Here is a 143,683-nt window from a genome sequence, read left to right as displayed (position 1 = left end):
GATGACTATGTTGATGAAGCTGGAGTAGATATCATGGAGTCTGCAACCGAAGAATATTTCTAGTAGACCACCTCATCAGTAGTAGTAGTCCACCATGTAAATATAGTAGTCCGAGCACTTTTGCGATAGTTAGACCAATTGTATGCCCTTGTTTGATTGAATGAAGTGAATTGTTTGCTTTTGCCTCATGTGCATATGGGTAGTGTTTTCTCTTTAGACCCCCTCTATTCTTACATCTCATCTTTTCTAAAAAAACCTCAGATGCCTCCGAGACGTGACCCCGGATTTGCCTTTCCACCGGAGCTCACCCAGTTGATCCAGCAGTAGAACACATTGATGCAGTTGCTAGTCCAGAATCAGAACCAGGGGAACAACAACAACCCACCACCACCACCTGTTAACCACTTAGCCCGTTCTCTTAGGCTAAATCCGTCGGTGTTTTCCAGTAGCACCAAGCCGATAGTAGCAGATGATTGGCTCCGCAAGACAGCTAGGGAATGACCACAGCAGGATGCACAGATGCGGAGAAGGTGAAGTTTGCCGCACATCAGCTAGAAGGACCCGCAGCATCATGGTGGGAGAATTTCACAGCCACTTTCCCAGTCGACACTGTCACATGGGACCAGTTTCAGCAGGCTTTTCGTATTGCACATGTTTCAGCAGGAGCTATGTCCATGAAGAAGCGTGAGTTTCGCAACTTGCGCCAAGGAGGACGGACAGTTGGCCAGTATGTGGAGGACTTTAGTAAGTTAGCACGTTATGCCCCAGATGACGTTGCTACGGATGCAGCTAAGCAGGAGAAGTTTCTGGAAGGACTGAATGATGAGTTGAGCATGCAGTTGATGGTAGCCACCTTCAACAACTACCAGGAGTTGGTAGATCGTGCTCTTATGATTGAAGGGAAGCAGCAGCAAATTGAGAATCGCAAGAGGAAGTATGGACAAGGAAATTACAATTCAGGAGCTCAGCAGAAGCCATGTTTTACCCCTAGACCGGGAGGACATTTTCAGCATACCCATGGAGGAGGTAGCTCGCACAATCACAATGGCACCAAGAATGGTAATGGCAATGGAGGAAGCAACGTCCAGAATCGCACCAACCCCTCAACCCCAACCAAGAAGGACTTGAGCCAAGTCACTTGCTTTAAGTGTCAGAAGACCGGACATTATGCCAATGAATGTACTGAAGGCCAAAATGGCAATAGAAGTTCTGGGAAGAAGCCGAACCCTTTCAACAGGGGACAGGTGAACCACGTTAGCGTGGAGGAGGTTGAATCTCAGCCTGATGCAGTAATAGGTAAGTTTTTGGTTAAGTCATTTACTGCACTCGTTCTTTTTTATATTGGTGCATCGCATTCATACATCTCAAGGGGATTTTTGGATAAGTATAACCTATCAACCCAAGCCCTTAGGTCACCCATGTTAGTAACCTCGCCTGGAGCAGAGTATGTGGCTAGTCTATGGTGTGATCGGTTACCATTAAGGATTTGGTAACTATGTTTTCCCTCAGACCTAATAGTATTGGAATCCCAAGGATTGGATGTGATATTAGGCATGGATTGGTTATCAAAGTATGAAGGGAATATTGAATGTGCTAGTAAGTCAATTTTGCTTACCACCCTAGAAGGGAGAAGGATCAAGTATGTATCCCGACATGTGCCAAAGAGGACTCAAATAAATTGCCTAACAGGAGTTGTGCAGGAGGAAGTACCAGTGGTAAGGGATTTCCCTGAAGTATTTCCAGAGGAGTTGCCAGGCATGCCACCGGATAGAGATATTGAGTTTTTGATTGAGCTATTGCCAGGCACAGGGCCAATATCAAAGAGACCATATAGGATGCCAGCAAAGGATTTGGTGGAAATTAAGAAGCAGATTAAGGAGTTACTGGATAAGGGATATATCCGCCCAAGTTCTTCGCCTTGGGGATCGCCAGTACTTCTAGTGGAGAAGAAGGATGGATCATTAAGGATGGTTGTTGATTATCGAGGATTGAATGAAGTAACAATCAAGAACAAGTACCCACTACCAATGATTAATGATCTGTTTGATCGATTGCAAGGAGCTAAGGTATTTTCCAAGATCGATCTGCGATCAGGATACCACCAGTTGAAGATTCGAGAACAGGATATACCTAAGACAGCTTTTACCACCAGGTACGGGCTGTACGAGTATACCGTTATGTCATTTGGTCTGACTAACGCACCCGCATATTTTATGAACATGATGAACAAAGTATTTATGGAATTTTTGGATAAGTTCGTCGTAGTGTTCATTGATGATATCTTGGTTTATTCGAAGAATGAAGAGGAGCATAAGGAGCATTTGCGTTTGGTACTTGGAAAGCTTAGAGAACATCAATTATATGCCAAGTTCAGCAAATGTGAGTTTTGGTTGAAGGAAGTAGGATTCCTCGGACACGTTATATCTGGAGAAGGTATAGCAGTTGATCCCACTAAAGTTGATACCGTGACCAAGTGGGAAGCCCCAACAACAGTTGGAGAGATCCGGAGTTTTCTTGGACTCGCAGGATACTACCATAGATTTATTGAGAATTTCTCAAAGATTGCGAAGCCTATGACTGAGTTGTTAAAGAAAGATACCAAGTTCATATGGACGGAGGAATGTGAGGCTAGTTTCCAGGAGTTGAAGAAACGTTTGGTTACCTCACCTGTGTTGATTTTGCCAGACCAGACCAAAGATTATGAGGTGTATTGCGACGCTTCACGTCGAGGACTTGGAGCAGTGCTCATGCAGGAAGGGAGAGTTGTTTCATATGCCTCAAGACAGCTGAAACCTCATGAGTTGAATTATGCCACGCATGATTTGGAATTAGCAGCTGTAGTGCATGCTTTGAAAACATGGAGGCATTTCCTCATTGGAAATCATTGTGAGGTGTACACGGATCATAAGAGTTTGAAGTACATTTTCACACAGAAGGAGTTGAATCTCAGAAAAAGGAGATGGTTGGAGCTCATCAAGGATTATGATAGGAGATTGCATTATCACCCCGGAAAAGCTAATGTAGTAGCTGACGCATTAAGCCGTAAGAGCCATGTCAATACATTAATGACAGGAGAAATACCAAGTGAGTTAGCAGTAAATATTCGTGAACTATGTTTGGAAATAGTTCCGAGAGGCTATGTAGCAGCATTGGAGATTCAGTCAACCTTGATGGATAGAATCAGGGAAGCTCAGAAGACCGACAAAGAGATTGCCGCTATAAAGGAGAAACTTAGCAAAGGAAAAGCTAAGGGATTTCGTGAGGATGAGCACGATACCCTATGGTTTGAAGACCGTGTTTATGTGCCCAATGACCCGGAGATCAGGAAGTTGATTCTGCAAGAGGCACACGATTCACCATATTCGATTCACCCAGGAAATACCAAGATGTATTTGGATTTGAAAGATATTTTCTGGTGGACCGGAATGAAGAAGGATATTGTGGAGTATGTAGCAATTTGTGATGTATGTCAGAGAGTAAAGGCAGAGCATCAGAAGGCAGCAGGATTGTTACAACCATTGCCGATACCCGAATGGAAGTGGGATAAGTTAGGCATGGATTTTATCACGGGATTGCCCAGGACTCGTTCAGGCTATGACTCGATTTGGGTTGTAGTTGATCGATTGACGAAAGTAGCTCATTTCATCCCAGTAAAGACCACGTACACCAGTGCTAAGTTGGCAAAGATATACATGACCAGGATCATATGTTTGCATGGAGTTCCAAGGAGTATCGTATCAGATAGAGGAACCCAGTTTACCTCAAAGTTCTGGAAGCAGTTGCACGAAACTTTGGGTACCAGGCTAGAATTCAGTACAGCTTTTCATCCACAGACAGATGGACAAACCGAGAGAGTCAATCAGATTTTGGAGGATATGCTGAGAGCTTGTGCGCTAGATTACGGATCTAGTTGGGACGACAATTTGCCATATGCAGAGTTCTCTTACAACAACAGTTACCAAACCAGTTTAAAGATGGCCCCTTTCGAAGCCTTGTACGGAAGGAGGTGCAGGACACCGTTGTCGTGGGACGAAGTTGGAGACCGCCAGTTGTTTGGACCTGACTTGATTAAAGAGTCTGAACAGAAGGTGAAGTTGATTCGCGATAGGCTCAAGGTAGCCCGGTCCAAACAGAAAAGTTATGCAGATTCTAAACGCAAGGAGACAGTTTACGAAGTCGGAGATAGAGCTTATCTTCGAGTATCTCCACTTCGGGGAACAAAGCATTTTGGAGTTAAAGGGAAGTTAGCACCACGATTTGTAGGACCATATCGAGTTTTGGAGCGTATGGGAGAAGTGGCCTACAAGTTGGAATTGCCCGAAGGATTGTCAGGAGTTCATGATGTGTTCCACGTTTCTCAGTTAAAGAAGTGCCACGCGGAGATGGCTGGCATACCTTTGAGAGACACAGTGCCATTGGAAACTATTCAGTTGGATAACGATTTGACCTACGAGGAGAAACTAATTAAGATCCTTGAGTTTGCCAGCTGAGTTACTCGCAGCAAGGTTATCAAGTTTTGCAAGGTTCAGTGGAGCCACCACACAGAGGATGAAGCCACCTGGGAACGAGAAGAAGAATTGCTCAAGGACCACCCTCACATATTTCCTAGCCAACCCGAATCTCGAGGGCGAGATTCATCTTAAGGGGGGTAGGTTTGTAACATCCCAAATTTTCAATTTGGAATGTTATACATTAGATCATCATTGCATACCATATTTTATTTTGCTTTTGGTTGATCCTAGAAATTCTACGCAACTCAAGGACCCACGGAGAGAGTTGGGGATTTCGTTATTTTCATATTTGAGTTTTCTCAAATTTTGAGAATAGGATCATTTGATTTTATTTATTTTATCATCAATTATTTCTATTACAAAAATATGAGAGAGGGAATAAAATGACTTTCCCAAAATAAATAAATATTGAGGATCAAATAATAAAATCAAATGAGTTTTTATTTCGGAGTTTTTCGGTGTTTTATTTGAATTTAGGAAAAATGTGCGTTTTTCAAAGTTGCATTTAGGTCCCAAGTAAATGTTCACCTTGTGATGCTTGATTTTAGAAGCCCGTGAAAATTTATTTCGGAATTTTTGGAGTCCGTTTAGTATTTATTTTTACTTTTCTTCTGCGCGTAAAAAAAACGAACCGACCTACGGGCCGTGTCCGACTAGGACTCCGGCCCACCAGGGCTTTATAAGCCGGGGCAGCCCACCCGGGGCAAACCCTAGCCCGCCGCCGCCGCCGCCTCAGCCCCGCACCCGCGTGCCGCCGCCCGCCGCCCGCCGCCGCGCCGTCGCCGGAGCCGCCGCCGCCTCGCCCGCACGCCGCCCGAGGTTCGCCTCACCTCGTAATCCGCGCCGTTGGTTTTTCTTTAAAAAAAATTGTTCGGTTTTTCCGTTGGATTTTCCGCTGGTTTTTTTTCTAGTTTTGGTTTTTTAAAATAGATCGGTTTTTCCGGTTTATTTAATTTAGCGAGCGTTCGTCGTTTTTCTTTTTCTCGGATTAAATCCGCGATTTTTCTGATCGCGATTCCTGATCCGATTTTCGTCTTAGTATAACTTTTGCTCATTTATCGGAATCAGGCGATTCAAGCGCCTGGAGTTTCATCTCGAAACCCTCTATCCGTTTAACCAACTTAAACAAGATTTTGCTACTATAAAATTTGCCCTAGATCCAGATTAGTAGAACGAAGTTGTTTTCTTTCGTCGTTTGACTTTCGTTGCTTCGTTCGATTTGATTCTTTTTGCCAACCGGAGTTCTTAAGTTGAACCTTCTGGTTAGATCTCTTATTTGAGTTTTACCCGTGCATTAGATGAGTACTTATTGCATGATTGTTTGTTTGTCTACGATAGAATACCCGGAGTGCGCCGCCTGTTACTTCGAATCTCTAGGTTTCGCGGATCATCAGCAAGGCAAGTAACACTTTGATCATATTTTCCCTACTACCCAATTTTATTGCATTAGATCAATCCTCACACATTGCATGATTAGGATCTAATTAAATTGTGGGATGGGAAGTAGTTGAGGTAGTACCTATTACATGTTTATTATCAAACCTTTGGGAGTTACTTCTACGTTTGCTTATTATGCCATGCTATGCTAGTAGACGTGGATTGGGTGAGTGATATCCATGACAAATGTGAGTTTGTTAATTAATGGTTTATCTAAGGTGGCAACTTAAACACACATCTGGGTGGATTGAGGCACCTGGGTATTCCAGGACTTGCCTGTTTTCTTTTGGACCGCCACCCAGGCTCAAAGGGATCATGAGACTATTCATACTAGAAACTTCCGTGTGCAGCCACAAGCTATTATGGGCTCTAGCATAGTTGACTAAGTCGTGCGAACTCTTACAGTGGTAGACTAGTAGATGTAGGGGATGTACGTGGTACGATCTACCCGATCATAAGGTGCTAGCGCTTCTGGAAGACTATGTCTCGGTCATCCGTCTTCTCAAACACCCTGTAGTGCGAGAAACCCAACGGAGGCGATCGAGTCTTGTGGGGAAAAGTGCGCAAACCTCTGCAGAGTGTAATAAACTAATCATGATTAGCCGTGTCCCCGGTTATGGACATCTTGAGTATCTAGTACCTGGATTATCATGTGAATCTCAACTTGTTACTCTAAACTAATTTTGTTGGGTTGTGTTTAATGATGATGTTTAATTGGGATTGAGAATGCGGTCAACCATTCTCAATGTTTAACAACTACCATGATAGTTAAATAAATTTATTCCTTTGCAGTAGGGAAAAACTGGCTTTACGCAAAAACAGTAACCATAGAGCTTTCCACCAGCCAAATATGCATATAGTATAGCTGTTTCATTCCATTGCTCTCTATGTGTTATCTTGCCAGCATATTCCATGTGCTAACCCGTTTTCGGGCTGCAACGTTAATGTTGCAGACTTTTCAGACAATGATTAAGGAGTTTTAGGTCGTGGTTCTATACTCGGTGATGCCGTTGGAGTTGATGGACTCACTTATCTTCCAAGCCTTCCGCTGTTATCGTTATTAGATGGCCTTAAGCCATATTTATTGTAATAAGTTCTCTTATGAGACACTCGATGTAATAAGTGTGTGATTGCTACTCTGCTATAAATCCTCCGAGTACTGTGTGGTGTCAGCATTACTGATCCATGGATGACACCGGAGCACAGAGATCAAACTGTTTGAGGTCTGGTCGCTACAAAAGTCAACATACCAAGTACCCATCACAATCCCTATCTCTCGCATTACATTATTTGCCATTTACCTCTCGTTTTCCTCTCCCCCACTTCACCCTTGCCATTTTATTTGCCCTCTCTCTATCCTCCCTCTCTATTTGCCTCTTTTGCCCGTTTGCTTTTGTTTGCTCGTGTGTTGGATTGCTTGTTTGTCGCGATGGCTCAAGATACTACCAAATTGTGTGACTTCACCAATACCAATAATAATGATTTCCTTACCACTCTGATTGCTCCTCTTGGCAATACTGAATCTTGTGAAATCAATACTGCTTTGTTGAATCTTGTTATGAAAGATCAATTCGCCGGCCTTCCTAGTGAAGATGCCGCTACTCATCTGAATAGCTTCATTGATTTATGTAATATGCAAAAGAAAAAAGACGTCGATAATGATGTCATTAAATTGAAGCTATTTCCTTTTTCGCTTAGAGATCGTGCTAAAGCTTGGTTTTTGTCTTTTCCTAAAAATAGTATTGATTCTTGGAACAACTGCAAAGATGCTTTTATCTCTAAGTATTTCCCTCCCGCTAAGATCATCTCTCTTAGAAACGATATTATGAACTTTAAGCAACTTGATCATGAACATGTGGCACAATCTTGGGAGAGAATTAAATTAATGATACGTAATTGCCCTACTCATGGTTTGAATTTGTGGATGATTATACAAAAAATTTATGCCGGATTGAATTTTGCTTCTAGAAATCTTTTACATTCGGCTGCGGGAGGCACTTTTATGGAAATCACTTTAGGAGATACTACTAAACTCCTGGATAATATTATGGTTAATTATTCTCAATGGCATACTGAAAGATCTTCGAATAAAAAAGTGCATGTGATAGAAGAAATCAATGTTTTGAGTGGAAAGATGGATGAACTTATGAAATTATTTGCTACTAAGAGTGTTTCTTCTGATCCTAATGATATGCCTTTGTCTACTTTGATTGAGAATAACAATGAATCTATGGATGTGAATTTTGTTTGTAGGAATAATTTTGGTAACAACGCTTATAGAGGGAATTTTAATCCTAGGCCATATCCTAGTAATCCTTCTAATAATTATGGGAATTCCTACAACAACTCTTACGGAAATTATAATAAGATGCCCTCTGAATTTGAGAATAGTGTTAAATAGTTTATGAATTCACAAAAGAATTTTAATGATTTGCTTGAAGATAAATTGCTTAATGTTGATGATTTGGCTAGGAACGTTGATAGAATTTCTCTTGAGGTTGATTCTTTAAAGCTTAGATCTATTCCTCCTAAGCATGATATCAATGAGTCTCTCAAAGCCATGAGAATTTCCATTAATGAGTGCAAGGAAAGAACCGCTAGGATGCGTGCTTCCAAAGATGCCTTTATTAAAGCATGTTCTTCCTATGAAAATCAAGATGAAGATCTAAAAGTTATTGATGTATCTCCTATTAAATCTTTGTTTTGCAATATGAATCTTGATGAAACTGAATATGATCTTCCTTTACCTAGAAGGCGTTCTAAAAATTCGGAGTATTTAGATCTTTATGATGAAATTGATGAAAGTGGGATTGAAAGAAATAAAAATCTAGATGTTGCTAAACCCACTATATTGGATTTCAAGGAATTTGATTATGAAAGTTGCTATTTAATTGATTGTATTTCCTTGTTGCAATCCGTGCTAAATTCTCCACGTGCTTATAGTCAAAAGAAAGCCTTCACCAAACATATTGTTGATGCCTTGATGCAATCTTATGAAGAAAAACTTGAGTTGAAAGTTTCTATCCCTAGAAAACTCTATGATGAGTGGGAACCAACTATTAAAATTAAAATTAGAGATCATGAGTTTTATGCTTTTTGTGATTTGGGTGCTAGTGTTTCCACTATCCCCAAAACTTTGTGTGATTTGCTAGATTTCCGCGATTTTGATGATTGCTCTCTAAACTTGCATCTTGCGGATTCTACTATTAAGAAACCTATGGTAAGGATAAATGATGTTCTTATTGTTACAAATAGAAATTATGTGCCCGTAGATTTCATTGTTCTTGATATAGATTGCAATCCTTCTTGCCCTATTATTCTTGGTAGACCTTTCCTTAGAACGGTTGGTGCGATTATTGATATGAAGGAAGGGAATATTAGATTTCAATTTCCATCAAAAAAGGTCATGGAACACTTTCCAAGAAAGAAAATAAAATTTCCATATGAAACTATCATGAGATCCACTTATGGATTGCCTACCAAAGATGGCAATACCTAGATCTATCCTCGCTTTTATGCCTAGCTAGGGGCGTTAAACGATAGCGCTTGTTGGGAGGCAACCCAATTTTATTTTTATTCCTTGCTTTTTGCTCCTGTTTAGTAATAAATAAATTATTTAGCCTCTGTTATGGTTGTGTTTTTTTGTGTTTAATTAGTGTTTGTGCCAAGTAGAACCGTTGGGAAGACTTGGGGAAAGTCTTGTTGAACTTGCTGTAAAAAACAGAAACTTTAGCGCTCACGAGAACTGCTGTCATTTTTATTTGGAGAGTGCTATTTAGTTAATTCTTTTTGAAGATGATTAATAGATAAATTCCTCACTTCCAGCAAGTTATTTTAGAATTTTTGTGGTTCCAGATCTTGCGCTAGCTACAGATTACTACAGACTGTTCTGTTTTTGACAGATTCTGTTTTTCGTGTGTTGTTTGCTTATTTTGATGAATGTATGGTTAGTAAAATAGTTTATAATCCATAGAGAAGTTGGAATACAGTTGGTTTAACACCAATATAAATAAATAATGAGTTCATTATAGTACCTTGAAGTGGTCTTTTGTTTTCTTTCGCTAACGGAGCTCACGAGTTTTCTACTTTAAGTTTTGTGTTGTGAAGTTTTCAAGTTTTGGGTGAATTCTTGTGATGGATTATGGAACAAGGAGTGGAAAGATCCTAAGCTTGGGGATGCCCATGGCACCCCCAAGATAATCCAAGGACACCAAAAAGTCAGAGCTTGGGGATGCCCCGGAAGGCATCCCCTCTTTCGTCCACTTCCATCGGTAATTTACTTGGAGCTATATTTTTATTCACCAACATGATATGTGTTTTGCTTGGAGCGTCTTGTATTATTTGTGTCTTTGTGTTTTAGTGTGCCACAATCATCCTTGCTGTACACACCTTTTGAGAGAGCCATACATGAATTAGAATTTGATATAATACTCTATGTGCTTCACTTATATCTTTTGAGCTATGTAGTTTTGTTCTATGTGCTTCACTTATATCTTTTGAGCATTATAATTTTGCTCTATGTGCTTAACTTATATCTTTTGAGCATTATAATTTTTCTCTGTGTGCTTCACTTATATCTTTTGAGCTATGTAATTTTTCTCTATGTGCTTCACTTATATCTTTTAGTGTTATAATTTTGCTCTATGTGCTTCACTTAGATCTTTTAGAGCACGGTGGTGGATTTGTTTTAAAGAAACTATTGATCTCTCATGCTTCACTTAAATTATTTTGAGAGTCTTAATAGCATGGTAACTTGCTTAATAATAATATGCTTGGTATTCAAGATTTGTGAAACTTTCTTTTGAGTGTGTTGAATACTAAGAAAAGATTGAAACATGATAATTGTTTTGAGATATGGAGGTGATAATATTAAAGTCATGCTAGTTGAGTAGTTGTGAATTTATAGAATACTTGTGTTAAAGTTTGTGATTCCCGTAGCATGCACGTATGGTGAACCGTTATGTGATGAAGTCGGAGCATGATTTATTTATGGATTGTCTTCCTTATGAGTGGCGGTCGGGGACGAGCGATGGTCTTTTCCTACCAATCTATCCCCCTAGGAGCATGCGCGTAATACTTTGCTTTGATAACTTCTAGATTTTTGCAATAAGTATATGAGTTCTTTATGACTAATGTTGAGTCCATGGATTATATGCACTTTTTCCCATCCTTCCACCTTTGCTAGCCTCTCTAATACCGCGCACCCTTCGCCGGTATCATACACCTACCATATACCTTCCTCAAAACAGCCACCATACCTACCTATTATGGCATTTCCATAGCCATTCCGAGATATATTTCCATGCAACTTTCCACCGTTCCATTTATTGTGACACACTCCATCATTGTCATATTGCATATCCCGGTACACCGCCGGAGGCATTCATATAGAGTCATATTTTGTTCTAAGTATCGAGTTGTAATTGTTGAGTTGTAAGAAAAATAAATGTGTGATGATCATCATTATTAGAGCATTGTCCCAGTGAAGAAAGGATGATGGGGACTATGATTCCCCCACAAGTCGGGATGAGACTCCGGATGAAAAATAAATAAAAGAGGCCAAAGAAGCCCCCAAAAAAAGGAGAAAGAAAAGAGGCCATAAAAAAGGCCCAAATAAAAAAATGAGAGAAAAAGAGAGAAGGGACAATGTTACTATCCTTTTACCACACTTGTGCTTCAAAGTAGCACCATGATCTTCATAGTAGAGAGTCTCTCATGTTATCACTTTCATATACTAGTGGGAATTTTACATTATAGAACTTGGCTTGTATATTCCAATGATGGGCTTCCTCAAAATGCCCTAGGTCTTCGTGAGCAAGCAAGTTGGATGCACACCCACTTAGTTTCTTTTGATGAGCTTTCATATACTTATAGCTCTAGTGCATCCGTTGCATGGCAATCCCTACTCACTCACATTGATATCTATTGATGGGCATCTCCATAGCCTGTTGATACGCCTAGTTGATGTGAGACTATCTTCCCCTCTTTTTGTCTTCTCCACAACCACCATTCTATTCCACCTATAGTGCTATATCCATGGCTCATGCTCATGTATTGCATGAAGATTGAAAAAGTTAGAGTATGAAACAATTTCTTGGCTTGTCATCGGGGTTGTGCATGATTTAAATACTTTGTGTGGTGAAGATAGAGCATAGTCAGACTATATGATTTTGTAGGGATAACTTTCTTTAGCCATGTTATTTTGAGAAGACATAATTGCTTTGTTAGTATGCTTGAAGTATTATTTTTTTATGTCAATATAAACCTTTGTATTGAATCTTTCGAATCTGAATATTTATATCACAATTAAGAAGATTTGCATTGAAATTATGCCAAGTAGCACTCCGCATCAAAAATTCTCTTTTTATCATTTACCTACTCGAGGACGAGCAGGAATTAAGCTTGGGGATGCCTGATACGTCTCCAACGTATCTATAATTTTTGATTGCTCCATGCTATATTATCTACTGTTTTGGACTATATTGGGCTTTATTTTCCACTTTTTTGGGACTAACCTATTAACCGGAGGCCCAGCCCAGAATTGTCGTTTTTGCCTATTTCAGTATTTCGGAGAAACAGAATATCAAACGGAGTCCAAATGGGATAAAACCTTTGGGAACGTGATTTTCTCACCGAACGTGATCCAGGAGACTTGGACCCTACTCCAAGGAGTCAAAGAGGGCGCGCCCCCCTATCTCGTGGGCCCCTCGGTGCTCCACCGACGTACTCCTTCCTCCTATATATACCTACGTACCCCCAAACGAACAGATACAGAGCCAAAAACCTAATTCCACCGCCGCAACTTTCTGTATCCACGAGATCCCATCTTGGGGCCTGTTCCGGAGCTCCGCCAGAGAGGGCCATTATCACGGAGGGCTTCTACATCATCATAGCTTCTCCGATGAAGTGTGAGTAGTTTACCTCAGACCTTCGGGTCCATAGTTAGTAGCTAGATGGCTTCTTCTCTCTTTTTGGATCTCAATACAAAGTTCTCTCCCTCTCTCGTGGAGATCTATTCGATGTAATCTTCTTCTTTTTGCGGTGTGTTTGTTGAGATCGATGAATTGTGGGTTTATGATCAAGTCTATCTATGAATAATATTTGAATCTTCTCTGAATTCTTTTATGTATGATTGGTTATCTTTGCAAGTCTCTTCGAATTATTCGTTTGGTTTGGCCAACTAGATTGGTAGTTCTTGCCATGGGAGAAGTGCTTAGCTTTGGGTTTGATCTTGCGGTGTCCTTTCCCAGTAACAGAAGGGGCAGTAAGGCACGTATTGCATCATTGCCATCGAGGATAACAAGATGGAGTTTATTTCATATTGCATGAATTTATCTCTCTACATCATGTCATCTTGCTTAAAGTGTTACTCTGTTTTTAACTTAATACTCTAGATGCATGATGGATAGCGGTCGATGAGTGGAGTAATAGTAGTAGATGCAGAATTGTTTCGGTCTACTTGTCACGGACGTGATGCCTATATACATGATCATGCCTAGATATTTTCATAACTATGCTCAATTCTGTCAATTGCTCAACAGTAATTTGTTCACCCACCGTAGAATACTTATGCTCTTGAGAGAAGCCACTAGTGAAACCTATGGCCCCCGGGTCTATTCTCATCATATTAATCTCCATCACTTTAATCTTGCTTTCCTCTTTACTTTGCCTTCTACTTTTCACTTTACATCTCTATACCAAAAATACCAAAAATATTATATCTATCAGATCTCACTCTCGTAAGTGACCGTGAAGGGATTGACAACCCCTAATCGCGTTGGTTCCGAGTAGCTATCGTTTTGTGCAGGTACAAGGGACTTGAGTGTGGCCTCCTACTGGATTGATACCTTGGTTCTCAAAAACTGAGGGAAATACTTACGCTACTCTGATGCATCATCCCTTCCTCTTCGGGGAAATCCAACGCAAGCTCAAGAGGTAGCACTATCCCCTAGAGCACAAGGGGTATCGGTGTTTTGACCTTGCGACTCGACGTGTTGTCGTATCATGTCACGTTATTTTTTATGAGTCCATCTTTCCATACACACCACCCACACCGTGGCCACACACCACCCACACCACGGCCACACACCACCACGTCCACATCCGATCCCATGCAGCCGATCCTGCCCATCTCCGATCACTTGGATCGCCCGCCCCGCCCGTCGCTGTCGCCTCCACACCCTTCGTCCGGACCCCACCTCCCCATTACGCCGACCGATTCCACGCGTACCTCCCCCAACGGCTCGCCCACCTCCAGCCCCGTATCCTCCTCGACTGCAGCGCCCACTTCCACCGGCTCCCCCCAATCCAGCTCGCTCCCACGCCCTACGCTAACAACCTTGGACCCACCTGCCGTTGCATCCACCTCGTGAGCCGTCCATGTCGGCTCTGCCTCTCCCACAGCCCGGTCCACCGAATCCACCTCGCAGTCCGAGCCATCCACTCCCAGTCCGCCACGTCTACCTCGCCATGCACTACCGATCGAGCCCCCACGTAACTCTCACAAAATGTCCACTCGCGCCAAAAGTGGCTGCTGTATGCCTTGCCGTTTATTTCTTGCCACCACTACACCTCCTCTCTCCCCTATTCTGGCCACCTGCAAATCTGCACTCAAGGACCCTAATTGGCAACAGGCGATGCGTGATGAATATTTTGCTTTAATGAATAACTCCACTTGGTCTTTGGTGCCTAAGCCTGCAGGTGTGAACGTGGTGACTGGCAAATGGATTTATCGCCATAATTTCAATGTGGATGACTCTCTTGCTCGGTACAAGGCGGTCTGTGGCTTCACTCAACAAGAAGGTGTCGACTATAATGAGACATTCAGCCAAGTGGTCAAGCCATCTACGATCCGTGTTGTTCTCAGTCTTGCCACGTCTCAGTCATGGCCCATCCACCAACTTGATGTGAAGAATGCATTCCTCCATGATGAGCTCAATGAAACCGTGTATTGTGCCCAGCCCGCTGGCTTCGTCGACCCGGCCCGTCCGGATCATGTATGCTTGCTCCACAAGTCTCTCTACGGCCTTAAACAGGCCCCACGCCAGTGGTTTCTCCGGTTCAAGCAGTACCTGCTCTCCCTCGGCTTCTCTGCCTCCCGGAGTTATTCTTCCCTCTACATTCTCCATCGAGGTACATCCATTACCTATCTCCTTGTGTATGTTGACGATATTATTCTTACCGCCAACTCCCCCCACACACTCAACACCATCATCGCTTCCCTTAACTCTGAATTCTCCATGAGTGACTTGGGTGACCTTCATCATTTCTTGGGCATAAATGTCACCTCCAACACATTCGGCCTCTTTCTTTGCCAACAACAATATGCTCTGGAGATTCTTGACCGCGCTAAGATGCTCAACTGCAAGCCCGTTTCCACACCTATTGACACTTGCTCAAAACTCTCCTCCACAGACGGCCACCCTCTCTCTAATCCCACACACTACCGGAGTCTTGTTGGTGCGCTCCAATATCTTACCCTAACTCGGCCCGACATCTCCTACGCCGTTCAGCAGGTATGCTTGTTCATGCATGAGCCCCAGGACAGCCACATGCAGTTGATCAAGCACATACTTCGGTACTTGAAGGGTACTGACGGTGTCCTGGACTAGGGGTACTCACCACGTCATCTCCCGATCTGTTAGATTGGGCCGAGGACCCCCATGGCCGTATACTCATGGGTCAGTTCGGACAGCTGTCGCATACAAGGAAGATTCCACAAGACTTGACGATCAAGACAAGGACTTCTCCCCACCGGCATATTCGGCTAGGACTCTTGTTATCCTAGGCCTCTGGTGTATTATATAAATCGAGGCCAGGCTAGTCGATAGATCATATACAACAACAATCATACCATAGGCTGGCTTCTAGGGTTTAGCCTCTACGATCTCGTGGTAGATCAACTCTTGTAATACTCATATCATCAATATCAATCAAGCAGGACGTAGGGTTTTACCTTCATCAAGAGGGCCCGAACCTAGGTAAAACATCATGTCCCTTGCCTCTTGTTACCATCCGCCTTAGACGCACAGTTCGGGACCCCCTACCCGAGATCCACCGGTTTTGACACCAACATTGGTGTTTTCATTGAGAGTTCCGCTGTGTGTTCGGCAAAAGGTTGATGGCTCGTCTACAGATCAACTGCGACTTCAGCATCTTCGTCACCAGCTCGACTGGTCACCTTGGTTTGACCAAGGACTGCGCCCTACCTCCGATCGTCATGTTTGGATGAGGGCATTTATAAATATCAACTCCGATCTCTATCAAGATCATGGAGGAATCATCCAGGGAGCCCGGGGGCTCAACGTCAACATTGCCCTCGGGCGACCGTGCTGTTTTTCTGGACAGCAAACTTGTGTCCTCCGCCACCGCCTCCTCAAGTGTCTTTTTGACGATCGCTTTGGTGTAATTGTGTGAAATTGAGTCTACAACAACCCTGAAAAATTTCGTCGAGTTCCGATGAAGGAATCTCTGGAAATCCACGATATACCGGAGCCCTGTCAAATATGGATGAGTTTAGGGCGTGGTGTCCAGCTTCTAGCTCGGACGTCCTTTGGAAGATCCAACCATTGATCGACTGTGGAATTCCTATATCTACCACCTCTCAAAATTTCAGCTTGATCCGACCGTCCAAACTCCGGGAACCTTCCGATTAGTGCATCACTTTTCGGATCTGTTTTCTGCGCGAAAACGAATCCGAGCCAAGTTCGTCTTTTTTATGAACGGGATTTCGGACATCCCTTTTGAAGGAAGTTTTGTATGGGGTATTGTGTTTTGTTCCCGAACACATCCCACTAGCTTTAAGATCTTTGGAACAATGATCTTCAACATCATGCTGGTGTCAAACCAGTCCGGCAATATTGCTCCACGGCTGCCGACCTACGCTAGACACGTCGTCACTTTGTTGAGCCGAGCTCAGCTTCTTCGGATCATCATCTCGGCAAGCCGAACAAGAGTCCGGCATCGCGAAGGATAAATCATCACCAACATCGCCGCCCCACGGATTACACGGAGCGGGCATACCGGCATCGCCGCACGGTCACTTCATCAAGCCGGCATCGACCACGTCACGACCTGCATCAGCAGGGCCGCACTGTTGCTTTTTCAAACTGGTGTCCATGATGCCGACCTACTTCGACTCATCGGCTGACATCGAGGCTTCAACATCTCGGTTGGACCAGGGGCTTCGTCATCCCTTCATCAACCTACTCCGGAGACTTCGGCGTCACTAGGCGACCAGCTCCGTCACGTTAGCTGGACCGAGGGCTTTGCCTCGGCGAGCCAACCTTTGCCAGCATCGCCCTGTCGTCGCTTTATCGCCCATCAGGCAATGGGTGTGCGGATCGAGTCCCAATTTTGGGAATCACCTTTCTTCGGATCGCTACAATAAATAAACCAGCTGCTATTAATCCTAGTATTTTTTTTGTTTGGGTTCATTCTTCCCAAGAAATTATTACTCTGGTTTGTCCACCATATGTACACAGGTCTATCAAATGGTGGCCGCATTAACGACAGTCGCATGGTGGTTCGGTCAGTTTCCATACATGGTCCGGCGAACGCCGCATCCGGAACTCGGACCGACTTGTGAATTCAGGCTTTGCCGCGCCTTTACCGCATCACGCCGACGCCCTGCATCAACATGGACTTCGGCGCCAGGCCATATTTCTTTTGTTACTCACTTTGCATAAATTATTTATTATGCAACGATTTTTTTATTATCATTATTACTATTATCTCCGGTTTGCACTATTTTTGTGCACAGGAAAATGATCCGAGGACTTCGGCGTCACTCTGTCGGTCTGCATTGACCGTGCTATGTCACCACTTCGGCGTGTCGAGCTCTCTGCTCCGCCACCTTGGGGCCGGCTTGGGGGATGGAACCTTGTCCCGCATCAAGCTCGGACCGCGTCATCAATACCGAACACATTAACCAGCTAAGTTGCTTTCATGCTCAAAGCTTTAATTTCTAACTAGTGTTCGGTTCGACCAAGCATTATACTTTTTTGGAAAAAAAGTTGCTTGTAAAAAATTTCCTTGTCCAAACTTTGTTTGTGACGCATAAATTCAAATACCCAATTCATTTGGGGGCTTCCTTCATGAAGCTTTTCCTCTTGCATATGATTATACTTGTACGGCTTTGTTCCTTGTTTGTGTATTACGCCACAATATGTACCATATTGACTTAAGCGATTTGCAAGCTGGGTTGCCTCGCTCCTGTGTTTACCCCTACGTTCCTGATTGTTCGGCTAGGGAGTAAAGGGAGCACCTCTGCGATTGTCACGATCGGGTCATCCGAGCCAGACCTCAGACTGGGTGAAGCCGAAAGCTAGCACTCTTATAGTTTTCAATGATGGTCGGCACACAACGAAACTCATGAGTACAAAAAATCTATTGCACAAGTCTCATAATAACAATGAGCACCGAAGAAAGGTATTGGTGGGGGTACTATTTTCTTCGAAGATGCTTCTTACACTTCACGGTAATATAGCATAACTTCCCTGAGCGCGCTTTGTCTATTACAGCCTTATGGTCTGATTGCCTGGTTATTGGAAACACCGTCGATATTCTCGACAGATGGAGTACGTAACACTTTTCGGTCCTTGAACGAAGAGGGAGAAGCCGACGGTCGGTTAAGACGCGTTTAAAGTTCGGTTGAACATAGATATGATATAAGTACTTCGGTACATGCAATCATTCTTTTACCCAAGTCACTTGGGGGCTCTTAAATTTATATGAGCCATTCTTATTCTTAGTCGTTGCAAAGTTTTATTATTATTATTATTATCTATCACTCCTTTTTTCGACACGAGCGTGTGGTCACTAGCCGGGGAGCCTACTTTCTCTCTCAAAGCCGCTACAGTTTAGTTTGCTAAACTGGCCTAATGAGAAGTACTCCGCCCTCGGGATAGGAGGTTGAAGCCGTAGGCTGACCCGCTTGAAGTCTTGAGATAAGATGTATCATGTTAAAGCACGACAGAAGCACTTCTTTTTCTAAGGCCAATTTTCGGATTGGCACCGAACACTTGATCTTGTTCGGACGTCAAGTTTTTACTGACGTTTTTTGGTTTTCCAAGCTTATGGCACTTTTAAACTATTTGTGTGTTTTCAGCACAAGTCTCGCAGTGCAACGCCGGACACCTTTAGAGATTCAGCAAAAACATTCTCGGATATTGCTATATATGCATCGGTTTCGAATTGTGTCTTCGGTCAATAGTTGGGTTGGCCAGCTCCTGCGCTTGCCTCCTACGTTCCGCTTTGTTCGGCTAGGTGTGCAAAGGGAGAACCACTGCGATTGTGCTTCCAGCTCACGTGGTTAAGCACCTCAGTGGAGAAAGCCGAAAACTGACTGTCACAACAAGCGTAAACTGGTCAGCGATCCGATGACGGTGTTAAATGACGGGCCATTCATAACAATGGCCGAAGTGTTTACGGCTTGACCTCAACTGTCGCCGAACACTACCGGGGGCTATTAACTGGCCTCCCAAACTAAATCCTCGATATTTTGCTCTTACATTGGAGCTGAGGTTTCATGATCATGCTTAGCATGACAACCCAAAGAAAGGAACCGATAGCGGGACTATTTTCTTTGGAAGACATTTCTTCTGTTAAACAGTAATATAACATATTTATCTGCGTACCTTTGTTTATTAAACCGTATGGCCAGATTGCCTTGTTTATCTTAAATATTTGCCCTCATAAAGGCTTTATAAAGTAAGACAAACACTCCTCGGCTATTGGCCGAGGAGGTGGAAGCCGATGGTCGGTCAACAAAGTTTTGTACAATGCGGATCCGAGCATTAAATGACGTAAAGTACTTGGATACATAGAGTCATTACACATAATTTGTGATTTTACTATGGATATCAATCCTTAATTCGGCCACACGTGCCCGCATTAAGGCTCGGGGGCTACTGGGCTTCGGGCTTATTATTTACAAATATTAAAGGGGCACATCGATCCCCTGATCTGGTGTTGCCACCCGACCAGTGTCTCGGGGGCTACTACATTGCCTGTCCAATGCAGAAAATTTTATGTGCAATATAGTTTCCGAGGAGATTTTGATCCTCGGGTTGGTCGGCCGCACCCAACCTGAGTCTCGAGGACTGAGCACGCCGCTTTTCGTGTCCCGAAGTATTCTGCCGAGCTAGGACTTGATCCTCAGGCCGATTTTGCAAATCAACCTGAGTCTCAGCGGCTACTGGGATCAGCGGTCTTACGTCATCCTTCAGGTGCATCTCGGGTTTTAGATTAATACCCACCTTGAGGGCTACTGGCTATATATCTCGGCAGAGAATAAATTGCACCAATAAAAAATATTGACAAAAATCGGCCCACATTCGGGGTGGTGCACCACCTCGGAAGCAGTCCGGCATAAAGCCCGGGCGCTAGTGGTTGGCTCCATAGAGGGCATTTCCGGCATTAAGCTCGGCTAAACTCCTTCAAACTTCTTTGAACCAAGGTGATTTACGACACCTCGGATACAGTCCGGCGTTGGAGCTCGGATACATAGTCCGGCATTGGAGCTCGGATACATTCCGGCGTTAGAGCTCAGAAGCGGTCCGACGTTGGTGCTCGGCTACAAAAGATACCTCGAATGCAGTCCGGCGTTGGAGCTCGGACGCAAGAGGACGCTGCCGCCCGGGAACAATTTCAAACCCGAGGTGTGGCATAAAAATAACAAGGCATTGATAAAGGCCGGAAACTTACAGGGGCTCCTCGGATACCCGACATGTAAACTCGTCGAATGCATTTCGGCGATCCTCAAGATCGAAGATGAGAAGATTTGTTGAACCAGTTTTCAAGACCGACAACCGAAGATGAAGAACAGTTCGGAAGAATCGAAGAGCGTCTCTAACTTGAAGACCGGTTCAGGGGGCTACTGACGGTGTCCTGGACTAGGGGGTACTCACCACGTCATCTCCCGATCTGTTAGATTGGGCCGAGGACCCCCATGGTCGTATACTCATGGGCCAGTTCGGACAGCTACCGCATACAAGGAAGATTCCACAAGACTTGGCGATCAAGACAAGGACTTCTCCCCACCGGCATATTCGGCTAGGACTCTTGTTATCCTAGGCCTCTGGTGTATTATATAAACCGAGGTCAGGCTAGTCGATAGATCATATACAACAACAATCATACCATAGGCTAGCTTCTAGGGTTTAGCCTCTACGATCTTGTGGTAGATCAACTCTTGTAATACTCATATCATCAATATCAATCAAGCAGGACGTAGGGTTTTACCTCCATCAAGAGGGCCCGAACCTGGGTAAAACATCGTGTCCCCTGCCTCTTGTTATCATCCGCCTTAGACGCACAGTTCGGGACCCCCTACCCGAGATCCGCCGGTTTTGACACCGACAGGTACCTCTCACTACGGGCTTCAGTTCTACAGATCCACTTCTCGTGATCTTGTGGCTTACACCGACGCAGATTGGGCTGGCTGCCCGGATACCCGCAAGTCCACGTCAGGGTTTTGTGTCTTCCTCGGCTCGAATTTGGTGTCATGGTCCTCCAAACGACAACCAACTGCTAGCCGTTCGAGCGCCAAAGCTGAATACCGCGGAGTTGCAAATTGTGTTACTGAGTCCTGCTGGCTCCGGCAACTTCTCCACGAGCTCAAGTGTCCTCCACGGCATGCCACTGTGGTATATTGCGACAATGTCAGTGCTTCATACCTCGCCAGCAATCCTGTTCAGCATCAGCGCACGAAGCACATTGAGATAGATCTGCACTTCGTCCGTGATCGTGTCGCTCTTGGTGACGCTCGCGTGTTGCATATACCATCCAGTTCTCAGTTTGCCGACCTCTTCACAAAGGGGCTGCCATCACAAGTGTATCATGAATTCAGATCCAGTCTGAACGTTCATCCAAATAGAGTTCCGGCTGAGGGAGAGTGTTAGACTAATTCTATGTATAGCAATGTACACCTGTGTATACCCTAGTTTGTAGGATCTGCAACAGCACGCCCTGGCCTGCGTGCCGATTCTTATGGGCTCTCTCTTGTATATGTTGTAACCTATAACCGATGCTAATCAGTCAATCAATCGAGAGTTAATCACTCCAACTTCCGAGGTCCAAATACTCTTCTCCAACAGATGAAGTAGATCACAAAAAAATACATATCTCCACCTCTAGGAGATGTAAAATACAATACCTGTCCACCTCCAGGAGATGTAAAACTGACGGCTGCGCGTCAACTGTCCAACCACTTTCATTTTTCTTCCACCGCACGCTGCCTACCGACCATCACCCGAGCCATGGCCGACTCCGACAAACCCGCCGCAGCCGCCGCTGGTCTGGCCCACCCCGCGGCGCCGCCGTAGCTGCTGATTTGAGTCCGTCCCGCAGCACTTCCGCCGACGCGCCACTCGCCCACCGCACCACGCCGCTGCCGCCCCGTTGCCAGATCCAGCCGCTCCACCACCCCTGCCGCCAGTTCCACCGTTGCTCTGCTGCCACCCGCCTTCAAATCGTCCGAATTGGCCGCTTCTTCACCGCCGCATGATTTGAGCCCCCCCCCTCCCCCGCCGTCGGTTCCGTTGTTGCTCTACCGCCGCCTGCCTCCAAATCGTCTGAATTAGCCACTTCTCCGCCCCCGAATCGCCGCCGCATGATTTGAGCTCCCCGACCGCCCTGCCGCCGTCAGATTCGAGCCGCACACCTACCTCCACACCGTCCTTGCTTTCCGCCGCCAGACCCGACCTTCTCGCGCCGCACGGTCGTCGCCCCGCCCCGCCGCGACCAATTCGCCGCTCGATTCGCGGCCGTGCCGCTGGCCATTCGAGCTCCCCCCGCCGCATTCGACCTCCCGGCTCTCGTCGCTCGGCCGCCGCTCGGTCCACCGGTGCTCCTCCCGTCTTTCGATGCTCGGCCACCGGCGCTCATGCAGACTAGTTGTACACATCCGTACGGCGGGCGGCCGGTTTTACATCTCCACTTTGCATCATCTGTTGGACTTGCTCTTTTACATCTCCAATATATACATCATCTACTCGAATTGCTCTTTTACATCTCCAATATATACATCATCTGCTCGACTTGCCTTTATATCTTCTGTTTTATATCTTCAAATTTGCATCTTTTATTGGATGCTCTTATTGTGTTTATCTTGTACGCATATACTCGCACGTGACTGCCTACCAACACACACCAACATCAACTTGCAGGCATGTTTGAACTTTGACTTGACCTGGTCGATCAGGACATGCATGTTTCTTTTTTCCAGTCCACTTTACCCGCCAACGATAAAAACTAACCACAATCCCGTGTACCTTTTCTGATTCTTTTTGAAAAGAAAAAACAGCGACCCAAGCCACACAAAATTTGAACTTGGCGCCTATGAACATCTACAAACATGCACCCATTTTGACTGGATTCGAACCCAAACATTTGACACTTCACATCTTTCACGGCCATCTAAGTTCAGACCTAAACATGCCGTCGGTCTCACAAACCGTTTCTCAATCCTACAGAGGCTATCTAAATTCTGGAACGAGACCCGACCACGGCCAGCAACAGCAACAGGGAAGAGAAGAAAGAACTACACAAATGGTGATCAATCCATCGTTGCCACTTGCCAACTCTCTTGTTGCATCAGATGGAATGATGACTCGAGCACCATGAATCGGAAGCCGAGGCCGTCATGTCGTCGGCGGCGCCGAGCAGCTCCTCGAGGTACTCCGCGCCAAGGTCCTCCAGCTCCATCACCACGCCCTCCGGCCGCCCACGGGCGGCCTTGGCTATTTTGCGGCACGGCGACGACGCCGTGGCCTTTCGGCTCCGCATGGAGTGCCGCCGCTTGAGCGCCAGCACGGGCGACACCCCGTGGGCGCGGCCGCGCACGTCTTCCCCCGCGCCCTCCAGCGAGCGGCGGACCTGGTCCGCGGGGAAGTTGAGGACGGCGGCGGCGCCGCGCATGGCGAAGGCCGCCTGGTCGTAGGCGAGCGCCGCCGCCTCCGGGCTCTCGAACGTGCCCAGCCACACCCTCACGCCGTTCCGCGTCGAGTCCCGGATCTCCGCCGCGTACTTGCCCCAAGGCCGCTTCCGCACGCCGCGGAACGCGCGCCCGGCGTCCACCCCGGCGTCGGTGGGCTCCTGCTTCAGCGGCGCCGCCGCTGTCCCGTGTGCGGAGCCGTCCTGGTGCTGGGAGAGCATGTTGCGCGGGAGCCTCTCGTCGGCGTCGTTAGTGTCGAACGGCGGCGGGGGCGGCGTGGCCGGGGCGTGGTGGCGGCAGCTGCTCCACGGCACGGAGTCGGCGGAGCCGGTGGAGGAGCCCGGCGAGTGGAGGGGAAATGCTGCTGCCGCCGCTGCTGCTCGGTGGTGCGTGGTCATGGCACGGCGCGCCAAGAAGTTGACGACGCCGGCGCTGAGCCGCGGCGACGTGGAAGAAGAAGGAGGAGAAGCCGCGCACGTGCCGCTTGGATCAGCCATGGAATGTTCTTTTGATGTCGAGTGGAAGCGCGCCTCCATGGTTTTATACCGGTGGCACCGTGGCAGGAGTTGGTTGGGAAGAGAACGAAGCAGGGGAACGTGCTCTGCTTACAGGTTTCCCGACTGTTTCCGGATGCCGTCCCTTTGGCTACTTGCCGTGCTTTTGCCGGGGCTCCACAAAATGCAGGAATCCTACACTGCAGCAATTGTGAAAGAAGATGGTAGCAGCCAAGGTTCTTCATTTCAGAAACGAAAAACTTTTGGGCGTCGCCGAAATACGTGAAATTTCGGAAATCCTTTCAGATTTTGCGTTTTCAAAACTCAGTAAAATTTAACCTAAGTAAAATTTTAGATTGAATCTGGCTCGAAATTTCAGGGTTACAAGTATTTCGGACCCCACCGAAATATGCGAATCTGTGATCATGAAAAATCATGGTGGTAATGTTAATCGTTGTAGCTGAGCTAGCCAGCTTAAGTAATGATCAAGTGGGAGCAGCTAGAGGGTGGTAGTGGTAGTGGTAGTGGTATACACTCCACTGCACCCAAATGGCGAGCGAGCGAGCTTAGTCGCACGTGAGTCAATGCTGAGGTCCATTGCACCTGACCTTGTCATATTCGCTCTGGATTAGGCAGCGGCTACCATCTGGCATATTATTACCACCATTCGTCGTCCGGCATCTATCCGAAGTTTCCAAGCATGCATAATACACTCCACACCACCGGCTACAATTTAGCTGCTGGGTGGTGAGTGAGACGATTGATTATGTTACTGCAAATGGTGGAGTACATGATGAGGCCGCACGTGAGTCAATATTTGCACCTCGCCATCGCGCCATTTTTAATTTGTTGGAAATTTCCACGCAAGCATGGCCGGTAATTAGGCGGGACGTGCATGCATGCATGCATGGATGCATTGCACCTCGATGGCCCCAGCAGCGCTGCCCCTTCGCCGGTTCCATACGAATCTTCCTTCTCTCCTTCTTTCGCCTGCTGCTTCCTCCTTCTTTCTTGGTTCCATCATTTAGAGTTTTATTTTAGATCGCCACGTGTTAATTAGCTGCGTTATGTACGACCGAGTCACTCACTTTGATTGCCTTCAATCCATTCATTAGAATGTTATAAGAGACAGTTTTATATAGTGACCCCACACATGGAAAATACATTGTATCTACCGAAAACGGCTTTCGTCGTGCTTTATATATATATTTAAAAAAGCGACGACAACCGTATAAACAACCGCATACAGCTCAAAACAAACGACAAGTGGACAAATTGAGCGTCGCTTGGAGTCAGACAGATTATTCACGAATGAGACAAGGTCACACCTCTCCCTCGACCTAGTGAAAACGAAAGGCGAGTGACTCATTCACAGTGTGCGTGTTAGCGAGGGAACGCTCGCAGAGGACAACGCCACTGTCAGCATCGCAATTCGTGCTAGTATTGATTTGACAGTGGATCGCTCAAAATCGCAAATTATCTGACATCACTTCTTTATGATTTAGGATGTTTATTTCACTGTTCCATAGAACCGGAACTACAGTGCTATTTTCTTCCCGTTGATCTGATTCTGCTGCACTTCCGTTTACTGTAAAACTCTGGAAATTCTGATGCAATAGTGCTCATATTAATCCGGTTGCAGAACTTAAATTATGAAGGCTGGTTTTGAAATGCTTGCAGAAATACGGCCAGATCCTGATGTGTTCACTTGTTTTCGCTACGTGGTGGTTTTTGAGCCTCACTTATTTCCCCCAACACACACGATGATCACTTGCATTTACGCGGTCGCGGTCTTTTAAACTCCGAACCGACAGTTAAACAGACATTATCTTGTTTTCTCCGAAATGGTTTGACAACTGCTAACAGACACCATCTTCGTTCGGCCAAGCATCGCATACAAAATGAATCAGCAACTCCCGAATGCCGAACGCGCCGTGCTAACACATCATCACTTGCCGTACTTCCGGTTGTTGGGTTTGCCTCCCCTGCCGCCTCCCCTACCGCCTCCCCTGCCACCTCCTCTGCCATTGTTGCCTCTCAGAAGCGCGAGGGTCGGACCAAGGGCGGTGCTTCTCTGCGCTCTATACGACCACGCCGACGTGCTAGCGTTCTGTTTCCAAGCTCCCCACCCATTGTTCCCCTCGGCTTCATCATCAGGCTTGCCGTTTGGGGCCTCGCTGCTTGCCTCCCAGGCCTTATCATGCGTGTTTTCTGCGCAAAACAAACCGGTGTTTCTAAATCAGCGTACAATAGCAAGACATGCTAGGTGTAGAGGAAGAGATTAGCTATAGGTCTATACCTGGCGGCACTTCTGGACCTCGTGGCGTTTCTGGGCCTTTACTGCTATCAGGCACCGAGGTTCCATTCTGGCTATGAACTTTGCCCTTGTTTTCGTCCAAGGCTGGCACCGGGGTTCCATTCTGGCTATGAACTTTGCCCTTGTTTTCGTCCAAGGTGACTGGTTCTCCGACCGGTGATTTGCCTTCCTTCCCTGTTTCTCTAGTGGGAGCGCTAAGGTCTGCGGATACTGGCTTGCTGCCCTTCACTAGTCTTACATCGAGAAGGTTGGAGTACTCGATCTGCATGCAGTAGACGTCGAGGGTGATGTTTACCGGGTTTGCGCACGTGGTCAAGATTGGAAATTGAACACGAGCGAGTGATTACCTCCAAGGAGCCATCTTCCTTGTAGGGTGACGTATCCACCATCATAGTATCTGACTCGTCCTCGCATGTAATTTCCTCCGTGATGATTGGATGCTCCGGAACAGGTAGCAGAATGATGCGCGATGATATCAGATCATACACAAGAACTTTACCAACCTGAAACAGTGTGTAAAATGATGAAACATAGGTTGCCCAAATTTAAGAACAGAGACGATGGCTCGAACATTTAAGATGTGTTTTGTTTTCATGGTTGCCCTCGCATGTTTGAAGCAACAAATGACCCATGCAGAAGTGCTTCCATAAGAAATTGAAACTTCTAGTGGAAATTGTGTCATACCCGATACGAAGATATCTCCGGACACCACGAGGAAGACAGCGTAACCAATCGATAAGCAATCAGATCTCCCTCCTGTAACAGAAAAAAAAAGGGTAAGCTCACAAAGAGAATCAAACTAGACAATAAAATACAGCTTAAGAATAAGCAACTTCTGCAAAGCAACTAACGGAAACCAATACCACTGGAAGACGTGTTAGGGGGTACAGAGCTTCAAAGTCCAAAGGTTCGCTGGTAGACTTCCCTTCCTCAGCAACAGATTTTTCCTTTGCTAACACATCAGGATTGATCTCGTTGACTTTTTGATTACTGGCCCCAGAAAAAACATTTTGCTCATCCCTACTATCTACCACAAGGTGGTTAACTTCAGTATTGCTTCCAACTATTTTCCCAAGATTGCCGGTATCAGCGCTTTTCTTATTTGAGTTGTTCATTCCCCACTTCTGTCCCTTCTTTTTGCTCATGGTTCCACCCCATGTGAAATTTGCCTGCAACCAGAAGAACAACATCAATGGAAAGGGAAGTAGATACTGATTTTACTCAACTTAAACAATATTTTCTATTTCCTATTTTCATGTACATAAAATGGTAATCTTGATAACGCATAATTCAAATCTACATCTAACTTAGATTTTACCAATCTGCATTATATATTTCTTCACATACATGCACTGGATACCCCATGAAACTTGGGCTAAATATAAGATGGAAAATGGAAAAGAACCTATCATTAACACCCCAAGCACGCGTGAAGGCTTTAAAAAGATCTGTTAAAGAACATATGGGGAAGGGATGAGATTCTGCAAACTATTAACATTTCAGAATAAAACTCAGTCCACATTGGAAGATATGGAAAGGAAAGTTCACTCCATTTCGCTGCTTGTCGACTTCATACTCTCCTCCTAGCTGTAGCTTTTTAGGGGAATTTTTTTTTAATGTTTTATCTGTTGTTCCCACAAAGTTTTGACATAGTGGCTATTTCTTCTTGAATGTTGGTACCCCATCGAGATGAAATAAGCCTCGCATCTAAGTTTCTTATAAAGGAATAGGCTATCTGGAGTACTAATTTTGAGTCTAAAGCTAATGAAATAAAAAATATAGCATGTAGGACAGAGTTAGAAGTTAATCCACAAGTCAACATTTAGGCCTTGGCATCTGTTGTCTGTTTAAAAATATTTGAGCAGAACAACGCATCCAATTGAACTGAGGGATAAGCAACATGTTTCAGTAACTACTCCCTCCGTTCCGAATTACTTGTCTTGGATTTGTCTAGATACGGATGTATCTAGACTCATTTTAGTGCTAGATACCTCCGTATCTAGACAAATCCAAGACAAGTAATTCGGAACGGAGGGAGTACATAGATAGGCCCCAAATTTTAGTTGTTGCAGAAAGATTGAACATTATAGGCATTCCATGATGAATAACAGAAAGGACAAAGAGAAGTAAGTAAACCTGTGCTTCCTTCGCTGATGACGTATTTGGTTCACCTAGAAACACAAATAATTCTGTGTTAAACAAAATAAATGATTATTCAGGTAGGGATTGAAGTTTGTACAATGATGTCTATAACACAAGAATGATGATTCCTATAGAACTGTTAGAAAAGTTAAAAAAAATACAAGTCATGAAGGGAAAATGGAACTGCAATATAGTTGATTCACACAGAAAAAATATATAGCTCCATAGCCACTTAGACAACTGACTTTCGGGCCAGTTCTTTTGGGGCTTATGGGTGGCTGCCAAAATAAGCTGCCCCCTGCCAAAATAAGCTGCCAAAATTCTGGCAGCCCAACCTAAACTTTTATTTTAGAAGCCTAGTAGTTGACCCTTAATTAGTCTCATTGTGATACAAATCTTGGTTCATCGGGGTACCTACTATGTAGTAGAGGGCAAATGACATTGCTTGAAGGGGATAAAGGTTTTCAGAGGAAAAGGTTGGGTATAATCTGAGATACAGAGATGTTGAGAGAGAAAACTAATTCATTGTTCTTGCCTGAAAAGCAAAGATGCAATGCAGTCCCTTCTATGACCTAATAGGACAGATCTCCAATGCCAAGTGAACTTATCTCTAATACACCCAATCTATAAAAATAAATAAACTCGACTAAGTAACTAAAAAGCAAACCAACTATATTAATATTTCCAACTAATGGTGACTATGTACACAGTGAATCCAAGTAATGATGACTGTGGACATAGTGAATAACACAATCTACCAGCAGTGCCACTTGGCAACGGTAAGACTATCCTCCTTGGATATTTTCTCTCAGAAGATCATTTCAGGAACAAAATTCATAGGCTTGGGAGCAGCACTGTTTTATATTTCCTAACTTAGCACAGTGATCTGCCTTGAGGATCCACCCCTTTCAGGTATAAATAAGCAGACTAATTGGTCCACGATGCAAATTATAGGTATTTTTCCAAAAAAACACAACATAAATCGTTTGCCTCTTTTATGAGTGTCAAATTGAACTGAATGACTACAATAACTCTACCACAAAAACTATGGAAGTAATTTCGTAATAATTTCACTATATTTTGAGCTTCAAGTATGACTCAAGAGTCAAGAGGCAGGACACAAGCAGGCAAGCAGCTCATACAAAAATAATAATAGAAACTTGAATAATAGCAAATTATTATCAAGATGTCAAAAAACGTTTTCCAGTTGACCATACAGAGCATAGAATGTGTCCATGCTTGGACATGCATAATGGCATGTGTGCTCGCATGCAGTGTAGTCAGGGGCACTACAATTCGTACAAGCTTTCTTTCACAATGGGGATGATAAACAGATACACTATCAGTGAAGTGCCAATCGACAAATCAACTGTTGCAATGCAGAAAATCGTATTAGCAGGAATTAGCTCTTCACGGGCTCAGGAATACCTGCTGGCTCAAAGCGAATGTGACCAGGACGAACCACAACTGGAACAATATCTTCTGATGCATCAGATTCTTCCTCCTCTGCTTCATGGCTTGAAAATGGCAAGTGAGGGCCATTCTCATTGCTTGACGGGCAAGGAAGATCATCGTGATTGCTTGAGGATGGACAGTCAGCAGCAGCGGGTGATTCCTGGCAGTCCACATTCTACAAATATACATTGCGGATTAATATGTTTGGCTAACACCATTTATGTTTTATGCCTACAATAGATATGAGACCATATCAGGTACGACAATTGTGCTAATCGCATGGGAGATCTAGAGCCACTGGAGTAGGGTACCAATTGAAATACATTAAGGTTCTCTTTCAACCCCACGTGCAAGTTTAGAACAGACCTTCTTGTTTTGCAACAACAACCAACATCATTCCTCCTACCGCCTCTGCTGCAGCACCGGAGCCCTCCCCGTGGAGGCCCATTTCACAGCCGCCACGATTGCCGCGATTCCTCCTGTTGCCTTCGTCTCGGCTGCCACCAGCCGTCCCCATGGGTGAGGTCTCCGTGGCTCGGCTGCATGGCGCAATTTAGGATCGGGATGGGTGAGAGAGGATGATCTCGAAGAGCAGCGCCACTGGGAGAAGGTGGGTCTCGCATGGGAGAGCGGAGCTGGATAGGCTAGCGAGCTGTGTCCAGGAGAGACTGGAATCTGGGTGATAAAGTGGGGATGAGAGGGGAGAGAAGCCATCACCAGATGATTGGGTTCAGAGGATGAATGAAGCATTCGGAAGTAACATGAGTTACAGAATGCTCGTAAAGTAGTACTCCCTCCGTTCGGAATTACTTATCTTGAAAATGGATGTATCTAGAACCAAAATACGTCTAGATACATCCATTTCTGCGACAAGTAATTCCGAACGGAGGGAGTACAACCGTAAATCAATAATGAACCCTACTACGGATTCTTAGATAACGATTGCCTTACCAATCTACAGGTTCAAACTCTTGTGAGACTCTAATATCAACTCACCGACAGTCTTCTTGAGTCTTGGGAAAAGGTAGAATTTAAGGAAAGAGCATGGCTTGATTTGAAAAGGTCCACATGTGGATGTGATTAGTGAGATTATTTAAACATCTACTTAAACAACTTATGTCTTTGGCTGCCACTGATCCAACAAAGATTGTCAGTGGCAGTGATTCACAAATCTGCAGTGTTATCCGAATTCCTACCTAACATGCCCTAGTAATAAGGATATAAAAGATACCATGTGAAGCCGAAAGAGAACACAAAAAATCGTTAACAAAATACCTCTTTCAGCTTTTCTTTCTCTTGCTTCCTAAGTTGCCTTTTGATTTTCTTACGACGAGCACTTCGACTCTGACAGGACAAAACAAAGACAAAAATACATGTGATAATTAACCAAAATGCAGAGGCAGAAAAACTGTGACATCATAGCTTCTGTTTCAAAATTTTAGTAATGCCCGTTATTAGCATATCAAAGAGGAGCTAAAGGAGCATGATCCAGTCCTATCTATTGTCTTATCAAAGTCGAAAGATTAAATCAAATTAAGAGAAGGAAATACAACTCCATCTAAATCTCTAGGCAATTTAAATATCTTATCTTACAAGTAGCATCTGCTGTACATATTTATTTTATAAATGAAAAATGCAGTAGAATATATAGGAAAAAATTGAGTAGGTCTATTTTGGCCAAGAACAGATACTTACTATTACTACGTTTAGCGATGCAATGCCCAACCTAGCCATAAGATTATTATTATTATTTACAATGATCCGTCATTGCGGCATCTTTAGATCAGTTTTGAGAACTTTGGGTCTCATAACGTACTATAGATACATGACAATGTTTACCAACTATAAGAAACATGAAAGTTGATGAGGAAAATATTTACAGCCCAAATAAACTAACAGAGATAGAGCCAATCACTGGATTTCTCTAAAGGCAGAAATGCAGATTACACAAACCGTTTTAGGAATTTGAGTTGTCTGCCCAGCCACCTCAGTTTCGCAACTCAACTCGGTCTTATTGCACCTGAAAATGTTCCAAGATTAGTTTTTTGCAAAGATCTAACAGAAAAAGAATGACACTAATTCTAAGATACTCCAGCGTGAACAATATGAAAAGACTGCAAAAGAGTCCATAAGTCTTTTTGTATCATGATAATACCTATTTTTTTTACCAGAATCACTGTTAATATATGTAGATACCACCTATTAAAAATGAACTAGGACGTACTTTGTATTAATGCTCACATTCTGTTGTACATATATAACCAGAAACAAAAATAAAAATAACTGCCATTACAAAAAGGCAAAAACAGTCTTTAAAATGGTGTAACAGAGATAAATGCTGAATCATTAGAAAATGCCATGTTCAAAAAGCTTCTTGCAGTTTATGCAAATATAATGACATGTCATCACTATCTCTTGGTGACATAAACATAAGGGACAATGGAACTCCGTACACCTTTAATGCACAAAAGATTATAGCATATCGAGTATATCCAAAATATGTTGTGATGATATACTCAATATGCTATAAGCATGTAATTTAAACCAATTTAGCACCATTTACTAGTGGTGATTTTATTGCCTGGATTGGTACTTTGCTGTCCATGATCCTTGGTAGTACCACTACCAGGAAGAAGAGAACTTGTTTATCGGATGGGGTGGAAAGAAGAAACTTAATATATTACCTGTCAGGTTTTTGCTTTCCATCCAACTCAACAGTACATTCAGTTTGAATATCAGCTTTCTTTTCTTCAATACCAATAGTGAACGGCTTCGACTCTTTGGAACCATGAGAACTCTGATCTTGGCAAATGTCATCTACCTTGCTGCACCCGATGTGTTTTACCTTCTTCAGTTTCTTTCTCCTGCATCACCAGATGGGTAGCAGAATCACTTGAACAGAACAGAACGCAACACGAGATAGGAGAAGCAAGCAGCCATGAAACCAGATGTGATCTAAATGGTTGTGTAATCATCGATTTAGGGGGGGGGGGGGGGGATACATAGCCTTTTACTGTTATGACTTATGAAAATACAGACTAAGTGGTAATCCTTAGTTGGCAAACGGGACAAAAAAAATATGGTAACAAACAAGGAGGATACCTTGAGCTCTCAGGTATTTTTGCATCTTCATCTTTCCGTTTCCTCTTGGAGCTTGTATGCCCATTTTCTAGATTGTGGTTGGATGTTACCTTTTCTTCAGGTTGATGATCACAATGCACCTCTTCTTCTTGGTGCTTACTAGAGTCAATTTGATACTCAATTGCAAGGATTTTATCATCAGTCGGAAGCGGACGCACTTCTACTTTCTCGGGATCTTCAATACAGTGTACATCGTCATGGTGTACCATTCTCTTGCAAGCTTTCTGTTGAACCCTGCAATCCAAGGAGATGGGAGGGTAGCATTGTTGTAAATAACATCATTTCCACAATTTACACGAATGGTTGTATTGAAACTGGAATGCTAGATGGAAAAGTTTTTTTCCTAGCCAAGTAAAGGTGTACACGGAAATTGTTCACCACAAATTTCCTCACCATCCCCATATAAGTATACAACTCAACATGCCAGTGGAAAACGACATGCTACATCCAAAAACACAGGAGAGTTTTCCTACAGAATACCATCATTATGTGAAACTCTAGCTCTTCAAAGGAAACATAATTTACTTATATCATGACGAACACTTCAAGCATCGGTTATATGCAGATAACTGACATGCAGGTGTCTCGTATGTTCACAGCCCACTCAATCATGGACATATGAGATTTGACTCGGGATTGATAATCCGTCTGGGTTTCATTTTTCCAGAGGAAAATGGCAGATACACACTACAATGAAACATAGAATGCGCACCCAGTGAATCTGACATGGGTGCTCTGCATAGCCACAAGCCAACAACCCATCGATTCCACCAAAAAGGGAACCCAGAGATCCAAACGCCACAATGTTACATCAGATACCACATTAGATTCAACAATAAATAAAAGCAATTCTCGACCGAGTACCTTATGATATCCTTGTCCCTGAAGATACAGGTGGACTCGAAAGGCGGCAGGGCAAATCCATCCATCTGCGCAGAGAGACAACCCATCAATCCCTAGCACAGAAGCTAAGATTCGACAAAAATAGATGGATAAAATCCACAAGAATCTAAGAAGTGCCCGGAAACCCTCGGGCATTCGTGTACGGGGAGTCCCCGACTGAGAGCCCCATGCGTCACACAAATGTAGAAAGGTGAGGAGGGGAGGGCGTCCCACCGTCAAGACGACGCCGCCGGGGCAGGAGCGGTGGAGGCGGAAGCGGGCGGCCACGTGGGCGGCGAGGTCGGCGACGGTGGCGAGCTCGGGCCGGAGGAGGAGCCAGCAGCGCCGGAGGTCCCTCTGCGCCCGCCGGAGGAGGCGGGCCTTGTCGAACACGAGCCGGAGCCTGACCGGCGACGGCGACGGCGCCGGCGGCGTCGCCATTGGCGGTGCGGGAGGGAGGGGGATTTGGGGGTTTCGCTGGGTGGAGAGACTGGTGGAGGCCGTAAAACCCTGGCTCGGTCCGCAGGACGCACCGTGGCGGTATTTTAGGGCCGCTCTTTTTTTAGATGTTCCATTAGGCCATTTGCAAATATTTGAATATTTGAAAAGTATAAATAGAAAAAACACATGGTTGATATGTTTATGTACCATGTTGTAAAAAAAAGTCATGTATCATTAACTCCTATAGGATTTGAAAACTCAGGAATCTTGTACTACCCGTTCTTCATGATGATTATTTTGAGAAACCAGCGAGAGATGGAACGGATGTGTATTGATTTTCTTAATGAAAACATGAAGTGATATTCGAGCTTATGTCCAAATTCTTGTGGACTGGGGATGTAGAAATGGATTCCGTAGAAATCCAGTAGTCGAACCCTCTGATTTGGAAAATATTCTATAAGAATCAAATCTTATGGAATCCATTTTTAAAATTATATCATCTAAAGAGAGCTTTAAATAGAAAATCTAGCAAGATAATTGGTGATAGTAAATAAGCACAAAATCTAGGAATTTAAAGAACCATTTACTGGATTCCCCTTCACCATGTATTCACCATGGTCTGATAGTACATGAGCCACATTATTACACGCGTTTGTGTTATTGCAATTCTGGAGGCTCTGGGGGTGACCAATAACATCTTGATATCTTCATCGGCAGGTCAGCCCAAGTACCATGATCTACGCGCCACTTCACAACGTCTAGCTACGCCAGGGTGTATGCCTTTGCGACGATGGGGGTGTTGGTGAAGGCGGCCCAGGGTGCCCTTTTGTTTCTCGTTTGTTTGACATGCGTTGTGTTGCCATGAAGACCTTTTTGCTCATGTATCAAACCTTTGTTATATGTTCACATATTTACTTTTTCATATTTTAGAACTCTTGTAAACCATAAATGTCTTATTCTTAAGGTCAGGCAGTCGCCTTCGTTCTAAAAAACATATTGATTTTTAGTAAAGGAGAACGAAGCATACTGTTTAGTCTTGGTCAATTTGATTTAAAGATTTTTCATAGGAATCCATTCTTCCTAAAATAGTTGATCCCCACTAAATCTAATATATTTAACATGTGACCTTTCACCTTATCAAAGCGTGTCATGTCAGCATCCAGGGCCGTTAATTGAGGGGGCTAAAGTGGGCGATCGCACAGGGCCCTTAAATATTTGAGGCCCCCAAATCACCACGTACTAGTTTGTTATATGTGTAGGTTTAATTAGGAAAAAAACTCAACAACCCAAATCACCGTATTAGTTCAGCCTAGGAAAGCCAGCCCATTAGGTCGTAGTCAATTGATCGTTTTTCCCGCCTGAGGGCCGAGGCCCCAACAACGCCTATAAGTTCCGTTCTCAGTTCTGTCGATCGGCCACCAGGCATCGATGCTAGTTCGTCTATACGGCCAGTCAACTACGAGCGCAATCACATCTGGTCCTTCATTATCAGATAAAGAATTTATTTGTTTTGATTAGATTGGGTGGGAAAGGGCCGAACGAGTCTATGATTACGATAAAGTTAAGTTTGCCCTTGGTAGTTCTTGATTTTTCTTTGGGGGAAGCTTTATAAAATCATCATGTATGTGTTGTGTGGTGATTTAATTGACCTTGTGGTAGAAATTTATGAGTTTTTCCCCGGGGCTCATGAGGGAGTCCTAGATTAGGGGGTGTCCGGATAGCCGGACTATACCTTCGGCCGGTCTCCTGGACTATAAAGATACAAGATTGAAGACTTCGTCCCGTGTCCGGAAGGGATTTTCCTTGGCGTGGAAGGCAAGCTTGGCGATACGGATATGTAGATCTCCTACCATTATAACCGACTCTGTGTAACCCTAGCCCTCTTCGGTGTCTATATAAACCGGAGGGTTTTAGTCCGTAGGACGAACAACAATCATACCATAGGCTAGCTTCTAGGGTTTAGCCTCTCTGATCTCGCGGTAGATCTACTCTTGTACTACCCATATCATCAATATTAATCAAGCAGGACGTAGGGTTTTACCTCCATCAAGAGGGCCCGAACCTGGGTAAAACATTGTGTCCCCTGCCTCCTGTTAACATCCGCCTAGACGCACAGTTCGGGACCCCCTACCAAGATCCGCCGGTTTTGACACCGACATTGGTGCTTTCATTGAGAGTTCCTCTGTGTCGTCACTTTTAGGCCCGATGGCTTCTTCGATCATCAACAGCGATGCAATCCAGGGTGAGACCCCCGGACAGATCTTCGTTTTTGGCGGCTTTGCACTGCGGGCCAATTCGCTTGGCCATCTGGAGCAAATCAAAAGCTACGCCCCTGACCATCAGGTCAGATTTGGAAGTTTGAGCTACACCGCCGACCTCCGCGGAGACTTGATCTTCGACGGATTCGAGCCGCGGCCGAGCGCGCCGCACTATCACGATGGGCATGATTTAGCTCTGCCGCCGAACAGTGCCCTGGAGGCCGCACCCGCATCAGCCCCGACCCTTAATTCGAAGCCAACTATGCCAATCGAGGATGGGTGGTTGGACACCGCCTTAGGGGCTCCAATCTCTACGGCATCGAGCCGAACACCAGCCCTATTCTCTGCGAAGCCCATGACTCCAAGGAGTCGGACTCCTCTCCAGACTCCGAGCCCTTCGCGCCCCTACCGATCGAACCCGATTGGGCGCCGATCATGGAGTTCACCGTCGCGGACATCTTTCAGCACTCGCCCTTCGGCGATATTCTGAATTCACTAAAGTCTCTCTCTTTATCAGGAGAGCCCTGGCCGGACTATGGTCAGCGAGGTTGGGATGCGGATGATGAAGAAATTCAAAGCCCACCCACCACCCACTTCGTAGTCACTGTCGATGATTTAACCGACATGCTCGACTTCGACTCCGAAGACATCGACGGTATGGACGCCGATGCAGGAGACAATCAAGAACCCGTCTATATGGCACTAGAAAGCCACCTCGTCGTATGATATATACATGGTGGACACCCCAAAAGAAGGCAATGGCGATGGAACAGCGGAGGATGACCCCTCCAAGAAGCAGCCTAAGCGCCGGCGTCAGCGGCGCCGCTCTAAATCCCGCCAAAGCAAAAACGGTGATTCTGGCACGGGAGATAATAACACCCCGGACAGTGCCGAAGACAACCACCTCCAGTAAGATTCAACATAGGAGGATGGAGAAGCCAGCCCTCATGAAAGAGCGGCAGACAGAGAGGTCGAGGACGAGAATTATATGCCTCCCTCCGAAGACAAGGCAAGCCTCGACGACGACGAATTTGTCGTGCCAGAGGATCCCGTTGAACAAGAGCGTTTCAAACGCAGGCTTATGGCCACGGCGAGCAGCCTCAAGAAAAAATAGCAACAGCTTAGAGCTGATCAAGATTTACTAGCCGACAGATGGACTGAAGTCCTTGTGGCCGAAGAGTATGAACTCGAACGCCCCTCCAAGAGCTACCCAAAGCACAGGTTGCTACCCCGACTAGAGGAGGAAGCACCTAAACCTACATCACCAGCGCATGATGCGACCGATCGGCCACCCCGTGGCCGCGACAGAGAAGCCTCTCGGCCCTCCACTCAAGCCGCACCCCGGTGCCGCTCAAAAAATACCAAGGCACGGGAAAATGCGCCAGACCTGCGAGATATATTGGAGGACAAGACAAGGCAAACAAGATCGATCTACGGATCACGTGGGCGCCCCACGGCACGAGACGGTAATCCTGTTGGAAATATGCCCTAGAGGCAATAATAAAAGGATTATTATTATATTTCCTTGTTCATGATAATTGTCTTTTATTCATGCTATAATTGTGTTATCCGGAAATCGTAATACACGTTTGAATACATAGACACCAACATGTCCCTAGTAAGCCTCTAGTTGACTAGCTCATTGATCAACAGATAGTCATGGTTTCCTGACTATGGACATTGGATGTCATTGATAACGAGATCACATCATTAGGAGAATGATGTGATGGACAAGACCCAATCCTAAACATAGCACAAGATCGTATAGTTCGTTTGCTAGAGTTTTTCCAATGTCAAGTATCTTTTCCTTAGACCATGAGATCGTGTAACTCCCGGATACCGTAGGAGTGCTTTGGGTGTGCCAAACGTCACAACGTAACTGGGTGACTATAAAGGTATACTACGGGTATCTCCGAAAGTGTCTGTTGGGTTGACACGGATCAAGACTGGGATTTGTCACTCCGTATGACGGAGAGGTATCTCTGGGCCCACTCAGTAATGCATCATCACAATGAGCTCAAAGTGACCAAGTGTCTGGTCACGGGATCATGCATTACGGTACGAGTAAAGTGACTTGCCGGCAACGAGATTGAACGAGGTATTGGGATACCGACGATCGAATCTCGGGCAAGTAACGTACCGATTGACAAAGGGAATTGTATACGGGGTTGCTTGAATCCTCGACATCGAGGAGCATGTGGGAGCCAACATGGGTATCCAGATCCCGTTGTTGGTTATTGACCGGAGAGCCATCTCGGTCATGTCTACATGTCTCCCGAACCCGTAGGGTCTACACACTTAAGATTCGGTGACGCTAGGGTTGTAGAGATATGAATATGCAGTAACCCAAAAGTTGTTTGGAGTCCCGGATGAGATCCTGGACGTCACGAGGAGTTCCGGAATGGTCCGGAGGTGAAGAATTATATATAGGAAGTGCAGTTTCGGCCATTGGGAGAGTTTCGGGGGTCACGGTATTGTACCGGGACCACCGGAAGGGTCCCGGGGGTCCACCGGGTGGGGCCACCCATCTCGGAGGGCCCCATGGGCCAAAGTGGGGAGGGGAACCAGCCCATAGTGGGCTGGTGTGCCCCCCTTGGCCCACCCCATGCGCCTAGGGTTGGGAACCCTAGGGTGGGGGGGGGCCACCTGGCTTGGGGGGCACTCCACCCCTTTGGCCGCCGCCCCCCTAGGAGATCCCATCTCCTAGGGCCGGTGCACCCCCTAGGGGGCCTATATAAAGGAGGGGAGGGAGGGGGCAGCCGCACCCTTGAGTCCTGGCGCCTCCCTCTCCCCTGCAACACCTCTCCCTCTCGTAGTAGAACGGCGAAGCCCTGCTGCGGTGACTGCTGCATCCACCACCACGCCGTCGTGCTGATGGATCTTCATCAACCTCTCCTCCCCCCTTGCTAGATCAAGAAGGAGGAGACGTCACGCTGACCGTACGTGTGTTGAACATGGAGGTGCCGTCCGTTCGGCGCTAGGATCTCCGGTGATTTGGATCACGTCGAGTATGACTTCCTCATCCCCGTTCTTTGAACGCTTCCGCGCGTGATCTACAAAGGTATGTAGATGCAATCCGATCACTCGTTGCTAGATGAACTCATAGATGGATCTTGGTGAAACCGTAGGAAAATTTTTGTTTTCTGCAACTTTCCCCAACAATCGTCACTCCGGATACAGTCAATCCAGCCGGGCCGAACACAGTAGACAAAGCTCATTTGAGCTGCGTCATGATATAGCCCAATAGAGAGGCGTCGCACACCCACTATGCTTCACAGATGAAGTAATGGATCATCAAACCCCTTAGGGTTTCAAACCCGTGAACATCGAATCATATGATGGCACAACAGATCTTGCGGTATGGATCTAGGACTATCTCCTTCATATCCACATGGCCCGCGGTGATGACCTACACGCCATCAAATACCTCCCACTCAAGCTTAAAGGACCAGCTCGGCATTGGCTTAACAGCTTGCCAGTAGAATCAATTGGTTGTTGGGAGGACCTGGAAGCCCCATTCCTCGACAATTTCCAAGGCACTTATGTGCGACCACCAGACGCCGATGACCTTAGTCACATAATTCAGTAGCCAGAGGAATCGGCCAGACAATTCTGGACACGGTTCCTAACCAAGAAAAATCAAATCGTAGACTGTCCGGACGTAGAGGCCCTAGCAGCCTTCAAGCATAACATCCGCGACGAGTGGCTTGCACGACACCTAGGACAGGAAAAGCCGAAATCTATGGCAGCCCTCACGACACTTATGACCCGCTTTTGCACGGGAGAAGACAGCTGGCTAGCTCGCAGCAATAACATGACCAAGAGCCCTGGTAATTCGGATACCAAGGACAGCAGTGGCAGGTCGCGTCGCAACAAGCAAAAGCGCCGCATTAACGGCGACAATACTGAGGATACGGCAGTTAATCTGCAGTCCTCCCATCACCCCTCTATTTATAGGGGAAGGGGGAAGGGGGCCGGCCCCCTCTAGATGAGATCTAGAGGGGGGGCGGCGGCCAAGGGGAGGGGGGCTTGCCCCCCAAGCAAGGGGGCGCCCCCCCTTAGGGTTTCCCCCAACCCTAGGCGCATGGGCCCTAGGGGGAGTGGCGCCCCAGCCCACTTTGGGCTGGATCCCTTCCTCATACAGCCCATAAGGCCCTCCGGGAGAGGTGGCCCCTCCCGGTGGACCCCCGGAACCCCTCCGGTGGCCCCGGTACAATACCGATATGCCCCCGAACCTTTCCGGTGACCGTATGACAACTTCCCATATATAATTCTTTACCTCCGAATTATTCCGGAACTCCTCGTGACGTCCAGGATCTCATCCGGGACTCCGAACAACTTTTGGATTACTGCATACTCATATCTATACAACCCTAGCGTCACCGAACCTTAAGTGTGTAGACCCTATGGGTTCGGGAGACAAGCAGACATGACCGAGACGACTCTCTGGTCAATAACCAACAGCGGGATCTGGATACCCATGTTGGCTCCCACATGCTCCTCGATGATCTCATCGGATGAACCACGATGTCGAGGACCTAATCAATCCCGTATTCAATTCCCTTTGTCAATCGGTACGTTACTTGCCCGAGACTCGATCGTCGGTATCCCAATACGGAGGAGGGCAGGGGTTGCGCCTTGGATGTCCTCTGCAGCCCTCCCCTCACCCCTCTATTTATAGGGAGGGGGAAGGGGGCCGGCCCCCTCTAGATGAGATCTAGAGGGGGGACGGCGGCCAAGGGGAGGGGGCTTGCCCCCCAAGCAAGGGGGCGCCCCCTTAGGGTTTCCCCCAACCCTAGGCGCATGGGCCCTAGGGGGAGTGGCGCCCCAGCCCACTTTGGGCTGGATCCCTTCCTCATACATCCCATAAGGTCCTCCGGGAGAGGTGGCCCCTCCCGGTGGACCCCCGGAACCCCTCCGGTGGCCCCGGTATAATACCGATATGAAGGAAATATGCCCTAGAGGCAATAATAAAGTTATTATTTATTTCCTTATTTCATGATAAATGTTTATTATTCATGCTATAATTGTATTAACCGGAAACATAATACATGTGTGAATACATAGACAAACAGAGTGTCACTAGTATGCCTCTACTTGACTAGCTCGTTAATCAAAGATGGTTATGTTTCCTAACCATAGACAAAGAGTTGTTATTTGATTAACGGGATCACATCATTAGGTGAATGATCTGGTTGACATGACCCATTCCATTAGCTTAGCACCCGATCGTTTAGTATGTTGCTATTGCTTTCTTCATGACTTATACATGTTCCTATGACTATGAGATTATGCAACTCCCGTTTGCCGGAGGAACACTTTGCGTGCTACCAAATGTCACAACGTTACTGGGTGATTATAAAGGAGCATTACAGGTGTCTCCAAAGGTACATGTTGGGTTGGCGTATTTCGAGATTAGGATTTGTCACTCCGGTTGTCGGAGAGGTATCTCTGGGCCCTCTCGGTAATGCACATCACATAAGCCTTGCAAGCATTACAACTAATATGTTAGTTGTGAGATGATGTATTACGGAACGAGTAAAGAGACTTGCCGGTAACGAGATTGAACTAGGTATTGGATACCGACGATCGAATCTCGGGCAAGTAACATACCGATGACAAAGGGAACAACGTATGTTGTTATGCGGTCTGACCGATAAAGATCTTCGTAGAACATGTAGGAGCCAATATGGGCATCCAGGTCCCGCTATTGGTTATTGACCGGAGACGTGTCTCGGTCATGTCTACATTGTTCTCGAACCCGTAGGGTCCGCACGCTTAAGGTTTCGATGACAGTTATATTATGAGTTTATGGGTTTTGATGTACCGAAGGAGTTCGGAGTCCCGTATGAGATCGGGGACATGACGAGGAGTCTCGAAATGGTCGAGACGTAAAGATCGATATATTGGACGACTATATTCGGACATCGGAAAGGTTCCGAGTGATTTGGGTATTTTTCGGAGTACCGGGTAGTTACGGGAGAAGCAATGGGCCTTGATGGGCTTTAGTGGGAAGAGGAGAAAGGGCCAAGGGGCTGCTGCGCCCCCCTCCCCTCTAGTCCGAATTGGACTAGGGAAAAGGGGGCCGGCCACCTCTCCTTCTCCTCCACTTCCTTCTCCCTTCCTCCCCTCTTGGTGGACTCCTACTAGGACTTGGAGTCCTAGTAGGACTCCACACCCTGGCCGCACCTAGCCTTGGCCGGCCTCCTCCTCTTCCATCCTTTATATACTAAGGCAAGGGGCACCCCATGAACACAAGTTGATCCTTGAGATCGTTCCTTAGCCGTGTGCGGTGCCCCCTGCCACCATATTCCACCTCGATCATATTGTAGCGGTGCTTAGGCGAAGCCCGGCGATAGTAGAACATCAAGATCGTCACCACGCCGTCGTGCTGACGGAACTCCTCCCCGACGCTTTGCTGGATCGGAGCCCGGGGATCGTCATCGAGCTGTACATGTGCTAAGAACTCGGAGGTGCCGGAGTAACGGTGCTTGGATCGGTCGGATCGGGAAGACGTACGACTACTTCCTCTACGTTGCGTCAACGCTTCCGCAGTCGGTCTGCGTGGGTACATAGACAACACTCTCCCCTCTCGTTGCTATGCATCACCATGATCTTGCGTGTGCGTAGGAATTTTTTTGAAATTACTGCGTTCCCCAAACAGTGGCATCCGAGCCTAGGTTTTATGGTTTGATGTTATATGCACGAGTAGAACACAAGTGAGTTGTGGGCGATACAAGTCATACTGCCTACCAGCATGTCATACTTTGGTTCGGCGGTATTGTTGGACGAGACGACCCGGACCAACATTACGCGTACGCTTACGCGAGACCGGTTCTCCCGACGTGCTTTGCACATAGGTGGCTTGCGGGCGACTGTCTCTCCAACTTTAGTTGAACCAAGTGTGGCTACGCCCGGTCCTTGCGAAGGTTAAAACGGAGTCTATTTGACAAACTATCGTTGTGGTTTTGATGCGTAGGTGAGATTGGTTCCTACTTAAGCCCGTAGCAGCCACGTAAAACTTGCAACAATAAAGTAGAGGACGTCTAACTTGTTTTTGCAGGGCATGTTGTGATGTGATATGGCCAAGACATGATGCTGAATTTTATTGTATGAGATGATCATGTTTTGTAACCGAGTTATCGGCAACTGGCAGGAGCCATATGGTTGTCGCTTTATTGTATGCAATGCAATCGCGATGTAATGCTTTACTTTATTACTAAGCGGCAGTGATAGTCGTAGAAGCATAAGATTGGCGAGACGACAACGATGCTACGATGGAGATCAAGGTGTCGCGCCGGTGACGATGGTGATCATGACGGTGCTTCGGAGATGGAGATCACAGGCACAAGATGATGATGGCCATATCATATCACTTATATTGATTGCATGTGATGTTTATCTTTTATGCATCTTATCTTGCTTTGATTGACGGTAGCATTATAAGATGATCTCTCACTAAATTATCAAGAAGTGTTCTCCCTGAGTATGCACCGTTGCGAAAGTTCTTCGTGCTGAGACACCACGTGATGATCGGGTGTGATAGGCTCTACGTTCAAATACAACGGGTGCAAAATAGTTGCACACGCGGAATACTCAGGTTATACTTGACGAGCCAAGCATATACAGATATGGCCTCGGAACACGGAGACCGAAAGGTCGAGCATGAATCATATAGTAGATATGATCAACATAGTGATGTTCACCAATGAAACTACTCCATCTCACGTGATGATCGGACATGGTTTAGTTGATTTGGATCACGTGATCACTTAGAGGATTAGAGGGATGTCTATCTAAGTGGGAGTTCTTAAGTAATATGATTAAATTGAACTTAAATTTATCATGAACTTAGTCCTGGTAGTATTTTGCAAATCATGTTGTAGATCAATAGCTCGCGTTGTTGCTTCCCTGTGTTTATTTTGATATGTTCCTAGAGAAAATTGTGTTGAAAGATGTTAGTAGCAAAGATGCGGATTGGATCCGTGGTCTGAGGTTTATCCTCATTGCTGCACAGAAGAATTATGTCCTTGATGCACCGCTAGGTGACGGACCTATTGCAGGAGCAGATGCAGACGTTATGAACGTTTGGCTAGCTCAATATGATGACTACTTGATAGTTTAGTGCACCATGCTTAATGGCTTAGAATCGGGACTTCAAAGACGTTTTGAACGTCATGGAGCATATGAGATGTTCCAGGAGTTGAAGTTAATATTTCAAGCAAATACCCGAGTTGAGAGATATGAAGTCTCCAACAAGTTCTATAGCTAAAAGATGGAGGAGAATCGCTCAACTAGTGAGCATGTGCCCAGATTGTCTGAGTACCTACAATCGCTTGAATCAAGTGGGAGTTAATCTTCCAGATAAGATAGTGATTGACAGAATTCTCTAGTCACCATCACCAAGTTAGTAGAACTTCGTGATGAACTATGATATGCAAGGGATAACGGAAACAATTCCCAAGCTCTTCGTAATGCGGAAATTGACGAAGGTAGAAATCGAGAAAAACATCAAGTGTTGATGGTAGACAAGACCACTAGTTTCAAGAAAAGGGCAGAGGGAAGAAGGGGAACTTCAAGAAGAACAGCAAGCAAGTTGCTGCTCAAGTGAAGAAGCCCAAGTCTGGTCCTAAGCCTGAGACTAAGTGTTTCTACTGCAAAGGGACTGGTCACTGGAAGCGGAACTACCCCAAGTGATTGGCAGAAAAGAAGGATGGCAAAGTGAACATAAGTATATTTGATATACATGTTATTGATGTGTACTTTACTAGTGTTTATAGCAACCCCTCAGTATTTGATACTAGTTCAGTTGCTAAGATTAGTAACTCGAAACGGGAGTTGCAGAATAAACAGAGACTAGTTAAGGGTGAAGTGACGATGTGTGTTGGAAGTGGTTCCAAGATTGATATGATCATCATCGCACACTCCCTATACTTTCGGGATTAGTGTTGAACCTGAATAAGTGTTATTTGGTGTTTGCGTTAAGCATGAATATTATTTGATCATGTTTATTGTAATACGATTATTCATTTAAGTAAGAGAATAAATTGTTGTTCTGTTTACATGAATAAAACCTTATATGGTTACACACCCAATGAAAATAGTTCGTTGTATCTCGATCGTAGTGATACACATAATCATAATATTGAAACCAAAAGATGCAAAGTTAATAATGATAGTGCAACTTATTTGTAGCACTGCCGTTTAGGTCATATTGGTGTAAAGCGCATGAAGAAACTCCATGCTGATGGGATTTTGGAATCACTTGATTATGAATCACTTGATGCTTGCGAACCATGCCTCATGGGCAAGATGACTAAGACTCCGTTCTCCGGAGCGAGCAACTGACTTATTGGAAATAATACATACTGATGTATGCGGTCCGATGAGTGTTAAGGCTCACGGCAAGTATCGTTATTTTCTGAACTTCACAGATGATTTGAGCAGATATGGGTATATCTACTTGATGAAACATAAGTCTGAAACATTTGAAAAATTCAAAGAATTTCAGAGTGAAGTGGAAAATCATCGTGACAAGAAAATAAAGTTTCTACGATCTGATCGCGGAGACAAATATTTGAGTTACGAGTTTGGTCTTCAATTAAAACAATGTGGAATAGTTTCACAAACTCATGCCACATGGAACACCACAGCATAATGGTGTGTCCGAACGTCATAACCGTACTTTATTGGATATAGTGCAATCTATGATGTCTCTTACTGATCTACCACTATCGTTTTGGGGTTATGCATTAGAGACAGCTGCATTCACGTTAAATAGGGCACCATCTAAGTCCGTTGAGACGACACAATCTGAATTGTGGTTTGGCAAGAAACCAAAGTTGTCGTTTCTTAAAGTTTGGGACTGCGATGCTTATGTGAAAAAGTTTCAACATGATAAGCTCGAACCCAAATCGGAGAAGTAAATCTTCATAGGATATCCAAAGGAAACTATTGGATACACCTTCTATCACATATCCGAAGGCAAGACTTTTGTTGCTAAATTCGGAAACTTTCTAGAGAAGGAGTTTCTCTCGAAAGAAGTGAGTGGGAGGAAAGTAAAAAACTTGATAAGGTAATTGTACCTTCTCCCTTATTGGAAAGTAGTTTATCACAGAAATCTGTTCCTGTGACTACTACACCAATTAGTGAGGAAGCTAATGATGATGATCATGTAAATTCAGATCAAGTTACTACCGAATCTCGCAGGTAAACCAGAGTGAGATCCGCACCAGAGTGGTACGGTAATCCTGTTCTGGAAGTCATGTTACTAGACCATGACGAACTTGCGAACTATGAGGAAGCAATGATGAGCCCAGATTCCGCGAAATGGTTTGAGGCCATGAAATCTGAGATGGGATCCATGTATGAGAACAAAGTATAGACTTTGGTTGACTTGCCCGATGATAGGCAAGCCATAGAAAATAAATGGATCTTCAAGAGGAAGACGGACGCTGATAGTAGTGTTAGTATCTACAAAGCTAGAATTGTCGCAAAAGGTTTTTGACAAGTTCAAGGTGTTGACTATGATGAGATTTTCTCACTCGTATCTATGCTTAAGTCTGTCCGAATCATGTTAGCAATTGCCGCATTTTATGAAATCTGGCAAATGGATAAACAAAACTGCATTCCTTAATGGATTTACTAAAGAAGACTTGTATACGATGCAACTAGAAGGTTTTGTCGATCCTAAAGGTGTTAACTAAATATGCAAGCTCCAGTGATCCATCTATGGACTGGTGCAAGAATCTCGGAGTTGGAATATACGCTTTGATAAGTTGATCAAAGCATATAGTTTTATACAGACTTGCGGTGAAGCCTGTATTTACAAGAAAGTGAGTGGGAGCACTACATCATTTCTGATAAGTATATGTGTATGACATATTGTTGATCGGAAATAATGTAGAATTATTCTGCAAAGCATAAAGGAGTGTTTGAAAGGAGTTTTTCAAAGAAAGACTTTGGTAAAGCTGCTTACATATTGAGCTTCAAGATCTATAGAGATAGATCAAGACGCTTGATAAGTTTTTTCAATGAGTACATACCTTGACAAGATTTTGAAGTAGTTCAAAATGGAGCAGTCAAAGAAAGAGTTCTTGCCTGTATTACAAGGTGTGAAGTTGAGTAAGACTCAAAGCCCGACCACGACAGAAGATAGAAAGAGAATGAAAGTCATTCCCTATGCCTTGGCCATAGGTTCTATAAAGTATGTCATGCTGTGTACCAGATCTATTGTATACCCTGCACTGATTTGGCAAGGGAGTACAATAGTGATCTAGGACTAGATCACTGGACAGCGGTCAAAATTATCCTTAGTGGAATAAGGAAATATTTCTCAATTATGGAGGTGACAAAAAGGTTCATCGTAAAAAGTTACGTCGATGCAAGTTTTGACACAGATCTGGATGACTCTAAGTCTCGATCTAGATACATATTGAAAGTGGGAGCAATAAGCTAGAGTAGCTCCGTGCAGAGCATTGTTGACATAGAAATTCGCAAAATATTTACAGATCTGAATGTGGCAGACCCGTTGACTAAAATTATCTCACAAGCAAAACATGATCACACCGTAGTACTCTTTGGGTGTTAATCACATAGCGATGTGAACTAGGTTACTGACTCTAGTAAACCCTTTTGGGTGTTGATCACATATCGATGTGAACTATGGGTGTTAATCACATGGTGATGTGAACTATTGCTGTTAAATCACATGGCGATGTGAACTAGATTATTGACTCTAGTGCAAGTGGGAGACTGAAGGAAATATGCCCTAGAGGCAATAATAAAGTTATTATTTATTTCCTTATTTCATGATAAATGTTTATTATTCATGCTATAATTGTATTAACCGGAAACATAATACATGTGTGAATACATAGACAAACAGAGTGTCACTAGTATGCCTCTACTTGACTAGCTCGTTAATCAAAGATGGTTATGTTTCCTAACCATAGACAAAGAGTTGTTATTTGATTAACGGGATCACATCATTAGGTGAATGATCTGGTTGACATGACCCATTCCATTAGCTTAGCACCCGATCGTTTAGTATGTTGCTATTGCTTTCTTCATGACTTATACATGTTCCTATGACTATGAGATTATGCAACTCCCGTTTGCCGGAGGAACACTTTGCGTGCTACCAAATGTCACAACGTTACTGGGTGATTATAAAGGAGCATTACAGGTGTCTCCAAAGGTACATGTTGGGTTGGCGTATTTCGAGATTAGGATTTGTCACTCCGGTTGTCGGAGAGGTATCTCTGGGCCCTCTCGGTAATGCACATCACATAAGCCTTGCAAGCATTACAACTAATATGTTAGTTGTGAGATGATGTATTACGGAACGAGTAAAGAGACTTGCCGGTAACGAGATTGAACTAGGTATTGGATACCGACGATCGAATCTCGGGCAAGTAACATACCGATGACAAAGGGAACAACGTATGTTGTTATGCGGTCTGACCGATAAAGATCTTCGTAGAACATGTAGGAGCCAATATGGGCATCCAGGTCCCGCTATTGGTTATTGACCGGAGACGTGTCTCGGTCATGTCTACATTGTTCTCGAACCCGTAGGGTCCGCACGCTTAAGGTTTCGATGACAGTTATATTATGAGTTTATGAGTTTTGATGTACCGAAGAAGTTCGGAGTCCCGGATGAGATCGGGGACATGACAAGGAGTCTTGAAATGGTCGAGACGTAAAGATCGATATATTGGACGACTATATTCGGACATCGGAAAGGTTCCGAGTGATTCGGGTATTTTTCGGAGTACCGGGTAGTTACGGGAGAAGCAATGGGCCTTGATGGGCTTTAGTGGGAAGAGGAGAAAGGGCCAAGGGGCTGCTGCGCCCCCCTCCCCTCTAGTCCGAATTGGACTAGGGAAAAGGGGGCCGGCCACCTCTCCTTCTCCTCCACTTCCTTCTCCCTTCCTCCCCTCTTGGTGGACTCCTACTAGGACTTGGAGTCCTAGTAGGACTCCACACCCTGGCCGCACCTAGCCTTGGCCGGCCTCCTCCTCCTCCTCCATCCTTTATATACTGAGGCAAGGGGCACCCCATGAACACAAGTTGATCCTTGAGATCGTTCCTTAGCCGTGTGCGGTGCCCCCTGCCACCATATTCCACCTCGATCATATTGTAGCGGTGCTTAGGCGAAGCCCTGTGACGGTAGAACATCAAGATCGTCACCACGCCGTCGTGCTGACGGAACTCCTCCCCAACGCTTTGCTGGATCAGAGCCCGGGGATCGTCATCGAGCTGTACGTGTGCTAAGAACTTGGAGGTGCCGGAGTAACGGTGCTTGGATCGGTCGGATCGGGAAGACGTACGACTACTTCCTCTACGTTGCGTCAACGCTTCCGCAGTCGGTCTGCGTGGGTACGTAGACAACACTCTCCCCTCTCGTTGCTATGCATCACCATGATCTTGCATGTGCGTAGGAATTTTTTTGAAATTACTGCGTTCCCCAACACGATATGCCCCCGAACCTTTCCGGTGACCGTATGACAACTTCCCATATATAATTCTTTACCTCCGGATTATTCCGGAACTCCTCGTGACGTCCAGGATCTCATCCGGGACTTTGAATAACTTTTGGATTACTGCATACTCATATCTATACAACCCTAGCATCACCGAACCTTAAGTGTGTAGACCCTACGGGTTCGGGAGACAAGCAGACATGACCGAGACGACTCTCTGGTCAATAACCAACAGCGGGATCTGGATACCCATGTTGGCTCTCACATGCTCCTCGATGATCTCATCGGATGAACCACGATGTCGAGGACCTAATCAATCCCGTACTCAATTCCCTTTGTCAATCGGTACGTTACTTGCCTGAGACTCGATCGTCGGTATCCCAATACCTTGTTCAGTCTCGTTACCGGCAAGTCACTTTACTCGTACCGTAATGCATGATCCCGTGATCAACCACTTGATCACATTGAGCTCATTATGATGATGCATTACCGAGTGGGCCCAGAGATACCTCTCCGTCATACGGAGTGACAAATCCCAGTCTCGATTCGTGCCAACCCAACAGACACTTTCAGAGATACCTGTAATGTACCTTTATAGTCACCCAGATACGTTGTGACGTTTGGCACACCCAAGGCACTCCTACAGTATCCGGGAGTTGCACAATCTCATGTTCTAAGGAAATGATACTTGACATCCAGAAAAGCTACAACAAACGAACTACACGATCTTTGTGCTATGCTTAGGTTTGGGTCTTGTCCATCACATCATTCTCCTAATGATGTGATCCCGTTATCAATGACATCCCCATGTCCATAGCCAGGAAACCATGACTATCTGTTGATCAACGAGCTAGTCAACTAGAGGCTCACTAGGGACACATTATGGTCTATGTATTCACACATATATTACGATTTCCGGACAATACAATTATAGCATGAATAATAGACAATTATCATGAACAAGGAAAAATAATAATCATTTTATTATTGCCTCTAGGGCATATTTCCAACAGAGGCCAACTGTACAGGCTCAGTTACACTTGAAGTGGTCTTCGGATCTCCGAATAATTTCCGAAGCAAGGAGTTAATCTTCGACATAGTCCCGTTCCGCAGTGGCTATCACGCACTGCTCGGGCGAACCGCATTTGCCAAGTTCAATGCGATGCCGCACTACACATACCTCAAGCTCAAGATGCCAGGCCCTCGAGGCGTCATCACGGTCAATGGAAACACCGAACGCTCTTTCCGAACGAAGGAGCATACGGCGGCTATCGCAGCGGAAGTACAAAGCAGCCTCTCAAGGCAATTCTCCAGTCCGGCCATTAAACGTCTGGACACCGTCAAGCGCGCCCGGAGTAACCTACAACAAGACCGCCTGGCACGTTCTGAGCAAGCGTAGCAATGCGGCCCCAACCCCAGCCCTCGCGAACTTGCGAAACCAGTGTTGCGCGTACATAACTACACTCTGGAAATACCATGGGCACAGGGGTAGGGGCACCATCACGGCACGCCCGAAACGCGGCTTAAACCGCACTAGGGGCTGCCAATTTCTTAATTTTCTCTTATTTTCAGGACTCCATTCTTCGGAAGGCTTGTCCGGCAGTACAATTGCCGCACAAACGATACAACCAGGTAAGCAGAAAGCTACGCCACACTAGGGAACTCTAAGGTGGTCTCTATAACGAGCAGTATATCTGTTTCACATAACATTCCACAGCTTGCCCCTGAAAAGGACATGTTAAATAGTCCCATCTTTTGCTTATTGCAGTATTTGTATCGTTCTGCTTTGATCACAACTTTTTTTAAATAAACAATGCATAGCTTCCGTCTATTATTGCATTACTCTTTTTTACGAATATATGTTCATTAATGACATGTTGCACCCGTACACTTTGGTACGGCCAATACGCCAGGGGCTTAAGTACCCCACAATACGGTGTGAGAATTCCGAACACTTTCACAAGTGCGGCACCCCGAACTTATAGCATTATATGCATCGGCTTTGAATCATGTCTTGGGTCAATAGTTGGGTTTGCCCGGCTCCTATGTTTTGGTACCTTACGTTCCGTTATATCGGCTAAGGTAGCACTAGGAGAACTACTACAATTGTCCCCCAGTTGAGCTGGGCTAAGCACCTCAGTAGAGAAAGCTAAAACTGACCATCATGATGAGGCGAGAGCTGGTCGCTGTTCGAGAGGTTTTCGAGTCCCTAAAGACTTATGTCGCTTAGAGCGAGGAGTCGGCTTTGTCCGGCCTAGGCATGGATAGCGCCCCGAACTCGGTCTTCCGAACACTAGGGGCTTCGCCGAAATTTAAAATTATAGAATTCTATGGCTAAGTGAGAGTGTTCAAGCATTATAGTCCGATTGCCTTGTTCGTTGTGTTGAGCGCCTCCCTCGAAGGACCCAAGAATGGGAAAAAGAGCGCTCATGTTTATCCCGAACACCCCAGCACTCGTGTCATGGAGGCAGAAGCCGACGACTCGCCATCTCTCAAATTTGATAAACGGCCGCACAGAAGGTAATATTTTAAATTCAAAAGTGTTGCTTAGCGCATATGAACAAGTTTTCAGCGTACAGGATCACAAATGCGAGTTTACTCAAATATTACGCTATAAGGCGGGCACCCTTCAGGACGCCCTCATAATACGCTTCCGGAACGCGATGCTCCTTGCCCGGCGGCGGCCCGTCCTTCACCAGCTTCTCCGCATCCATCTTGCCCCAGTGCACTTTAGCACGGGCAAGCGCCCTACGGGCACCTTCGATGCAGACGGAGCGCTTGATTACTTCAAGCCGTGGACATGCATTCACCAGCCGCCTCACCAGCTCGAAGTAGCTCCCAGGCAGAGCCTCTCCAGGCCAAAGCCGAACTATGAGGCCCTTCATGGCCTGTTCGGCCACCTTGTGGAGCTCGACCATTTGCTTCAGCTGGTCGCTCAAAGGCACCAGGTGTCCGGCCTCAGCATACTGATACCAGAACACCTTCTCCGTCGAGCTCCCCTCCTCGGCTCGGTAGTAGGCGGCGGCATCAGACGCACTACGGGGCAAATCTGCGAATGCTCCTGGAGAGCTTCGGACTTGGGTAAGTAACAAGTAATTCACTTTCACGTGCTTGCTTTGCATAATGAATGCCTTACCCGCCGCTATCTTCTTCATATCTCCAATTTCTTGGAGGGCTTTTTGGGCTTCATCCTTGGCAGACTTCGCGCTTTCGAGGGCTGCCGCAAGCTCGGACGCTTGCGTCTTCGAGTCAAGCTCCAAACTCTCGTGTTTTTTCACGAGATCCTGGAGCTCTTTCTGCACCTCCTCCACCCGCGCCTCCTGCTTCCCTCTCTCTGTGCGATCCGCGGCCGCTCTGCTTTCGGCCTCAGACAACGCTTTCTTAAGGGTTGCCACCTCGGTCGTGGCCCCTATAATAGCACGTTGATCCTGTCATTTTTTGCAACCACATCTTCTCTATATACTTGCGCAAGGTATTACTTACCTTCCTTCTCCTCGAGTTGCCTCTTGGCATGGCCGAGCTCGTTCTCGGACCGCGTGAGGTTTTGCTTCAGCGTATCCACCTCCGCAGTCAGTGCGGCGGAGGCCAGCAGCGAAGCCTACATACGCATATTGACTTGATTATGTTAGACTCCTGCGAATGCTATTACATCCTCTATTCGGCTTTTCTTTCCGAACGCCGAACAGAGCATCAGGGGCTACTGTCTATGCGGTAATATTTTTACATATTCTTTACTTACCTCAAAGCATGTTAGAAGGCTGGCACAGGCTTCAGTCAGTCCGCTCTTGGCGGACTGAACCTTCTAGATCACCGCACTCATAATAGTGCGGTGCTCCTCGTCGATGGAGGCGCCGTTAAGCACCTCCAGCAAATTGTCTGGTGCCTCCGGTTGGACGGAGGTCGCCGGCTCGGTAGGCTTGCTCCTCTTGGAAGGAGGCTGCCTACCGGAGTCCGAAACCGTTGAAGGTTCCGGCGCGGTGTCCGGCTCAAGGCCGGACTTGGAGCCCTTGGGGGTTCTATCCCCTTTACGCCTGGAGTCCGGGAGGTCGCCTTGCGGCGCCTCCAGGACCACCTCCTCCTGGCTTGGAACCTGTTGGGACGCCACCGCGGCGTCGTCCGTAGGATGGGGGGAGGTAGTCGTCGGAAGCGAATTCACATCCGACGAATGCAGGGAACCGCTCGACGACACGTCAAGCCGGTCTTTGGGTGGACTGCATAAACATGTTCGACGTAAGGAAAAGCTGTGCAATGGGGGAATACTATGAATCACTCTGGTATCCGGATACTTATGATCTCGTCAGGGGCTTGGCCCTGTGCGGCCACTCCTCTTCGCCGTCGTTGGCGTTGGTGGAGTAGTCCGGAGGAGGGGTCTTCCCCTTCTTGGACCCTTCGGCCTCCCTAGTTGGGGCGGCCTTCCTTTTCTTCCCTCCCCCGCTGGAAGGGGAGAGGTCTCTTCTTCCTCCTCCTCATCTTCATGGGAGGAGTGCGCCTTGGAGTCGTCGGATGATGAATCCAACACCTCCTGGCGTCGGGCACTCTTTCGAGTCCCCGTGGCCTTCTTCTTGGCCTTCTTCTCCGGCACCACATAGGGTGCCGGAACCAGCAGCTTCGCCAAGCGAGCGTCCGCTGGGCCTTCGGGCAAAGGAGCCGGACAGTTGATCTGTCCGGACGTCTCCTGCCAATCCTGTCAAAGGTAAGGGAGCTTAGATCCCGCATGGAGTCAAACTATGAAAAACTAATACCCTGTAAAAGGTAAAAATAGCTTACAGCACGAGCGTGATGATGCGTGCTGAATCTACGATCCTCGGTAGCGGATGCGGGGGCCTCAGCGCCCTTGAAAAGCACCTTCCAGGCATCTTCATACGTCGTGTCGAAGAGCCTGCTCAGAGTTCGGTGCCGCGCCGGGTCGAACTTCAACAGGTTGAAAGCCCGTTGTTGACACGGGAGGATCCGGCGGATGAGCATAACCTGGACTACGTTGACAAGTTTGAGCTTCTTATCCACTAGGGTTTGGACGCATGTTTGGAGTCCGGTCAGCTCTCCTTTTTTACCCCACGACAAGCCCGTCTCTTTCCAGGAGGCGAGCCGTGTAGGGGGTTCAGATCGGAACTCGGGGGCTGCGACCCATTCAGGGTCGCGCGGCTCGGTGATGTAAAACCATCCCGATTGCCACCCCTTTAGGGACTCCACGAAGGAGGGATCTAGCCATAGGACGTTGGGCATCTTGCCCACCATGGCGCCTCCGCACTCCGCCTGGGTGCCGCGCACCACCTTCGGCTTGACATTGAAAGTCTTGAGCCATAGGCCGAAATGGGGGCGGATGCGGAAGAAAGCCTCGCACACAACGATAAACGTCGAGATGTTGAGGACAAAGTTTGGGGCCAGATCATGGAAATCTAGGCCATAGTAGAACATGAGCCCCCGGACAAATGGGTGGAGAGGGAAGCCCAGTCCGCGGAGGAAATGAGGGAGGAACACCACCCTCTCATGGGGCCTAGGGGTGGGGATGAGCTGCCCCTCTTCGGGAAGCCGATGCGCAATGTCGTTAGACAAGTATCCGGCCTTCCTCAGTTTTTTGATGTGTTCCTCCGTAACGGAGGAGACCATCCACTTGCCTCCCGCTCCGGACATGGCTGGAGAAGGTTGAGGTGGGGTGTGCGGACTTGGGCGCTGGAGATCGAGTGAGCGGAAATGGATAGGCAAAGGAGGAAGAAGGCGTGGATGAAAAGGTGGATCCTTATCCCCTTATATGGGTGGACGCGACTATGCGTCCCCACCAGCCTGGTAAAACTCGCTTATCTCCCAAGCGCCGTAATCAATGGCGCGGTTGGGTTACCCACGCCCGTATTGATGAGAATCCCGGAATAAGGGGACACGATTTCTGCTTTGACAAGACGTGCCAAGGAAACCGCCTCACTAAACGCGCTGAGGTGGGACAGTAAAACGATTCGAATAAAGACTTGGCCGTGGTGTGATGTCACGCTACGGAATACGTCAGCAGATTAGATTTGTGTAAATATTATTCTCTCTATGGCAATATGTGGAAACTTATTTTGCAGAGCCGGACACTACCTTTGTGTTCAAAATCTTCTATGAAGTACTTGAAGGAGGAACCCGCCTTGCAATGCCGAAGACAATCTGCGCGCCGGACTCGTTGTCATTGAAGTCTGGTTCAGGGGCTACTGAGGGAGTCCTGGATTAGGGGGTGTCCGGATAGCCGGACTATACCTTCGGCCGGACTCCTGGACTATGAAGATACAAGATTGAAGACTTCGTCCCGTGTCTGGAAGGGACTTTCCTTGGCGTGGAAGGCAAGCTTGGCGATACGGATATGTAGATCTCCTACCATTGTAATCGACTCTGTAACCCTAGCCCTTTCCGATGTCTATATAAATCGGAGGGTTTTAGTCCGTAGGACGAACAACAATCATACCATAGGCTAGTTTCTAGGGTTTAGCCTCTCTGATCTCACGGTAGATCTACTCTTGTACTACCCATATCATCAATATTAATCAAGCAGGACATAGGGTTTTACCTCCATCAAGAGGGCCCGAACCTGAGTAAAACATTGTGTCCCCTGCCTCCTGTTAACATCCGCCTAGACGCACAGTTTGGGACCCCCTATCCGAGATCCGCCGGTTTTGACACAGACAGCCCCAAATTTCCAGAGATGGCCATGTCAGCATCCACTGACATTATTTCACAGCCCCATGCAAACCACATGCATACTCTTTGTTCACAAACAACGCAAACATGAAACATTTCTACCTTTAAAAAATAGTAGCTTTAGATTTATATTCTTCATGTGTAATTCACAGTGCAAGGATTTGTTTCTACTATAGAAATTCTATAGGAATTTTAACATCCATCCACTCAATCTTATACCCTTTTTTTTAAGCACTCAAACCGTACAAGGCCTTAACGGGCGGACGTTCACCGCATAGACAGAGCTACAGGGGCCCGCCCTTCCCTCCTGGAACTGTCCCCCCACTCCTCCCCATCGGACTCTCTCTCTCTATCCAGCAGGCGGCCGTCGCACCGCGCCGCCTCCGCTCTCCCCTTCCGCCGCCGTCTGCTTCTCCGCGCGTCCCCTCGCAGGCCGCAGCCGCTCAGAGCACACACAGGTCCAACCCCTCTCTTCTCGCCCGCCTCGAACGCGGATCCAGCCCCCTCCCCCCTTCTCCGCACAGCCAGCGCGGTGCCGGTGCGGCGGCGGATATTTGATGGGCTATTGCTGATACTCACCGGAGTACTGTTTTTTTCAGGTGCCAAATCAGGAACAGCGAGCCGCCGCCGATGCACGGATGCAGGCAGCGGCAGATAATCTCGGGGAGCAAGCGCCGGGACCTGTCCCTGCAACCAATTCTGAACAAGTATGCATGGTTACCAATAAATTTGTCTGCGGAAGTTTTTATTACCTGCATGTGCGTGTATCTACCACAGATGTGAAATGGACTTTGTGAAATTGGCACAGGTTGCGATGACCTATCCGGACCGGGCCGTAGAACCGAACCATTCAGGAGCAGAGCTGCACTTGGAAAAGGTATATCATCGCTTGAACGCGTCTGCTTACAATGTGCGTTCGTCTGTTGACGATATACTGCAAGAGAAATACGCAGTCGCCAGAAACAAATGGTGAATTGCTCTCGCGTCGTATCACATGGCAGTAAATTCGATGGGTAAACAATGGCATTTGCAGCCAACTGATTATGGTATTCAGTGCCATCACTGTGTTTTCCTTTTGTGGTTCACCTGTGTGTAGTTGGTAGCATTGTGGGTTTCTGGTAGTAGAAATCGGGAAGGACCTTGGCTTTGACTTCCTTCCTCTTAATAAACATCACTACTACTATATATTTGTAGAATGCCCTCATGCCTACTTTTACTGGGAAATAAAGTAATAAATTACACAGGGAAACGTCGGCAAACAAGCGATGCCAGGAGGAGGTCTACAGCTGACTGGTGGAAATGATCAGGTATGGAAACCAAGCAAGACATATGGAGTACTGCTCTGTAAAACAAGTGGAATTCAATACAGCCTTACCCAATAGCTTAACAGATATCATTCACCCGCATGCAGGAACACGCGTCGAATGGCATTGGCACAGCTGCACAAGGACTGTTGGCAGATATATCGGATAAACAATCCAACTTGGTGGACCCTGGAATGCAGCAGCACGCTGAAGAACAAGACCAATTACACGGTGTTACACAAGGGCACGAAATGTCTAGCAATGATACAAGCAGTGGGAGCGATTCAGGTAGCAGTTCAGGGAGTGAGTTAGATACTGAACTAGGAAAATGCTTCTACCCTAGTTTCGAGGAATTGGAGAATTCAAGACCACCGGAAATTGGAATGAGATTTCCAACCCTGGAAGATGCAGAACGTTTCTACAGCACACATGCTATGCTAACTGGTTTTGCAGTAAGGAGGGGGTCGAATTACAGGAGAGTGAAGTTTGACCTGGAATGCAACAGAAGTGGTAAACTAAAGCCAACTGAGGACCTGAAGAGGAAGAGGAGGTCTAATGCTTTGGGCTCACGGTGCCAAGCAAAGGTGATAGTGAAGCTCCATAACGAGCAATGGGAGTTCATAGGAGTTAAGCATGAGCACAACCATCCATTATGTCCATCCCCATCTCTCGCAAGTTTCTTTTTGAACCACAAATACTTGTCAAGTGAAGAAAAGTTATTTCTAAGAGTTCTGCAACAAAGTAGGGTAAATCCAAGGAAAGCTATGAATATTTTCAGGAGAATGAGAAGCAACTTCGGAAAGGTATCATCAATAAAAGAGAAAGATACGAGCAATTCACAGTGTGTAAACCAGTGGAGAAAAGAAAACTCAGATGTTGAAACTGCACTGAAGCGCTTCAAAGAACTGGAGCTGCGGAGCCTAGGATTTTCCTACACCATGCAAAAAGATGAAGATAACATAGTTAGGAGTCTTTTCTGGACTGATGCGAGGTCGAAAGTAGATTATGAGATTTTTGGAGATTTCATATCGTTTAATACCACATACAGCACTAATAGGCATAACATGACTTTCACCCCTATTATTGGAATGAATAGTCATGGGAGAATCCTTGTGTTTGGATGCGCCTTGCTACAAGATCAGAAAGCTGAAACCTTCAAGTGGATGTTCCAAACTTTCTTGCATGTGATGGGAGGGAAACTGCCAAGAATAGTCATAACAGACCAGGATGAAGGTATGGCGACAGCAATTTCTGAGGTCATGCCACAAGTAAGGCACAGATTTTGCAAGTTCAGTGTGATGCGAAAAGCACAGGAAATTCTAGGAGCCTTCATGGCAGCAAGGGGCAACATAAATGCAGAGCTGCACGACTTGGTAGACAACTCACTGACCGAAAAGGAATTTGAAGAAGGATGGGATTTTCTCACTGAGAGATACGATGCAAGTGAAAATGAGTACCTCCGACTCATGTGGGAAACAAGGAAAAACTGGGTGCCTGTTTATTTCCAAGCAGATTTCTGCCCATTTGTCGAATCAGCTGGATATTTTGAGGGGACAAACTTATTATTCAAAGACAACGTGCTTCCAAAGGACAGAATCGAGAAGTTTATTGAGCAATATGAGAGGATGCAAGAGCATATAGTAAAAACAGAGGAAGAGGATGCATTGCAGTCAGCAACTGAACCAGCGTACTTCTCCATGCAGCCAATAGAAAAGCATGCAGCGCGAATATACACAAGGCAAATATTTCTGAGAGCACAGAATGAACTATACTATTCCACAGCATTCAACGTGCATGAGATACAAGGAGGACACAGACTCGAAAAGGTCTTCAACTATGAGAACCCGGAGTTCAGTAGAAATTCTTTCGAAGTGCTAGCTGAACCTGGAACCCATGCATTTAAATGCCAATGTGCAAAGTTTACCAGGGATGGGATTCTCTGTTGCCACATATTCAGAGTTTTCACGCAGCTCGGAGTCAAAGAAATACCGGCGCAGTACATGCTGCCCAGGTGGGCTCCCAAATTCATAGAGGAGCGGCTGAAAGAGTACGAGGAGAGATGCTCAAAGAGAACAGAAAACAAAACGAGATACGCGATGCTATTGGGTAAAATGGCGGAGATCGGCAAGGGGATATGCGCGGACGGTGCGAAAAGCAGCTGCTTCATGCTCGAACTAGACAAGGTTCAAGAGACATTTGGCAGCGATGGCGGAAGAAAATCCTAGAAAATGATCAGGTCCTAATGCGGAGCAAGTGAGAATTAGCAATTGTAGTGTCCTCTTCTCAAGCTCTTGGTAATGCGCGAGGCAGCCAACCTTATATGTTAGTTAAACATACCCTCATCAACTAGGGTGGTGTAGTAAATTTTACACCCCCTTATCATGGATGAATGAGTCATAATGTGCCTTTGGAATTTTCCCTTAGGAATTATTGAAAATCTGAAATAATAAATGGGCCCAGCCCAATAATTCCAACACAACACCAATACACCATCGGCCGGCCCTTTTGTGGTGGCGCAGATCGTTGCCATTGCTGACAGATGTGTGCTCTTGGGGAGCCCATTACTTGCGAATGCGAAGTGTTTGTTTATGTATCCAAGCACAGGCATTGACATCACAGATTACTACCGGCTTGACTGTTCAGACTAGTGCCACAGTCAAATCTCACAAATGACTAGGCTCCTGGAGGAATAAGCAACTGTGATGTGCACCATGGGCGTCAGGTACAAGCACAGCATCTGTCTTGCGTCTCTCAAACAAAGGCTGCAGACCACTTGGAATTGGCCATAACTGATTCAGAGCATTGCACAACGAGGGCTACATAGATTCGGCGCGACGAAAGCAGACAAAAGCGACCGAGTTCAGGGGACGCTTTGGCACGCGCGGTGTGCGCGAGGTTTCCTTCACTTGAGGGGAATGAACCTCGAGGAGTGGGTGGCGCCGATGCCGGGCCTCCCGTGCTTGACGGGCTTGTAGCTGATGGAGAACTCGGCGAGGTGGTGCCCAATCATCTCGGGCTTGATCTCAATCTGGTTGAAGGTTTTCCCATTGTACACTGCGATCTGGCTGCCTACCATCTCTGGCATGATGATCATGTTGCGCAGATGAGTCTTCACGGCACCGGGCTTCTCACCAGCCGGTGCCCCCATTCTCTGTGCATTTTCAGAGAAAAACGAATGAGCTTCAGATGTTATGATCTCACACAAAAATCTTTGTCCCGCACAAACAATGCAAACATAAATCGATGGTTCAAGCTAAAACAGCACGAGAGAGGTGTGCTGTTAAACCTTGATCTCACACAAATGGAGTAACTTATAACTTACAAATGTGAAAACACTCAAATCAATACCTGTACATGTCAAACCTTGATCTCACATAATCTAGTGTTTCATGGTGGTTTAAAGACCAATAAGACACTCACTCGTTTGAAGGTTCTCCCGGCCCCTTTTTCCAACATCAATATTCCTACAACCTAAATCCAGAATCAGAAATGGGTCAAGAATATATGGCATGTCCGCTAGATGAAGGTTTATTCTTCTGCAGTGTAAGCAAAATATTTGAGCCCTTCTCAATATTCTTCTGCACGAATAAATTTATATTCTACTAAAAGCGGCGACATACTGCTACAGTACCATATCCAAGCAGATAAAAGTAACCATCTGAACTACGCAAAAAAGAAGAAGAGCATATTGCCGAAGCATCTGAAAAGCAACATATAATTAAGCCCATGCCTTACCCAGTTTGACTAGAGTGTATTTGTAATGTTATTTAAACCTTTCAAGGGTTATTTACAACTTGGCAATGATACAGCCAGGGCTAATGTCAGTTTTTCCAATGTTTGTCAAACTTTTCCGCAAGTTGATGATTTGGAGGCCAGAGGTGTGTATGTACCTAGATATATTAGCTTTGACGAGAAGCATGAGTTTGAGGAGAAGCTAACTAGCGTGACATGCATGCATGCTAATGTGCTAAAATTGAGAGCAGTTGGAGTACCAGATTATGCCAGGGAGAAAAATAATTTGGAAACAGATTTGTTTTCCTTGGACCTAGTAAACATGCATGCACTTCAAAGAGCACATATACGTGTACACGAGAGAAGTGATGATATGCTACAAGTCCGTACATGTGCTAGTGCACAAGGAATTAAAGTCCATTATCTTTTTATGTTTCCACGCAGGGCCGTCCAGGGTCCTGTGCAGGCTGTGCGACTGCACAGAGCCCCCAAATTCCAGGGCCTTTCGATTCTAGGCCTATGTCTCCTAAATTTTGGGCCATTCTTACAACTAACACAGGCCCATGGCTCTCCTGAACTGGACCTTCTCCTCAATTTTCCGAATGACCTTTTCTGAGTCCGGATTGACGCAGCCTGCCGCCGATCGATATCCATCTTCCCGAGACGAACGAAGTGTGGCGCCGCCGCACGGTGGCGGAGGCTAGAGGTGTTGTCTAGTTTGATCGCTTTGTTTCCTCCCCGGAGGTGCAGCCCATATCCCTTCTCGCATGAAGAATTTTCGTATGGTACAACAATAGCAAGTCGTCTGTGCACTGCATCGCAGGAAGGTGCCTTCTCTGATGATCTGACTTACTATAGCTTGTGTTTTTTAGTCTGTTGGCTGGCCATTCCTCATTGAAATTATGCAACGTTTCAGTTTTGGGAACAATTGGATTCAATGCACGGCTTTGTTCCTCTCTGCTGCTACTACAAGGGTCATGATGAATGGACGTTTGGGTGACCCAATCTAACAGGTTTCTTCAAGGGGTTGCTTAATGTCAAGTTTCATCCAGTTTTTCTTCGCTATAACTCTATCCTGTAAATACTCTTTTCTATTATTAACATAATGTTTTGCGTATTCTGAAATAAAAATGCACTATTAGAAACAGCCGGTGGCCCATACCAAGGCGAGGGCACCACCGATCTGTCCAGCAGGTGCGCTCAAACCGAAACACTATTTAATTTAGACTATTTTGTTCCGTTGAATGATTATATTAGTGAGTATATTGTGTGTATATGCACCAGTTCATCAAGATATGTAATAGGTTAGTTGACCAAGTTGTCATACGCCAAGATTTTCAAGATTGTTGCTAGTTTAAAATTCAGGTTCAATCTTTTTTTGTTATAGTATTTTCATGAAGCAACCTGTATTCCAGAAATTTAGGCCCCCATTCGCATTTTGCACCGGCCCCCCGAATTTCTGGAGATGGCCCTGTTTCCACGTCCACCAGAAAACAGATCAAAGGCCATGAAGTTGCTACCTCGAGAGTTGCTGTGTTTGTGCGCTAGTGGTTGGGGACCTCCTGCTGTCTACACGTATCCAACGGCCCTCCAAATTAAAAGGAAATATTAGAGTACGTAGAGTTGGTTTTGTTTAGTCCAATTATTAAGTTGAGATCTTGCCGAGATGTAAAAGTTAAGATTAGATTAGAGTCCAAATTAGAGTTCTCGTTTGTTTAACAGAACAGATAAGGGTACGGCCAACTTGAGGGCCAAGTCGAGCCAGATGAGTTTATACGGGTATAAAAGTCATGTGTGGGACTGATGTAAAGATCAAGCTATATTTTATGAAATAGACACAATGTGTTTTTCAGGGTAGACACCTGTATCAAGTTTTAGAGGTATCTTTAGAAAAACCTCTTTGTTGCGATTTCTGTGAGGAAATTGTTTTGTGCGTGAGGTGCCGTCGTGCCGATTGTTTCTCTCGTGCTGAGCCGCAAGGTTCAAACCCTCTACTTCGCGTACATCGCATGCGCGGGCGAGAGGCTACTGCTGCTAGAGGTGGGGTACCGTGAAAGATCGGGCCGCAACAACAGATCGCGTCTCGCATCGAGGTTCGGTTTTTATCAGGTGGTATTCAGAGCAAGGTTGTTCACGGTACAATATTTTTCTTCGACTTCTATTGAATTTTTTATCATGAGGAAGGATTGTAGCTCGCAAATGATGATGTCGGTGGAGAAGGATCCATTGCGTGCCTTGTCATGGTACCAATGCTTTACGCGTGTGCGTGTAGGGCCGGCGAGTTGCGCAACCTTGATGAATTGCTATTCTGGGATGAATTTAGCGAGTAAGACTATGGTTGATGCTTTGAACCTACCATTGATTGAACATCCAGAACCGTACAAGCTTTGGTGGAAGGACAAGTTTGTCAAAATCATGCATCGCGTCGAGGTACAGTTTATTCTATGTGGATATGGTGATCTGGTCATGTGTGATGTGCTTTCTGTGCACATGCATACATGTTCAATACTACTAGGAAAACCATGGACAGATAAACGACAGTTGACATATCATTCTGTTGGCGAATTTTCTTTTGTTTTGGGAGGACAATACGTACCACTTGATTCATACACATTAGAGAAGTATACGGCTGATCGCAAGAAGCGGGATATTGCTCAAGCTGCATCAGAAGTAAAGAAGAAGAAGGTTGAAGTTGCAAAAAAAATTCCAAGCATCGTTCAAACTGCAAATACAAATATTGTTAAAGAGATTGATTCGAAACCGAGGATGGTTTCGTTTCAATGGGGAGAGGATGATACAGCCAGGGCTAATGTCAGTTTTTCCAATGTTTGTCAAACTTTTCCGCAAGTTGATGATTTGGAGGCCAGAGGTGTGTATGTACCTAGATATATTAGCTTTGGTGAGAAGCATGAGTTTGAGGAGAAGCTAACTAGCGTGACATGCAGGGCCGTATCCCGGAAATCTAGGCCCCGGAGCAAGATCACAATTTAGGCCCCGTTGTATAATAAAGCCAATAAAAAATATTTTTATTAATCACTGTATATTTGTGGTAGTAGTATAGATTTTTTTAGCAATGTGGTAGTAGTAGTACAGTGTTTCAAAGGATTACATCACACCAAAAGAAAAACTTTGAGCTATTAGGATACCAGAGGGTGCACGGACTCGAGAAAGAACGATGTAAAGTTAATTTCCAGGGAATTAATTCGGGGGTTTGATTTGCCACTGAGCACTGAGGTCTCAAGGAAGATAGAGAAAAGCATTGTAGAACTTGATAAGTAATCTGCTTCAGGAGTTCTCCTTGCGTTATGCAGAGAGATAGGTTTGGTTGTGGGGCCTCGGTCGGTGGTGGTTCCACGGTTGACTGCTATTTTTTTCTCTTTACAATTTCATTTCACAGTTCATTAGTTTGCGATCCACTTATTATTAGTACGTGCTTAGCAAAATTAGGGGCCCCATAGTTTTGGGGGCCCTGTGCGGCTGCTCCGGTTGCACATGAAGAGATACGGCCCTGGTGACATGCATGCATGCTAATGTGCTAAAATTGAGAGCAGCTGGAGTACCAGATTAAGCCAGGGGGAAAAAATAATTTGGAAACAGATTTGTTTTCCTTGGGCCTAGTAAACATGCATGCACTTCAAAGAGCACATATACGTGTACACAAGGGAAGTGATGATATCCTACAAGTCCGTACATGTGCTAGTGCACAAGGAATTAAGGTCCATTATCTTTTTATGTTTCCACGTCCACCAGAAAACAGATCAAAGGCCATGAAGTTGCTACCTCGAGAGTTGTTGTGTTTGTGCGCTAGTGGTTGGGGGCCTCCTGTTGTCTACACGTATCCAACGGCCCTTCAAATAAAAGGAAATATTAAAGTACGTAGAGTTGGTTTTGTTTAGTCCAATTATTAAGTTGAGATCTTGCCGAGATGTAAAAGGTAAAATTAGATTAGAGTGCAAATTAGAGTTCTCGTTTGTCTAACAGAACAGATAAGGGTACAACCAACTTGAGGGCCAAGTCGAGCTAGATGAGTTTATACAGGTATAAAAGTCATGTGTGGGACTGATGTAAAGATCATGCTATATTTTATGAAATAGACATAATGTGTGTTTCAGGGTAGACACCTGTATTAAGTTTTAGAGGTATCTTTAGAAAAAACCTCTTTGTTGCGATTTCTGCGAGAAAATTGTTTTGTGCGTAAGGTGCCGTCGTGCTGATTGTTTCTCTCGTGGTGAGCCGCAAGGTTCAAATCCTTTACTTCGCGTACATCGCATACGCGAGCGAGAAGCTACTGCTGCTAAAGATGGGGTACCGTGAAAAATTGGGCCGCAACAACAGATCGAGTCTCGCATCGAGGTTCGGTTTTTATCAACTTGATGATATGGTGTGTTGCCAAACATCGTAAGTGCTACAGACAGTACATGCCGGGAATCCTAAAACATTAGGGAGCACAGAAAACAGCAAACAAGTTAAATTTTCTATACTTCCTGATCAGTAATAGTGTTAGTGAAGGCAGACAAAATGGATACATTGGAGGCCAAAAAACACCAAGAATGCGTGTTGATTTAAAAAAACGCACTTAGTAGAATGGTTAGGCCAGAAAATGTACTTGGCCAGGCTATTCCGCCGCGCTACACTCCCAAATATACATGCTAGTAATTGCTACTCTCTATTAGTATCAAAAATACTCTTATATTATGGAACGAAGGGATTAGTAAGTTAGTCATATATTTATAACAACACGTGAAACGAGGAAAATTCTGGCACGCTGTCGCAAGTGGCACGATTGTTTAAACACGAAGACGGTTATAAATAGCAGGCAGTTAATTACAGAAAAAATGCAGAGGCATATGGAGGAGTATATATCGCCCATTACCGCCTTGCGCAGCCTCCTGTTGAGCATCAATGAATTCCTCTTGAACCACCTGTAGAACCTACAACAACACGAAAGCACAGCATTTTCTTCCAGTCAAACGAACTAGCAGTTCAAGAGATCCCACCCTCGATCTCAAGAGAGACGCACGCCACTCTGGGTTCTACTCCCTCCGTTTCTAAATATTTGTTTTTCTAAACATTTTAGAGTGAATTCCATTTTTTACCTTGTAGTTGTACATTTATGACACATATTACCCTATTTAGCGGAACTTTTATCGAAATGTCAGATTTTGGAGACTTTTAACACGGTTTTACCCCAGTTTTACATTTTGTTTGTTTATGGTCGATAGGAACAGATGTTGCGTCATTGATTTGTAAAAAAACTGTAAGGATCGGAGGACATCATTGGCGATCTTGTCCAAACTTCTCTTGTCTATCTGTTCCACTCCTTGTGGCCGTCCACATGTTTTTGGATACAGGGCGTCACCTCACACCTTACCTGATGGACACGCATCAAAAAACAAGGGTCCAAAGATTTCAAAAGGGGTATTCTAGACGAATTTTCACTGAAAGGGGTAATTAGTGTCATAAATGTATAAATATGGGGTAAAAAGTGGAATTCACTCAACATTTTAAATAGACTATAACATACAGATGTATATAGATATATTTTAGAGTGTACATTCACTCGTTTTACTTCGTACGTAGTTATTTGTTGAAATTTCTATAAAGACAAATATTTGGAAACGAAGGGAGTACATACCTTCTGTGGGCGTGGGCGGGGAGGACCTGGATGAGGTCGTCGGCGGACATGTCGAGGACCGCGTCGAGGTCGAAGTCGCGGTAGCTGAACTTGCGGAAAGTTCTCTTCGTCGGCTGCCCCGCGGCCGCGGCGGCGGCCGCCTCGGCCTCCATGCCGACGTTCGCCTGTGAAAGCACAAGTGCTCCCTGGGTGATTCTGGTAATTAATGTCAACATATCTCTTATTGGACTAATGTTTTCATTTAATATGTTTCAGATAAGTTCAACAATGGAGTGGTATGGACTAGAGGATGTGGAACCCCTTCAAGATGATAAGGACAAATGATTGGCTCAAGCTCAAAGCTCAGGACTCTACATTTTTCATTTTAGTGATCCAAGATCACATTGAGTCCATAGGAAAGCCAATACTATTAAGAGGGCATGATGTGTTGCTTAATGGCTTGCTTGCTCAAAGTGCTCAGTGATATGCTCCACAGCCCTCGACCACTTTCTCACATCCACATATGTCCCAAACCAAAAGTCAAACTCAGCCCCACCGAAACTTTCTATCCGGCGCCACCGAGTTCTCTTGACATAGCCACTACTAGAAACCCTAATCAATTCGGTCTCATCGATGGGATCTCGGTCTCACTAAGATGGGATTGCAAACTCTCTGTTGCCTATTGCATTAATTTTGGTCTCACCGAAATATGAAATTGGTCCCACCGAGTTTGCTTGGCCAACTCCCTGTTTAGCTTATTACCAAAATCGGTCCCACCGAGTTTGTGTAATCGGTCCAACCGAGTTTGTGTAATCGGTCCAACCGAGATAAGGCTTTACCCTAACCCTAGCACATCGGTCCCACCGAGTTGATCATGTCGGTCCCACCGAAATGCCTAACGGTCACATTATGAACCAAATCGGTCCGACCGAGTTTTATAATTCGGTCCCACCGAGTTTGGAGATTTGTATGTAACTGTTAGATTTTGTGTGGAGGCTATATATACTCCTCCACCCACTCTTCATTCGTGGAGAGAGCCATCAGAACATGCATATACTTCCAACATACATTTTGTGAGAGAGAACCACCTACACTTGTGTTGAGGTCAAGATATTCCATTCCAACCACATAAATCTTGATCTCTAGCCTTCCCCAAATTGCTTTCCACTCAAATTATCTTTCTACCAAATTTAATCCTATGAGAGAGAGTTGAGTGTTGGGGAGACTATTATTTGAAGCACAAGAGCAAGGAGTTCATCATCAACACACCATCCATTACCTTTTGGAGAGTGGTGTCTCCTAGATTGGTTAGGTGTCACTTGGGAGCCTCCGTCAAGATTGTGGAGTTGAACCAAGGAGTTTGTACGTGCAAGGAGATCGCCTACTTCGTGAAGATCTACCCTAGTGAGGCAAGTCCTTCGTGGGCGATGGCCATGGTGGGATAGACAAGGTTGCTTCTTCGTGGACCCTTCGTGGGTGGAGCCCTCCGTGGACTCGCGCAACCGTTACCCTTCGTGGGTCGAAGTCGCCATCAACATGGATGTACGATAGCACCACCTATCGGAACCACGCCAAAAATCTCCGTGTCTCCAATTGCGTTTGCACACTCCAATCCCATCCCTTTACATTCTTGCAACTTGCATGATTTACTTTCCGCTGCTCATATACTCTTATCATGCTTGCTTGATATGTATTGTGAATGTTTGAACTTGTGCTAAAACTCCACTTCAACTTAAAGAATTTAAAAACTGCAACTTTTCTTGCTAAGAGTCTATTCACCCCCCTCTAGACACCTCTTCTCGATCCTTTCAATTGGTATCAGAGCCTTGTCTTCATTGCTTTGGTTTAAACACCTTTGGAGGAAGATGGATGAGTCTACATTGGGGAGTCTTAGACGTAGAGTGCCTATTCCTGATGGAGAGTACTTTTGCGAGTGGAAAATTGAGATGCTTGATATTTTCAATGAATATCATTTGACCAAGTACATTACTACTCCTTGTGCTCGGATTGTTGATCCATTGCATCCCACACCCGGCGAGGATCTTGACATGATTCGCAATCTTAGAACTATCAATCTTATTGTGAAAGGATTGCCTAAAAATTTGATTGCTAGCTTGCCTGCTCTTGATTGTGCCTACACCATATGGAGATTCCTTGAGGAACGATTTCCAAACTACCCCTTGAAAAACTTAGATGAGATTCTTCATAAGTCTATTGCCTTGAGTAAGATGAGTTCCAATGATCCCAAATTTGGTGATTGTTTATTTGAGCTTACAAATCTTACGAGTGCCAAAGGAGATGTTGGAATCATTAGCAATATCATTTCCGAAGTCATTAGAATTCATAGAGATGAACATTGTTACGGTCATACTTCTAATGAATCACTCTCTCTAGGAATTGATCCACCACATGACGATGTTGAACATGGATACTATGATGAGGATGATGATAGTGACTATGATCTTGATGATGCAATGAGACACTTTGGTCTTATGGCTAATCTTCGCGGCTACATGGCTGGAGGAAAGGAATGGGTTCTTGATAGTGGGTGTACCGATCATATGACCGGAGACAAAGATATGTTTCGTGAGCTTGCTGAAAACGACGGACCTTGAAAGTATGTCACTTTTGGTGATAACTCAAAGGGTAAGGTGGTTGGCCTTGGTAAGGTGGCCATCTCACATGATAGCTCCATACAAAATGTAATGCTCATTGAATCTCTTGGCTACAATTTACTTTCCGTATCTAGACTTGCTGACTTTGGTTTCAACGTCCTATTTACTGAAATAGATTGCCAAGTGTTTCGTAGAGATAATCATAAAATGGTCTTTACCGGTACACGTAGAGGTGATCTTTACATTGTTGATTTCACTAAAAAGGCTCAACCTAGAACTTGCCTAATTGCTAAATCCTCAAAAGGTTGGTTGTGGCATAGAAGGTTAGGTCATGTGGGCATGCGAAATCTTGATAAGCTTATTAAAGGTGATCATATCCTTGGAGTAAAAGATGTTATATTTGACAAGGACAGACTTTGTAGTGCTTGTCAAGCAGGAAAACAAGTTGGCGGAAGTCATCCCATGAAGAACATTATGACCACGAGAAGACCGCTCGAGCTACTTCATATGGATCTCTTTGGTCCCAATGCCTACAAGAGTCTCGGTGGTAACTCATTTGGCCTAGTTATAGTTGATGATTTTTCAAGATTTACTTGGGTGTTCTTTCTTGATGATAAATCGCAGGTCCAAAAGATCTTCAAGAACTTCGCTAGGAAGGCCGAAAATCAATTTGAAGTGAAGCTCAAGAAGGTTCGCAGCAACAACGGAACGGAGTTCAAGAACGCAAATGTGGATACCTTTCTTGACGAAGAAGGGATTTCACATGAGTTCTCGGCTACGTACACGCCTCAACAAAATGGAGTTGTTGAGAGGAAGAACCGAACTCTTATTAAGATGGCGAGGACGATGTGATGTCTACTACACAACCTTCTTCTTGTAGACGTTGTTGGACCTCCAAGTGCAGAGGTTTGTAGGACAGTAGCAAATTTCCCTCAAGTGGATGACCTAAGGTTTATCAATCCGTAGGAGGCGTAGGATGAAGATGGTCTCTCTCAAGCAACCCTGCAACCAAATAACAAAGAGTCTCTTGTGTCCCCAACACACCCAATACAATGGTAAATTGTATAGGTGCACTAGTTCAGCGAAGAGATGGTGATACAAGTGGTATATGGATAGTAGATAAAGGTATTTGTAATCTGAAATTATAAAAACAGCAAGGTAACTAATGATAAAAGTGAGCGTAAATGGTATTGCAATGATAGGAAACAAGGCCTAGGGTTCATACTTTCACTAGTGCAAGTTCTCTCAACAATAATAACATAATTGGATCACATAACTATCCCTCGACATGCAACAAAGAGTCACTCCAAAGTCAGTAATAGCGGAGAACGAACGAAGAGGTTATGGTAAGGTACGAAACCACCTCAAAGTTATTCTTTCCAATCAATCCGTTGGGCTATTCCTATAAGTGTCACAAACAGCCCTAGAGTTCATACTAGAATAACACCTTAAGACACAAATCAACCAAAACCCTAATGTCACCTAGATACTCCAATGTCACCTCAAGTATCCGTGGGTATGATTATACGATATGCATCACACAATCTCAGATTCATCTATTCAACCAACACATAGAACCTCAAAGAGTGCCCCAAAGTTTCTATCGGAGAATCACGACGAGAATGTGTGCCAACCCCTATGCATAGGTTCATGGGCGGAACCCGCAAGTTGATCACCAAAACATACATCAAGTGAATCACGTGGTATCCCATTGTCACCACAGATACGCACGACAAGACATACACCAAGTGTTCTCAAATCTTTAAAGACTCAATCCGATAAGATAACTTCAAAGGGGAAACCCAATTCATTACAAGAGAGAAGAGGGGGAGGAGAAACATAAGATCCAACTATAATAGCAAAGCTCGCGATACATCAAGATCGTACCACCTCAAGAACACGAGAGAGAGATCAAACACATAGCTACTAGTACATACCCTCAGCCCCGAAGGAGAAATACTCCCTCCTCGTCATGGAGAGCACCGGGATGATGAAGATGGCCACCGGAGAGGGATTCCCCCTCCGGCAGGGTGCCAGAATGGGTCTAGATTGGCTTTTAGTGGCTACAGAGGCTTCTGGCGGCGGAACTCCCGATCTATTGTCTGTTCTGGAAGTTTTAGGATACGTAGGTATATATGGGTGCAGGAAGTACGTCGGTGGAGCTTCGGGGGGCCCACGAGGCAGGGGGCGCGCCCTAGGGGGGGCGCCCCACCCTCATGAGCACCTCCCTTGGCTCCTGACCTGGGGTCCAAGTCCATCCGGTAGCTTTCCTTCCAAAAATAACTTCTCTAGTTGATTTCGTTCCGTTTCGACTCCGTTTGATATTCCTTTTCTTTGAAACACTGAAATAGGCAAAAAAACAGCAATTCTGGGTTGGGCCTCCGGTTAATAGGTTAGTCCCAAGAATAATATAAAGTGGATAATAAAGCCCAATATTGCCCAAAACAGTAGATAACATAGCATGGAGCAATCAAAAATTATAGATACGTTGGAGACATATCACGATGCTTGATGAGTACAAGACTCCAAAACACTTTTTGGCAGAAGCGGTTGAGACAGCTTGTCATGCAACAAATCGCTTGTATCTTCACAAGCTACTCGGCAAGACAGCATATGAGCTCCTCACCGATAACAAACCCCAAGTTGGATACTTTCGAGTATTTGGCTCAAAGTGTTACATTATTGATAAGCATCGTCGTTCTAAATTTGCTCCTAAATCTCACGAGGGTTTCCTACTTGGTTATGGCTCAAACTCTCACACTTACCGTGTCTACAACAGTTTCACCCGAAAGGTTGAAGAGACGGTAGATGTGAAGTTTGATGAATCTAACGGCTCGCAAGTAGAGCAATTGCCAATTGATGTAGGGGATAAAGACCCTTCGAAAGCAATCCAAGACTTGTCTATTGGAAAGATTCGACCAAAGGAGGTGAAGGAGAGTACCTCGTCCGTCCAAGGTGAACCAAGAGTCGACATGGAAGCATCCACGAGTGGGACACACCAAGATGAAAGAAAACGAGGAAGTACACCAAGATGAACCTCATCAACCTCCTTCTCCACCAAGACAAGAGAACAACGATGCCAATAATGAAGAAGGCCAAGAAGAAGAACGAGATGATGAAGAAGATGCTCCACCCCGACCCAAACGAAAGCTCCCACGAGTTCGAGCAAGAGTCTCAAGAGATCATCCCGTCGAACAAATCTTCAATGATATTCAAACCGGGAGAATCACTCGCTCTAAAACTCGTTTTGCTAATTTTTGTGAACACTATTCATTCATCTCTAGTATTGAACCTATGAAGATTGAAGAAGCATTGGAAGATCCGGATTGGATAAACGCCATGCATGAAGAGCTACACAACTTTGAGAGAAATCAAGTGTGGACATTGGTCGAGAAGCCCGACAACAACCACAACATCATTGGTACCAAATGGGTGTTTCACAACAAGCAAGATGAAGATGGTCAAGTCGTCCGCAACAAAGCTCGTTGATACGTCCATTTTGCATCATGCTTTTATATCGATATTTATTGCATTATGGGCTGTTATTTCACATTATGTCACAATACTTATGGCTATTCTCTCTTATTTTACAAGGTTTACATAAGGAGGGAGAATGCCGGCAGCTGGAATTCTGGGATGGAAAAGGAGCAAATATTAGAGACCTATTCTGCACAACTCCAAAAGTTCTGAAACTCCACGGAATACCTTATAATAAATAATGAAAAATCCTCACCAAAGATGAAGACCAGGGGGCCCACACCCTTCCCACGAGGGTGGGGGGCGCCCCCCTAGGGCGCGCCCGCCTACCTCGTGGGCCCCCTGGTGGCTCTCCGATGACCATCTTCTCCTATATGAAGTCTTTCGTCAAGAAAAAAATAAGAAGCAACCTTTCGGGATGAAACTCCGCCGCCACGAGGCGGAACCTTGGCGGATTCAATCTAGAGCTCCGGCAGAGCTGTTCTGCTGGGGAAACTTCCCTCCCGGAGGGGGAAATCCTCGCCATCGTCATCACCAATGCTCCTCTCATCGGGAGAGGGCAATCTCCATCAACATCTTCATCAGCACCATCTCATCTCAAAACCCTAGTTCATCTCTTGTATCCAATTCTTGTCTCCAAGCCCGGGATTGGTGCTAGTAGGTTGCTAGTAGTGTTAATTACTCCTTGTAGTTGATGCTAGTTGGTTTAATTGGTGGAAGATCATATGTTCAGATCCTTTATGCATATTATTACCCCTCTGATTATGAACATGAATATGCTTTGTGAGTAGTTACGTTTGTTCCCGAGGACAGGGGAGAAGTCTTGCTATTAGTAGTCATATGAATTTGGTATTCGTTCGATATTTTGATGAGATGTATGTTGTCTAGCCTCTAGTGGTGTTATGTGAACGTCGACTACATAACACTTCACCATTATTTTGGCCTAGAGGAAGGCATTGGGAAGTAATAAGTAGATGATGGGTTGCTAGAGTGACAGAATCTTAAACCCTAGTTTATGCGTTGCTTCGTAAGGGGCTGATTTGGATCCATATGTTTCATGCTATGGTTAGGTTTACCTTAATACTTTTGTTGTAGTTGCGGGTGCTTGCAATAGAGGTTAATCATAAGTGGGATGCTTGTTCAAGTAAGAACAGCACCCAAGCACCGGTCCACCCATGATACGTCTCCAACGTATCTACTTTTCCAAACACTTTTTCCCTTGTTTTGGACTCTAACTTGTATGATTTGAATGGAACTAACCCAGACTGACGTTGTTTTTAGCAGAATTGCCCTGATGTTGTTTTATGTGCAGGAAACAAAAGTTCTCGGAATGACCTAAAACTCCACGGGATATCTTACAATAAATAATAATTAATCCTCACCAAAGATGAAGACCAGGGGGCCCACACCCTTCTCACGAGGGTGGGGGGTGCGCCCCCTACCTCGTGGCCCCCCTCGAGACCCCCCGACTCCAACTCCAACTCTATATAACTGCTTTCAGGGAGAAAAAAAGAGGAGAGAAGAAATCATCGTGTTTTACGATACGGAGCCGCCGCCAAGCCCTAAAACCTCTCGGGAGGGCTGATCTGGAGTCCGTTCGGGGCTCCGGAGAGGGGGATTCATCGCCGTCGTCATCATCAACCATCCTCCATCACCAATTTCATGATGCTCACCGCCGTGCGTGAGTAATTCCATCATAGGCTTGCTGGACGGTGATGGGTTGGATGAGATTCACCATGTAATCGAGTTAGTTTTGTTAGGGTTTGATCCCTAGTATCCACTATGTTCTGAGATTGATGTTGCTATGACTTTGCTATGCTTAATGCTTGTCACTAGGGACCGAGTGCCATGATTTCAGATCTGAACCTATTATGTTTTCATCAATATATGAGAGTTCTAGATCCTATCTTGCAAGTCTATAGTCACCTATTATGTGTTATGATCCGTTAACCCTGAAGTGACAATAATCGGGATACTTACCGGTGATGACCGTAGTTTGAGGAGTTCATGTATTCACTATGTGCTAATGCTTTGTTCCGGTTCTCTATTAAAAGGAGGCCTTAATATCCCTTAGTTTCCATTAGGACCCCGCTGCCACGGGAGGGTAGGACAAAAGATGTCATGCAAGTTCTTTTCCATAAGCACGTATGACTATATTCGGAATACATGCCTACATTACATTGACGAATTGGAGCTAGTTCTGTGTCACCCTATGTTATGACTGTTACATGATGAACCGCATCCGGCATAATTATCCATCATTGATCCAATGCCTACGAGCTTTCCATATACTGGTTTACGCTTATTTACTTTCCCATTGATATTATTACAATCACTACAAAATACCAAAAACACTACTTTGCTTTCGTTACTCTTTTGTTACTGTTACTATCACTATCATATTACTTTGCTACTAAACACTTTGCTGCATATACTAAGTTTCCAGGTGTGGTTGAATTGACAACTCATCTGCTAATACTTGAGAATATTCTTTGGCTCCCCTTGTGTCAAATCTATAAATTTGGGTTGAATACTCTACCCTCGAAAGCTGTTGCGATCCCCTATACTTGTGGGTTATCAAGACTAATTTCTGGCGTCGTTGCCGGGGAGCATAGCTCTATTCTTTGAGTCACTTGGGATTTATATCTGTTTATCACTATGAAGAACTTGAGAGATCCAAAAACCAAGATCCATCCCTCAATTACGAGGGGAGGTAAGGAACTGCCATCTAGCTCTGCACTTGATTCACCTTCTGTTATGAGTAAGCTTGCGACACCTACACCTGCTTCTGCTATTCGTTCTGATATGTCGCATGTTATTGATGATGCTACTTCTGCTATGCATGATACTTATGATGAAACTACCTCTATGCCTGATACTACTATGCCACTTAGTGATTTTCTCGAGGAATGACTTGCTAGGGCTAGAGAGATTGAAAATATTGAATCTGATTATGAAGATGAAAGTGATGATGAAGAATCACTTGTTATTCCTGAGGGTTATTTATTTGATCAAGATGCTTCTTTAGCTATTTTAGCCTGCAAAGATAGATATGAACTCAAAAGGTTATTAGCTAAATGGAATAAGCAATCTCCAAATGCTAGGATGAGACCTGACCCTGCTTTTGCTACTTCACCTATATGTGTTGCTGATAAGGATTATGAATTCTCTGTTGATCCTAATATAATTACTTTGGTTGAATCCGATCCTTTTCATGGTTATGAATCTGAAACTGTTGTAGCACATCTTACTAAATTAAATGATATAGCCACCCTGTTCACTAATGATGAGAGATCTCGCTACTTTTATATCCTTTAAATATTTCCGTTCTCATTAAAGGGTGATGCTAAGATATGGTTTAATTCTCTTGATCCTGGTTGTGTGCGTAGTCCCCGGGATATGATTTACTACTTCTTTGCTAAATATTTCCCTACGCATAAGAAACAAGCTGCTTTAAAGGAAATATACAACTTTGTGCAAATTAAAGAAGAGAGTCTCCCACAAGCTTGGGGGAGGCTTCTCAAATTACTTAATGCTTTGCCTGATCATCCTCTTAAGAAAAATGAAATACTTGATATCTTTTATAATGGACTAACCGATGCTTCCAGAGATTACCTGGATAGTTGTGCTAGTTCTCTTTTCAGGGAAAGAACACCAGATGAAGCTGAAATATTATTGAATAATATGTTGACAAATGAAAATAATTGGGCACCTCTTGAGCCAGCTCCTGCTCCAATTAATGATCCTATTCCTAAACCCACTCCGAAGAAGAGAGGTGTTCTATTTTGCAATCCTGAAGATATGCAAGAGGCAAAGAAATCTATGAAAGAAAAAGGTATTAAAGCTGAAGATGTTAAGAATTTACCTCGTATTGAAGAAATACATGGTCTCAATTTACCGCCTGATGAAGAAATATATGATCTTAATCCTTTATTTATTGAAGAACCTCCAGACCTCGATAACCCGACATAGGTAGTAAAGGTAAATTCTCTCTATAGATATGATAAAGCTGAAATCCCTCCTACTAAAATTGCTAGTCAATGCTTGGATGAGTTTGATAATTTTATGTTTAAGCAAGAAGACTTCAATGCTTATTTTGGTAGACAATTAAAACAAGATGCTGATATGATTAAATACTTGGGTGATTATATGGCTAATATTAGAGGTGAACTTAAACTTGTTAGCAAACATGCTTTTATGGTTACCACTCAAGTAGAACAAGTGCTTAAAGCTGAAAAAGAATTGCTCAATGAGATGAATAGTAAAAAATGATCATGCTGTTAAACTGGCTACTAGAACTGGTAGAATGACTCAGGAACCTTTGTATCCTGAAGGCCACCCTAAGAGAATTGAGCAGGATTCTCAGAGAAATAAAATTGATGCACCTAGTTCTTCTAAAAAGAAGAAAAAGAAAAATGATAGAACTGTGCAAACTTCTAGCGAACCTATTGCTGAACCACCTGATAATCCAAATGATATATCTATGTCTGATGCTGAAACACAATCTGGTAATGAACATGAACCTAATGAAAATGTTAATAATGATGTTCATAATAATGCTGAACCTAGTAATGATAATGATGTAGAAATTGAACCTGTTGTTGATCTTGATAACCCACAATCAAAGAATCAACGTTATGATAAGAAAGACTTTGTTGCTAGGAAACATCGTAAAGAAAGAGAACCTTGGGTTCAGAAACCCATGCCTTTTCCTCCCAAACCATCCAAGAAAAAGGATGATGAGGATTTTGAGCGCTTTGCTGAAATGATTAGACCTATATTTTTGCGTATGCGATTGACTGATATACTCAAAACAAATCCTTATGCTAAGTATATGAAAGATATTATTACAAATAAAAGAAAGATACCGGAAGCTGAAATTTCCACCATGCTTGCTAATTATACTTTTAAGGGTGGAATACCAAAGAAACTTGGAGATCCAGGAGTACCTACTATACCATGCTCCATTAAAAGAAACTATGTTAAAACTGCTTTATGTGATCTTGGAGCCGGTGTTAGTGTTATGCCTCTCTCTTTATATCGTAGACTTGATTTGAATAAGTTGACACCTACTGAAATATCTTTACAAATGGCTGATAAATCACTTGCTATACCTGTCGGTATTTGTGAGGATGTGCCTGTTGTGGTTGCAAACGTTACTATTTTAACGGACTTTGTTATTCTTGATATTCCTGAGGACGATAGTATGTCTATTATTCTTGGAAGACCTTTTCTTAATACTGCAGGGGCTGTTATTGATTGCAACAAAGGCAATGTCACTTTTCATGTTAATGGTAATGAGCATACGGTACACTTTCCGAGGAAACAACCTCAAGTTCATAGTATCAATTTTATCGGAAAAATTCCATCAATTATATTTGGAGGTTTTGGATTTCCTCTTCCTACTGTCAAGAAGAAATATGATATACTTATTATTGGGGATGTGCATATCCCTGTTGAGGTAACCTAGTGTTATTCGAAATTTCTCCGGTTTCATGTTAATCAGAATGGGTTTGTTAACAAGACTTGATCAACCTTGTTAGTGGATTCCTTTTGACGAGCATGAGATGGATGAAACTAGAAGCACAACCTTCTGTACCCTCTCTATACTTTCTGTTATTTAGTTGAAATAAAGTAAAAATAAATAATTTTCTGTCTGTTATCTGATTATCCGTGCAATATAAAAATACCTCGAAAATAAAAGTTCTCCAAATGCCCTGAAAATTAAATATGATTTTTATAGAATATTTGAGGATTTATGGAACAAAGAACACACCAGGGGGGCAACCACCTTGCCACGAGGGTGGAGGGCGCGCCCCCTGCCTCGTGGGCCCACGGTGGCCCTCCTCCACTTATTCTTCCAGCCACACACTTCATCTTCCTCCCCCAAACACGAAAAACCAACTCAAACCTGAGTCCAAGCTCGTTTTGCTGCCATTTTCGATCTCCTTGCTCAAAGCACCTCTCACAAAACTGCTTGGGGAGATTGTTCCTTGGTATGTGACTCCTCCATTGGTCCAATTAGTTTTTGTTCTAGTGCTTTATTCATTGCAAATTTGTGTTGCTTAGGTGACCCTGTTCTTGAGCTTGCATGTCAAATTTATATGGTCAAAAGTAGTTTTGATGCATGATATAGGCCCTAGGCACTTGTAGGAGTAGTTTCTATCAATATTATTGAGTTTGGTTTACTTTTATTTTGAAGTTACTAAAAATTTCAGAATTTTTCAGAAAATGATGAGGAGATTATTGAGGGGCTCGTCGAGCCAAAGCTCGAAGGAAAAGGCACCGAAGCCTAAGTATAATTTGCCGCGCACCGCGGAGGTTCGGGCGTGTGAATGGCCTTCTGAGGATTTCTTGAGAGCAGCCGGGATTTATGAAGATTTTCATGAGTTGGCTCATAATGCAGGCCTCACCGCTTTCCTCCATGACCAATGCGATCAGTATCTCTTACTCACAAATACCTTTGTGCAAAACTTTCATTTCCATTCTAGGAACTCGCCATCTACGGTGGAGTTTCATTTATATGATGAGCATAAGGAGATGTCACTTTATGATTTTTGTCAGATTTGTTTAGTCCCTTTTGGGGGCAAGACAGAAGAACCACATCATGATAATGTGGAGGGATTTATTAATACTATCACTGTAGGGGAGACTAGGAAGGTTTCTGATGCACAAATCACTAGCATACATTTTCCTGTCTTACGTTACTTTGCATTATTTGCTAGTCGTTGCTTAATTGGTCGTGAAAACTCTGGAAACCTTAGTATCCCTGATATTATTATTTTGCTCCAAGGTTTATATAGTGATAACACTTTTAGTATGGGCGGCATTATTGCTAGACGGTTAAGTATGAACCGTACTAAGGGTCCCATCTTTGGAGGCGTCTATGCCACACGCCTAGATGCACATTTTAACATACCTATTAGGCATGCTGAGAAGGAGGAAAAAGTGCTGCCTCATGTTTATTTAGATTATAAAAGTATGGTGGCGCACGATAATTCGAAGGAGAGGACGAGCTCGCCTACTCACTGTATCGGCAGGCGCACGTTCGTTTCGGGATGCGGGAAGAGCGGCGTATTTGTCGGACGTATTGTTGCGGCCAGTAAAGAAAGGGGAGGGTAGGCGGGGAAAGTGATCCCACACGTCAGATTGACGTCTATTAATTATAGAGACGGCGTGGAGTCACGCACCGTTTTGTACCGATGAAACGCGTTCCGTACCGATGGAACATGTGTGTTGGCCGAACGGAAGGGAAACGCGAGCCGTTTTGGTGCTAGGGCCGCGGCCGGACTGGTTGTGGGGCCAGCAGCGAGGCCATATATCTATCAAGGGGAGGATAAGGTTGGAGCAGTGAAGACTCGCCCGATCTAGAAATAGCCATTCCCCTTTCCGTAGCAAGAACCCTAGCTTTTGTGGGATGGCGAACCAAGGTCAACAAGATCCGGTGGTCCTCCCCATAGTTCCTTGCCCGGACTGTGGGAGGGACGTGGTCATGTACGTCGCACGGTGAGGACAGAGCGCCGGCCAGAGGTTTTACAAGTGCCGCAATCACAATGTAAGTCCTTCCGCTGATTCTGGACGCCGATGTGTGTAGCTGGTACTAATTTTCATGATACGTTTGCAATCTCAGCCTGGGGCAGGTGGTTGTGATTTCTACCGCAGGCAGGAAGCATACGCCGCTCATTTGGGTGTTGTTCTGCCGGCAGCAGAGCCAGGGGATCAAATCCAAGCGGCTGTCGACCAACCTCAGGCGCAGATCAACCAACCTCCAGTTCATCAACCACTACAGAACCACGGACCGGGAGTGGAAGACGTTGCCGCCGTGATGAATCAGGTGGTTGCATCTCTTATGGGCATCGTCGATGGTGCACGCCAGAAGGGGGTGTTTGTGGCGGACGCGGCCTCCATTAACATCGGGATGTCAGTGGCAATCTTCATCATATGTGTTTGTAACCTTGCGCTGCTTGTAGCTGTCATTCTTATGAGGGCACAAGAGTAGGAGATGGGGTTTCGTAGTGGCAGACGCCTAGTAGTTTAACTATCATGTAGTAGTGTGGAGTTATGAGATGGAATCTGTGGATCAAGAACTGAAAGTATGATGAAGATCGTATTTTGTAATGTCCAAGTATGCGAAATATGAAATATCTAGAAGCTTTGCTTATGCTCATATGAATTTATTTTTCAGATGTTAGTCATATTGGTCAGAATGGGCTTCAGTTCACTTCAGGAAAATAAGATGGAAAATGGAGGGAAAAAAATGTTAAAAAGTTCTTCTGGTAATATAGCTGGAAGCTTTTTAAGACATGACCGAGAGTGGGTGGGATGGATGTGGGATGGGTGCGCTTGTGTGGGGCCGGGGCAGAGGCAGGTGCATCTATTGAAAGTGGTGGATATTAAATTATTACACATCTTATCGACATCTTCCCCAACCACCCACCCACTCCCTCCTCATCCGCCACCCATGCCCATCGTTCTCATTCTCCCGCGGCACGCTAGGCATCTCTGACCGGCGACGCAGATCTCCGGCCGGCCCGAGCAGTAAGGCTCGTTCTTTTTTGGCGGGCACGAGCTGAGGGGAGCTGGCCGTGCGCGGTGGTCACAGAAGAGACTGCAGAAGAGGTATGTACAAGGCAGTCGATATGTAGTTGTCGGTACAAGTAGTGGATCTGATGGTGGGCGACTACTGCTGATTTGTGGCATGTAGTAGCCGGTATAAGTGATAGATATGATGCTGAGGCGACTCATGCTGATTTTGTGAGATGCGTGTTTGCAGACTAGGGAGAGGATGTACTCTCCTGGAGGTGAAGACGACGGTTTGTATGGGGAACATGGGTGTGAACAAGATGAACCTGTATCGGTTACGTCGAGGCTATCAGTCAAGCAGGTTGTGACAGTGGTGCAATCGTTCGGTGAGTACAAGAGGTGGCTGGTGTCGGAAATAGGATTTGGGGGTATGCTAAAGCTGCCACTGATAGCAAAAATTGATCTGAAATTGAGCTTGTGGGTAATGAGGAAAGTGGAGGTTGTGTCTCGTATGATTGTAATTGATAAGGATCGGAAACTTCTATTCACTCCAGAGGATTTCCACAAGGTATTTGGGGTGCTGTGCGGTAATAGGGATGTGCGTGGGAGGGATGGAGACATCAGCATACGTTCTGTTGAGTTCATCAAGGATATCATTGGGATGAACAGATCTGCTGCTCACAGTCTGAAGGCTACTGAAATATTTCTATACAGGGACATAAATGAGAGCTCAACCAAAATGGAGAAGGACTGTTTCCAGATTGCGTTTATTATTTTTGTGTTGGGATATGTGATTGCTCCGTCCACGAAGCATGACTATATGACGATTGATTTTTGGGGTGCGGTTGCAAATCCGGAACTAATAGGCCAATTTAATTGGTGCCAGTATGCGATGGACAAGCTCATGGGTGCAGTCATCAAGCTCAAGCATGATGATGAGGAAAGGGCAGCGACTATTAATTTATTCGGATGCCATTTTTTCTTCCAAGTAAGGCAGTTTACCTTTTCTGTAATTAGTTTTTGCAAAGTTGTGTGCTCGACTTCGATTCACTCTGTGTGTGTAATTGTGTTCTCATACTATTCTTGTTGTTTGTCATGGACAGATATTCCTTCTGGATAATATCGATCTGGGTTTGTTCAATATGAAACATGACGTGCTCCCCAGGGTGCAGTGCTTTGATGCAAAAAGACTTCGGGAAATGATCATTATGGCGTACTGTCCAAAAAATGGAGCTGTATCATATGTTCCTGCTACGGTAAGTTATTTTTTTTCATTTGTCACGAGTTTTGCAGATGCATGCAAGAGATGATGAGGATGATACTTTATTGTTAATTTCTCTCCTACTGGTGTTGTGGTACAGCTGAGGCCGGCTGATGATGTATGTTATAAGAGTGTGTTACATATGAGTGATGCGGTCGGTGGCACAGACATTGATGTTCAGAAAGATAATCCATCATGTTCGAGGCCAGTGTTTAATATTGGTGGTGTGAATCCACCATTGAGTGCCATTTCGAGTCGTGCAAGCATTAGTAAAACGAGCGTAGAGGGCAGCAAATCGGCACATGTTGTGATGCCTGATCCGCGCTCAGTTGGCCCCATTGAGTTCTCTAGCCACGTTCGGCAGAGTTGTCAAGACGACCCGATATGCATATTGTATTCTTTTTCAACATACTTTTATGTTCAAAAGTTTTTTTTTGTTTGTGCATCCTTTTTACATCCTTTTTTTGTGTTCAGTCTCTGCGGGAGTTGAGCTTATTGCTGAATGAGCAGAATGCGAGATGCAGATTGAATGCATCAGAGCTGCGGAATAAGATGCAGGCTGATATGTTCAGCTTTGCCGACAGGCTTGTATCGATTGTCAAGGAGCACTGCAGGTGCTGCGCTAGGCGTGGACTAAAAAGATGCATCACACTTGTTGAACAGGGTGTGGCCAGTGAAGGTAATGCAATTTTCCAGTCTTCTTTTAGTGCGGAAGAGGCAGTATCCAGCATGCGCGAGGGCGCCATAATACACAAAACTAATGCTCTCGTGGGATGGTGTAACCTTTCTTGTGCAGGTGTGCCAGGCACGTTTAAGACGCCTATGCGTCACGTCGGACGCCGGCTTGACTTATCCGATGATGATGGTAAGTTATCTCTTGCAAACCAATGTGGTGCAGTAAAACAGAGCTAGATTGTTTTGTCTTTGTGCACTTTTTTTCGTTCATGGAGTATGATGAGCTGACAATGCCATGTCATTTGTATGTTTTGTGTGCTACAGACGGGGGTGGTAACTATGAACCAAGGGAGAAGTCTCCTCGCGGCTCGATTCGTATTGGATGTCATGGTGCGCAAGGTTAGCTTTTGAAACAATTTTCTTATGTGCCCCTTTAGAATCGATGTACTCAATGAAGTGTAACACAAGCCAATTTTATGGTTTGTACAGATTCCAGAGGGTGTGTGGGGATGCAAGAGGATGGAGATGCAAATGTTATATACAACAATTAGGTTGCGGTGCAAAATGTTGCAAGTGTTGACAATGGAATCGCCGATAGATTGACAGTGTACGCACAAACTGTGGCGGACATGGTGCGATGCATGTATGAGACAGACGATGCTGTTGATGGTGAAGTTCGTTTCGGTGTTACAGTCCCTGAGGTACCCAAGCGTAGATATGTTACATCTGCTAGTTTTTGCAACGACCCATGGGGACAAGGTTACTTGCCACAGCCACCGCCAATCCCATTGATGTCCAAGTTTTATTCATGGCTATCTGGGGACAATGGCTTCTATTTGAATGGGTAAGTTGAGTTTGTACATTGTGAATTTTTTGTGGACATGATGTCTTACATTTTTTATGTGGTCAGGGTGTATGACTTTTTATTTTTTACTTTATAATGTCCTGTCATGTGCGGGCTTTGACGCTGATCCTGAATGATTGAACAGGTTCTGGTTTGTGGATCCATACCCTAGAATGCTTGAGGTGAATGCAGTGTGTGTGCAGCAACAGTTTTTGGGTGTGAAGGCGCTCGACCATGAGGTGGCAACGCTTGTTTTGCGGAGATTCTACCAAATGGATGCTGCTACAGCCCCGGTGAACAAATTCATGATGTGGAGGGAAGTGCTCGAGCCGGATTTCATGGTAAGTCAAGCAGATGGGTCTTTTTTTTGATTGGTCGGATGAATATCAGTGGTTGAGTTGCGGGCCTTATTTTTGTCAATATGCCATGTCCCAGATACATGCACTTGCGGGGGGAAAAGTTGTGCACGTCAAGTCAGTACAGAATCAGTTTGTGGGTGCTCGCCATGACATCACAGCGTGTCGAATGGTTCGGTACACAAAACATATCGCTTTTTATCAAAAATGATTTTTGGGTTGTGTTTTTGCATAAATTGCTGTGTAATTCACCAAATTAGGATTCACATGGAACAAAATTCATCCCGAATAATATAATGCTTGCAGTTCTTTGCGTTAGTCATGCTGGACCAGGGGTGCTCGGCATACATGTGGGACATGCTACGGAAGGATATTCATGTGTTGGATCCGATGTGTGCCCAAGTTGCAGGGGGACATCAGCGTCGAATGATGCATGAGGAAGCTGTGTCGCAGATGCACAATGCGTTGTTTTCATGTTTAACTGAATTCTTCGCAAAGTGGCATTGTACGTCAGATAGATGGAAACAGAGGTTTCCCAGAATAACGGAAGACATTTTCACAAGGTTAGTCCCTAGCAGTGTGCTACCAATGTTGCTTTTTGTACTGCTTACACGCAAGGCTTAGAGGAATGTGTGTGAATGTATGTTCTCAGGGAAGAGTCTGGTTTGTGTGCCATTCATGTGATCCGTCAGTATGACGGAGTAAAACTCAAGTGGCCCCTAAACAAGGTACGTCGGGATAGGTCATATTGTTCCATTTTTCCCCAGTAGGCACCTTTCTCCGTGTGCATATACGTAGCTAGATATATACACTCTAGTTTTTTTTCATGTTATATACGTTTGTGTGTGTGCACATCCGCAGAAAAATCTTGATTCGTTTAGGCAAATAGTCGCATACGAGACATTCCGGTACTGTGACGAGGTTGGATGCTTTGCTGCGGATCATATACTCCGGGCTGCCCTTGAGGATGAAGAAAGTTGAAATGAGGTTCAACAACAACTCGTGTAATGGTGGCTGGGGCAGTGTTCGTCAAAGTGTAGCAATTACATTCCAGTATGGTTTTTTTCATGGATCTATGTGAATTGACTGTAAGGGGAATGATGCACTAGATGTTTGCGAATCATTTTTATTTGTTTGCTTGTGTATTCGCTGTTTTTTTCATGTTGTGTGCTTGTGAGAATGTAGAATTTTAGGAAAAGTTGGAAGTATCATCTTGGAGTGTGCCTTTTTATGAAGAGATCTTTTTTTGAGAGATGTCGGCGGTGGCAGGCAGCCGGGGACAGGGTTTTTGTTTTGATGGTCAGAACGATTGTATGGTCAGTCAAACTAAATTAAGTTTTGAATTATGGACTGCACATTTTTTAGGAGGGGAAATATGCGTTAAATGTGACACGAATTTGTTAAAAAAAGATTAAAATGAACCCCCATTATTTTATAAGATATTTCACGCAGGAATTTATTTTTCGAGAAGCTTGGATTTAAGAATTTATTTTTTAAAAGTTTAGGCGCCATGTACGCAATTAACACCTAAGTATGATTCTTCAAAGTTTTTTATCATTTATTAAAACATCTTTTTCAAATTTAATACATTTTATAGTTTATTGCCTTGTAGATTTTTAAGCATGGGTATCCATAGTTCCTTTCGGTGAGGCATATGGCTAAGGATGAGAGATCATTCGAAATGCATAAATATGTCATCCACATTTTTCTTTTGTTCATGAAGGAGATCATTGTGCATGCGTATCCCCCGTTTGATAATTACATATGTTTATTTAATAAGATATCGTTGTGGTGTGGATGTGCTTTCAAGTATGTTTTAAGTTTTTGTAATCGCACATAGTTGAATGAAACGTTTTCGGGGCGACGTGTTAGTCGTAAGGGGTTGTGAGTAGCGGCGAAGTTACCAAGGGATTTAAATAGTTTCAAGCTCACTTTAAAAAAAATGGAGAACAAAATTAATAGTAATTGAAGCAACGATATGAATGGTGTTTTTTGATTTTCTGATGATATTGTTAATGACAGGGACCCAATTGGGTCATTTTGTGTGTGCCACGGATACTGTATTGTTTGCATTTTTCTAAAAGTACAGAGTCGAACTAGGCACAATCTTCATGGAGACACAACAAGAGAAGTGCAAGGTGGTTAAGTCTACATTTTTAGTTCATCCATAAGTCTGTTATAGGGGCTGTCACAGGAATGACAGTGGAGCAGACATACATAGGGGGGTGATCCAGGCACTGCCAATGAAATGCAGGCAAGGATCTTAAGTTTTTACACACATAGGTGTAATATAAATAAGTTTGCTACATAGAGGGGGGGGAGGTTATCCATGCGCCGGTGGTGGACCGCAGGCAAGGATCTTTAGTTTTTGCACACACTAGTTTTAACAGAAATAAGTCTGCTAAAGAAATAAGTCTTGAGCACCCTCCGTCACTAGAATGGCAGAGGAGCACCGATGCACGACTAATAACGAGGTTTGCATACTTGCATATGTAGGGGGAGGTGCAAAGTTTCGCACATATGATTATGGTCTTCAAGACGACACACAATCTGCCTGGCACACGAGTTTGTGGAAGTTCACTCGATGATCTGCTCGTACATGATGTTGGGGTAGTCACCATGGTTGCCCTTGAGGGTCAGAACTTCATAGGCCATCTCCTTCCGAAGGTATGATATCAGGTCCTGCTTATATCATGTTAGATACGGAGGTATATATTTTTTGGATATATGTTTTAGGGGGGGATTCAACTTACCGTTGTAACCGGGGTCTTCAGCATGATACCGGTGTGCTCCCGAATGTAGTGAAGTGCATAGAATCCAGTCTCATCACTGCAATGGCACAAATTATGAATAGGCCAATTGTGTATGGTTATGTCCACTGTGTTTAGTGCGACTTTATCTGTTAGTTCGATAATAATTGATACAATGAGTTTGGAAGATGATGTATACCTGTCACTGCAGCTTCTATGCATTCCATAGTTGTAACGATATGTCCATGGGAAAGTAGCGAAATGCCAGTCTGGATACCACTCATGAAGGCACTGGCACAGGGAATGTAAAATGAGATGCTTCATTTGGGCGTGTTTCTTGACCATCCTTCTGGGTCCCGTGGAAGTCTCCATTGGATCCATAACAATCATTGATTTGTTGCCAAAGTCAACCTCATATACGCACCAGCCATTCTCAACTATTAGTGGAATTTGTATCTGCCCAAATATTGGACAGAGAGTTAGAAGGGAAGCAGTGTTTTTTAGCAAAGTCGAATATGTCTGGTAGGCATGGACAGAAACTAGTAAGGGGGGAGCATACCTTCTTGCACTCACAGACATTGAAGTGTAGTTTACTCTGGTCAAACATTGGAGCAAGCCTTGCCCAGTTTGGTTTGTCCCGGTTGAACTGGAATTCATCTTGTTTTTGTTTTTTCAGAAGTTATATCAGAGGCAGTGATGGAAGAGGTTTGTATTGGAAATAGAATGCTAGTATAGTTGAGCCATGTTTCAGTTTAGGTTATGTATCCAGGGCACAAGAGTATTAGCAAGATTTTCATTATATAAGGTGGGGTCTTTTGTACATACCCCGAAACCTGGGTCCAGTATCCAGCGCCAACGGGGCATCCCACCAGGGTAGAGTTTGTCATCCTTTGAAGTGTACACACGGACAGCTGATGCCATTCCATTCATCTTTAGTCCGTGTCCAGAGCCGAAGTTCTTCAACATAGTTTTTCCGGTCATCTCCAGCAAGTAGGGCACACGGTGTGAAAACCACTTCCTGTTCACAGTGGACAGTAGCATTAGTTTTTTTTGTTGGACTTGTTATGTGAAATAGAGAGTAACCAAATACAAGTTGTTAGTTGCTTTACAAAATACCTCTTATGGTCATACTCGCTGCCGTTTTCTAGCTGGTAGTAGAAAGTGCATACATTTGTAGCACATGGCTGGTTTATAACTGCCCTCTTGAAAGTTGGTTCAACAGAGTCATGTTCAAATTTGGGGGTTACGGGGGCTGCAACGACTGTTCTCACGGGAACCCAGTTGCTCGGACCTGCTGGTAGGAAAACAAGGTAGCAAAGCCAGTGCGTCAGTGAGTATTTTCTTAAGGCAGTATCAAGTATTAGAGTAGGTATTTTCATTGCTGAGCAAAAACTTTCTTTTGACTTACGGCCAGTGGGAGCTGACATTGGTTCACCAATGTTTGCTGTAATGTGATGATTGTCGGGAGTTATGTTGACTCCAGTGTTGGAAGTTGGGATTCCAAGTGAATCTGCATAATTAGGATCAGTCTCAAAGACATTGAAAGGTGACACGAATGTACTTTTTGCTATATGAGGAACATTAGGGTTCATACTGATATGTTGACATTGGTTTTTAAAAAGTGGGGAAATTATACTTACGTGCAGAGTTGTCTGATGCACGCCGACAGCCGTCTGGAGTCATGTAGACATGAGTAGGTATAAGCTGATCTCCAGTTTGCACATTTGCTTCTCCAACGGAAGCTGAAGGTACAGTTTCACAGTTTTAGGATGAATTGTCGAAACAAAGTCATATCACGATATCATCTCATATGTATAAGATGGGTCATTTCTTAAGACATACCGGCTGCAAGCAACAAGTCCAGACCGGTAGATGTGACCATGATGTCGGGGTTTGGAGTAACATCCCACATGGGCGCAGCAGTGGCATCACCCTCTCATGGCGCTGCACTTAGAAAGTAAATGGCAAATTTTTTTGCACCACCATGGCAACTTGTATTTTGTCGGAACAATCGACAGAACCAAGATATTACCTGGGTTTGTAGCAACGGGACTTGTTCCAAGATGGAAAGGGTTAGAGTTGAAGGTGCCGGTGGTTGTTTGCGCAAGCACATTAGCACTCGTGTCACCTTTTGTTGTCAGAATGGCAAAACTTAGTTAGCATAGTGTTTCAGGTGTTTCAATTAATAGTGTGTCATTTTTTGAGGTACTGATGCTCTCATGTTGTAAGCGCTCACCGTGATTAGGTTTCTTTGATGGTGGGGCAGAGTTGCAGAGTGCTCCAACTAAAAGATCCCTTGGTCGCCGTCTCGTGTACTGGACTATATCCTTCGTCACTTTAGGTATACAGATGTCCCCGTTGGCTGCATTTTATGGAATATGTCAGGACATACATTAGTTTGATATACTCAACGAGTAAGCAAACATGTTGTTATTTATTTATGCGGAGATATGTGCAGACCTAAAGTTTGATTGTTTTCTTGAGTTGAGCCGGCAGGGGCAGAGCTGAGTGTTAGATTGGAATATATAGATGATTTCCTTATGAAGCATTCACCTCCTGTTGCAACTGGGTGTGACGTTGTTGTTTTTGTCCAATAAAGCCTTTTTGTAACTGTTCGCACACGCTGTTTTTTTGGCCAACTAATTGGATTTGCAATTTTCACCAGGTAACTACGGGTACGGGAATGGTATGGCGTTGGAGGACACGTCAATCGCCCACGATCACCTGTCAGACCACAGCAGCAGTACATTTGAGAGGTAATGCTATGTGTATCAGCTGAAAATGTTATGGGGATTTATCCACACACCTGGACGTTCATCGGGGGTGACATCATTGTCCAAGTTGAGTGCACGGGGTGCCTCTGGGCAGACTGCTTGTGCAATGATCGCGTGATCTTCAGGGAACCCAGGAGCACGCAGCTTTGGTGATGGTGTTGCAAACGGTTCTACTTGTGGATGCCCTGTTATTCAACGATTATGTATGTATGAGTTGAAGGCAGGAACAGTATCATGTTGTTTCAATGTCTGAACAATGTCTTGCAATCATAGGAAGTATATGCACACCTGAAAGATGCATTAGCGAGTCCGCACAGACCATGTTTACGCGTGCTTCATCCACTTCATCTGATGCAAATGTGGTTGTATAGCAGGAAAGGCAGTTTTTTTGTCATTGAAAAGGAGAACCATTTTTTTGCCTAAACAATGTTTGATTTGAACAAATTAGATGACACTTTTGTTTTTTACCTGTAGTATGATGCTGTTGGCAGTCAGCGTTTGATGCATTTGAATGCTGACCTAGATCGGATAGCTGCTTATGCTTCTGCTTTTTATGAATTGCTTTTGGTGAGGGGCCTGCGCATGACGTGTGCCATAGAAAGAATTCATCAATCTTTTTTTAAGTTAAAGTGCATGAAAATCATAGCAGAAATTCAGGTTCAGCAAGAATCTGTACTGGAGAGCTCACATTTGAATGTAGCGGGAGGTACACGAGTAGTCTCAAGTGCAGCAAGTTGGCTGAGAACATGCATAGATGAATGAGTTACATCTGCTGCTGCTAGCATCGTCATGAAACGACGGACAAGAGGTGCAGTGCATTGCTCAAGGTTGTCAAATATGTGTAGAATAACAGAATTGCAGGTAGCCATATGTTCGTCAGTCAGTGGTGCTCCAGGTGTTGCTTGGTTCAGAGCTAAGTACAGAACTGCTTGCTTTACGGTGGAGCCAACTTCAGTTCAATAAATTGGCGCACGGCAGTGTTAACAACAGCTGATGCATACGTGGATCCTAAGCGCATTGCCGAATGCAATGTTAAGCCAGACATTGTGAGTGACCCCTCGGGTTTTGTCTGCACAGGACAATCACTATATGTGTTAACAAAGATATGACAAGATGGATGCTAGTATGAAATTTCTGTTTTGGAGGTTCCTGCACCTTGAAATGATGATCTTCGCTTCTAGATAACCGGAACAACATCACTAGTTTGTCCGTGGTGTAAGCAGATATCATGGGCCACAACATGTCCTTGACGTTTGCTTCCCCGAAGTCCATCCATTCCAAGAAGAACACCTACACATGCAGCCGAAAAGGGGACAGTTACTGGGAGAAGAACAGGACAAGTATAGTTACCAAGAATGCATGCACATAGATATGCCACACACCTAAGCGAAAAGTTGGAATCCGCCCATGACCGAGATCGCCTTTTCATCCTTTTTCATCATATCTCGAACTTTCTGCGCCGCTTCCATGAGCTTGTCAAGTAAGTACCCGGCCCAATCATACTTGTGTATGTTGGATGGATCTACCACACATCTCATCACCTCGTCAGGGACCTTCGGCACGGTGTTCTTTGGGGCTATCATGGTAGCAGAGACAAGTAGAGCATAAGCTACATTCGCAGCATCAACTTCATGTGGGACCTTGGTGCGCGGGTTCGTGCTTGTCAGCACTCCCAATAGCTGTTTTACTTCGATATAACCCCTGGTAGTGCGCTCTAGGCCAAGGAGATCTTGGCATCTTTGCAGTAGGCGCACACGCTCTTTTTTCTTCAGCTTCACTCTGCTGATGGCCACACCACCGGATCTCAGGCCTGTGATCCGTTCTATGGCAGCTGCATCTATAGATCTAACCTGCATGTCTGGGAATGTCATTGTTCTTTCCACCGGATCTATGCGCTTGATCAAAGACCAGTACATCTTCTTGTCACCACCGCCGGAGGCTTGAGTGGTTAGCAGGCTAGCCAAACCACTTGGCTTCAACAGTGGATAGCAGATCAATGACACGCTGGTGACAGCCACGTTGCTGAACCCACATCGGACGGAAGGAATGGACTCGTCGTCCGATCCTTGGAGACCAGTGGCCTTGGCTGCCTCGGGCCGCCTCTTCTACTTTCGCTTTCGCCGGCTGCGAGATGAGTCAAGAGCCACCTCGGTCGGACCGCCATCTCCATCTTGAGGCATTGCGCAGCCTCAAACGCCGGCAGGGAGGAGCTGCGTGCACACCGAGGAAAATCAAAACAAGAACATGGCGACGGCAAAGAACGCATGCAAGATCTAAAATAGGAAATGCCTTGCTGGAAGGGGGTCAAATCAGAACATCGGCATTACCTGCGCGTCCTCCCGGCGGCGAATACGCCGCAAGCGTTGCACAAAGGTGGCGCTGGAGAAAGACCAAGCCGGCAGGCGGAGCTCTCGGGCTTCTACGTGGGAAAGAAGTGGGGAAAACTGAGATAGAGTCACTACTACAAAAACTAGCATTAACGATGGTGCCCAAAAACTCTTAGTCGTTGAACCCCCGAGTGGACTCCCCGCGTGGTGGAAACCTATCTACGTAATACGTTCAACAACCACAGGTCTGCCCGTCGCTACATGACCGGTCGTTACTGTTGTGATATGGTTTGCATGTACGTACAACTCTTAACAAACTTACTCTCCTTGCGCTCAAAAAGAAAAAGAGAAAAAAACTCTACTCTCCGTTATCTCTCCCCCGCTACATCCCAACTAATGTTGGCGGGTTCTCAAAATATTGGCGCTAAATCTCTCCAGCCCCAACTAATCTAATCTGCTCCCCACAAAAAAACTAATTTAATCTGCTGCTAATCCTATTAGTTAGTCCTCCCGATCCACATTTTTGCACAACATCCCGATGGAAGTCTGCATGGTCGTTCATGCCCCTGCATCTCCGTCCGGCGCCTCTGCTGAACCACAAAATTCCCCCGGCCACCGCGATTCCTCCCCAAAATGCTCGGTAGAGATGCACTTGATGGAGCAAGCAGATTCCATGGTTGAGTTTGCTCACCATACTACGGATGAAGATGTACATGACTTAATCATTCATTCTTCTCTAGATTCAATATAGTTCAATATATCCTGAGGTAAAAGAAGAATTGATTGTTGATTTTGCTCCTGATTCGAAGAACAAGAACGTGCAAGGAGACAACATGGATGAGTTTGTTCCAGATACAATTAATCAGGAGGTAGAAGAGTCTCCTGATGAAGAACGGAGCAGCGATGTCTCAATAACCGATGTCGATGAAGACTCTATTGAGTACCTGCGTAGGCAAGTTGTCGAAGACTCCGAGGAAGAAGACAAGCGAGATGAAGTATACCAGAAGGTCCGGAAGGAATTTAATGAAAGACATGCTAGTGATGCTGCATTGAGGAGGGAAGCAAGAGCCAGGAATGCATCTAGGCATAAGAGTAATCTGAACAAAATACGTAGAGACTTTTTGCGAATTTATATTCCTGACTACTACAAGATGGTGGAAAAATAAATATTTTTTGCTAGAGAACAATATTATTGTTAGTTTTTCAGTTTGGCTCATCGGCAGCAGAATTCAAGATTAGTGCCTTTTATTTGTAACATTTGTTCTTGTCATTCATATGTCAGGCTATGAACAAGCGACTGACTTTTAAATATTTTCCTATCCGTAAATGGATCTTCATATCCCCTGACATTGTATTATACAGTACGGACATATGAATGGGCTTAGAAATAGGCACTGTATTTTGGCGATGTGATGGACAGGTACCTTCCAATGAATGTGATCTGCAGCAGTACCTTCAGATCATCAGGCACTTTGGACGCCAAAGCATCATCATGTGTAGCTTAAACCTAATTGTAGTCAAACAATTCCTATCGCAATGTGAAGTGATTGTGGCAGATTGGCTGCAACTTACTGCAAGTTAAGTGCAGGTGTGCCCTGCGTGTACATGTTGGCGAAGCTAATTTCAGTCTTTTGCTTGCATTTGTTGTAGCAAAAGCAAGTCGGTTGCTTGCAGTGCTGAGAAACTTATAAAAATAGGAGTTGTACCATTCATTGCTTGGCATAGTCGATGTAAGAGAAAAAGGAATCCATTATGTCAAAATTGTGTGCTTCTCGATCTAAAACTGAACCGGTCAGTTTCCCCCCTGTTTCGTGTGTGTCAAAGACTCAAAGTACACTGAAACCACCACGCCTGCGTTCTTTATTTTCAACCTATGAACATAATTTGTGCTTGATTCAATTGGTTTCAAAAAGTATAGCTGCAACTGCAAATACAGGGAGGTAGAGTCCACCGTGCCTTTCGAAAGTTGAAATCCTCAGGGTTTTTTTTAAGACCTAATCCTCAGGTTTTGCAGCACAAACATAGGAAATAAAGATTTTTGGTTCTCGAGTAAAGAGAGTGGGACGGCTGAATCTTTTTTGGCGCAAACTGCTGGCAATTTCGACTAGATAACCCTCCGCAACAGGGAATAAATATTTAATCTGTTAGGATCTCATCTCCCCATGCCTCTTTCTCCTCGCCTCCCCTGCCCTGCTCAATTCGACACCTCCATAGTCCATAGATCGCATCTCCTCCCTTGTGTTCTACGCCTCTCCACGCTGCAGGTTGCACCTCGCCAGTCACCTCGACTCCGGCGCATACGCGATGCTACCTGCACGTCGCCGGTAGCCTCGACCCGGTACGCCCGCGCTGCCGCCAGCACATCGCCGGTCGCCTGGACCCCCGGCGCGCCCGGGCTGCCGCCTCCACGTCGCTGGTTAGCCTCGACCCCGGTGCGCCCGCGCTGCCGCCTGCACATCACTGGTCGCCAGCGCAACTCCGCTGTAGCTTGGTTCGTATTCCTCCTTGCTCTGTTTTTTCATATTCCTCCTTGCTCTGTTTTTTCTCTTGTGGAACCTTGATGCACTGTTGCTGATCCTGATTACAAAATATGTAGGTAGAATTCGTTTGTTTATTACGATTTAGAATTTTTTTATGCCATGTTCAGTACAATCCATTCATCTATAGATCATACATAATATGATTTATTGTATAGTCTGATATGTCTTACATCGAATAACATAAATGCAGGATAACTACGTACTAAAACAGTAATATATATTAGGAGATGATTCCAAGTAAGATATGGATGAGACTAGTGGATGAGCGATTAGATGATGAGTACTTAGAAGGGGTAGAGAATTTCCTTGACTATGCATTCAGCCACGCAGGCAGGGAGAATGAAATTCGATGTCCATGCATCAAATGCTACAACACATACTCTCATCCTCGTGCATTGGTTTCTTCTCACCTGAAAGTGTATGGAATTCTGAGAAATTATACCTTTTGGTACCATCATGGTGAAGTTGCGAGGGAACCTCAAACAGTTTCTGAAGGTCAAGGCGATGAAGAAATGCAAGAAGAGAGTGCAGATGGATATGACCCAATGCAAGATTTGTTGCATGATCTGTTTGCTCAAAATAATAATCCAACTGAGCAAACAACGACACCACCATCTAACGAAGAGGAACCAAATAATGAAGCAGCAAAGTTTTATAAATTGCTTGACAACTACAACCAGCCACTTTATGAAGGTTCTAGTACCACTAAATTATCTGCACTAGTTAACTTGCTTCACATTAAGAATTTGGGAAAGTGGAGCAACAAGTCCTTCACCATGTTGTTGGAATATCTGCGGAAGGCTTTCCTACCACAGAACTCTACTTTGCCAAATTCTTATTATGAAGCGAAAAAAACTATTCAGGAACTAGGACTGAGTTATAGGAAAATTGATGCTTGCACGAATCATTGCATGCTCTACTGGAAAGAAGATATAAATGCGGAGTCGTGCAAGGTGTGTGGAGCATCTAGATGGAAAGAAGACAAGCGCATAGGCACCACTATGCACTCGGCAAAAGGGAAGAAGATTCCACCAAAAACAATGCGGTATTTTCCCTTAAAGCCAAGGCTGCAAAGGATGTTCATGTGCCACAAAACTGCAGAATCCTTTAGGTGGCATGCGGAGGGCAGGGTAGATGATGGTGTCATTAGATGCCCTGCTGACTCAAAAGCTTGGAAATATTTTGATGCAAAAAACATCCCATTTGCAAAAGAAATTCGCAATATTAGGTTTTGTCTCTCTTCTGATGGTTTCCAACCATATAAAACAATGCGAACATCTCATAGCATCTGGCCCGTATTCCTTGTTCCCCTAAATTTGCCGCCATGGATGTGCATGAAACAAGAAAATGTGATGTTGTCCATGTTGATTCCAGGGCCTGATGGTCCTGGTGATGCAATTGATATTTATCTGCAACCACTTGTAGAGGAACTTATTGAACTATGGAACGAGGGTGTTGACACTTATGATGCATCAACGAAAACAAGTTTCACACTGCGTGCAGCACTTCTGTGGATGGTCCATGACTTCCCTGGTTATGCCAACCTCTTTGGATATAGCACAAAAGGAAAATTGGCTTGTCCGGTGTGCCACAGTGGGACTTGTTCATTAAGGCTTAAAAAAGGTGGGAAGTTCTGTTACATGGGTCATCGACGCTTTCTTCATAAAAACCATAGGTGGAGGAAAGATAAAAAATCTTTTGATGGTACCATAGAAACCAGAGAACCACCAACACCCTTAACAGGACAAAATGTGATGGACCAAGTGGCTGATCTAGAGGGGATTATCTTGTCTAAAGATGCAAGTAAGAAGACAAAGGTGTCCCATGATGAGAGAGGAGATAGCTGGAACAAAAGAAGTATATTTTGTAATTTGCCATATTTCAAAACTCTTTTGTTGCGCCATAACCTTGATGTCATGCATATAGAAAAGAATATATGTGATAGCATCATGGCAACAATTATGGATGTCAAAGGAAAAATGAAGGATAACATAAATTCTCGGCGTGATTTGCAACTAATGAAAATAAGGCCAGGTATGCATCCGGACAAGGAAGGGGACAAGCCTACTTTTCCATCTGCGCCTTTCACTTTGCTTCCACCCAATAAGATTTTGTTCCTTCGATTTTTTAAGGACCTCGAAGTTCCAGATGGATTTTGTTCAAACATTGGCCGCTGCACTAATATGAAAGAGAAAAAAAATTCAGGACTGAAGAGCCACGACTGCCATGTTATACTAAATCATTTACTTCCTCTTGCACTGCGTGGACTTGTTCCCCAGAATATTTATGACCCTCTGGTTGAGCTTTCACAGTTCTTTTGCAAATTAAACTCCAAATCACTTTCAGTAGAAGAACTTAATGAAATGCAGGCCCAAATACCTGTGACACTATGTAAGCTTGAAAAGGAATTCCCACCGTCCTTTTTTGATGTCATGATGCATCTGCCTGTTCATTTGGCTAATGAGGCTCTTGTTGGTGGACCTACAATATATCGGTGGATGTATCTCTTTGAGAGACAAATAAAGTGTCTGAAATTGCTAGTGCGAAATTTGGCACGACCTGAGGCTTCCATTGCAGAGGGATACATTGCAGAAGAGTTCATTACATTGTGCTCTAGGTATTTGGATGATGTCGAGACAAAGCATAATCGACCAGGCAGAATCAATGATGCACCAGGGGATGACAACTATTATTTGTCAATATTCAATCCGGATGGAAGGCCATCCGGTGGTCGTAAACCTAGAGATCTTAATCTTCTTGAAGCAGAGCAAGCTCATATTTATGTTTTGAGAAATTGTGATGAAGTTCAACCATATATCAGGTATTGATTATTCGGTTCACTTATTAAGTACTTAGTCAACTAATTTTTGCATGCCCATATCAATTAAGCTTTCTATTATTGTAGTGAGTACTCCAGTAGTCAAGATGGATGTTCACTACAACCATTTACCACCATGTGGAACCAGAAGTTCAATCAGTGGTTCAAAGAGAAGGTAAAGATTCCAGAATAAAGTCTGTATGTACATACATATGCACGTACATTTCAGTATTTCTGTGTGAAGATGTTAACATAGCTATTTTTCACTGCATAGGTAGCCAGCTTGCACGAACATGATAAGAGTGAGCTCAGCGAAGACCTTTTGGCACTATCACGTGGTCCATTGGAAAATGTAACATGTTTTACTGGCTATGACATGAATGGATTCAGATATCGTGTTCAAAGTCGAGATAGACACCTCTGCACACAGAACAGTGGGGTGGTTGCACTTTCAGAACAAGGGGATAATGGTAATACAGTAGAATATTATGGCATATTGACAGAGATAGTCGAACTGCAATACTTAGGTGGAAGGCGTGTGACATTATTCCGTTGCAACTGGATTGACGTATTTGACAAAGAGCATGGGATGAAGAAAGACAACAAGCATGGAATCGTTAGTCTTAACCTGCACCGTTTGCTTCTCACAGATGAGCCTTTCGTTCTGGCTAGCCAAGTCTCTCAAGTATTTTTTGTCAAGGACAATCTTATAAAAGGATGGCACGCAGTCGTGAAAAATCCATCACGTCATGCTTATAGTGTACCACATGGACAGTCTGATGACGAAGCCTCTGAAGCTGAACCTCACAATGGCGATGAAGACGACTTGCTTCAAAATTCGACATCAACATCATGTAGAAAGAGAACAACATGATGACACTAGTTTATGCAACTCTTAATCTGTAGTAATCAATTTGCTTCATATTTTTGCTTTCACCTTATTAATAAACAGTGACACAAGTAGTTATGTACTTACTTAATTTGATTTAGCATTCAATAATTCATTTTCAGTATATCAATATTCACTTATTTAATTCATTTTTACTTTGTATAGCCTTTGTGCACACTTCAAACTAACGCTATATGCGTAGGGTATCACAATGAGTCAGCACAGGTATGGAAACTTGACAGCATTAGCTCGGGAAAGATGCTCCTCACAGTTGAATAAGTCTGGACTGGTACACCAGAGTATTGCTAGGCGCACCTTGCCAGAGAAATCAAGTCAAATAGCAGATTTCAGCAGAAAAAGGGTTACTCACAAGCCTCATTTGCAAGATGAGGAACTGTGGAAAAAGTATGAGTTAGCTGCAAAAGGTACTACAGAAACATAAAAATATTATTCAAGCTATCTACTAAAGGATGATATAATGTGGTTGCTTGTTTTCATAGATGGAAATGATGCGGCAACAAATACACCAATCTTGTTTACTACAAATTGGGATGCTGATGATTCCGGAAGTGAGTTTTTAAGTACCATATATTGTACCAAGAATTGTTTCTACGCTTTATTGTCTTCAAGTAACTCACAATATATTGCAGCTATGAGTGATGAAGCTGATACCAACAATGATGGTGACATGGGAAATGATATGGATGATTTTCATGGTATGAAAAACTTCAATTTTTTCATTTTTCCTTCGTCCACCATGCAGACCGATTGGTTGTATATTTTTCAGATGGTGCAAATGGTGCAGATGAATTAATGGGTAATGAAAATCTGGAAAGTGAAGAATCCCAGGATAGCCATGGCTTTGCAGGTAGCTCAAAGACCAGTAAGCACAACAATGCAACTGAATTAGTTGATGAAAATCTGGAAAATGAAGAAGTGCATGGTAACCATGGCCTTACAGCTACGTCCAAGACTAGTAAGCTCAGCAATGCAACTTGATTAGTTCATACTTCAGTCGGACTGCTTCAATATAAATTGTAGCTTGAATGTTTTTCTTTTTTTGTACTTGATTAACATATTTCTTTCCAATGGTGCAGGACCTCAAACAGGTGAAAAGTGCAGGGTCCGTGGGAAAAATAAATGCAAGGAAGTAGCTGATCTCATGGAGTCCCAAAAAATTAAAGTCCAGTTTTACAATAACCGTGCGCTTTCCAAAAGTTTTGCACGACACTTGGGTAGAATCGTCCGTAATCCTAGAATTACCCCGATGAGGGTAAATGAATGGTCCAATATTACTGATGCAGCTCGGAAACATATATTTGATGCAATTAAGGTATGTTTGGTTAAAAGTTCTAGCATTATAATCTGAATTTCTGTACTGATGTATTTATGAGACTCTGTTTTATGAACAACTACTTAGGACAAGTTCGAAAATATTGACGACAACATTGCAATAGATGTGTACAAAGATGAGATATTAGACCATGTCAAGAAACTTTGGATCAACTGGCGTGGAGACTTGCACCGGCATTTTGTGAAACCCAAGAAGACTATGCAGGAGGCTATGAAAAAGGTACCTAAAGATATTCCAAAGGATGACTGGGAATGGCTTGTCAAGGAGCATTTTTTCAGCAAGGAGTTTCTGGTATGTTCTCATGTTGCCTCTTAATTTTCAACCATTTGTGCAGCTGACAATATATTCCTCTTTAACTACAGAAAAAGAGCAAGAGAAACACCCAAAACAGAGCTAACCTCAAAATGCTTCACCGATCTGGCAGTAAACCCTTTAGACAGATAATTTGGGACATGGTACATGCTTTCACTTCTCTTGTTTTTCATTTCCAATAATATAAGATCAGTGTGAGTTGTCTTGCCATTTTGTTTCAACTAATAATAGTCACTTGCCTATGTTGGAACAGGGAGGAAAGGAAAACAAGCCACCGAGTATGGATAAACTATTTTCAGAGACACACAAGAAGGGTACAGACTTCCCTGATTCTACAACCTCTGCCAAACATGTAAGACTTAATTTAACGTTCATAACTTCCATAATGAACAGCACGTGTACAATTCCTACTTAGAGATAGAAGTTTATGCAAATAACTTATTGTTGGCACTTCAGGCACAAATTAAGACCATATTCAGTTGAATCCTGGTCTTTCAAATGATGAAGTCATGCAGAAATGTGACACATCTAAGCGGCGTGATCGCGTAGTTGGATTTGGTGGTGGAATTAGAGCAAGAGATTTGCAAGGACCAGCATTAAGTAAGGCTGAATTAGTTTCTCAACTTCAAGCTTCTGAGCAAGCGAAACAAGTACTCGAAGAAAAAGTCAATGGCATGGCGCAAGAAGTATCAGAAATTAAGCGTCTTCTATCTGGTAGATCTCTAACTGATAGTTCTCATGGACGCCAACATGATCAAGTAAGTTGTTCTCACACATTGGTTTTATTTGTCATTATACTTTGATGCCATTTATTTACATGGACTGACTTTCATAAACTAATCAACATTTTGTAGGACTGATGGTCCACCAGAATATATATATATATATATATATATATATATATATATATATATATATATGCATAAGGAGGCATTGTAATTGCTGGTGAAGAATGATATCCATTCAAACAACCATGGCGTCCCTCTATTGAAGACTAATAAATATTATCTTTTCTACTTGTCTCGTTTTCCCTATAGATATGTTCAAATACATTGGTGATATAAGGAGTGCTTTTGACTCAATTTTCTTACAAGATATTTTAGTTTCAGAATTGTATGTCAGAATATTGGTACTTCTATTAATAAAAGAGGTTATGATCCTTTCAATTAAGATTCTTTTGTTTCTATATTAATGTGGATGTTAATATTGAAATGTTGGATGCTGCATAAAGTGATTGTTGAAGGAATGTTATAATATAAGTGGTTATGAAGGATATGAAAGTGTGAAGAGAGTGGTCGGTAATGATACTTTGGCCAGCATGGTAACATTATTAGTGACGACAAAAGTGATTGTTATTGCCTTGGGATCGACACACTATCCCACTATTATTAGCGACGACAAAAGTGATCGTTATTGCCTTGGGATCGACGACGACACACCATCCCGTCGTTATAAGAATAACGACCACGAAAGGTACGTGGTCGTTATACTTTTAACGACGGAGCCTACTACGACCAGCAAATTGTGGTCGTTATTGACCTTTAACGACCACAATCCAACCATTAACGATCACATATACCGTCGTTAAAAACTGTTTTCCTAGTAGTGAGTGAGGGTGGTGCTCACGCCGATAGAATGGGGATAAGCTTCTGGCCCGGGGGTGGAAGAGTGAGGCGGAGAGGGCATGAACAGCGACGGCCGCCCGCCATCTAACAGGGGGTCCCGCATTAATGAACCAAAGTCTTCCTGTTCACACCTATGCCTGCAAGTTCGAAGCTAGTATATTTTTAGCCAGAAAGGGTCGGCCACGGTGTCCGAATATGTCGTGTCCTGCATGCGTCGTCCATACTCAATACGGTCGCCTATTAAGGATTGGAGGGAGTTGTTGGGTGCGTGGCAGCTAGCGAATCAGTTCACCGTGTTCATCTGCCTGCACGTGGTGGGGGACGCGGCACACCAGTTTGCAGTACGCCGCGTGCCAGATGGATACGTCGCTCTCTCCAGGAAGCAAGTTACACATGTCCGCCTGAACACAGGGCGAGCACAAATGGCTAGAGGACAAAAGCCAGCCTTCCAACAAGTGTTTCGCATCATGGGCACAGTCTGGGAATAAATCTAGTACCGCAGTTGGTCGACCCTTCCCGAGACTGTAGCAACTCCATGTGGAGGCGAATATGGTCGGACCACCTTTCAGCAGTCGCACGAGGCACATGCGTGGATCCAAAAATGGTGAAACCAACTTAACTAGGCACGTGTCCAAGACAAACTGGTGGGATCGGAGGAGATCCATGTCATAATTATGTTGGAAGGACAGAAATATCCAGCCGCAAGTAGCCATTAAGTAGCTTCTAATTACTGTCACATTTTTATCTTTTTTCTATAGACTCGAGACAGGCGCCTAGAGGCGGCTCGTATCGAATATATCTGGGTGCGTGTCAGGAAAGAAAGATTTATTATCCGTCTCTGCCAATTAGCGATATAAATGACCGAAACAACCGTGCAGTTCCAATCTTTTTTTTTCATTTCTATACTATTAGCATAGTCAACAATCAATATAATGTGCGACCAACATGGTTCTTCATAATAAAATACAGAGGGCTTTTAACAAAGATGACGACGCACTACAGCTACTACACACCGATCCAGTAGATCTCATGAAGATATTAACTAAATATTTATTACATCAACCGGCTCCGGCAACACGGCTAGTACATGCAAATGATCTTTATTACATCAACCGGCTCCGGCAACAGAGCCACTACACGGCTAGTACAGGCCTTGGTTTTGCATGTAGTCAAACATGCTTTGACCGTTTTGAAGCTCGCTCATCCACCTCCGCGCACGATGCTGAGTGCGCAGGACCAGATGTGATTGACAGAGCACAACTAGAGCTGTGACACTCGCCAATGGCACCGCCGGGCGGTGCTGGTTGGGATCGTGCTCGCCAACGCCCTCTGCTGCTGCGAGGGCGGACTGCACCTCGTCAGGGTCGCCGTCATCTCCGCCCGGCAAGGACGGTCCGTCCGCTCTACCGACGACCGAATAAACTTTTATGAATTGTTCATCATCAGAAAAAGGGGTGAAAGAGCTGACCGTACCTCTGGTTCCAGTGATTCCGGTATATCTTCATGCGCCTCTGCATCAACTTCCGAGCTAGATCGGTTAGAATGGAGCGGAAGCTCCAATCCATCGGGCACAGCCACAGAGCCTGCGCCAGAGGAGCTATGGATGGTGGAGCTGCCGCCGAAGTTGTCAGACGACATGTTTTCTTCCCTTGATATGAGTTTTCTTCTCTTATAGCCTTTGCTATCATCGCCGGTGTGGTGAGGGAGACAGGAGGGTGCGATGCCCAGCACCAGAGGGACTGCGGCTTTATAACCACACAGTCACAGTTGAGTGCTAGCTTCCCGCCTATGGCCTTCATTTGATTTTTGAACGCCCCTGAGAACAGTGATTTCTCGCGCCCATGGGAGAGCCATGAGATATTCGGTGGCGACACTTGTAGCGGTGCATGCCTACGGAAGCTACGTGGCCTGGGTTTGCTATTGATTGCAGGTCGGGTCGAATGGACATGTCCTACGCGAGATTGAATTTGGGTTTGCTCTGTTTTTTGTATGTGTTTGCAGATACGTAGCTGAGTTAGATGAGTTAAAGGATTGTATTAGCATTTTTTGGCACCATTTTAAGAATGAGTGGGGAGGCAGGCGCGCACATATGTGGATTTGAACCTTAAAATACATTGAAGACCGGAGGTCACCATAGTTGAACAACAGTTGGAAAAAAAGCTATAGCACGGTCTTACAGATGGTGCTATGAAAACTTTCAGCACACAAGAAAAAACATTGCCCTAAAACACACAGAAGGATCTATCCAGCTAAGCAAAGCCCAGCATTTTCTACAACATGAAGCACAACTTTTGGATTGTTGCATGTGTTCTTTCGATGACCGCCTACTCCACAGTTGGTGCACTTAGCTTCCTTCCTTTGCTTTGGAGGCATGTCGCCTCGTTGTGGGCAAGTTGTACTCTTGTGCCCTGGTTCTCGGCATATGCTACAAAACCTGGTTCGTTTGCTTGTTCCGCACCCGCCTTCAGCATCCACTTTCTTACTATTCTTAGGCTTTTTGTTTTTTGCTCCCCGATCATCGTATGGAGGTTTGTCCCTATTGTTGGTAGGTCGACCAGGCTTGCGCTTATGCACATGAGCTGTTAGTCCCAACAAATTGCCAATACCACTGCCTTCTGCATCACTTCCATATCCACAGCCATGTCCTTTCAGAGTAGCTTGATCTTTTGGTGCTGCTTTAATTTCCTTCACTTTGTCTTCTAGGCCAAGCCCATCTCGAATGGCAGCTATAGGTGACAGCTCTTGCATTGCTACCTTCAACAAATCCATGGCCTTATCGTATGCTTCTGTGTTTGCATCACCAAGCCTTACAACCTCCATAGCGTGCATGTAGAGGTTGGAGTGCCTGAAAGTTATTGAATTCGCTGATATCTGATCCTTCTGTAGATGTGCTAGATGTTCTGGAAGCACATCTCTTGCATCTTTTGTCCACCTCTTCAGTATGAGCTTTGCGGGGATCTCAGTAAAACCCATGAACTCAAGTACCTGTCCATTAAGATACATAAGTCATGTGGAAATCAATCTCTTTGGCATGTCTACATAAGTAGTTTTGTATATTTCTGAATAATTTTTTTTACCTTAAGAGCATGACAGCACAGGATACCCATATGTTCAAAATTACCACATTCACAGGACACATGTGCACCTGCATCAATTACGTGGACGACATGCACAACCCGACACCATTTCTCATATCTTTCTGGATGATACCGATGTACTAAGTATTTTACTTTATTCTCAACTTCCTCCACCCTGTATTGGCCACCTTCGTAGAGGATGTCACCAAACTTTTCGAACATAGCTCTCGTGTAAACAGTGCTGGCATGCTGTTCCAGAGGTTTGTTCAGCCTCATGACTGGAGCTGTCTGATAACAAAAAAATTCAGGGATTTATATTATTAATACCAGAATGAAACAATTTAACTGTAACATGGAAGATTCAGAACTTACTATTTTTGTTCGTCGTTCCTCATAGTTTTCGACTGCTTCACGGTCAAACAGTAGTTTCATGTATTGGCGGACGAATAAGTGCATAGGACAGCTCGCTGGGATATATGCTTTCAACATGTGATTTGCACTCTCACTTCTCTGCGTGCTTGTCATCTTCGCACAAAATTTGCCTTTGAAATAAGGTTTTGCCCACTTGGCCCTAACCTCGTATAGATTAATGAGATAGTTGTTCTTCTGGAGCCCATACGTGTCTATTAACATCTTCCATGCATTTTCAAATTCGTCTTCTGTCAGCATGTGATGAACTATTTTATGGAAATCTGCTCTAAAGTTGCTACGCTTAGTGTAGTATCGACCAAAAGTTTCCTTTGCCTTCTTAAGCATGTGCCATTTGCACCAACGGTGTGTGCAACTTGGCAGTACATTCTTTATTGCGATCTCCATAGATCTGCACTGATCTGTGTACATATGTAAAAAGGAATTTTTTATCAGAAACATGAGTGTTGGAATTTTTTATCATGAAATTCTATAATGACGCATTTATTTTTGTAGGTTTTCTGACACAAGTTAAAAGGAGTACCTGTCAGCACAGTTTGAGGCAGCTTCCCGCCCATCATTCGGATGAATTCAGTGAACACCCACTCAAATGTCTCTACCGTCTCATCACGTATCAGGACTCCTCCGAAAATAACACTCTGAAAGTGGTTGTTGACACCAACAAAAAGGTCGAATGGCATGTCATACAGATTTGTCCGATATGTTGTATCAAATGTTATTGCATCGCCAAAATAATGGTACTGCATTCGACTGGCGCCTGTGGACCACAGCAAGTTCCTGATTCGGCTGTCAGCATCTGGTTGCACCCTGTAGTATAAGCCCGAATCCTTAGCCCCCAGCTCCGCAAAAACTTCCATTGTTTTCCTAACATCGTCATCAGCTTGGTCCGTACTAATCTCTCCACACAGCCCTCTGAGTGCTCTTTTGTTGAACGGCACATTACTCATGGAGCCAAAGAAACTACCAATTATGTTGTATACCTTTCCTATGCTTATGTTGTTCTCTCGCAACTGTCTGATGAGATCTCGAGTGTAAATGTCGATATGCTTGTGAGATGGCCAGTAAATCTTTTCACCACACTAATCTGCAAGTGAGTGGTTGTGAGATGGTATGTGCTCACTAATGTACCAGCCATTGTCGTTGCTTCTCAGTAATCTGATCATTGCTGGACATTCACACCGGCATGACCGAGTATTAGACTTTTTTGGCTTGCCCTGCAAGAGACAAAACATGAGCCAGTCAACCAGTTCATCAGCTGATCAATCATAGCTATTTTTGCTACTTCTTTTTACATCAAGATATCGACGTACCGAACAGCCGCAGACTATTTCCTGCATGCACTTTGTTCTTTCTACATTTAACCTGCTCTTGCCATATCTTATGCTGAATCCTATTTCCCAGGAATAAAGATTATAGAAGTCGTATGCCTCTCCCGGCGAATCAAAACTGTCTCCAACCTCGGGCACAACCACAATATCAGTTTTCTTCTCAGCATATCCTCTGATTGTTTTCTCAAGAGCACAAACTCTTCCAGGACATGGCGGCCGTTCTGTTGGAGCCCGGCCAACACGGACCCTGTACGGAATTTCAATATCATTCAGATGACGAGCTCAAGCATATTAATCGCCACACATGGGCAGAACCCGCACACAGCATATTACACCACGCACTAACTCCAGATAGCAGTGTCTTTGTATATGAGTTAAAGGATTACCTCTTCGTCCAGCCGGGAGCTTCAGGGTCAGGTTCCCCTGTCGACTTTTGTGACTCTATCGCCGACACGCTCATGCTCGGGCAAACGCCATTGAAATCGAGTTGCACCATTGGTAGGTGCTTTCCAACCTCACCAATACTGGATCCGCCTGCTTGTTCAAGCAGATCCGGAACATCCACAGAATTAGGAGGCAAATCGGCGCCACCGAGCGGGGGGACGGGAAATCTATGTCACCAAAATCGGCAGTTTCAGTAAGACCACGAGGTGCTTGATGTCGATAGACACTTCATCTAGACGAGAGAAGAAAACATCCGTACCTATCAACCGGATCTGATAGAAACTCCAGCCCGGGTCCGGTCGCCGCCGCATACGCCATGAACAGTTCCTCGTCGCCGCTCAGACGAGAGCAAATGCAAAGAAGAACCCAACCCCCAACCAGACAACCCAGTATGTGGACCCGTCATATTTGGTAGGCGCTTTTACTCCGATCCTAATTCCGGGCGAAAGAGATCCTGACAGGCAGACCAGTGTGGACGAACTTTTTTTCCCCGTGCCATCTCGCCACTCAGGTCATGGTACAGCCGTTTTCCATCATTATGTACCTATGGTACATGACCGGAATTTCCGGTGACAGTCCCGTCAGTTCAATCGTTAGCGTGCGTGTCCCCACACCGTAGCGCACTGTTGCTTCCGTATTATAAGGTCACGTATTTACGTTCAATGCACGATCTGACACCAACTGGACTTGTGACATTCGTCCAGATTCTGAGACCAGGCGAGCCCGTGCACTACAACGCCACACTCTGGTGGCGCATGATTTTATTGTTAAGAATAGGGCAGGAGAGCTTAAATATCAATTGTTCTTTAATAAACATCATCCTGAGACTATTACCTTGCCTGCTTCTGCTTTGTTTGATTTGACTGTAGGCAAGTACCTTGTTCTGTTGACGGCTATCCACGCCTGCCGGAACCCTGCACCAGCCGAAGAGCCAGGACCGGAACCACAATTTGATCCTTCACGACAGTCTAGTTATCAGTGGGATCCGGAGATGATTGCCAACCAGTGGTAATCGGAGCCTTCTTCTTCCTCATCACAGGACGACCCCAACAACTATTATTATGGATATCAGCCGGAAAGCCGTGGCGATAGACCAACTTAGGCCAAAAGCCTAAACTTGGGGGAGTACGTATTTCTCACCGATATTACATTTATGTTCACGCACACTCATTGCCAGATGTCGGTGCTCATACTTTTTCATTGTATCATCCATGCTAGTTTATTTTCTTTTATGCTTTCTTCTTGTGTGTTTGATGAACCTTAAGAAAAAAACCAAACAAAATTAGTTGTGACTTTTAATTAATTTACTTTCCATGCTGTAGTAGTAATTAAAAAGAAAACCCAAAAATATTGCATGTTCTTCTTTTGCTTGTTGGGAGCTTTCTCGTGTAAATAGTTTCTTTTCTTTTCTTTTCTTTGTGGGTCAGTAGGAAAAGACCTTGATTAAATTGTTGAAGTGGCTCTTATATGCATTATTGTTTATCTGACAAAAGAGCCCATATTGCCTTGTCTTCTCCTGTTTATTGAATGCTCGCAGATTCCAGCTTAGTCCAATGCACGTGCACTCTTATTACTATTCACATCATTCGGTCGTGCAAGTGAAAGGCAATTATGATGATATATGATGGACTGACTGAGATGAGAAAAGCTGGTATGAACTCGACCTCTTTTGTTTTTGTAAATATGATGAGTTCATCGTTCTTGATTCAACTTGTTATGAATAAACATGTTTGCAATGACAATTAGAGATCATAGTTGATTATGCCATGCTTGATTAGCTATGAGTTATAATGGTTTACCTTGCGTGCCAACATGCTATTAAAATGGTTATGATGTGGTATGATAGGGTGGTATCCTCCTCTGAATAATTTAAGTGACTTAACTTGGCACATGTTCACGCATGTAGTTGAAACAAATCAACATAGCCTTCATGATATTTATGTTCATGGTGGATTATATCCTACTCATGCTTGCATCCAATGTTTATTAATTTTAATGCATGTACATAGCCATTGTCGCTCTCTAGTTGGTCGCTTCCCAGTCTTTTTATAGCCTTCACCTGTACTAAGCGGGAATACTGATTGTGCATCTAAACTCCTTAAACCCCAAAGTTATTCCACATGAGTCCACTATACCTTCCTATATGCGGTATCTACCTGCCGTTCCAAGTAAATTTGTATGTGCCAAACTCTAAACCTTCAAATAATCATCCTGTTTTATATGCTCGAATAGCTCATGTATCAACTAGGGATGTCTGTATCTTCCATGTTAGGCGGGTTATTCTCAAGAAGAGTGGACTCCGCTCCTCACTCACGAGATAAAGGGCTAGTCACCGGGATGCCCAGTCCCATGCTTTATGCAAACTAAATCAAAATAATTGCAAACAAAACTCCCCCTGGGACCTGATGTATGTTGGAGGCACTCGTTGTTTCGAGCAAGCCATGGATTGATGTTTGTTGGTGGAGGGGTAGTATAAACTTTACCATTCTGTTTGGGAACCGCCTATAATGTGTGTAGCATGGAAGATATCGCCATCTCTTGGTTGTTATGTTGATAATGAAAGTATACCGCTCAAAATATTATTCACCTCTATTTTAAAACCGAGCTCTGGCACCTCTAGAAATCCCTACTTCCCTCTGCGAAGGGCCTATCTATTTACTTTTATGTTGAGTCATCACCCTCTTATTAAAAAGGGATATTTAAATTAGTGCCCCTGGTTCCTTAGTTGTGCTCACTTTTCCCCACGCTCCAAACGTTTGCTCACTTTTCCCCTCTTCCTTAGCTGAAACTCTCACAAATGCTCATAGCGGGTGTTTGCCGTCTTGACCGTCCATTGACCGTTAATTGCTGACGAGTGGGGCCGAATCTTTGTTTGACTGTTGCTTGCTAACGTGTGGGACCGCAAGGAGACACGTATTGGGCAGCTTGTCTGAATGTGAAACAGATCTAGACAGGCCGCACTGCATCGCGCCGCCCCGCCCCCTTCGCAGGCGTCGTGTTGCATCCACCGCAGTTGTTTCCTCCACCCTATGCCCTATTCCGTTCGTCGGCGACGCCGCGTGTGCGCCAGATATAGCCCACCTCCCCATCTGGGATTACATAGCGATGTTGAGTGAGGACGCCCGGAATGCAGTCGACCGTGGAGAGGATTGGGTCGAATCCGCCGGCAGATAATTCATGGATTAAACCTGGGTAAGCATTGTTTCCTCTCGAATTGACATTCTAAGTCGTATTGTAGGCCATATTTGACTTCTGTTTGCTTGAATCATTCGAATTTGTGCTCGATTTTACCCGGCTAACTGAAGCCTTTGTTTCCTTCCCCCAACAAAATAGGATTGATCCCGCGCTGGCTTTCCGGCTGGCGATTAGAATGGAAACTAGTGTGCTGCGTGGTACTAAACCGCATTTGATTTCATCATTTTTCTATCCCAAAGTGGTAGAAACTAGCATATCTTTCAAAGATTTGCGAGCTGAGCTCCGAAACACCTATCCCTGGAGTGATGCCGATGCTGTTGAACTGAATTACTTCAGCAGTGACGAGCAAAGATTTCTCCCACTAACTTGCGACGATCATATGTCGTTGCTTTTTGTTGGGATTGCTGGCTGCCGATTCGGTAAACTCCAAATCGATGTGATTCAGCCACGCGCAGAACGGGTGAAGGGGAAGGGAGTTCAGACATCATCTGTCTGTGCTAATAGCCAGCACCCCGGCACTCCTTGTAGGTCGACACCAAGTAAAGCAAGTGGTTCATGGAGCCACAACATGCCTGCTGCCAATTCTGGTTCCGATTCAACTGCTGCTTCTCGTGTACCTTCTGCAGTTGGTGTAGAAGAAGATGCAGAACCTGACGAGGCAGTGCCTACAAATGATGATGAAGACGAGATGATGTTTCCTGAACTGGTCGATGTAGCCAGTCAGCAAGTAGTGGATGACGAATATATGGAGGAGCCCATCAGCCAAGCTAGGTTTGATGACACTGATGATGGAGAGAAGGTGGAGAACATGGACAACTTAATCGAGGATGAATACGATGGTGATGACATGCCAACAATTGAGTGGAACCGGGAAAAACCCGAGCTTAGTGTAGGTACCATTTTTCAATCAATGGTGGACTATCGGAATGCAGTGACAACATGGTGCATTATATCTGAAAACACCTATAAGATTAAAAGGAGTGAGCCAGCAAGGTTCACAATTTTTTGTCCATATCCTAGGTGTAGGTGGAACTTGCATGCATCTCGTATGAGAAAGAGCAAATATGTTCAGGTAATCCAAGTTCAGTTAGTAATTTAGTTTCAGATCGTTGAGTAAGGTTTCTTAACTGTTTTTTTACCCTTTTATTTTGTTTCAGATAAAGAAAAACCCACACAAGCACACCTGTCCACCTGGAGGGGGAGGGGGGAAGGCCAAAACCAAGCTAGCAAAAACTAGGTGGGTGGCAGATGCTATATTGGATTGGCTGAGAGAAGAACCTGTACTTGGTCCAACAGCACTCCATGGGAAGCTTTTTGAGAAGTACAAGATAGAAATTCCTTACATGAGAATTTTCAATGCTAGGGAAAAGGCTCTTAGCAGAATTAATGGTCAATGGAATGACAGTTTTCAGCTGCTTTACACTTTCAAAGCTGAAGTGGAGATGGCAAGTCCACGGAGTGTTGTAGAGATTGACAAGCATACAGTTTCATTCAAAATAAAAGGGAAGTCATTTCAGAAGGAGTGCTTCAGAAGGGCTTTTGTTTGTTTCAAGGCTTGCTGGCAGGGGTTTCTAGATGGTTGCAGGCCCTATTTGGCTGTAGATGCTACACATTTGACTGGAAGATGGAGAGGACAGCTAGTAGTAGCTTCTGCAGTTGATGGACACAACTGGCTATTCCTAGTTGCATTTGGTGTGATGGAGGCAGAGTCTGAGGAAAATTGGGTCTGGTTTCTGCAGCAGTTGCGTAACATTATAGGCACACCCCCAGGTTTAGCTATACACACAGATGCTTGTAAGGGTTTAGAGAGTGCAGTGGAAATTGTATTCCCTGGAGTGGAGCATAGGGAATGTATGCGACACCTAGCGCATAATTTCAAAAAGAAGTTCAAAGGTAAAGTTTATGATGAGAACTTATGGCCAGCATCATACACATGCAGCAAAAGGAAGTATGAACACCATTTGAGAGTGTTGTATGCTCAAAATCCTCTTGTGAAGGAGTACATGGATGCACATCATGGCAAGGTGTGGTCAAGAAGCAAATTCAACGAAATCTGTAAAGTAGATTATGTGACCAGTAACCTTGCAGAATGCTTCAATTCAAAGTTCAAGTCAGTGAAAGGGCTCTTCACTACACCACGACAGTGCATTCCCTACAGACGTGTGTTGGAAAAAGTCAGTATCGCCGACCGACTGTTGGTCAAAAAAACTTGTGGCAGACAGTCGGTAGAGGAAACATGCGAACAGTAACAGACAATTGGTCGGGAATATGAAAATATTCACTGTCGAATGATCGGTCGGGAAAGCTCTTGTGCCCGTCACTTCGTCGGTCGGGAAATAATGCCGACCAACCGTCTGTTACAATTGGGCCTGTGCGCGCGCGCAGGAGTTAAAGTTAGCGCCCACATTTGGCCCAAGCCCGCGAAGTTTTCCCCCTCTGCAGCGAAGTCACCACACGCGCGAGCCAAATCCCTAGTTTCCCCTTCCTCATTCCCCACGCCAGCCGCCCTGGGCTCCCGCCGCCCTGGGCTCCCGCCGCCGGCCTCTCCGTCGCGCCCCCGCACCTCCCTGCCGCTCCCGCACCTGCTGGCCTGCCGTCCCACGCCGCCTTCCCCCACGCCTGAACCTTCCTCCGACCAGGTGCTCTCTCTGCTCGAACCCTCGTCGTCACGGGGGGCGTCGGGCAGATCTCGGGGAAGATGGGGCTCAACCTGCTGCAGAGGAGCGATGCCTTGTACTGGAAGACCATGCTGGCTGTGGCGAAGCACTCCCTGAAGGTGTTGCTGCTCGTGATGTCCAATCCCATCTCCGTTTCCACCTACCTCTCCTAGAAGCTTTCAGGGTTGGGTTCCTGGCGAGCGGCGTCATCAGTTCGAGCACCAACCACTTTGTAATCCACATGCAGCTTCTAGGTTCAGGCTTTGGGTAAGATCTCTCTCCCTCGTATGGTCTCGCTCCTCCCCTCTCCGTCTGAAGTGTGTAGCCCCATGGATTTAACCTTTTGGGCTTTTGATGCGTGGATTTGATTCAATGGACTGCTCCCTATTTACTACAGGATGAAGGAACATAGCACATCGTTGCTGAATTTGGAGTTATACTCATCAACAATGGAAGGGGAAACAAGCAGTAAGCATAGCACAAAGTTGCTAAATTTGGAGTTATACCACATCTCACATATATAGGTCCGTCTTATTATGTACGTTCACATACATATGCATGTGGAAATCAAGATAACTCATAAACTTCAAAGCTAGTGAGGTAAGGGAAGTTTGTATGTCCCCATGGTCTGTAGTGAAAGGATTAGGATGTCCTTCTATTGGTTAGTCAATAGTGAAATGATGATTATATCTACTTCTGTTGCAGGTCCAAATTGCAAAACACTTATGTTCGTGTAGATAAACTCATGAGATGCTCTCCGGCTAGTTATGCGGTTATGCGGGTAATTGATGGTTTTGTCAGGTTGCTTCCTTTTTATGTTTTCTTCTTCTTCGGGTAAACTAGTCAACTATTTCCTTGGCTAGTTGCTTTATCACTTGTAACCATGAAGAAATGATAAGGAATTCTTAGCATGAGTTAAGATAAGGACCATAATTTCACCTGGTAGGAAAAATATATGAACCATGGATTTCCGTTCCATGGCCAGCAAACTATTAGTTGATAGACATATAGCATGCTCATTTTCTGTTTTAACTACTTTGAACAAGTGTCTTCACAATGATTGAATTAAAGGTTGCCTTAGACGTCTCTTAACCTTCTTGGGTCACATCTTTGAGATGAAATATTATGATTCTCAAGCTGATTTTTTTATCATTTGTTGAGTTTTTGTGTGGTAAAGTTCAACCGCTCAGAAATTAGTTGTTTGTTCCCGTGCTTCAGCTGAAGTTTGTTATCATATAATTTTTTTTAAATCTTGGTCTAACAATATTGTCTTGCTTGCTAATCAGGTACCAACAGCTGGGACAGCTTTGAGATGCGGGTGCACAAGAGGGTGATCGACCTTGTCAGCTCCTTGGACGTTCTCAAGCAGATCACCATTGAGAGGTTGAGATGACCATTAACAACGAGTCATGCAGCTGTTGGTGATGGGCTCTGTTAGGATGCCCACATAGGTGCTCAAAATCACCACCGGGAAGTCCCCCTGTGGCGCAAGGTGACCTGGCAGTGGTGGTGCACCGCCTTGCTTATGGCGCCAATGAGATGACGGGGTTGTTGCCCCGTGACGTCGGCATCGGCTCCCACGACTCCATCATCAGCTACCACTACATGGGTGAGTCCCTGGTCTCTCCTTCCTCCTCTATCTGCTCTGGCACATCTAGCCTTCGAGCTGAGTGATTTACTGTCAAGTGATTCTTTTTCATGTCTGTTCGAATATGATAACAAACACCGATGTAAAGATGAAATATTTGTCATGTTAAATAGGTCGCTGTTACTCATCCAAAAAGGTTATTTTTTAAGAACTTATTACTTTGTTGGACATTGATTGTATGCCACTACACCCGCAGAAATTTCCCTGAATCTCTCAGATGAAAAAATATCATGAATAAATACTACAGTAGCTTATTAGAAGTAAAATATCGTTGCTTCGGCCTTGCTTTGTGTGCAACAATGTAACACATTTTTTGGACATCAGGCACTATATGTGTTCATCTCCGTATTGACCTGCTTCAAATTTGTGACTAAACTAATTGTGCTCATATCTATTGATGCCCATATCTTTGTTCCAATTAGTTCAGAGGTAGAAGGTCAACATGATACCCGAAAAAATGGTCAATATGATAGGTGGCAAAAGCTCTTCTTTGTCTCTTGCGATCTTTGCCTGAAGAGGTGCTTGATTAGCTTGCAAACAATTACCCGTCGGCGGGTGCTCAAAATATCACGTATTGTTCAATTATGTCAAACAAGTGCTTTTGAACAATTAAAGGAACACGAAAACAAGACAATCATTTATCTAACTTATTAATTAGGTAACACAGTACCATTTTGCTCTAAGGCTTTTCACCATCAGTTGTCAGGTCGACATGGTGAGCTTTATTTGTGCAGAGAAATCTGCAGCATGCAAATTCTCCTTATCAACCCCGTCAGTAGTTTCACCAAACAACAATGCAGACTTGAATCCAACCGAGTCAACTAAATGTGTGGTCTTATCGAACCATGTATGGCTGCCAGGTTGTGGAATCAGATAAAACAGAGTACATTTCCATTGCTCTTTCTATAAAGAGGGGGAGAAGGAATGCTTGCCTAGCTCTATATATACTCTAGAGAAGCTAACTGACCTGAAAGTTAATTTCACCAATAAGGTTAATTTTGAGTGCCTTTAGTAGGACTAGGCCTGGGAGGCATCCGAGAATGCATGCCTTCTTGATCTTCATGTGTCAGGACATTGGTGTTTGTTCATCTATAGACAACCGTATTACAAGGCTCCCAATAGCATTCCATTTCACTTCTCTGTGAAATAGGTGTAATTTCGTTCCAGTCCTTCCTCTTAGAAAAATATGGTGAACAAAAATGTGTCATTTCTACTACACACCAACGATGTCCTGGAGCTTGGCGGTGCAGCTCTAGAACTCTGGTCAAACTGGCTGAGAAAATAGGACAAATAGCAAGCTGCAGCCCAAATGAATTTTTGGAGTAAACTTGTCATATCTTATAAATTTGAGAGAAGGGACTCATCATGCCATGTCTGGCTCTAGGTTCTAGAGAAATCACATTGACTTCGCTGGGAGAAGACATAGGAGTTACTGTATGCTATGCCATGATATCCAAAATCGACGCAAGTTAATATGAGGTTTCTTTAAAAGTAACATCCAAAGTTTGCATGCATTATCTTCCAGCATATGTACTATGAACTCGGAGCCTCGTAAATACAGCAGCATATATTCAAATGTTGCAATTGATTCATTGACCTTCAAGGAGGTTTCCAATTGCAAGCTACAGAGACAGAGAACTTCTATTATCATCACAATATTACTTTTTAGCTTTATTTTTGTTATCTTACTAATACCGTGGTTTGGTTCATGAAATCAGAAACAACATCTCTTTTGTGAATGAAATAATAATTTTGTGTTGTTTAGCAGATCAATTTTTCTAGAACCTGAATAGACTGACCAGCTTGTTGGTCAAGTAATATCTACTATATAAAGGGGAACATGCTGCAGTAAAGCCAAGAAGAATATTACTATTTACTTTATATACTTTATCTACAATAATTAGAGTTAATGTGAGTGGTAGATCCTTTCAAGGTGCCTCGACATCTTCTGTTCCCATTGAAGCGCTCACAACTCTCTGCAAAACCGAGCCACTCTTCTTGTTGAAGGGGGAGCCCCTCATCTTTTGCATCTTCTCTTTTTCTCTGGAGAAGTACCAGAACAGTCATCATTAGGCTTGAATATTTCTTCCGTCAGTTCATGCCTCATGCCTTCCCTCTCAGCTGGCGCCTTACTAGAATTGTAGAATTCTCACAAATACAAGAGTCTATATTTAATCTCCATGCTCTGAGAACAAGAACTTCAGCTTATTTAACCTTGCTATGGAATAAATAGCTTCAGGATCACAATTAGCCTTTTCTTTTTCTTTATATGTTCATGGCACTTATGCACAAGGATTCCTGGTTCCGGCTACTCGGGGCACTTGTGAACATATTGGATTACTGGTGCATTATGCAAACAGCGGATGATCTGCTACTCCTATAGATGAGTAAGGTATTTATCCTGTATTTATTTCTTGCGATCAAAATCTGTACATTCACCACTATATATTTTAAGTTCATTCTTATGACCCAACTTCAGATAGACTAGTTTTATGTACGCTGTAACGCCCTCGATGCGGCTATAGCTCCCACGTGTCGAGGCACGACTTAGAGGCATAACCGCATTGAAAGCAATGTCGCAAGTTAGGCAATCATCACAACATCCCATGTAATATAGATAATAAAAGGGGAGATACATATTTGGCTTACACTCATCACGTCAATCAAAGTACATAAATAGCATTACAACATTCAAACACTCATGGCCCGACTACGGCGCCAAAATGAAAGATAAACCCAACATGCGACACGGTCCCGATCACCCCAACTGGGCACCACTATTGATCATCAGGGAAAGACACGTAGTAACGGCGTGAGTCCTCGTCGAACTCCCACTTGAGCTCAAGCGCGTCATCTGGAGCGGGATCATCAGGCGCTGCATCTGGTTTGGAAGTAATCTGTGAGCCACAGGGACTCAGCAATCTCGCACCCTCACGATCAAGACTATTTAAGCTTAAAGGTAAGGCAAGGTAATTATGTGGAGCTGTAGCAAGCGACTAGCATATATGGTGGCTATCCTGTTCGCAAAAGAGAGCGAGAAGAGAGGGCAAAGCGTGAACGAGAAACTAGAGAACAACCTGCGCAAGCATTACTGCAACACTGTGTTCACTTCCCGGACTCCGCCGAGAAGAGACCATCACGGCAACTCACACAGTTGATTCATTTTAATTAAATTAAGGTTCAAGTTATCTACAACCGGACATTAACAAATTCCCATCTGCCCATAACCGCGGGCACGGCTTTCGAAAGTTCAAATCCCTGCAGGAGAGTCCCAACTTAGCCCATGACAAGCTTTCACGGTCAACGAAGGAATAGACCTCCTCCCGAGACATTCCGATCAGACTCGCTATCCCGGTTCATCAAGACACTTTGACAAGTCAAAACCAATTCAGCAACACCGTTCGAATGTGCCGACAAATCCCGATAGGAGCTGCTGAAAGATCGTGGATGTCGCCTAGAGGGGGGGTGAATAGGCGTTTTAAAATAATTACGGTTTAGGCTTGAACAAATGCGGAATAAACCTAGCGGTTAATTCTGCAAGCACAAAACCTAAAACAACTAGGCTCACCTATGTGCACCAACAACTTATGCTAAGCAAGATAGCAACTACTGTGATAGCAAGATATATGATAAGAAACAATATGGCTATCACAAAGTAAAGTGCATAAGTAAAGAGCTCGGGTAAGAGATAACCGAGGCACGCGGAGACGACGATGTATCCCGAAGTTCACACCCTTGCGGATGCTAATCTCCGTTTGGAGCGGTGTGGAGGCACAATGCTCCCCAAGAAGCCACTAGGGCCACCGTAATCTCCTCACGCCCTCGCACAATGCAAGATGCCGTGATTCCACTAAGGGACCCTTGAGGGCGGTCACCGAACCCGTACAAATGGCAACCCTTGGGGGCGGTCACCGAACCCGTACACTTTGGCAACCCTTGGGGGCGGTCACCGGTACCCGTCAAATTGCTCGGGGCGATCTCCACAACCTAATTGGAGACCCCGACGCTTGCCCGGAGCTTTACACCACAATGATTGAGCTCCGAACAACACCAACCGTCTAGGGCGCCAAGGCACCCAAGAGGAACAAGCTCTAGGGTGCCCAAACACCCAAGAGTAATAAGCTTCTCAAACTTCACTTCCACGTATCACCGTGGAGAACTCAAACCGATGCACCAAATGCAATGGCAAGGGCACACGGAGTGCCCAAGTCCTTCTCTCTCAAATCCCAGCAACTAATGCTAGGGAGGAAAATGAGAGGAAGAACAAGAAGGAGAACACCAAGAACTCCAAGATCTAGATCCAAGGGGTTCCCCTCACATAGAGGAGAAAGTGATTGGTGGAAATGTGGATCTAGATCTCCTCTCTCTTTTCCCTCAAAAACTAGCAAGAATCCATGGAGGGAGTGAGAGTTAGCAAGCTCAAAGAAGGTCAACAATGGGGGCAAAAACGAGCTCAAGAGATGGGAACCATTGGGGAAGAAGACCCCCTTAAATAGGTCCCCACGAATCTGCCCGTTATGTACAGAACAACATAGGAGCGGTACAACCTCTATGAGCACCGGTACAACCGGTAACAGGCAATAAGCGGTACAACCGGCCCACAACCGCCCAACAACCGCACCACAACAGAGACCAGTCCGGTGGTAGAGCGGTACATGACCGGTACAACCTCCGGACCAATTCTGGAGCGGTACAACCGCTCCAAACACCGGTTGTACCGGTCAAGCGGTACAACCTCTCCATGGGGCGGTACAACCTCTCTGTGTAAAACAGGCAATATCAAAACAGCCACAACTTTCGCATACGAGCTCCGAATTCAACGAAACCAAGTTTGTTGGAAAGCTAACGACAAGGGCTAACACAATCTTGAGAGAAATATCAATAAGAAGCAAATGAGAAAAGGACCATAATAAAATGGTGAGAACCCTTCCTCGGAAAAGACCGGTAAAACCTCCAACACCGAAAACATCATAGAAGATGCATGCGAACTCCGTTTTCGATGAACTCAAGCTTGTCATCAAGATGACCATAAGCTCTAAGACTCACAAATGGAACCAAACAAGAACCAAGAAAGATGATGCAAGGATGCAATGGTTTGAGCTCTTCGACTAATGATACGATCAAGCTACTCCTAGAGAGCCCCCCTTGATAGTACGGCAATCGATCCTACAACCCGGTCTCCCAACTACCACTATGAGACCGGTAAAATAGAAAACCTATCAAGGGCAAACCTTTGCCTTGCACATAGTCCACTTGAGCTAGATGATGACGATCTTGACTTCCTCAAGTTGGACCACCTTTCTTGATTGTGTTGGCTCGATGAAGACTAGTTGATTGCTCCCCCATACTCCACTATGGGTGAGCCACTCTTTGGCACATCTTCACAATTCCATTGACACCACAATGGACAAGCTTCAAGCTTGATTGCTCCCCCATACTCCATTATGGGTGAGCCACTCTTCGAGTTGCTCCACTTGAACTTGCACACTGCAAACTTGATGACGATCACCACTTGATGTCATCCTCCATGGGTTGTATGAGATCTTCCTCTTGACGCAAGACCATGGAAACATACCTAACCCCACAAAGAACTCTCACGTAGACCATGGGTTAGTACACAAAGCGTAATGGACAATGCTTACCATACCATGGGATCACTTGATCCCTCTCGGTACTTCTTCTACGCTTTGTGAGTTGATCAACTTGATTCACTCTTGACTTAGTCTTGATCAACATTGAATCTTTCCAACTCTCTTCATTTGGATGATGTCTTGAAGGTAAACATGAATGATCACACAATCTTCTTCTTCAAGACATGCTTGCAATAAGCCTCAACTCACACATGACCAATCTTTGGATAATTCCTTGAAAAGCACTTTGGCCATCTCAACTCACACATGACCAATCTTTGGATAATTCCTTGAAAAGCACTTTGGCCATCTCAACTCACACATGACCAATCTTTGGATAATTCCTTGAAAAGCACTTTGGCCATCTCAACTCACACATGACCAATCTTTGGATAATTCCTTGAAAAGCACTTTGGCCATCTCAACTCACACATGACCAATCTTTGGATAATTCCTTGAAAAGCACTTTGGCCATCTCATAAACTCCCTGAAACCAACACATGGACTTCAACAAATCCTTCAAATATAACTCAAGGCAACCGTTAGTCGAGATTGTCATCAATTACCAAAACCACACATGGGGGCACCGCATGTCCTTTCAATCTCCCCCATTTTGGTAATTGATGACAATCATTTTCAAGAGAGTTTATATAAGGAATTATTTATCACCATGCAATGCAACAACCAATAATGCATGTGTATGAGATGCAAATGCTTAGGTACAAAACCAAAGCAAGAAGAAAAAACTCTCTAAACTTATCCACAAAACTCTCTGAAACTTCTCCCCCATTGGCATCGATTGCCAAAATGGGCGAAAAGCTTAGAAGGCCAATATAAATTGTGTTCCTCCATAAGTTGTGTATTTCTCAACAAGAGAGTGGAATGCAATGCACATATCCAACGGTAATACTTGGAGGAAGACCAACTATATTGAGGCACCAAGATTGCTAAAGGAATGATATGCCACAAGGACATAACAAAGAAAGAAACAAGCAATCAAAAGGTACCAATTGAAGCAAGCAATCAACGGGTATCAATTGAACCAACTAGACCAAAGATCCTACGAGCTACATGAATAAAGGATATTATGATATGAGCGAAGGAGTGTTCTAAAGAAACTAGAGAAGCTCCCCATGATTTGTGCACACATAAGAATTTTTGTATTTGGATACAAAGTGCACAAAATAGGATCACAGCTCCCCCAAAATCAATAGAAACTTACAATAAGTGCAAGTGAGCATATAGGAAACAAAGCCTAGTACTTGCAACACACACATGGTTGAGCAACAAGTAATAAAAGAGGCAACTTAAGAATGGGCTCAACCAAAATGATGTGTGTGAGTCAAGGCAATGCACTTGAGAAGACTAATGTACGGATGAGCATTAGGCATCAATGAAGTCTTGAAAGAACGAGGCACACGGTGCAAGGCCTATCATTCCCACACACAACTAGCAAATGGGTTCACAAGCTTACTAATAAGCATATTAAGAACCTATGCTTGTGACAACCCGTGGTGAAGATAGAAGATGAAAGCCTCATCAAGACGAGGGATACCAATAAAGATGGCAAAAGCCTCGTAAAGATAAGCATGAGGAAAATAATCTTCACCACACACAAGAGTGCATCAAGATGCAACGATAGAAGACACGCACTCAAGGCAAAAGCTTTCACGGAGCCACCAAAGAAATAACATAAGAAAGACAAGGTGGCCGTGAAAGAAAGGATATCAACTAGATATGCAACTTCTCTCAAGTGTATAAGATTCTAGGTAGACGAAATCATGATGATATATATCTACAAAGAAGGATGTACACCCGAAATAGTTACAACACGAGGAACAAGATATCCAAAGGGAGGTCATACATATACCAATAAGATATTTTCTTGGAAGCATAGCTCATGGCTAGATATGGTCTTATTGTATATAAATGAAGTCCACACACGAACAACAAAGACATCACAACTAGCAACAAGAGATCATTGTTGGGATGCTTTGAGAAAGAAAACAAGTATCACAAGAATGAATGAATAACATGCCATGATACAACCTACACAAGGTTGATACAAGAAATGTGTGCATGAAGAATATGAAGATACTTGTTACCGAGTTAACATTGGAAGGATGTAGTAGACACCAATTGAAGGTAGATAGTAGTTCATTGATCATCCTAGCTCGACTCCAATAAGCACATGATGACAACACCTTCCTTGTGAGTGAGCCGAGCTTCCAATGTATCTCCAATTGTTCCTAGAACAACAACACAAACAAAATGGTATCCAAACTCATTGGGACCAAAGAGTTAGAGAACCGACAATACATAGGAAAAACTCCACATAAAAATGTGCACATAGATACGAAAATAAATTTCATGCACATCTCATCCAATTTGAGACTTGGTAGAGCTTCCCCTATATATTTGGTCAAAGAAAGAAAACATGCCAAAGATACTACACAAAGTTAATACGCATGCTCAAGACTTTCAAGAACCGATACCAAAAGAAAAAGAAATACCAAGTGAAGAAAAGATATCAAATGAATAAATCATCACTTGGAGGATATCAATAAAAGATACATCAAGGAATGAGATATCCATTGATACCCACTAAATAAAGGATATCAAACCCCCAAAAGAGAGGATGGTTCCAAACAAACCAAGCTCTCTACAAAGTTTCATGATGGCACAAAGTACCCAAAAGAAACGACTTGCCTTCCACCGACACACACTTGATAAGGATCACAAGAAGAGTGTTTTATAGAAAAATAGGATAGCTCCCCCAAGCATTGTGCAATATGGAGAATTTGCATTTGAATACAAAAAGCACAAGATGGGATCACCACTTTCACTATATCTATACAAACACTAGACAAGATCAAGAAATAAACAAGATTCACAAGTGGTATGGAAGGCAAAGGGAGTTGATACAATCCTTGGCAAGAGAAAGGGCAAATAAAAGCAAAGGCTAATGTAAAGATGATCAATAATATCTACCATGTGAGTACCAATTGTCAAAAGACAAGAAGTATTTGGAAATAATTCCCGGTGGTAGATGGCAAGGATATCCGACATCGTCTTCACACCAAACAAAAAGAAAATTGCAACTTGTAGAGCTAACATGCCACCTAGGAACAAGATAATTTACAATATCAACTCTAGATGACAATATCTCAAATGTACACATTTTCTAGGCTAGTAATATACACATAGCATATTACTCCCCCATAATGTGATACCAATTAAAGATAGACAAGAGGCAATTAAAGGATCCAACAAGAGATAATTAATGGACTATTTAGAATTTGAATTTCTCATGAGAAGACATACCACATAGTGACTAGATAAGCTTGCAATATCAATACTAAGTGGTATTTCCCATGTACCCACCTTTTATAGGATTGTGAAGTGCACAAAGCACATCACTCCCCCCATAATGGGATATTCCATTAATCTCTCACAAGAGCCAACTAAGAAAAAAACAAGATGCAAGAGGCTCAACGCATGACACACATGTACATGATGTGCAAACCAACACACACATACTTGATTGCTCAAGATAATTAAGTTGGAAGCACAACATATACACACACATGCAAGGAACAAAACCAAAACATGCAAGGGGGCAAGTAACTTTCAATGTAAGCAATTGAGGTACAAGTTACCGCAAGGAGGCACATTGGATATAAGATATAATCTTGATGATTCAATTGACTTGGCTTGAGACAATAAGAATGATGAAGTACCCTTAATTCTTCATAATGTAGCCAAGTCTCCAATGACCTCCAACATCACCTATTGATCAAGTTTGAGCTTGTTGGTCCCCAATCAAGTTGGGTCCTAAGAGGTTACTCACAATAGGCTTGGCTACCCAAATGGTTCTTTGCTTCAAACCACTTTGAGTACCAACAAACTTTGCAACCACATTGCCAACCTTATCCTTCCCAAGAGAATAAAAATCATCAATAATAATTGGGTTGGATAAGTTACCACTAGTGCATGAAGAGGCGAGGTGACCTTTCTTGCGACATAGGTAGCAACGTCTACTCTTCACTTTCTTCTCACTTGATTTCTCAACTTGAGAAGCATAAGCTTGAGTCTTCTTGGGAAGAGGCTTTCCTTCAACTTGAGGTTGAGAATGAGAGTGTACTTGTGGCCGCTTCCCTTGTTGCTTGTCACTAATGGGCTTCTTCTTCAATGGGCAAGATCTAACATGATGCCTTTCTACTTTGCACTTGAAGCAAACAATCTTGGCCGAATTCTTGACTTGTTCTTGGCCCTTCCTTTTGTTCACCTTGGACTTCTTCTTGTTGGAGTTGAATCCAAGTCCACCTTTGTCATTGGGGGATTTTTTCATGCTCAAGATGTTGTTGAGAGTAAATTTCCCTTCATGACTCTTTTCCAAGTCTTTCTTCAAAGAAGTGACTTGGTCCTTGAGCTCTTTGATTTCCTCTACATGGTTAGTCTCAACACAAGTACTAGAGGAAGTATAAGCTTCATCATTAGAGCAACAAGGCAAGGAAAGCAATTCATCACAAGATGTACCAATGTTATGTATGGATGAATCACGAGGACTAGCACAAGGCAATATAGCATTTTGAATAAAAGTGGTGCTAGTATCCACATGAGGCTCACTAGATGTTACCTTAGCAAGCATGGCCTCATGAGCTAACTTTAGCACATTATGGGATACTAGAAGATCATCATGAGAGCTTGTGAGCTTTACATGATTTTCTTCCAACATCTCATAATTGATAGATAGCAACTCAAGTTGAGCCCTTAGCTCAACATTCTCCTTCAATATGGATGCTTCACAAGAGATAGAGTTAGTGGCACAAGCATCATCATTAGAAACAAGAGGAGAAGACAACTTGGCAAGCTCTTTTGAATATGAAGCTTCAAGTTGAGCATGAGACTCGGTGAGTTTGATGAGCTCACCCTTGACGACCCTTGAGCCATTTTCGAGGTGCTCAAAATCCTCAAGGAGTCCAGCATGAGCAACTTCAAGCTTAGCATTTTTAGTTTCAAAAACATTGGCCACCTCAAGAGCTCTATCATGAGATTCCTTCACTCTAGATAACTCTAGAGCAAAAGTCTCCTCAAGAGATTCCTTGGTGGTTTGTTCAAGTTCAAGAGCTTGAGAGAGGTCCGCAATCTCATTAGCGTAATCACGCTCATGACCTTCCATTTTATCAATGGTGACCTCATGCTCCTCAAGACGAGATTCCAACTCATCAATATATTTCTTGCCCTCAATAGCAATAGACATGATTTCCATGAAGTTGGAACGAGCAATTTTATTCTTAAGAAGAGCTTTAAAAATTATTTCCCCCTTAACTTTTAAGGAGGCAACATCATCATTCTCTTCATCATAATCGACATCATCATCACTCTTGCCATCATCAATATTATCACAAGATATATTGGGATTCAAAGTGGGAGATACCTTTGAAGCCTTGGCCATAAGGAAAAAAGCAACCGATGATGATGTAGGATCCCTTGAAGCACCGTTCAAGACCACATCTTGTTCCATGGAGTGTTGGGTTTCCTCTACATTGTTAGCACAACAACTCGAGGAAATAGATACATTTTTATCATGGCAACAAGACATAGCAAGCATATCATCATGAGATTTGAGCAAGCAATTTCTACAAGATATGCAAGAACTTTTAACACAAGCATGTGAAACATTTAGAGTGCTCGAAGTGTTAAAGTCCAAAGAAGGAGCATTGCAATAAGATAGTGATGAAGGATCATCCACAATAAGCATACTATCATCATTGCAATGACCAACACTACTCACCATATCATTACCTTGTGGCAAACCACATGTAGGTGAAGTAGAAGAAGTTGAGAAGACTATACGACCGGAGGTGGAGGGAGAACAATCATCCCCACAAATCTTGGACACACCATATTTTTCTTGAAGCTTCGTCCACAACTCATGAGCATCCCGGAACGGCATGAGTTGAAATATAACTACATTGCTCAAAGCATCGAAAAGCACATTAGAAGCTTGAGCATTGAGATAAGAGTTTTTCTCGTCCTCTAAAGATAATCTTTGGGGATCCTTTGAAGGAGAAAAACCCATATCTACAATTCGCTCTAAATTTGGGTCCATGACCCTAAAGAGATTAAGCATGCGAATTACCCAAACATCAAAATTTGTGCCATCGAAACTAAGAGTGTCAGAGAATCCTAAACCCCTAGTCGACATCCTTACTCTCTAGGCGGTTAAGCCCAATAAAGAGAAACGAGGCTCTGATACCAATTGAAAGATCGTGGATGTCGCCTAGAGGGGGGGTGAATAGGCGTTTTAAAATAATTACGGTTTAGGCTTGAACAAATGCGGAATAAACCTAGCGGTTAATTTGTCAAGCACAAAACCTAAAACAATTAGGCTCACCTATGTGCACCAACAACTTATGCTAAGCAAGATAAGCAACTATGTGATAGCAAGATATATGACAAGAAACAATATGGCTATCACAAAGTAAAGTGCATAAGTAAAGAGCTCGGGTAAGAGATAACCGAGGCACGCGGAGACGACGATGTATCCCGAAGTTCACACCCTTGCGGATGCTAATCTCCGTTTGGAGCGGCGTGGAGGCACAATGCTCCCCAAGAAGCCACTAGGGCCACCGTAATCTCCTCACGCCCTCGCACAATGCAAGATGCCGTGATTCCACTAAGGGACCCTTGAGGGCGGTCACCGAACCCGTACAAATTGCAACCCTTGGGGGCGGTCACCGAACCCGTACACTTTGGCAACCCTTGGGGGCGGTCATCGGTACCCATCAAATTGCTCGGGGCGATCTCCACAACCTAATTGGAGACCCCGACGCTTGCCCGGAGCTTTACACCACAATGATTGAGCTCCGAACAACACCAACCGTCTAGGGCGCCAAGGCACCCAAGAGGAACAAGCTCTAGGGTGCGCAAACACCCAAGAGTAATAAGCTTCTCAAACTTCACTTCCACGTATCACCGCGGAGAACTCAAACCGATGCACCAAATGCAATGGCAAGGGCACACGGAGTGCCCAAGTCCTTCTCTCTCAAATCCCACCAGAGCAACTAATGCTAGGGAGGAAAATGAGAGGAAGAACAAGAAGGAGAACACCAAGAACTCCAAGATCTAGATCCAAGGGGTTCCCCTCACATAGAGGAGAAAGTGATTGGTGGAAATGTGGATCTAGATCTCCTCTCTCTTTTCCCTCAAAAACTAGCAAGAATCCATGGAGGGAGTGAGAGTTAGCAAGCTCAAAGAAGGTCAACAATGGGGGCAAAAACAAGCTCAAGAGATGGGGAACCATTGGGGAAGAAGACCCCCTTAAATAGGTCCCCACGAATCTGCTCGTTATGTACAGAACAACATAGGAGCAGTACAACCTCTATGAGCACCGGTACAACCGGTAACAGGCAATAAGCGGTACAACCGGCCCACAACCGCCCAACAACCGCACCACAACAGAGACCAGTCCGGTGGTAGAGCGATACATGACCGGTACAACCTCCGGACCAATTCTGGAGCGGTACAACAGCTCCAAACACCGGTTGTACCGGTCAAGCGGTACAACCTCTCCATGGGGCGGTACAACCTCTCTGTGTAAAACAGGCAATATTAAAACAGCCACAACTTTCGCATACGAGCTCCGAATTCAACGAAACCAAGTTTGTTGGAAAGCTAACGACAAGGGCTAACACAATCTTGAGAGAAATATCAATAAGAAGCAAGTGAGAAAAGGACCATAATAAAATGGTGAGAACCCTTCCTCGAAAAAGACCGGTAAAACCTCCAACACCGAAAACATCATAGAAGATGCATGCGAACTCCGTTTTCGATGAACTCAAGCTTGTCATCAAGATGACCATAAGCTCTAAGACTCACAAATGGAACCAAACAAGAACCAAGAAAGATGATGCAAGGATGCAATGGTTTGAGCTCTTGACTAATGATACGATCAAGCTACTTCCTAGAGAGCCCCCCTTGATAGTACGGCAATCGATCCTACAACCCGGTCTCCCAACTACCACTATGAGACCGGTAAAATAGAAAACCTATCAAGGGCAAACCTTTGCCTTGCACATAGTCCACTTGAGCTAGATGATGACGATCTTGACTTCCTCAAGTTGGACCACATTTCTTGATTGTGTTGGCTCGATGAAGACTAGTTGATTGCTTCCCCATACTCCACTATGGGTGAGCCACTCTTTGGCACATCTTCACAATTCCATTGACACCACAATGGAAAACAAGCTTCAAGCTTGATTGCTCCCCCATACTCCATTATGGGTGAGCCTCTCTTTGAGTTGCTCCACTTGAACTTGCACACTACAAACGTGATGACGATCACCACTTGATGTCATCCTCCATGGGTTGTATGAGATCTTCCTCTTGATGCAAGACCATGGAAACATACCTAACCCCACAAAGAACTCTCACGTAGACCATGTGTTAGTACACAAAGCATAATGGACAATGCTTACCATACCATGGGATCACTTGATCCCTCTCGGTACTTCTTCTACGCTTTGTGAGTTGATCAACTTGATTCACTCTTGACTTAGTCTTGATCAACATTGAATCTTTCCAACTCTCTTCATTTGGATGATGTCTTGAAGGTAAACATGAATGATCACACAATCTTCTTCTTCAAGACATGCTTGCAATAAACTCAACTCACACATGACCAATCTTTGGATAATTCCTTGAAAAGCACTTTGGGCATCTCAATTCACACATGACCAATCTTTGGATAATTCCTTGAAAAGCACTTTGGCCATCTCATAAACTCCCTGAAACCAACACATGGACTTCAACAAATCCTTCAAATATAACTCAAGGCAACCGTTAGTCCATAGAGATTGTCATCAATTACCAAAACCACACATGGGGGCACCGCATGTCCTTTCAGCTGCACATATCGTTCTTAGGGCACACTCAGATGAACACTACGTACAACTAAAACCAACCCTCGAGTTGCCCCGAGGTGGCGCTGCAAGTTGCTCTGTTTGGACCGACACTCAGAGGAGCACTGGCCCGGGGGGTTTAAATAAGATGACCCTCGGGCTCCGGAAACCCAAGGGAAAAAGAGGCTAGGTGGCAAATGGTAAAACCAAGGTTGGGCATTGCTGGAAAAGCTTTAATCAAGGCGAACTATCAAGGGGTTCCCATTATAACCCAACCGCGTAAGGAACGCAAAATCCGAGAACGTAACACCGATATGACGGAAACTAGGGTGGCAAGAGTGGAACAAAACACTAGGCGAGAGGCCCGAGCCTTCCACCCTTTACCAAGTATATAGATGCATTAAGATAACATGGCAATATAATGATATCCCAACAAGTAAATAGTGTTCAACAAGGAACGGTCTCCAATCTTCACCTGCAACTAGCAACGCAATAAGAGGGGCTGAGCAAAGCGGTAACATAGCCAATCAACGGTTTGCTAGGACATGGTGGGTTAGAGGTTTGACATGGCAATTTGGGAGGCATGATAAGCAAGTGGTAGGCATCGTAGCATAGTCATAGCAAAAGAGCGAGCATCTAGCAAAGCAAAGATAGTAGTGATTTCGAGGGTATGATCATCTTGCCTGCAAAGTTGTCAGAGTTGACTGGATCCTCGAAAGCAAACTCAACGGGATCCTCGTTAGCGAACTCGTCTTCCGGCTCTACCCAAACAAGACAAACAAGCAACAAGGACACAATCAACCACGTGCAAGGATCAAACAACATGATGCAAAGATGGTATGCTATGCGGGATGCAATATGTGATGCATATGCAAGATTTGACAGGGAATGCATGAACCTGGCCTCAACTTGGGAATCCAAGTGTGGCACTGGAAAGATGAGATGAAAACGCTTGAAAACGATATAAAGAACGCCGGAATCGGAGTTACGGTTTGGAAATGGCAAGCAATTCAAATATGACCACGTTCTGCGATTAACAGCAAGTAGCCATCTAAATGCAACAAGATGGACATGCTACAGCACCCAAACATGGCATCAAAATACATGGCAGGGATCCATTCCTGAAGCTTAACAAAAGACTATCATTGAGCTACGACCAATTCATCCATTAACAGGTTCAAACAAGCATGGCAAAAATGCATTTGGTAAACAGGTTTCAGACTTAGTGAAATTAACACTTGTCTGGAATTTCAGATCAGATAGCACTCTTTGAAGCATGAAAACTATATGCTACAGGACCTGAACATGGCAAAGTAAAGCATGGCATGGAGCTACTCAAAGAGCTTAACAAAAGTCCCTTAGTGACCTTGAGCCAAAAGGGATCAGAAAATACATTTGCAAGCATGTGAACATGGAAAAAACATAATCAGTTCTCAGTTTTAGTGAAAACTGGAGCATGCTGAAAACAGATATCAAGTAGGCATGTTTACGAGCTCGATGCACTCACTACAGAGCAAGTCATGACAAGCTAAGCATACACCTATCAAGAATACACAAAATGCAAGCTAGACATGGCAAGAACAATAGCATAGCATGCACAGATCAACTACAACATCCTCGGCAAAATTGCTAACAAGTAGACAATCTGCCCAGATTCACGAAATGACAAAAGTAGAGCTCGATTGACTCAAGCTAGGGTACTCCATAATTGCAAACAAAGACACGGATGGATAGAGCACTACAATATTAACAAAACATCCTTACTGATCATCCTCAAAAGAGGCACGGATCACTAGGAAACAACATGAACATATGGCCATATGAGATAAACAGGTCAAGGACTTAGTGGAAATGCTAAGTCCCTGAAATCAGCATTAACAAATGCCTCACTTTGCAAGCTTGTGCTAGTCACCACACACATCACAAAAATACATGGGTTGCACCTCTGGATAGATGGCAAAAACATATAACAAAACACATGTAGAGCTCATGGGCATATCATGCACACAATAATCATGGCAAAAATGACAAATATCTAATTGGAGCAGCAGATCTGACAATTATCTAAAATAGCACTCTTCTAATAGCATTTCGGGCACCAAGATGAAATCAAATGAAAATGATGCAATGAGATGAAATGATGCGCTCTCTGAGACGAACATTTTGATATGCTATATGCCCAAAACGGAGCTACGGATGAGGAGATACAACATGATGAACATGAGCAAATAATTAGGGTTTCGGGCAGAAAAGTCAACCCAGACGGGATCCAGATCCAGATCTGGCCGGCGCGATCTACGAGGTTCGCTGGAGTTGCTCGGGGAGGCGGCGTTGAGGAGGGAGGAGGAAGGCCGGGCCTCGCCGGGCGGTGGTGGCCGGAGACGGGGACGATGGCCGGTCCGGGTGCGGCGGCGCCTGCCGCGGCGGAGCTCCCGCTGGCCGGCGTCGAGTCGGCGGCGGCGCAGAGAGGCTTCGGGCGACGGAGCCCGGAGCTGGAGAAGGCGGCGGCGGGGCGATGCGCAGGGCGGCGCGGCGGATCCGGGCCGCGGGGGCCTCGCCTGGGCCTCCCGGGCCGGCGCGTAGAGGGAAGGCGGCGGCGAGTGGCGGCAGCGGCGCGGGTCGGACAATGTCCGGCCCGGCGATTTTTGTCCGGCGGCGGCGGATGAAATGGATCTAGGGTTTCGGGAGGAAAGGGAAGGAGAAATTTCAGGGGGTCTTTATATAGGCATAGAGGGAGCTAGGAGTGTCCAAATGAGGTGCGGTTTTCGGCCACGCGATCGTGATCGAACGCTCTAGATGATGGAGAGGGTTTTGGTGGGTTTTGGGCCAACTTGGAGGGGTGTTGGGCTGCAACACACACGAGGCCTTTTCGGTCCCTCGGTTAACCGTTGGAGCATCAAACGAAGTCCAAATGGTACGAAACTTGATAGGCGGTCTACCGGTAGTAAACCAAGACCGCTTGGCAAGTCTTGGTCCAATCTGGAAATGTTTAATCGCCACACACGAAAGAAAGGTAGAAATGACCACCGAAGGAGAACGGAGCGCCGGAATGCAAAACGGACAACGGGGAAAATGCTCGGATGCATGAGATGAACACGTATGCAAATGCAATGCACATGATGACATGATATGAGATGCATGACAACGACAACAACACACGGAGACAAAAACCCAAACCCGAGAAAATAAAATAACTTAAGGCCGGAAACGGCAAGAGTTGGATTACATATTGGGTAAATCATATCCGGGGTGTTACAACACTCCACCACTACGAAAGGATCTCATCCTGAGATCTAGGACTGAAAGAACGCCGGGTACTCAGAACGGAGGTGATCCTCGCGTTCCCAGGTAGCTTCACGGTCGGAATGGTGTGACCACTTGACTTTGAGGAATTTGATTGACTTGTTGCGAGTCTTGTGTTTAGTCTCTTCAAGAATAGCAACGGGGTGCTCACGATAAGAGAGATCTTCTTGGAGTTCAATGTCCTCGAAGTTTACGGTGCGGTCAGGAGTCTTGAAGCACTTTCGGAGCTGAGAGACATGGAACACGTCATGAACATTTGCAAAGTTTGAAGGAAGCTCGAGTTCATAGGCGAGATCGCCTCTCTTGCTGACGATCTTGAAAGGTCCCACGTATCTAGGGGCAAGCTTCCCTTTGATACCGAAGCGACGAGTACCTTTCATAGGAGAGACGCGGAGGTAAACATGATCTCCGATCTCGAAAGCCAAATCACGGTGCTTACTATCATAGTAGCTCTTCTAGCGGGATTGGGTTGCTTTGAGGTTATCTCGAATGACTTTGCACATTTCCTCTGCCTCTGTGATTAAGTCATTACCCAAAAGCTGACGTTCACCGGTTTCAGACCAGTTGAGAGGGGTACGGCACTTCCTGCCATACAGAATTTCAAATGGGGCCTTGCCCGAACTTGCTTGAAAATTGTTGTTGTAGGAGAATTCAGCATAAGGAAGACAATCCTCCCACTTCATGCCGAAGGAGATCACACAAGCCCTGAGCATATCTTCAAGAATCTGGTTGACACGCTTGACTTGACCGCTAGTTTGCGGATGGAAAGCTGTGCTGAAGCGGATGTTGGTGCCCATGGCCTTCTGAAAAGAATCCCAAAACTTGGAGGTAAAGATGCTGCCACGGTCTGAAGAGATCACTTGAGGAATCCCGTGCAGAGAGACAATTCGAGAGGTATAGAGTTCCGCCAATTGAGCTGCAGTGATTGACTCTTTGATAGGCAGAAAGTGAGCCACTTTAGTGAGTTTGTCGATGACAACGAATATAGCATCATTGCCACGCTTGGACTTTGGAAACCCAGTCACGAAGTCCATCTCAATGTGGTCAAACTTCCATTCTGGAATGGCAAGAGGTTGGAGGAGACCCGCTGGCCTTTGGTGTTCTGCCTTCACTCTTCTGCAGACATCACATTCATTCACGAATTGAGCAATCTCGCGCTTCATTCGAGTCCACCAATAAGCCTGCTTGAGGTCCTGATACATCTTCGTGCTACCAGGGTGGATGGGGAGGAGAGAATTGTGAGCCTCATTCATGATCACTTTATGAAGGTCACCTTTGGGTACAACAATATGATCCTCGAAGAAGAGAGTATCCTTGTCATCAAGGCGGTAACACTTGTACTTGGGTTGACTCTTGGCAATCCCAATCTTCACCTTCTTCACCATAGCATCAAGAAGCTGAGCTTGGCGAATCTGGTCTTCCAAGATAGGAGAGACTAGAAGGTTGGCGAGGAAACCTTGAGGAACAACTTGCAGATTAAGCTTGCGGAAAGCTTCACAAAGGTCGGGTTGATAAGGTTTGAGAATAAGACTGTTGCAGTAAGCCTTCCTGCTCAATGCGTCAGCAATCACATTGGCCTTGCCTGGAGTATACTCGATACTCGAATTATACTCTCGAATCATTTCGACCCATCGAGTTTGCCTGAGAATGAGATTAGGCTGAGTGAAGATGTACTTGAGACTCTTGTGGTCAGTGAAGATGTCCACTTTTCTTCCCAATAAGAGATGTCTCCAAGTCAAAAGAGCATGCACAACTGCCGCCAACTCGAGATCATGAGTGGGGTAGTTCTTCTCATTGGGCTTCAACTGGCGAGAGGTATAAGCAACAACTTTCTACTCTTGCATCAACACTGCGCCAAGATCTTGGAAAAAGGCATCGCAAAAGACCTCGTATGGTTTGGATTCATCAGGCGGAGTCAGAACTGGAGCGGTGACCAATTTCTCTTTCAAAGTGTTGAAAGCAATGTCACATTCCGGAGACCAAACGTACTTGACGTGCTTCTGGAGAAGATTTGAGAGAGGCTTCGCGATCTTAGAAAAGTTTTCAACGAATCTTCGGCAGTAGCTTGCGAGACCGAGGAAGCTACAGAGTTGCTTCGCGTTCTGAGGAGGTTCCCAATTCACAATTGCAGACACCTTCTCAGGATTCACCGCAATGCCCTTGGCAGAGATGATATGACCAAGATAAAGAACCTCATCGAGCCAAAATTCGCACTTGGAGAACTTGGCGTAAAACTTGTGTTCCCTGAGCTTATCGAGTACCAAACGTAATTGCTTGGCATGATCTTCCTTGTTCTTCAAGAAAACCAGAATGTCGTCGAGATAGACCAAAACGAAGTCATTGGTGTAGGCGTTGAAGATGAAGTTCATCATGCGAGAGAACGTCGGAGGAGCATTGACGAGACCAAAAGACATGACAGTGTATTCATATGACCCATAGCTTGTCCTAAAAGCCGTCTTGGGAATATCTTGCTCACGGATTCGAATCTGATGATAACTCATACGGAGATCAAGCTTGGAGAATACTTGGGCACCTTTGAGTTGTTCGAACAGCTCGTTGATGTTGGGAAGTGGGTATTTGTTCTTGATGGTCTTCTTGTTCAATGGACGGTAATCAACACAAAGTCGGTCCGTTCCATCCTTCTTCTTCACAAAAAGAACACCACAACCCCACGGAGAAGAACTAGGCCGGATGAGACCCATTCTCTCTTGAGCATCGAGTTGCTTCTTCAGCTCCTTCAACTCTTCAGGTCCGAGCTTGTAAGGATGCTTGCACACAGGTTTTGTGCTAGGCTCAAGATCGATGACGAATTCAACTGGCCGGTGCGGAGGCATTCCTGGAAGCTCTTCTGGAAAGACGTCTTGATATTCGCAAACGACTGGAATTTGCGAGATAGCATCCAGTTCACCCTTCTCATTGAGAGAAAATAGACGGATGGTATCATCGTGAGCGGCAAAGACAATTACATCCTCAGACGAATGAGTCAATTGAATCTGCCTGGCTGTACAATCAAGATGCGCCTTGTGCTTAGAAAGCCAATCCATTCCGAGAATAAGATCAATATCCGAGTTACCAAGAACCACCGGAGAAGAAAGGAACTTGTAATCGCCCAACGTGATAGAGACATCCGGGACGCAATTGTTAGAAGTCATTTGCTTGCCCGGAGACACAATCTTCAACGGGACAGGAATCCTCTTGGTCACAAAATCATGCTTGGCAACAAATGGTGTTGAAATAAAAGAAAGCGATGCACCAGTGTCAAAAAGAATTTTTGCGGGAACATCGTTAACATGAAGGTTACCCATGATGACATCTGGCGAGTCCTCTGCCTGAGCTGCATTCAGCAAATTGACCTTGGCATGCTTGGGGTTATGCTTGACCACAGCTGTACTTGCCGATCTCACAGGAGGAGGAGGAAGACGCCTCTGATTGAAGCATTTGTTGGCATAGTGACCCTTCTGTTGGCACTTGTTGCACGTGACTTCTGAAAGCGGACGGTGATACGGAGCACTCGATCTTGGAGCTTGAGACGAAGTCTTGTTCTGAAAGGCGGGGTTGGGGGGGGGGGGAAGATCCACTGCCACCTTTGCTCTTCTGCTGATACGGCTGACGGAACGGAGGAGAAGGAAGCCAATACTTCTGCTGCTTGGCCACTTGAGTAGAGGAAGAAGGAGTAGCATCTCTGACTCACTTCTTGGAAGCATCACACCTCAGTTGAGCGGCCTCTTGCTTCAATGCCATATTATAGAACTCATCGTACCTCAAGGGCTCAAAGAGAACAAGAGCTAGCTGAATTTCTTCTCTGAGACCACCCCTGAACTGGTATATCATGCTCTTCTCATCAGGGACGTCATGCTTAGCAAAGTGGGCGAGCTTCTGAAACAACTTGTTGTAGTCATAGACAGACAAAGAGCCTTGCTTCAGGTTGCGGAATTCCCCACGCTTGCTTTCAACCACGCTCTGAGGGATATGATGAGCTTTGAAATCTTGACGGAATTCATCCCAGGTAATCGCACGGCCTCCTCTGGAATCCTTGTACTGCCGGAACCATTCTGCAGCTTGGTCTTTGAGTTGGAAGGAAGCAAACTTGACAAAGTCCTCAGGCCTGACGTTACTGCACTCGAAATGCTTGCACAGATCCACTAGCCAATCGTCAGCATCGGTTGCCTCAACACAATTGCTGAAAGTCTTTGGCCCGTTAGCAAGGAACTGGTTGAGTGTAGCAAAGTGATTCTGATTGTTGCCTTGGTTGCCTTGGTTCGCTTGATTGCGCTCTTGAAGAATTTGCATGATCAACTGTGTGTTTGCATTGGTTGCGGCCATCACAGCTTGCCATGCCTCCGGAGGAGGAGGAGGTGGTGGCGGATCCTGATTCTGATTCTGATTGGTGCTCTTAGCGGGAGCTATCCTGAAGAGGGTGACAACCATTAGCACATTGATAGACAAATATTGAAGCTGAATCCAACGGAATGAAAATTGGAACATATAGTCTTCACATCCGAACATAAGAACGAATGCATTCCTCTTGAAATGGTCACATATCCATAAATTGAGAAGCCACTTAGAATTTAGGTAGAGGAATAAAACAACAAGGTACGGATCAAGAACGAATACTCGGTAAGAAATCCCAATCTCAAACCAAATATCCGTGGAAGAAGAACTAGAGCTACAAGAATTCCCACCTATGAAACTCCCGAACCTTTCCGGTTATGCAATCAGGTGTTGGGGATACAGGGGAAGCATAATATCTCACCCAAATCTAGCAATTCCTACATCCAGCTGTATCCATCCTTCAACACATAACCGAGAAAACTTCGGAAACCATCTACCTCAACCTTCGAAAAAGCATCTGTTATACAAGTTATGGCGATACTCCCGAACTCCCGCCCCAGTACTGGGTGGCGTCGAGGTTATCTCACCAACGAACTGCATAAAAGAGATTTTCGATGTCGGCGTACTAAACTCAGGTATTCCAGAACAGCAACGATAAAATTGTGACGACAACACCTCGGAGCTCAACTCCTCGGGACACTGCCACAACCCCTAAAGACAGGAGGCACCAAGAACAATGTTCTCGTCACAAAACCATCGGAACGATTCTAAGATACCCGCGTGATCCTAAATTTTTTTTAGTGAAATTTGAGAAGAGAAGAGTCAAAACTCTACGTCAGGATGCCTTACCAGAGCGATGACGATACTCGGAAGTAAAAAGAATTCCTAAACTCTCCGATATATAATTCCTAAATGACTCAAAACATTTTTCTAGACACAACTCGGCCGCTAAAAACGATCAATCAGTGGGGGCTCCTAAGGTCGGGGAAGGCTCTGATTACCAACTTGTAACGCCCTCGATGCGGCTATAGCTCCCACGTGTCGAGGCACGACTTAGAGGCATAACCGCATTGAAAGCAATGTCGCAAGTTAGGCAATCATCACAACATCCCATGTAATATAGATAATAAAAGGGGAGATACATATTTGGCTTACACTCGCCATGTCAATCAAAGTACATAAATAGCATTACAACATTCAAACACTCATGGCCCGACTACGGCGCCAAAATGAAAGATAAACCCAACATGCGACACGGTCCCGATCACCCCAATTGGGCACCACTACTGATCATCAGGGAAAGACACGTAGTAACGGCGTGAGTCCTCATCGAACTCCCACTTGATCTCAAGCGCGTCATCTGGAGCGGGATCATCAGGCCCTGCATCTGGTTTGGAAGTAATCTGTGAGCCACAAGGACTCAGCAATCTCGCACCCTCGCGATCAAGACTATTTAAGCTTAAAGGTAAGGCAAGGTAATTATGTGGAGCTGTAGCAAGCGACTAGCATATATGGTGGCTATCCTGTTCGCAAAAGAGAGCGAGAAGAGAGGGCAAAGCGCGAACGAGAAACTAGAGAACAACCTGCGCAAGCATTACTCCAACACCGTGTTCACTTTCCGGACTCCGCCGAGAAGAGATCATCACGGCAGCTCACACAGTTGATTCATTTTAATTAAATTAAGGTTCAAGTTATCTACAACCGGACATTAACAAATTCCCATCTGCCCATAACCGCGAGCACGGCTTTCGAAAGTTCAAATCCCTGCAGGAGAGTCCCAACTTAGCCCATGACAAGCTCTCACGGCTAACGAAGGAATAGACCTCCTCCCGAGACATTCCGATCAGACTCGGTATCCCGGTTCATCAAGACACTTCGACAAGTCAAGACCAATCCAGCAACACCGCCCGAATGTGCCGACAAAACCCGATAGGAGCTGCACATATCGTTCTCAGGGCACACTCAGATGAAATTACGTACAACTAAAACCAACCCTCGAGTTGCCCCGAGGTGGCGCTGCAAGCGACTCTGTTTGGACCAACACTCAGAGGAGCACTGGCCCGGGGGGGTTTAAATAAAATGACCCTCGGGCTCCGGAAACCCAAGGGAAAAAGAGGCTAGGTGGCAAATGGTAAAACCAAGGTTGGGCATTGCTGGAAAAGCTTTAATCAAGGCGAACTATCAAGGGGTTCCCATTATAACCCAACCGCGTAAGGAACGCAAAATCCGAGAACGTAACACCGATATGACGGAAACTAGGGTGGCAAGAGTGGAACAAAACACTAGGCGAGAGGCCCGAGCCTTCCACCCTTTACCAAGTATATAGATGCATTAAGATAACATGGCAATATAATGATATCCCAACAAGTAAATAGTGTTTCAACAAGGAACGGTCTCCAATCTTCATCTGCAACTAGCAACACTATAAGAGGGGCTGAGCAAAGCGGTAACATAGCCAATCAACGGTTTGCTAGGGCATGGTGGGTTAGGTTTGACATGGCAATTTGGGAGGCATGATAAGCAAGTGGTAGGCATCGTAGCATAGGCATAGCAAAAGAGCAAGCATCTAGCAAAGCAAAGATAGTAGTGATTTCGAGGGTATGATCATCTTGCCTGCAAAGTTGTCAGAGTTGACTGGATCCTCGAAAGCAAACTCAACGGGCTCCTCGTTAGCGAACTCGTCTCCCGGCTCTACCCAAACTAGACAAACAAGCAACAAGGACACAATCAACCACATGCAAGGATCAAACAACATGATGCAAAGATGGTATGCTATGCGGGATGCAATATGTGATGCATATGCAAGATTTGACAGGGAATGCATGAACCTGGCCTCAACTTGGGAATCCAAGTGTGCCACTGGAAAGATGAGATGAAAACTCTTGAAACGATATAAAGAACACCGGAATCAGAGTTACGGTTTGGAAATGGCAAGCAATTCAAATATGACCACGTTCTGCGATTAACAGTAAGTAGCCATCTAAATGCAACAAGATGGACATGCTACAGCACCCAAACATGGCATCAAAATACATGGCAGGTGTCCATTCATGAAGCTTAACAAAAGACTAGCACTGAGCTACGACCAATTCATCCATTAACAGGTTCAAACAAGCATGGCAAAAATGCATTTGGTAAACAGGTTTCAGACTTAGTGAAATTAACACTTGTCTGGAATTTCAGATCAGATAGCACTCTTTGAAGCATGAAAACTATATGCTACAGGACCTGAACATGGCAAAGTAAAGCATGGCATGGAGCTACTCAAAGAGCTTAACAAAAGTCCCTTAGTGACCTTGAGCCAAAAGGGATCAGAAAATACATTTGCAAGCATGTGAACATGGCAAAAATATAATCAGTTCTCAGTCTTAGTGAAAACTGGAGCATGCTGAAAACAGATATCAAGTAGACATGTTTACGAGCTCGATGCACTCACTACAGAGCAAGTCATGACAAGCTAAGCATACACCCATCAAGAATACACAAAATGCAAACTAGACATGGCAATAACAATAGCATAGCATGCACGGATCAACTACAACATCCTCGGCAAAATTGCTAACAAGTAGACAATCTGCCCAGATTCACGAAATGATAAAAGTAGAGCTCGATTGACTCAAGCTAGGTACTCCATAATTGCAAACAAAGACACGGATGGATAGAGCACTAAAATATTAACAAAACATCCTTACTGATCATCCTCAAAAGAGGCACGGATCACTAGGAAACAACATGAACATATGGCCATATGAGATAAACAGGTCAAGGACTTAGTGGAAATGCTAAGTCCCTGAAATCAGCATTAACAAATGCCTCACTTTGCAAGCTTGTGCTAGTCACCACACACATCACAAAAATACATGGGTTGCACCTCTGGATAGATGGCAAAACATATAACAAAACACATGTAGAGCTCATGGGCATATCATGCACACAATAATCATGGCAAAAATGACAAATATCTAATTGGAGCAGCAGATCTGACAATTATCTCAAATAGCACTCTTCTAACAGAATTTCGGGCACCAAGATGAAATCAAATGAAAATGATGCAATGAGATGAAATGATGTGCTCTCTGAGACGAACATTTTGATATGCTATACGCCCAAAACGGAGCTACGGATGAGGAGATACAACATGATGAACATGAGCAAATAATTAGGGTTTCGGGCAGAAAAGTCAACCCAGACGGGATCCGGATCCAGATCTGGCCGGCGCGATCTACGAGGTTCACCGGAGACGGAGTCGAGGTCGCCAGAGTTGCTCGGGGAGGTGGCGTTGAGGAGGGAGGAGGAAGGCCGGGCCTCGCCGGGCGGTGGTGGCCGGAGACGGGGACGGTGGCCGGTCCGGGTGCGGCGGCGCCTGCCGCGGCGGAGCTCCCGCTGGCCGGCGTCGAGTCGGCGGCGGCGGAGAGAGGCGTCGGGCGACGGAGCCCGGAGCTGGAGAAGGCGGCGGCGGGCGATGCGCGGGGCGGTGCGGCGGATCCGGGCCGCGGGGGCCTCGCCTGGGCCTCCTGGGCCGGCGCGGAGAGGGAAGGCGGCGGCGAGTGGCGGCTTGCCATGTCCGACCCGGCGATTTTTGTCCGGCGGCGGCGGATGAAATGGATCTAGGGTTCGGGAGGAAAGGGAAGGAGAAATTTCGGGGGGTCTTTATATATGCATAGAGGGAGCTAGGAGTGTCCAAATGAGGTGCAGTTTTCGGCCACGCAATCGTGATCGAACGCTCTAGATGATGGAGAGGGTTTTGGTGGGTTTTGGGCCAACTTGGAGGGGTGTTGGGCTGCAACACACACGAGGCCTTTTCGGTCCCTCGGTTAACCGTTGGAGCATCAAACGAAGTCCAAATGGTACGAAACTTGACAGGCGGTCTACCGGTAGTAAACCAAGGCCGCTTGGCAAGTCTCGGTCCAATCCGGAAATGTTTAATCGCCACACACGAAAGAAAGGTAGAAATGACCACCGAAGGCGAACGGAGCACCGGAATGCAAAACGGATAACGGGGAAAATGCTCGGATGCATGAGATGAACACGTATGCAAATGCAATGCACATGATGACATGATATGAGATGCATGACAACGACAACAACACACGGAGACAAAAACCCGAACCCGAGAAAATAAAATAACTTAAGGCCGGAAACGGCAAGAGTTGGATTACATATTGGGTAAATCATATCCGGGGTGTTACATACGCACTCCAGTTTTTATGCCTATGCCAATAGAGTAATCTATCTTATTTATTTTTAAAGAGAAGAAACATATGCTTTTGCTGACCTATCAGCTCCTTATGGAGATGGTGGGCCAGTTGGGGTAATCTTAGCTGAGGATCAACGTTTGTGTTAACACATGGTTATTGACTTCTCTATATTTATTACTATTTGTATTTTGAGAATGAGATGATCCTTTGTGTTGGCGTTTTGGTACTGTAGCCCAGTTCTGCGCAATAGCAGCTCAATATTATTTTGGTGTGTTGGGTTTGGCTTGGACACTTGGGCAACTGCTAATGCTTACCTACTCCTAGTCCATGTTATATTTGCTCTTACCTAGTTTCGCATATGACACTTTATGTAATTCACATTGTTATTGTAATGGTTGCATGTTCTGATTGTATGCCTTTGGTGATCTTTTTTCTGGTCTTTGGTATGAAGCTAGCTAAGCGCTTCTATTATTTATAGAGACTACTGTGTAAGCAGTCAACACAATTTACATGTTAATATTTTAAGATATGGTATGAAGCTAGCTAAGCTCTTCTATTATTTCTAGTAGCATCATGTGAT

General features: G+C 44.6%; 8 protein-coding genes and 1 long non-coding RNA gene across 15 annotated transcripts; 4 read left to right on the top strand and 5 right to left on the bottom strand.

Annotated features, from left to right (window-relative positions):
• Positions 1–23,195: 23,195 nt before the first annotated feature.
• LOC125537101 (ethylene-response factor C3-like) lies at positions 23,196–24,537 on the bottom strand. The gene has a single exon (XM_048700404.1). It carries the CDS (start codon positions 24,417–24,419, stop codon positions 23,544–23,546), a length of 876 nt encoding a protein of 291 aa, XP_048556361.1. The 5' UTR covers positions 24,420–24,537; the 3' UTR covers positions 23,196–23,543.
• Positions 24,538–26,148: 1,611 nt separating this feature from the next.
• Positions 26,149–34,836, bottom strand: LOC125524176 (coilin). The gene is made up of 13 exons (XM_048689252.1): positions 34,549–34,836; positions 34,297–34,361; positions 33,394–33,666; positions 32,976–33,155; positions 32,245–32,311; positions 31,567–31,635; positions 30,265–30,466; positions 28,831–28,865; positions 27,558–27,863; positions 27,379–27,450; positions 27,042–27,197; positions 26,677–26,956; positions 26,149–26,588 (listed from the first exon to the last, which is right to left on the bottom strand). Exons 1-13 carry the CDS (start codon positions 34,753–34,755, stop codon positions 26,326–26,328), a joined length of 2,175 nt encoding a protein of 724 aa, XP_048545209.1. The 5' UTR covers positions 34,756–34,836; the 3' UTR covers positions 26,149–26,325.
• Positions 34,837–57,448: 22,612 nt separating this feature from the next.
• On the top strand, positions 57,449–60,900 carry LOC125524170 (protein FAR1-RELATED SEQUENCE 5-like). Its single transcript, XM_048689243.1, has 5 exons — positions 57,449–57,624; positions 57,766–57,873; positions 57,975–58,043; positions 58,411–58,473; positions 58,578–60,900. The coding sequence occupies exons 2-5, from the start codon at positions 57,805–57,807 to the stop codon at positions 60,693–60,695; spliced, it is 2,319 nt and encodes a 772-aa protein (XP_048545200.1). The 5' UTR covers positions 57,449–57,624; positions 57,766–57,804; the 3' UTR covers positions 60,696–60,900.
• Positions 60,901–61,037: 137 nt separating this feature from the next.
• LOC125533018 (40S ribosomal protein S15-like) lies at positions 61,038–81,289 on the bottom strand. The gene is made up of 4 exons (XM_048696826.1): positions 81,200–81,289; positions 67,838–68,022; positions 67,076–67,133; positions 61,038–61,621 (listed from the first exon to the last, which is right to left on the bottom strand). Exons 1-4 carry the CDS (start codon positions 81,287–81,289, stop codon positions 61,373–61,375), a joined length of 582 nt encoding a protein of 193 aa, XP_048552783.1. The 3' UTR covers positions 61,038–61,372.
• Positions 81,290–82,283: 994 nt separating this feature from the next.
• On the top strand, positions 82,284–84,948 carry LOC125524137. Of its 3 annotated transcripts, XM_048689213.1 has the most exons (7): positions 82,307–82,527; positions 82,682–83,419; positions 83,535–83,687; positions 84,167–84,371; positions 84,489–84,557; positions 84,692–84,766; positions 84,857–84,948. In XM_048689213.1, the coding sequence occupies exons 2-7, from the start codon at positions 82,694–82,696 to the stop codon at positions 84,916–84,918; spliced, it is 1,290 nt and encodes a 429-aa protein (XP_048545170.1). In that variant the 5' UTR covers positions 82,307–82,527; positions 82,682–82,693; the 3' UTR covers positions 84,919–84,948. The 3 variants fall into 3 exon arrangements, with proteins under 3 accessions (XP_048545175.1, XP_048545183.1, XP_048545170.1); XM_048689226.1 differs by lacking the exons at positions 84,489–84,557; positions 84,692–84,766; positions 84,857–84,948 and adding an exon at positions 83,793–84,085 and having other exon boundaries at positions 82,289–82,527; positions 84,167–84,256; XM_048689218.1 differs by lacking the exons at positions 84,489–84,557; positions 84,692–84,766; positions 84,857–84,948 and having other exon boundaries at positions 82,284–82,527; positions 83,793–84,252.
• A 48-nt stretch (positions 84,949–84,996) lies between these two features.
• Positions 84,997–91,570, top strand: LOC125524160. Of its 2 annotated transcripts, XM_048689239.1 has the most exons (8): positions 84,997–85,211; positions 85,357–85,552; positions 85,647–85,739; positions 85,874–86,130; positions 86,220–86,295; positions 88,064–88,234; positions 90,584–90,658; positions 90,983–91,073. In XM_048689239.1, exons 1-7 carry the CDS (start codon positions 84,997–84,999, stop codon positions 90,656–90,658), a joined length of 1,083 nt encoding a protein of 360 aa, XP_048545196.1. In that variant the 3' UTR covers positions 90,983–91,073. The 2 variants fall into 2 exon arrangements, with proteins under 2 accessions (XP_048545196.1, XP_048545189.1); XM_048689232.1 differs by lacking the exon at positions 90,584–90,658 and having other exon boundaries at positions 90,983–91,570.
• A 12,338-nt stretch (positions 91,571–103,908) lies between these two features.
• LOC125537096 lies at positions 103,909–104,654 on the bottom strand. Its single transcript, XM_048700392.1, has 2 exons — positions 104,430–104,654; positions 103,909–104,359 (listed from the first exon to the last, which is right to left on the bottom strand). Exons 1-2 carry the CDS (start codon positions 104,642–104,644, stop codon positions 104,098–104,100), a joined length of 477 nt encoding a protein of 158 aa, XP_048556349.1. The 5' UTR covers positions 104,645–104,654; the 3' UTR covers positions 103,909–104,097.
• A 399-nt stretch (positions 104,655–105,053) lies between these two features.
• On the bottom strand, positions 105,054–108,651 carry LOC125524127 (protein FAR1-RELATED SEQUENCE 5-like). Its single transcript, XM_048689204.1, has 7 exons — positions 108,494–108,651; positions 108,177–108,401; positions 107,773–108,037; positions 106,986–107,676; positions 106,406–106,863; positions 106,034–106,321; positions 105,054–105,941 (listed from the first exon to the last, which is right to left on the bottom strand). The coding sequence occupies exons 4-7, from the start codon at positions 107,407–107,409 to the stop codon at positions 105,198–105,200; spliced, it is 1,914 nt and encodes a 637-aa protein (XP_048545161.1). The 5' UTR covers positions 107,410–107,676; positions 107,773–108,037; positions 108,177–108,401; positions 108,494–108,651; the 3' UTR covers positions 105,054–105,197.
• Positions 108,652–113,864: 5,213 nt separating this feature from the next.
• LOC125524115 lies at positions 113,865–115,869 on the top strand. Of its 4 annotated transcripts, none has more exons than XR_007290553.1 (4): positions 113,866–114,353; positions 114,484–114,686; positions 114,792–114,867; positions 115,373–115,869. It is a non-coding gene; the product is annotated as an uncharacterized LOC125524115 (long non-coding RNA). The 4 variants fall into 4 exon arrangements; XR_007290552.1 differs by having other exon boundaries at positions 114,792–114,887; XR_007290551.1 differs by having other exon boundaries at positions 113,865–114,353; positions 114,484–114,867.
• The last annotated feature ends 27,814 nt before the right edge of the window (positions 115,870–143,683 follow it).

The sequence above is a fragment of the Triticum urartu genome, chromosome 1, assembly GCF_003073215.2.
Source record: "Triticum urartu cultivar G1812 chromosome 1, Tu2.1, whole genome shotgun sequence".
Classification (NCBI taxonomy): domain Eukaryota; kingdom Viridiplantae; phylum Streptophyta; class Magnoliopsida; order Poales; family Poaceae; genus Triticum; species Triticum urartu.
Note: the sequence above shows the minus strand (reverse complement) of the source record. Positions and strands in the feature narration are given on the sequence as shown.

Bases quoted from the DNA above. Each gene is read 5' to 3' on its own strand.
- LOC125537101 (XM_048700404.1), bottom strand. From the start codon at position 24,419: ATGGAGGCGCGCTTCCACTCGACATCAAAAGAACATTCCATGGCTGAT.
- LOC125524176 (XM_048689252.1), bottom strand. From the start codon at position 34,755: ATGGCGACGCCGCCGGCGCCGTCGCCGTCGCCGGTCAGGCTCCGGCTC. The intron at 33,667-34,296 runs GTACTCGGTCGA...CTTGGATTGCAG, and splicing joins AGGGACAAGGATATCATAAG to GGTTCAACAGAAAGCTTGCA. The intron at 27,864-28,830 runs GTTTACTTACTT...TTCTGGTTGCAG, and splicing joins CATCAGCGAAGGAAGCACAG to GCAAATTTCACATGGGGTGG.
- LOC125524170 (XM_048689243.1), top strand. From the start codon at position 57,805: ATGCAGGCAGCGGCAGATAATCTCGGGGAGCAAGCGCCGGGACCTGTC. The intron at 57,874-57,974 runs GTATGCATGGTT...AAATTGGCACAG, and splicing joins CTGCAACCAATTCTGAACAA to GTTGCGATGACCTATCCGGA. The intron at 58,044-58,410 runs GTATATCATCGC...TAAATTACACAG, and splicing joins CAGAGCTGCACTTGGAAAAG to GGAAACGTCGGCAAACAAGC.
- LOC125533018 (XM_048696826.1), bottom strand. From the start codon at position 81,289: ATGGCTATTTCTAGATCGGGCGAGTCTTCACTGCTCCAACCTTATCCT. The intron at 68,023-81,199 runs GTCCGGCCGCGG...AGAATCACCCAG, and splicing joins CGCTGCTGGCCCCACAACCA to GGAGCACTTGTGCTTTCACA. The intron at 61,622-67,075 runs GTAATGGGCGAT...GAAAATGCACAG, and splicing joins ACAGGAGGCTGCGCAAGGCG to AGAATGGGGGCACCGGCTGG.
- LOC125524137 (XM_048689213.1), top strand. From the start codon at position 82,694: ATGTACTCTCCTGGAGGTGAAGACGACGGTTTGTATGGGGAACATGGG. The intron at 84,372-84,488 runs GTAATGCAATTT...TTTCTTGTGCAG, and splicing joins ACAGGGTGTGGCCAGTGAAG to GTGTGCCAGGCACGTTTAAG. The intron at 84,558-84,691 runs GTAAGTTATCTC...TGTGTGCTACAG, and splicing joins TGACTTATCCGATGATGATG to ACGGGGGTGGTAACTATGAA.
- LOC125524160 (XM_048689232.1), top strand. From the start codon at position 84,997: ATGGTGCGATGCATGTATGAGACAGACGATGCTGTTGATGGTGAAGTT. The intron at 85,212-85,356 runs GTAAGTTGAGTT...ATGATTGAACAG, and splicing joins AATGGCTTCTATTTGAATGG to GTTCTGGTTTGTGGATCCAT. The intron at 85,553-85,646 runs GTAAGTCAAGCA...GCCATGTCCCAG, and splicing joins TGCTCGAGCCGGATTTCATG to ATACATGCACTTGCGGGGGG.
- LOC125537096 (XM_048700392.1), bottom strand. From the start codon at position 104,644: ATGATAGCAAAGGCTATAAGAGAAGAAAACTCATATCAAGGGAAGAAA. The intron at 104,360-104,429 runs GTACGGTCAGCT...GGTCGTCGGTAG, and splicing joins CGGAATCACTGGAACCAGAG to AGCGGACGGACCGTCCTTGC.
- LOC125524127 (XM_048689204.1), bottom strand. From the start codon at position 107,409: ATGAGTAATGTGCCGTTCAACAAAAGAGCACTCAGAGGGCTGTGTGGA. The intron at 106,322-106,405 runs GTAAGTTCTGAA...TTTTGTTATCAG, and splicing joins AGGAACGACGAACAAAAATA to ACAGCTCCAGTCATGAGGCT. The intron at 105,942-106,033 runs GTAAAAAAAATT...CTTAATGGACAG, and splicing joins TGTGCTGTCATGCTCTTAAG to GTACTTGAGTTCATGGGTTT.